Source organism: Aethalodelphis obliquidens, unplaced genomic scaffold (genome assembly GCF_003676395.1).
Source record: "Aethalodelphis obliquidens isolate GAN/ISIS:26980383/991018 unplaced genomic scaffold, ASM367639v1 scaffold62, whole genome shotgun sequence".
Classification (NCBI taxonomy): Eukaryota; Metazoa; Chordata; class Mammalia; order Artiodactyla; family Delphinidae; genus Aethalodelphis; species Aethalodelphis obliquidens.
In genome coordinates, this window is record NW_020838006.1 from 4,065,028 (window position 1) to 4,209,206 (window position 144,179).

The window sequence follows — 144,179 nt, forward strand, 5'->3', positions numbered from 1 at the left end:
ATTTGCATGAATTCACTGTAGATGGCCTCGTTTTCTGAGCAACCAGCAAATAAAACTATACATGTTAATGGTCTCCATAATATTGGAGCTACTACCCCAATAAGTATGCTTAAAGGTACACAATCAGTGATGGCAATTCTGCCTCACTGAGGATGTGAAAAGATTGCCTTAAATATAAAATCAAGTACCCTCAGCCTTACTCATGAGGGAAATGCAAATTAAAACTATGAGTTTGCATCTCACTTGTTGGCAAAAAACCAACCGTTTCTTAACGTACATTGTTGGTGAGCCCTGTGAAATGGGTCTCTCACACACTGTGGTAAGGCAATAGATAAAAACCCATATAAGGACAATTTATCTATTGAAATTACAAATAAACTCATACCAAATTTCATGTATGGTAATTTCTCCAACCCACACACTTGGCACTTGGGAAAAATTGCTTCCTTATAAGTCTATTCATTGTATCTTTGTTTGTAGTAGCACAAGATTGAAAACAGCTCAAACACCCACCAATGGGTTATTGATTAAATTAATATGATACTTCCATCCTATGGAATATCAGGCAGCCATAAAAAGGAATAAAAATTTTCTCTATGAGCTGATGTGGAAAGATCTTGAAGATAAATATTTAGAAAAAATAATCAAGACAGAGAGAAGTGTGTAGAGCATGTAAAAAGAATGGAAAAATAAGAAAACATGTTCATATGTGCTTGCCTTTTCATAAAGAATGTTGAAAGGATACAAAAGGAAATAATAAAAATGATTACCTATAGGGAGAAAAGAAAGGAATTTGGCTTCAGGACAAAGGGAGGGAGGCAGAGTCTTCACATAACTGTATTACCTCTGTAAAGCATTCAGTAATAGTAGTAGTAGTAGTAGTAATAATAATAAATCAAGCTCTCCAGTTTGCATCATTTCAGGGATAAGGAATACTCTAGTTCAGGAGTTGGCAAACTACAACCTGCAGACCAAATCTGACCTGACACCTGTTTTGATAAATCAAGTTTTATTGGAACACAGCCACCTCATTTGTTTATATCAGTGAGTGTTTCTCATCCTCTTAGCCAAGGCATTTGGTCAGGAATTGACACTTCATCCAAGTCAGGCCAATCAGACCCACTGAAACCCAATTCCAGGATTTTTGTTTGAGCTATCAGCACAGCCAGACATGCCTGAAGAAGTGACGCTGGAGCCCTGGGGCGATAGAAACTCAATGTGATCACAGGGGTGCGGGGGGGTGGTAGTGGGTTCTTGCCAATGACCTAAGAGAAGGTAAGTTAAGGTAATTTCTGGGAAATTTTTGTTTTCCTAAAGAAGGGAGGCATACATGATTGACACTTCCTGTTCCCCTGACATTCTGCCTCAAATGCTGATGTGATGTCTGGAGCTTCAGCAGCTATCTTATGATAGTGAGACAGCAGTCAAGAGAATGAAAACCAACCCTGCAGGGCTGTGGTGAGTTAAACATGCTGATGCTCTAGTTATTTGACAGGTGCCTGTGGGCAACTTCAGTGACCTGCCTAAGGTCACTTGACTTACTGGTAAGACCTGACCCAGAATGCAACTCTCAGCTGCCCATCCAGGGCTCTTCCATACGAAAGGTGCTTGTAGTTCTAGAACTGAGGTTGAAGTGTCAACTTTAATCTCATGCAGTGTTTTCCAAACTATGTCTGAAGACTGGATGTTTCATAGCCTGTTAAAAGGTGTTATGAGGAAACAGGTCAAATAGGCTTGGGCAGTGCAGAGGTAAAATTGAGTTACTGCAGAACTTTCCAGAGCATTGAGTATGGCAACGTTTATCATAAATTTCCAATGGGGAAATAAAGCATGTTGGTTATTTTGACCGGGAAAACTTTTTTTTTCTCCCAAAGTATCTTATGGGATGAGTGTGCCTTAGAATATTCTTTGGGTGGCTAAGTGGTGACAGTAGGGTTGTTTCTTTTCATCTTTGCAGGTTATTTAGGTACATTCTTAGGAAAATTATGCAAAAGATTGCTGATAACCGTATCATTCCCCTGTATTAGTTATCCATAGCTGTGTAACAAATTACACAAGGCTTAAAATAATAAACATGTACTTTCTCACAGTTCCTGTGGGCTAGGAATCTGGGTGCAGCCTAGCTGAGTCTTCTGGCTCAGGATGTCTCATTAGGCTGCAGTCAAGGTGTCATCTGGGGGTACATCCATCTCAAGGCTGGGCTGTGGAAGTATCTGCTGCTAAGCAAACTCTTGTGGCTGTTCACAGCCTCAGGTACTTGCAGGCTGCTGGCCAGAGACAATAGTTCCATGCTACGTGGGGCCCCTTTGTGGGGCTACTCACAGTACTATTGTTTGCTTTCCTGAGAGGGGAAAGAAGGAGGAGAAAAGGGGATGGGGAGGGGGAGAGGGGGAAGAAGCGGGGGAGGAGAAGAAGAGACTAGTTTTTAGTAACCTAATTTTGGAAGCAACAGCCCATCACTTTTGCTATATTCTGTTGCTTAGAAGTGGTCACTCCATCCAGCCCATACCCGATGGAGGAGATTCACAGGGTATGAACACCAGGAATCAAGGATCACTAGAAGCTGCCTACCACACCTGCCCTCTGAGGTTTTCTTGCCACCTTAGCTCCCCACTAGTTTATCTAGCAGGTATTTCAGTGAAATAGCATTCCTAGGTGGTGGTTGATCTGAGGCAGGTAGTTCCTAGTTTAAAGAAACAGAGAAGTGTTGAGATGGGCTCAGGTCATGGGGGATTATTTTAAGGAGATCCACAGAGGTAAGTCTCACAGCCCATCTGTCATTGTTCTAGATATAGAAGTAGTCCCAGTAATAGTGTCAAAAACCAACATGGATTTCATGCTTCCTTTGTGCTAGGTGTTGGTCCAAGTTCTCCTGGATTGTTTCCTTTATTCCTCATTAGGCCCTTAAAAGGAAGGTGCAATCCTTATCCATGCTTTACAGATGAGGAGACCAAGGCACAGAAGGGTGAAGAAACTTGCCATAGGCCACGTGACTCAGAAGTCGAGCTGGGATTTGATCTTTGGCAGGATGTCTCCAGAGCCTGTTCTCTCTAAACCACCACGTAACACTGCTTCTAGGCAGCCCAGCTAGGAGCTCACAACCTCATCACTTTTCTCCCACATTTCTCCCTCTCTGCTTCCCTCTCCCCTCTGGGGCTGCAGGTCACCAGACAGGTACTCTGACTGATGCTTATCAGAAGGGGATGATGTAAGAGTGAAGTCCCTCAGTCACCAAATATTTATAGATGCCAATTAAATACGAGGCTCTGGCCACCTCCTCCTGTGGTGTGTTTAGTACAAGGATGTGTGTCATGCCATTTCTGTTCCTCTAGGAAGGATGAAAACTCCTCTAAGACCTGTGCCACTCCCGAGACACAGAATCATCACTTAGGTCTTTCTTGACCACAGAGGAAATGCCAGGCCCTGAGGATCAGTCATCTTGTCTTTTCTTAACCTGACTTGATCCTCTGTGTGCTTTCTAAGCCAGACTTCTAAAAAGGGTGGTTTACACTCCCTGCCTCTGCGTCCTTTGCTTCCGATCCCCCCTCACCCGCTGCCATCTGGTTTCTGCTCCTTGCCGCTTCCCTACACTGGCCTTGCGAAAGGAACTGGCCAACTCCTGGTTGCCAAACACGGCACACTTTCCAGCAGTGTCACACTGCACTTCTCTCCACTCTGTGCCACTGCTAGCCTCGTTTTTTGCCCCTTTCTGCACTTAGCTGCTGGGACATCACCCTCTCTGCTGGTCCTTCCATCTCTTTGGCTCCTGTCTCGCCTCCCTTATAGGCTCATTTTCGATCTTCTTAATTTGGGAGTTCCTTAGGATTCTGTCTTCAACCCTTCTATCATTCTCTCTAAATTAGGTTCCACCAAAATTTCATCCATGGCCAAGAAGTCCTCAACCTTTATCCCCAGAAAAACATTTACCTCTTGAGCATCGGATCTCTTTATCTATGTGTCTCTATGTTAGACACCTCCTCTTGCGTATCCTAAAGAGACTTAAAACATGACATGTCCAAAGCTGATCTGATCATCTTCCCTCCAAACCTGTGCCTTGTCCTGTGCTCCCCATTTGTGTGACACCACCTCCCACCCCAGGCTCATCCTAACCCTGACTTCCACCATCAATTTTTGGATTCTGCTCCCTTGATAGCTCTCCAATCTAGCACTTCTTCTCTGGACCCCACCCTTCTACTCTCATCCTTTCCTGTGTACTCTTCACGCTGCTGTCAAACATTTTTTTCCATTAACCAAGTCCGATGCTTTTATTGTTGTTCTAAATGCTTCAGTGACTCCCAGCTGCTTAAAGGTTAATATCTCAACTCCTTAACCAGGCAGACAAATCATTGATAATGTGGTTCTTATCTCCCTTTCAGCCTCATCTTTCAACGCACCTTCATTAATACTGAATTTCGAGTATGACTTCCAAGGACTTCCTTGTTTCTGCTTGGAATGCCCGCATCCCTCTGCCTGGTGTGTCTTGGTGAATTTCTGCTTTGCTCCTGTTATTTCACCACTCCACTCATCATGCTGTACCACTTATGTTTGACTGTCTAACCCCTCGGAGATGTGAACTCAGGGAGGACATTATAAGCACCTAGCAGGATCAAGAAGTTAAGTGCAGAGAGGCAAAACAGTACACCCAAGCTTCATGCACAAACTGGAAACCATTTTTTCTATGTTGGTGAGCTGGAAACTGAGAATGAACCGTGTTGCAATTTATGTCTATGGGTTCCTTAGTAGTTCTTCAGTAATGCATTCCTCACGGAAGGAACCTCGGAAATCTCAGATATTGGCCCTCATAGACCGATGAGATCTCTCACTGGTCCCCTCTCCAAGGTGCTTTCCACATTGTACACCAGTAATCTTTTCAAACAGCACAATGATCATCTCTCACGCCATATCACACACACCACATCCTGCTTAAAGCCCTTCATGGTTCCATATTACTCTGCAGTTACAACAAAACAAAAAACACCTCTTAACATGATCCACACTATCTGGCCATTTCTTCAACTCCTATCCCACATTGTTCCACTATCCGTGTTGCAGCCATACTGGCCCTTTTCTGGGTTCCTTGTACTTGCCTACCCAGCCCCACGGCAGGGCCTTTGCATGTGCTTCTCTCTCTGGATAATTCTTTCCATTCTTCTTCCCCTGGTCCATTCATTCTCACCCCCAGTCCTCAGCCCTAGTGCTGCTTGCTAAGGGTAATGTTCTCCTCTTCTACAGATCAAATCCCCTGTGTATCTCCCTTCCATTGTATTTGCCACATTCCATTTTTGGTACTTAGTAATGTGATGGTTCAATGTCCACCTCCCTAGGGCTGGAACCACATCCCTCATGTTCTCTCCTGCATCCCATGATCCACATAGAATCTGGCATAAAGGAGGAGCTCAATGAATACTTGAATGAATCCGCGAGTGAGTGAAGATCAAGAATAACAGGATTGGGCTTCCCTGGTGGTGCAGTGGTTGAGAGTCCACCTGCCGATGCGGGGGACACGGGTTCGTGCCCCGGACCGGGAAGATCCCACATGCCGCGGAGCGGCTGGGCCCGTGAGCCATGGCCGCTGAGCCTGAGCGTCCGGAGCCTGTGCTCCGCAATGGGAGAAGCCACAACAGTGAGAGGCCCAGGTACCGCAAAAAAAAAAAAAAAAATAAAATAACAGGATTTATGTCATGGAGTGTTCTGCCTATGTTTTCCTCTAAGAGTTTAATATTGTCTGGCCTTACATTTAGGTCTTTAATCCATTTTGAGTTTATTTTGTGTATGGTGTTAGGGAGTGTTCTAATTTCATTCTTTTACATGTAGCTGTCCATTTTCCCAGCACCACTTATTGAAAACTGTGAAGGCTGTCTTTTCTCCACTGTATATTCTTGCCTCCTTTATCAAAGATAAGGTGACCATATGTGCATCACAGCAAGATCCTTTTTGACCCACCTTCTAGAGAAATGGAAGTAAGGAAATGGGACCTAATGAAACTTAAAAGCTTTTGCACAGCAAAGGAAACCATAAACAAGACAACCCTCAGAATGGGAGAAAAGATTTGCAAATGAAGCAACTGACAAAGGATTAATCTCCAAAATTTACAAGCAGCTCATGCAGCTCAGTATCAAAAATACAAACAACCCAATCCAAAAATGGGCAGAAGAACTAAATAGACATTTCTCCAAAGTAGATATACAGATTGCCAACAAACACATGAAAGAATGCTCAACATCATTAATCATTAGAGAAATGCAAATCAAAACTACAATGAGGTATCACCTCACACCGGTCAGAATGGCCATCATCAAAAAATCTACAAACAATAAATGCTGGAGAGGGTGTGGAGAAAAGGGAACCCTCTTGCACTGTTGGTGGGAATGTAAATTGATACAGCTGCTATGGAAAACAGTATGGAGGTTCCTTAAAAAACTAAAAATAGAACTACCATACGACCCAGCAATCCCACTACTGGGCATATACCCTGAGAAAACCATAATTCAAAAAGAGTCATGTACCACAATGTTCATTGAAGCTCTATTTACAATAGCCAGGACATGGAAGCAACCTAAGTGTCCATCAACAGATGAATGGATAAAGAAGCTGTGGCACATATATACAATGGAATATTACTCAACCATAAAAAGAAACCAAATTGAGTTATTTGTAGTGAGGTGGATGGACTTGAGTCTGTCATACAGAGTGAAGTAAGTCAGAAAGAGAAAAACAAATACCACATGCTAACATATATATATGGAATCTAAAGAAAAAAATGGTTCTGAAGAACCTAAGGGCAGGACAGGAATAAAGACGCAGATGTAGAGAATGGACTTGAGGACGCGAGGAGTGGGAAGGGTAGGCTGGGAAGAAGTGAGAGAGTGGCATGGACATATATATACATTACCAAATGTAAAATAGATAGCTAGTGGGAAGCAGCCGCATAGCACAGGGAGATCAGCTCCCTCCGTGCTTTGTGACCACCTAGAGGGGTGGGATAGGGAGGGTGGGAGGGAGGGAGATGCAAGAGGGAAGAGATATGGGAACATATGTATATGTATAACTGATTCACTTTGTTATAAAGCAGAAACTAACACACCATTGTGAAGCAATTATACTCCAATAAAGATGTTAAATGGGGGGGCAAAAAAAAGAATAACAGGAGTTTTCCCTGCTGCTTTTACCCTCGCGGCTACTCTGTATTTGCATATGTACCTTAACAAAATTTCAAAATATTTCCAGATAAGCGATCTAATTTGATATTAACAATTGACTCGAAGAGTAGAAAGGGTAACCCATGCAGGTGACTTGTCCAATGTTACACGGCTAGTAAGCAAAAAAGTGGGACCAGAACCAAGCTTTGTCACTTTTCAGACCAGGGCTCTGGCCATTAAACAACCAAAAAGGAAGCAAAAGAAGATAACGTGCAACTTAATAGGCAGTATCTACACAAAAGGCAATAAAATAGAGATATCCAAATAAAAATACAAAATAAGATTTATTTTAGGCTGATAGAACTTTGGTTCATGGAATACGGGCACAAGTTCTCTAAATGCTGGCATTTTAGCCTAGAAGGTTTGGGCTCTTACATAGAGCAAGTCACCTAGAATTCTGGTACAACAGGACTCAGTTAATATTCTATCATAATTCTCATTAAAATTTAGATGTTCAATAAATGTCGGCTATTAAATCATTAGTGGGAAAGTCTATTTCTGGAAACCTTTTCATCCTTTCCTTAATGAGACTATTTATTTATTTAATTTTGTAGGGAAATGAGAGAAAAGTTAATCATCTAGCAGGTTGAGTACGTAGCTGGGTCCAGTTGTTTCAAAGAGCAGCCGCTAACTAAGGCTACTTATTCATTTAGCTAACATTTTGAAAAGACCTACTATTTAAACACAACTTCTAGATGTGTTTACATTTTCTTTACTAAATTTTTTAATGACTTAATAATTGAGTGCCTTTATAATATTACGCGAATACACGCTTTTAAGTTCAGATGTTATTTACCTAACAAAATGGACAATTTTACGTAAATATTAATTTACATGAAAAGTTAATCAAGTATTTACGGAGTGTTGATCATACTGAAAGCTCCGTGCCTTTCTTGGGGCTTATATCAGAGCACTTCTAGTCTCCATATATTATATATATAAATTTTTATTGAAATAAAGTTGATTACTCCACTTATACTTAAACTCATTTTGCTTTGAGTTTAGTCTACCGGGTAGCACTTTCTTTTGGGGGGCAGGGGACTGGGTAAAGGGGGAGAAAGGTTTAAAAATACAAACTAGACGTGCAAAAATTCGTGTACAGGGATCTGCAGTTCGCTATCACCTAATGAAGAGAGGATTGGGTAACAGCTTAAAGTCCACAGAAAGTTTCACTCGTCTGATGGAATGTATGCAACTGTTAACAATTTCCTACATTTGCCCACATTTCCAGTGAACACACGTTATCTTTGCAATCAGGAGAATACAAGAAGCGAAAAAAGCCGGAGAAAGTCGCACTTCGCTTGTCCCACGGGTCCTTCCCGAGCTAGGGGCTTGTTTGCCGGCTCCGGCGAGTTCCCAGCGCCGGCAAACGTGCCCTCGCCCGGGACTTCGGAAGCAGGCCGTCTGGCGCAGCTCGCTGGGCTGGTCGTGGCGGGGCCGCTGGCTGGTGATTCGCTGCGCCAGGAGCGGGGAGCCCCAGGCGGCAGATCCCTACGCGCCAGACCCACGCGCGGGGCACTAGTACTGCGCGCCTGCGCGTCCGCGCGCCCGGTCACGTGATGGGCGCTCCGCGCAAAGCGGGTTAAAAGTCACGACCTCGGAGCGCCCGCGAGCGCCCGGCCAGTGGGCGCGGCGCTCCCTGCGTTCCCTAAACCGGTTCTAAAGGAGGCCGCCCGTCTGTCCTCGACCTCCTCCCGCCCCCTTGGCCCGGCTCAGCTCGAAGCAACGCGCGGAGTCGCCTAGCGCCCCTCCTGGCCGCCAATACAGGCGCGAGAAACTGCGTCTTTCAACTGACAATGAAGCAGTAACCGCGCAGCCAGGCCGCTCCGGGCGAACGAGCGCGAGGCGGGGAGGGGGAGGGGAGAACGGTTGGGCCAAGCCCCGCCCCAGCTCGCGCCCCCATTGGCCAGCACCGCGGTTCTGGGCCCGCCCCCTAACGGACCTGTCGCATTGTGACAGGCGTAGGGGCCAGTTCCTGTTGGGTCGGGGGCGGAGTTAGAGGTAGGCTGAGCTCCGCCCGGACTCCCCAGGACTCCTCCTCCTGCTCCTCACGGCGGGGCGGGCGGCGGGTGTGGGGGGAATGTCATTGCTGCTCCGAGTCGTGGTGCCGCCTCCGTCTGCTCCTGCTTTTTCTCTGGCGCCCTCGTCCCGTCGGCTTTCGCCGCTGCCGCAACTGCACTGGGAAGACGGATGGCTAGAGGGGCGCAGGGGCCATCCGAGTTGAGAGAGCGGCGGTCGCGGCCGCTGCTGAGGCGGAGACTCCCCGCCGCCGCCTCCACCCCCCGTCCCCCGGCCTCGCGGCGCTAAGGGCAGGCGCGCGCGGCTCTCTTCCCTCCTCCTCCTCTTTCTTCTTCCTCCTCCTCCTCCTCCTCCTCCTCCTCCTCCGGGTCCCCGCCCAGCACCCCTCGGACCAGGAGGCGGCGGCGGCGGCGCGGAGCAAGACCCGCCGCCGGGGCACAACATGGCGGAGCCCTCGGCCCCGGAGAGCAAGCACAAGTCGTCCCTCAACTCATCCCCGTGGAGCGGCCTCATGGCCCTGGGGAACAGCCGGCACGGCCACCACGGGCCCGGGGCCCAGTGCGCGCACAAGGCGGCGGGCGGCGCGGCACCGAAGCCGGCCCCCGCGGGGCTGTCCGGGGGGTTGTCGCAGCCGGCCGGCTGGCAGTCGCTGCTCTCCTTCACCATCCTCTTCCTGGCCTGGCTCGCTGGCTTCAGCTCGCGCCTCTTCGCCGTCATCCGCTTCGAAAGCATCATCCACGAGTTCGACCCGTGGTAAGTGCCCGCCGCCCCTCCCCCGCCGTGGGCCCGGGCCCGGGACCGGCGCCTCCCTCCCCCCCCCCCCCGCCCCGCGCTCTGCCCGGACCCGCCACTGGTCCCGAGCTCGGACGCGCCCCCGCCTGCAAGCGAAGTTTCCCCCGCGCCGCTCGAGGCGGGGCGTCGGGGCCCGAGCGGGACCTTGACTCGGGTCGGGCGAGTCTGCAGACTCCCAGGAGGGCGAACGCTTCTCTTCGTAGCCGCCTCGGCCCGCAGAGCCCGACCCGCCGCGCCGGGCGGCGGACTATCCGCCTCCCCGCCCGCGGCTCTCGCCTGCTCTCAGCTTCTCGCGCGCGTTTTCGGCCGGTTGGGATGGGCTCGCCCAGGGGGTGCCCTGTTGCAGTTGGAGGTGAGTCCAGATGTGCAGGAGTCTCGTCGGCGCAGCCTCGCGGTTGCACGCTTTTACCGTGTTTCTCTTGGCTCTCAGACGGGAAGGGAAAAAGCGAGGGAGTGAGGTGTTGGAGGAAAGGAAATAAGAACCCTAAAAGTGATCTGAAAGCTAGGGACGCTTATTTAATGTTAGATATTTTCAAGAGTGGCTTTTTTTTCAAGTCTTTAAGTGCACTCTGCACCTCACCGGTCCGCAATTATCTTGGGCTACTTTTTAGAGCAGGCTCATTACTCTGTGAGCCAAACTGTCACCCTCAGTATGTTATGCACAATATCCGAAAGCTTGCAGTAGTTCCTTCATTGGTCTTTGCAGGAAGGTTTGTGGATTAGAGAACAAACAGTACCATAGTGATGGGGAGCGCTGGATTGTAATACTGAAGTTTCACGTGGTATCAGGGACTGACCTGAATGTTTTAGGAAATTACCACATAAAGAGCAGTAGCTAATTTAGCTAACTTAATTCACTGGTCTGTGAATTATTTAGATAGGAAGAGTGCTTGCTTTTTTTTTTTCCAACTTGACCAACCTGGGTTAAGTTTTCTTTGTTTTTTGTTTTAGCCCTAGTCTATGCCTTTTAAACTGACTTAATTCATCTTCTTGACCCATCACCCTTGAGTTCATCTTACTTCCTTATAATTAGGCCCAACTAAACTTGAGGGTATTTGTCATTGGAAGTACAGAGAGAGAATCTTCTTGAGAGTTACTAAATATATGGATAATAAATATTTGGGGGAGTGAGTTACCCATATATTAAAATACCAATTGAAGTTCTGTTACAGATAGAAAAATTGGTAGTGCATCATCTGTTGAACACCAGAGGGGTCCACTTCTGGAGAATCCAGTTTAGGTAGACAGTTAACAGCTGTGACATGCTTCCATGAAACGTTTCCTTTCCATTTTAGAAGTTTGATTTTTTTAAAAAAAACAACTTCTGTGTTACTTGGAATCACAGAAGAAAATAAATTACTGTGACGCTTACGAACTAGACAGAGTTTTCTTAGTCTTAGCTTTGAAACACATAAGCAAATTAGATAAAAATGAAATTGAAACCAGAAAATGAAAACTGCTAATGTTTTGCTGAACATGTAAAAAGAGAAAGTTGTGTTTTTTCAGTTTACAAGAGCAGAAGTGCATGGTTGACCAAACATTACGGGTAACAAAAATTGTGAATAATATTTCTGGAGAGTATCATTTTTATAAACAGAAGGCTGCATAATGTTTAGTAGTAACATTGAGGCTTAAATTAAGGATTGCAGAAAAATTCACAACTGAATGATGAGATGATTGATATTTTTCCTAATTTTGAAGGAAGATTAGAAATCTGCATCAAGTGAGCCAAAGAGTTTCTACTAAAATTGAGTATTATAATCATGAAAAGTCTTATCGGATTGCTTCACAGATAAGTTTTTTTTTTTTTCAATATGGCAAAAACTTAAAAGTTGATTTCTTCTCTAGTTTCAAGAATATGCTTGGAGAGCATAACCCTTTTTTACTCACACAAAAATCTGTTTGCATCTTTCTGTGCATAAAACACATTTCAGAAACATCCTTTAGTAGAACGAATGACATTCTACATTCGAATTTTAATTCATATACTGTAAAGGTATATAAACCTCTTCAGTCTTAAAGACCTACTTAATGTAGGTTTTCGGCTTGTGTTTATGTTCATAATGTTAGGTAATTCTGATTAGTAGTAAATAGCCTTTTATAAAAAGGAATTGTCCCTATCCTTTATTGTGAATGGAGATTGGCCAGTATAAATCTAATGTCTTAAGTATAATTCAGGTGACTTAATGAGAGAATTTTCAGTCAAAAAAAAAAATCCCGTATTTGCTCACTTATGTTTTTCTTTTCATGTCTTTCAAAGATCTCAGTTAGGCATCTTATTTTTATAATCCATTCCTGTTGAAAAATTTGAATTTTAAAAGTGGTTTTCCTTCAAAGCTACTAATAGTACCAGCACTTTGATTCTACAAGCATTCTAGTGTTATACTATCTTGGGAGTCTCTCAGATTACTGTTTTAACATGTAGTAGTAACATGAACCTTTAATAATGTTTAAATGTTCCTCTCAGGTTGTGTATCCACAAACCAATTTATTCTGGCTTTCCCTGATCCCTTTTTCTCATGTCTCTGTACTGGATTCACTTCTGAAATCTTTTTAGTGAAAAGTTTACTTTCTCTGTTTGATTGTGAGTTATTTCTGTAAATTTTAACATTAGTACTTAAATTGCGTAAGACTCTAGTTAGCTGCCAAAGGTGACTCATTGTCACAAAGTTATACTTGTTTTTTAAGTTTGTCATTCACGTTATTTTATAAATCTTACCAGTTGTTATAAGGGTTGGTATGTGATGTTCAATAGTATTTATTGAATTTTAAAGTACACTGCACTTTTTTAGAACTTCGTCGCATTTTTGGTAATGATCTCCACCACTTCACTTTAGTAATTTCCTCCCTTATCAGTTGACTTGATCAGACATGAGGACACAGTTTGAGAATTTGTTGTCTGTACTTGGCAAACATTTGGTTGACCAACTAGTTTAACAGCACCTAATTTTATCTTCTTTTTATCTGGAGCAGAATGTAGTTCCTACTTATTTTTGTTGTAACTATTAATGCTTTCATATTAACCAGGTGCTTTTCCCATAACCATTATCTTGTTAAATTGTGGTAGCTTTTCCCACAGAGACGATGGAAAAGCTCCCTATAAAAGAGTTGCATTTTTCCCTGCCTGCACAGGTTGTAGGGGGTTCTCCTTGGAGCCCTAGAAGGAGACTTCTCTGAGCTTTGAGTTCTGGCTGCAGTTAGCTGTAAAAGGGCAGCAGATGCCTTTTTGCAGGGCAGAAAGCTGCAATTTAGAATTGAAAATTGGGATGCATTTTTTCATAGAAACTATGGTATAAATAGGTTAATTAGTACAAACATGTTTTCAAAGGAGTGATAAACCTTTGGAACATAAGCTGTTTGTAAGTTGGGGACTACTTCCTGTACTTTGAGGTCTCCATGTTTTTCTTCACTTTGCAGATGACAAAAAGAGGCTATTGACCTCAGTTCTGAAGAAGAGAAAATGGGTAACAAAACAAATTTTAGATCAGAAACATCCCTAAATCTTAAAAAGGCACTTTATGGAATCATTAGCAACAGCAGTCCAAATGCACTTCAGAATAGGTACAGTAAGTCCCTACATACGAACCTTCAAGTTGGGAACTTTCAAAGATGGGAACGTGCCACTGTATGCCAGCTGTTGTACAGTACTACTGTACTTTTCAAGGTACTGTACTGTAAGATTAAAAATGTTTTATTTATTTTTTGTGTTTGTTTTTTATGTATTATTTGTGTGAAAAGTATTATAAACATATTACAGTACAGTACTATGTAGCTGATTGTGTTAGCTGGGTACCTAGGCTAACTTTGTTGGACTTAGGAACAAATTAGACTTACTTACGTGCTCTTGGAGGAACGAACTTGTTCGTTCATATGTAGGGGACTTATTGTATACTGTCACTGATTTCATTGTAATTTAAAACTTTTCTAGCCTTGAGCTCTTGAGATCATTCTATGTTGTAGGAACACTCAGGGAGGAGGTGAAAGGAGTGCCTTGAGCTGCTGGGTTGGATGATGGGATTGGACCTCATCCCATTGGGTGAGTGTGGTGGCTCCTATAGGTAGTAGTCCTGGGTTTCCTGAGGCATGTCCTGGGGGAGTTAGGCTCTGTCAGCAACCACTTTGGAACTTTTTCTTGCTTTAGAGTATTCATACGTTGAGGGCTAACTTGAATAATACTGCACATGACATACTGCCATGAGTAGTTTGCATAAAGACAACATTGGTCGTAGAAACTTAGAATAAGGATTGCATTATAGGCTCTGACACAGTTATTATGAATATGAGGAAACTTACTAGTCTGCCTATGATCTGTCTCTGATTTTTATGCTCTCAATAAGTTTTGGGTGCTTTGGGGTATGAGAGAAAATGTTAAAAGTTCTCTTCATCGTGATATCTTATTAATCAGTGCATATGTGCTCTCAGAAATACCGGAAAGATTAATATTATCCAGTGACTGAATCATATTTTTTTCCTCAATTTGTTTACTTTGCAAACTTAGTGCTATTAGAGAAAGACAATATTGCAGTTAACTTCAATTATAAAGCACCCTACAATTCAGTAGACCTGTATAATGCTAATTGTTATGAAAATTTTCAAGCATACAAAAAAGTTGAAAGATTTTTACAATGAACACTCATACTGAACATGTAGATTCTACGGTTAGTATTTACTTTATTTGCTTTATCGTATCTTTTTATCTGTCCATTACTGTTTTTAAATCTTACTTGTAGGATACCGATAGTGTACTGTAATGTAATGAATGTTATCTTTGTTCCTCAACTCCATGATAAAGAGGAGCTCTTATTTCTGGGTAGCACTTATTTTCTATAATACTTGAATATAATGAGTATAAATACTGTTTATTTATAATGAGTATAAATACTGTTTATTTATAATGAGTATAAATACTGTTTATATATCGTCTTTGATTGGAGTGCAGGTTAGAACCAGATTCAATCATCCTAGGTTTTGGTTAGTAACTTACCTAACCTACATCATAAGTCATTGCATTAGCCCAAGTCTGTTAAATGACTGTTGAATCTGGTGTCTCAGGAGAAACTCTGAAGTTATTAGAAAGATATTGATGTTGGTTTTATTAGATTTAGTTTATGTGGAACTCCTAAACTTTTGAATTATTAGAAGCCTTTTATTGGTCAGCCTGTTGCTTACTATGATGAGTCTTATGCTCTTTCTTTGCCATGTTTTATCCACATGGAATGCTTAATGGAGTTTTCGGGGGTTTTTTCTTTTTTTTGCGGTACGCGGGCCTCTCACTGTTGTGGCCTCTCCCGTTGCGGAGCACAGGCTCCGGACGCATAGGCTCAGCGGCCATGGCTCACGGGCGCAGCTGCTCTGCGGCATGTGGGATCTTCCCTGACCGGGGCACGAACCCGTGTCCCCTGCATTGGCAGGCGGACTCTCAACCACTGCGCCACCCGGGAAGCCCTGCTTAATGGAGTTTTATGTATGATTGCAAAAGTGGCTTCTGTCAGTCCCTACAATAAATAGGAAGATAGGAAAACATTTCAAATAATGTAGGACCCACAACTATACTATATGGGCAAATTAATACTGTTGAAAGGGAAAAAATGTAAATGGTTAACCTGCTACTCCATCTTCACTCCTTTATTTGCTTTACCTTATTCGGGTGGACATTTTTTGTTTTTAAACCTCTTACTCTTTTCTGAGAAGGTTTCTGTGTCCTTACTTTACCTTTTTCTTACATGAATAATTTCCAGGGATTTAGAAATTGATAGAAAGTGTCAATACCATAAGATTAAAAAAAAATGGTTGTTAGGTCAGGGTTGGAAGAAATAGGAGCAACTGCTCGAGGCTCTCATGTTTTAGTATTGATAAATGTACGTTAACTGGCATTTGTAGACATTCCAGGAAACCTAACTACTATTTGGAGCTTTATTTCTTTGGAAAAGTGCTTTCATAGTTTTAAATGAAAGACATTTAAACATATTTTCGAGTATAACCTGTATGTAAGTTGGTGTCTTTATGTTGGAGAAGTTTGTACTATTTTTAGGAAAACAAATTTCTAGAAAATTGTGACTGGTACTTGACCATATCATCTGTGACTTTTTTTCTTTCTTTGGAACTTAGTGTTGCAGGGTAACTTTAACATGTGTTCTAAATAGTGGTAGATACTTAGTTTTTTACCTTGTCTTATAACTTGATTTTAGATCCTAGAATTGAAGAGATCAGGTAACATCTTTTATTTCTGTAGATAAAAAATATTTCAATTCAGTATTCCTCTCAAGGATTGAATAATACAGGTCCACCTGTTCTCCAAAATCTTATGTCTCCGCCTGTTCTACAAAATCTATGTCCTTTTTATTGCATTCTCTGCCTCCAAGGCAGGCTTAAATGAACGTGTCCTCCATTTAATTTAATGTTTTTTAATCAGCGGCCCTGATTTAAGTCTTAACACATTGACCTATCAAAATGCCCTGGGCACAGTCCCTGCTCAAGCTAACCACACTCATTAGTTGGATGATGGCTAATTACTTTGTTTGTTTTGATGTAGGGAAGAGAGAAGAGTTGATGGTGGCTTAAAGTTGTTATACCTGAATGACTAGGGAATTTTCAGAGACGGGCTTTTAAGGGAATAGCTGAATGAGAGGGAAAGATGATTGAATCCAACTGAATGTTGTTTTCATTTACATTTGTCCGTAAAAAGTTCAGAGTAATGAGGTTGGAAATATTAAGCCATTTGAGTTAGAGAATTATGGGGTGGAAGTTAAACTTTTGGAGTAGACTCAGAATTCTATAGAGTAAAGGACTTTTAGAGTATATGTTGGTTGGATTGGCTTGTTTTCTGGGTGAAGAAGCTGATTGCCAGAGTGGTAAAGTACTTTTTCTAAGGTGGTGCAGTTGCGGCTTGGCTAGATTCTTTTCTGTTTTCTTTGCACCTGTGTTTGCATTAGAGGAAGTTTTTGAGAAGTTGTTTGAAAATTGTTACTTCAGAAGATGAGGGGAAGTTAGTGTCTACCATTCACTTTATTTATTTTTTTAGAGATAACTTTATTTAAAAAGTATTTATTTATTTGGCTGCATCAGGTCTTAGGTCATCAAATCCGTGGCGTGTGGGATCTTTGGTTGTGGCATGCGAACTCTTAGTTGTCATGTGGGATCTAGTTCCCTGACCAGGGATCGAACCCAGGCACCCTGCATTGGGAGCGAGGAGTATTAGCCAATGGACCACCAGGGAAGTCCCTACCGTTCACTTTATTCTTTTTTTTTTTTTTTTTTGCGGTACATGGGCCTCTCTCTGTTGTGGCCTCTCCCGTTGCGGAGCACAGGCTCCAGATGCGCAGGCTCAGCGGCCATGGCTCACGGGCCCAGCTGCTCTGTGGCATGTGGGATCTTCCCGGACCGGGGCACGAACCCGTGTCCCCTGCATCGGCAGGCGGACTCTCAACCACTGCGCCACCAGGGAAGCCCCCTACCGTTCACTTTAAATTGACAGTGTGGGAGATGTTGGCAATTCAAGTTTAGTCATGGAAACAGCTTTTGTGTGAAGTTTGGCTTCTTTAGAACTAGTGATTTTAAAAACTGCATCAGTTATCTGTAATTTCCATAACTTAATAATTTCCATAGTTTAAATTTTCAAACTTTTATTTTTTGACCTTTTTTTCCTTCATTCTTAATTTTTCTTCATTCTTATCCCAAGGGAAATACTAATGCATAAAAACATAAAGAAATTTTGTTTCTCTTAGTAAAGTATTAGCGATTTGCTGATAACCAAGTTGGTAATGTTTCTTTTGGGGTTTCCTTTTAATATCTTTTTCATGCCTTAAAGGTTTATTAGCTATCCTCAGGTAAAGATTTTTCTTCATACTATGAGTGTTCTGTTCTTTAATATTATCTAGCAAACTCTCCAACCTGCAAATGACTTCAAGTGAATTTGATTTTTAAACTTAAATTATTGGACTTCTCTTTCTATAGATAGATGGATAGATAATATTACAGCACATACTGTTTTCTGTACTATTTAAAAAATTAAAATATATTCATTCATAATTAATTTCTAAAGTGCCAGTATATGCGCAGCTGAAATTATTGTTTGTTGCTGGCCAGATGGGTGGAGTTGGTGAAAAGAATCATGCTTGGAAACTCACTTGTGACCATAATGCTTTTTTTTTTTTTTATTGAGGTAGAGTCGACATATAACATTAGTTTCAGATATACAACATAATGACTTAATATTTGTATACATTTTGAAATGATCACCGGGGTAAGTCTAGTTAACATCTGTCACCTTAACATAGTTACCCCCAATTTTTTTTTCTTGTGATGAGAACTTTTTAGATCTACTCTCTTAGCAGTTCATTCTTATTCTTATAACACCCGTAACTCCTGTAAAGAAAAATACACCCTATTTAAGAAGTTTTTATTGTTAAACTAAATTATACGATCTTACTTGTGTAATCCACAGGAAAAATAATGGAATACAGAGTTATTGGAAGGTAGCACTCTTGTAGTTTTTGAGTTATTCTTTGAAAATGTCTTAAATATTTACATAAATGAGAAAAGAAATGTATTCAACAGAGGCTTTTTATTATCAGTGAGAAGATGTTCAGTTTCAGCCTTTAAAAATTTTTTTCACTTATGGTGAAATATAACACATTCTGAAAAGTATTTAAACCTAATATACAGTGTAATTATAAAATAAACACCCATGTGACCATCACTCATGTAATCAAGAAAATTGCCATGACCTCAGAATTCTTGGTGTGTGCTTTCTCAATCCATCCCCTTCCACGCCACACACTTTACAATAATTACATTCTTGCTTTTTCCCCTAGGTGGTATAATTCTGAGTGCATTCCTAAGTAATATAATTTAGTTTTACCTATTTAAAAACTTTAGAAAAACGCACTTGTGACTTTTGTGTCTTGCTTTTTTTGCTCATCATTGTTTTTAAGATTCATCTTCACTGATCAAGGGTTGTTGAGTGTATGTGGATAATAAGGTTTAGCAATAATTTCATTAACCAGGCTTCTCACTCACCGAGGAGGTTGCCTGCTCTTTTGCAGCAGGAAGGAAGTATCTGTTAGAAAGAGAAGGCATCCTTGTCTTCACTTGAGATAAAAAGATTGTCTCATGGTTGAACACTGAGCTCTAGTCAACCTTGTCTCTAGATAACCTTGACAAGTTTTTTAAAGGTACTAACTGGCCAGAGAGATGTAATCTTTCAACAGACACAGACTGCAAAGAAGAGGGTTGTTGGGGGGAGGAGACATCACTTTCAAGAGCCAAATGATAATCAAGTAATCATAAATGCAAAATTACTGGATTTTAAACTGAAGCTTTTACCAACTGTTGTTCGTTTTAAAGAATATATATTAAAATTTATGTAAGGAAAAGAGTTGTTGTAGTTAGTTCTTGAAAGAAAGAAGGAAAGAGAATGTTGAAAGGGGATCTGAACTATAGGAATTTAGGAAAACCCTAAGACTGGACTGTTTAATGTATTGGTATTTTTGTAGAGGATTGTTGACCCTGGGTTGTGTGTGATTTTGTTTGTGTTGATATCATGGGCTCCTGAATAGCTTTCGTTTCTCTGAATGTTGTTTTTCCGGTTGCTTTCTTCCAATCTTCCTTGGCCACCACTTCTGTTCTTTTCCCATATTGTTACCGACCTGGGTTCTTCAATCAGTAGAAATTGATACAAGGCCTCTTTAATCAGTAGATACGGGTTCAAGGCCAGACCCAGATGAGGAATTCAGGCAAGACTTTACTGGGACTTGTGCTGCAGCAGGAGGGAGCAAAAATAAGTAACGGGATCCCTTGCTTGCTCCCTGAGTGGGAGCTTGCTCCTTCTTGCTCCCCGAGCTGGTCCCTTTGGGGTGACGGTAGGGGTGATTGGTGGGTCGGGCCAGAGGGGTGGCTTAGGGGGTCTTCCTACCCCCTTGGTGATGCTGTGTGCAGGGATCATTCGCAGTACCTGATTTTGGTCCTGGCACCTCAGAAAGGGCAGTTGGGTTTTGGCTGTTTTGTATCATGTTGTTCATAATTGGCCCCAACTGAGTATGCACACGTTATTTTTAGTCCTTTTCAGTTTCTTTGTATTCTGTTGCTCCAGGAGATGTTTGTCCAGGTGCAAGCACTGCAGTAAAGGGTCCCAGGTCCCAGCCTGTCTCAATATCTTTATCTCTATTGATTTAGTAGTTGTCTTAGTCTTCAGGAAGAATAGGAGAGGTATGATAGTAGTAGGATCCTTTCAGAAACTGTCTTGAGGGGATAAAAAGTTGTATTCAAAGAATGGTAAAAGGTCATTGATCTTTAGGTAGGAACTTAGAATCTATTAGGATATGAGAATTCGTCATTATATATTAGCAAGTGATTTAAAGATACTATTGGAAACGTGATTCCAGCTTATGAGCTTTTAATTAGAAAGCAGTTCTTAAGTGAAATAAACATGAATGCTTCTAATGCATTTCTATCTATTGGTCAGAATGATTTTGATGAAATTGGTTGGTATTTTTCTGCTGTGCATTACTATGGAACCCATGCTACTTGAATGGATAACCGTTGATTTCGTTTGTGAACAAATAAAAGACTGTATGGTTAATTCATTATTAGTTGAAGAAGAATTTAAATCTAGGACTGTCTTTCTTCAAACTTCCAATGTAGTCAATCAATATTTCTAAAGAATTCAAACTTAAAATTTAAATCAAGTATCATAAGGAAGATATACTTATTACGCTTTCTCCCCCAAATCCACATGCCAGAGAGAAACTTTGAATTAGGCTCTGTTTGGATAATGGTCCAACTTAATGATTTAAGCTATTTTAACACCGCTAGTATTCCTCTTGTGTGACTTCTTCAGGGAAGTAGGGATATTTTTCTGAAATGTATTAACTATTAGGAAACATGCCCAGCATACTTCTTTCAGAAATAACAATCCAGTATAGCTTATCTGCTTTACGTGAAGTATAGGTACAAGTTTTACTAATCCCAGTATAAAGTAGACTTACTTCAGTTAAATTTTATGACTGTTCATTTAACTAAATAGGCCAGAGCCATTTTGAAGATTTTAACATGTGTAATGTAAAAACACTCAAGGAGACTAAGTTATTATTCGTTCTTTGCCTAAATTGGCGTTCTTTGCCTAAATTGGCGAGATACTGTTGTGGTGATATGGTGCTCATTTCCCCCTCTAATGAATGATAATAACAACAATTTATTGTTACTGTTACTATAGAAAGACAAACGGAAGATCCTTAAGAAAATTTTCTTCCCAGAATAACTACATTATATTGGGAACTTAGTGAGTGTTCAATTTATATTAACATGGATCCTTTATCCTTAATGATAACCACATTTTATGTTTTGGTGATGATAGTAATAGTACAGGAAGTGCTTATCGTGTAATACCTTGATAAACCTTGGACTTGACTGTGCTGTCAGGAAAATCATATGTGTAGTTGGGATGTTGTGATTTTTAATAGGAAGTACATATTTGGTCTAAATCCCCCTTGGAGTTTCCTAAATGTTGAGAGCTTTAAAGGTGTCTTTTGTTATGTTAATGAGTGACTTTTGGAAAGCCCCTGGGTCACCTAAGGATGGGAGATGGTTGCCAGTGGAGCCAACCCCAGTTAGAGGGTTGGAGATTTCAGTCCCACCCCCTGACCTCTGGGGAGGGGAGAGGAGCTGGAGGTGATTTAATCACTGGAATCACCAGTGGCTAATAATTTAATCAATCATGACTATGTAATGGAGTCTCCATAAAAACCAAAAGGATCAGAGTTTGGAGAGCTTCTTGGTTGGTGAGCATGTGGAGGCTGAGAGAGAGTGGTGGGTTCGGAGAGGGCATGGAAGCTTCGCACCCCTTCCCACATACCATCTCTTCCATCTGGCTGTTCCTGAGTTCTACCCTTTTATAATAAACCGGTGATGTACTTAACAAAATATTTCTTTGAATTTTGTGAGCTAGTATATTAATCCAACCCAAGGGGTTCTTGGACCTCCCATCTGTAGCCAGTTGGTTAGAAGCACAGGTGACAACGTGAACTTCTGATTGGCATCTGAAGTTGATGGGGTGCACAGTCTTGCAGGACTGAGCCCTTAACCTGTGGAATCTGATGCTCTCTCCAGGTAGATAGTGTCAGTTGAATTGTAGAACATGCAGATGGTGTCAGAGAATTGCTTGGTGGTGTTGAAAAACACCACCCACCCCCAGCCCCTACACACACACTGGAATTGCTATGGTGAACGTCTTATAGTGAACATCAAAATCTTGCTCTCAATAAAAGTGTCATTTTAATCTTAAGAAGGAAAGAGTTGAAGAAAGGAGGTGATAATGCTTATAGAAGTAGTTTATGTGAGCATCAGTGATTGCCATCAGCAATTGAGAGATGGCTAGTTGGATAGATGGATACCTTAGGAAGAACTTTAAGGGAGGGAGATTTTAGTTACAGAAGTATTTCTTCCAAATACAAACAACTCTTGAGTAAAAGCTCTGTCTCAAGTTTTAACTCACTAGTTAAGGAACATTGAATAAGAAAAGACAGACAAGTTAATATCCAATAACTATATGAATGATAAAAGTTCCAGTGTTGTTTTGAGATGATAAATGAAAAAAGATATCAGCAACCAAAGTAAAATTCACAAGCTGGTGTTTTGTTTGAACATGAGAAATAATATCTTGATGTGGAAGAATAGAAATGATCATTGTATACACAGGCACTAGTTAGAATATACTAAATCATACAAATGATGAGTTTGGGTGGGATTAGATTAATGATCCATTTAGTTTCTTGGCTCTTAACTTTATGATAATAGGTAATTTATATGGAAATTAAGCAACATTTTAGGAAGCCATCCCAGCTCTGATCTCATTTAAACTTTACCATAAGAGGTTAAAGGATACTAAATAAAAATACTCACTAGGGATGAAATAAGTTGCTTGTCTCCATTAAAGTGTCTGCAGTGGAAATAGTTTTGTCTATGTCTAGTCATTGGGAGGATCATTGAATATTGTAGATCTTAAGAGTTAAGTAAACGAAGATATATATTTATCTTCTTTTACTATGGATTGAGCTCTAACAAAATGACTAATCAGCTCTTTAATTATACTATTATTCCATGTAATAATAGCAGCATTCCTGTGAGTCCTAAACCTGATGTGCTGTAATGATCTCACAAGATGTTTTTGCTTAAAAATGTTATTTTTAGCCTTCATCCATTAGTGTGCCTTTAAAAAAAATCTGTTATAGTGAGTAGGGTTTGTTGAATAAATTGACAATTAAACTATTGAATATGTTAAATTTAAAAATTTAATAAACTTGCTTCATGGAAGTTTAATTTCAATCTTAATATTTTTATTCTAGTTAGCGAAAGAAGACTTTTGTTTTAATATGCTAAGCAGCTTTCTGACACTTGAAAGAACAGGATAATGAAACAATGTACAGCAGATTAACTGTAATCTTAAAACTGTAAAAGGACTTCCCTGGTGGTGCAGTGGTTAAGAATCTGCCTGCCAGTGCAGGGGACACAGGTTCGATCCCTGGTCCGGGAAGATCCCACGTGCTGTGGAGCAACTAAGCCCATGTGCCACAACTACTGAGGCCTGTGTGCCTAGAGGCCATGCTCCTCTACAAGAGAAGCCACTTCAATGAGAAGCCTGTGCACCACAACGAAGAGCTGCCCCCACTCACAGCAACTAGAGAAAGCCCGCGCTCAGCAACAAAGACCCAATGCAGCCAAAAATAAATAAATAAATAAATTAATTAAAAAAAACAACTGTGTAAAGCCCAGTCATTTGTTCAAAGTAGAAAAATGAACTTGAGGCGCAACTAAAATCTTTTTAAATATAAGGATTTTTTTTTTTTTTTTTTTTTTTTTTTGCGGCACGCGGGCCTCTCACTGCTGTAGCCTCTCCCATTGCGGAGCACAGGCTCCGGACGCACAGGCTCAGCGGCCATGGCTCACGGGCCCAGCCGCTCCGCGGCATGCGGGATCTTCCCAGACCGAGGCACGAACCCGTGTCCCCTGCATTGGCAGGCGGACTCTCAACCACTGCGCCACCAGGGAAGCCCAAGGATATTTTTTGAAGGTTGTTAAAAATGAGTCAGTCACTTCATTAGAAAGGGAGATCTTTTCTAAGATACTTTATTTTGGTTGTTAAAATAATTTACTGCATTTAAATGAAGTATCTGATATAAACAATTTAAAACAACAACAAAAAAAGATTTTCCTTCTGAAATAATCATTTAGACTTTTAAAAAGTGTGTAATAAGTTTTGGATGTCATAATTGTGTGATATGAATTGGCCACAATATTATAAATAAAATTTTTGTAAATCAAACTATATTGAGAATGCAACTTGCATATAAAAGAATGTATCAATATATACCCATATATGTAATTATGAACATAATGATAAACACCTGTGAAACCCTTACCTAACTATAGAAATAAAACATTATCAATTTCACATCTGTTCATGTTCCTTCTCTAGCCTATCCTCCTGGTTTTCCTCTTAGCACTAGGAAACAATCATCCTGAGTTCTATTTAACATTTCCTTTGGGGAAAAAAAAAAAAAAACAGTTCATGTATGTATTTCTAGACAGTATATTCCTAAGTTTTGCTTTGTTTGGAGCTTTAAAAAATAGTATCCTACATATAAGCTTCTCTGACTTGCATTTTTACATTTTCTAGTTGATTAACATTTGGGTTTCCTGTTTTTTGTTTTTATGAATAAATAATGCTACTGTGAACATTAAAAACTATATATTCTGATGCATATGTGTACATGTTTGCTAGGGTACATACCTGGGGGGGGGCGCGCTGCTAGGACTGCCCTCACAGCATGGTGGCTGGGTTCTAAGAAAGAGTGGCCCGAGAGAGGAAGTTGCCAGGCCAATCTCTGAGTCAAGGGAGAAGATGCATATACCAGTAGGGACAATTGTTTCGGGCCATCTTAGGACACTGGCTACCACAGTGTATTTATCATTTTTATCTCCTCTTCTGTAAAATATCTGTTATGCCTTTGGTCCGTTTTTTTACTGGGTTGTTTTGTATTTTGGTGTGTGAGGGGGAGGTGATACTAAGTCTAGGTTAAAATTGTTGCAAATCTTGCTGCATTTTGTGGCTTATTGGTCCTTAAGCAGTCCTGTGAGATAGATATTTTATTACCCCCATTTTACAGATGAGAAGAGTCAGTACTGCTTAGTGTGTTAAGAAAGTAGGCCTTGAAGTCAGCCAGCCTCGGGATATTTTTGGTATAAAGAATAGCATATGCGGGCTTCCCTGGTGGCGCAGTGGTTGAGGGTCCGCCTGCCGATGCAGGGGACACGGGTTCGTGCCCCGGTCCGGGATGATCCCACATGCCGCGGAGCGGCTGGGCCCGTGAGCCATGGCCGCTCAGCCTGCGCATCCGGAGCCTGTGCTCTGCAACGGGAGAGGCCACAACAGTGAGAGGCCCGCGTACAGCCAAAAAAAAAAAAAAAAAAAGAATAGCATATGCAAACATGTACAATTATGAAATGGCATGATGAAATGACATCAATCTGCTTGTTACACCTCCCCCCCCCAAAAAAAGATTGACGCTTGGAAAAATTTACAGGTTTTTAAAATTCATTTATGGTCAATTATAATGTTTTAGATAAAGTTTGGCTTCTTTTAGGATACAGGCCTGGTGGTGCCAGAGTGATGGAGCTGGAACCAGTACATTCAGGTCCAAGTTCTCTAGTCTTGCTGCCTTCCCCAGTCCTCACTTTTCTTCCTCTAAATTATTCAGTTGGATCATTCATTCACGATCTGCCAGTACATTTCAAACACTTGTGTTGATAGCCAAACTAGTTCTGCACTCAGTCTCTCACTTTAAGGGTTTGCTGGAGTTCTCAGAACACAGTGGAAAGGAATTGGCTGATATTGGAGATTTCCTTGACTAACCCTACTTAAAAAGTTTATCATGAAAATTAAGATTCATAAGTGTTGTGGTAAGAATGTTTAATAATAATTCTAATAAAGCTATTCACAATATTCAAATATTTGCCATAAGTACTTTAAAAAGAACACTGTAGGCACGCATCAAGCGCAGCTGAGTTGCTTTAAAACTGAAAATGCCACAGAGCAATTCTGAATTCTACAATGTAAGACTTCGAATAAAATGAGGCAACTTTCTCTCATGCCTGAGCAAATGCACAGTATACAGAAATAAACTTGTAGACACTTCTTCCCAACCCTCAAACTTAGGGAAATTGTTCTTTGTACAAGTACAATTTCTGATCATTACAGTTCTATATGTTGAAGACAGACACCTCAGTACAGCTCCCCAGTGTAAAAGCAATGCTTCAGGCAGCATGACTTATTTTCATGTCACTTCAGGTTTCTTGGGTCCAAGATTCAAAGGCGGAAATGAAAGTGATAATAGTAGTTGTACGTAACTGGAGGGATTTTTGACATATAGTGGAATTCAGAGCATCTTTGGACTGTGAGGCAGAAGTGTTTTTTTCCACCAGTGATACCAGCATCACAAGGCTGAGCCTCTCATTCATTTTTATTTTTCCCAGCCCCATATTCTTCCAATTCCAGTGTCCTGCATGAGAATTAGTTACCCTTCCTCAAGAAGTAAACTGACATATAACATTTGCTATAATGTTCCCATGATAAAGTATAGGTGTCAGGTAATTTGGCAAAAAGTGTAAAGCTAGATTCCACCAGATTGAGTATAGTACAACACCATTTGTAGAAAAGAGGGAAAAAATTAAGTTCATTTAAAATTCAATAAATGCATTTGTAACATTTGTAATTCTCAGAATAAACACATTTTAAAAATAAGAGTATACCAAAAACATTCTATTCTCTGAGGAGTTCAATACATGTTATTAGTTTATAGAAATTAATAAAATTACCTTTGATATGTGAAGGATACTAAAACTTTCTTATAGTTCACTATTTCCTAGCACCTCTTCCTCAAGCCTGAAATGTGGGTCAAAAGGGAGGAGAAAATTGAATCACTCTCCCTTTATTCTTTCATAACTGCTTGAGTATGTTTGCTGACACTTTGTTTGAAAATGGGGTGACTAAAACTAGGTAAACTGGATCACTTTTTCCCCCCTCTGGAATGTAGAATGAACTTCATACCTAGAAGAGAACATAGAAATTGTTTGTTAGAGTACTTACCCAAAGTGTATTCTGCAGAACACATATCCCAGGAATTGTAGTTCAAAACTAAATAACCTATGATAATTTAAATTTGGAAAAAACTGAATACCCCATACACTTATTTACCAATGCATGTTAAAATCTGAGAAGTTCTTGAACACAGTATTGATTTTATTTAATACAGTGTTTACATGTTTAATTTAGGAATCACTGTAGCTTTTTAATTAGTGTTCAGTGCAATGCAGTTTGGGAAAGACTGATCTAGTTGCTTTATTTGATAGATGAGGAACCTGAGGCCTAATGATACTAAGTGACTCTCTCAAAGTCACAGAGCTATAACTAGGACTGACAGGCTTGCAGGTTTGAAAGAATTACTGCATTGTGACCATTGAGTATATCCACATTATAATGGGAGCGTATATATTTTTTCATAAGTAAACAAGTATCTGCTCATTTATACCATCACCCCGATTTGTCTTGGTGACTAAGTTGAGTATTTTGACACCCAGCTCTTCAGTACTTGGAAATTTGTCAGATTTTAACATTGCAATATAGCTTATGAATACGCCTTCCCTTAGGTCTTAAAAATTAAGATGTCCAGAGAAGGCCTGTATACATTGCTTATTTTGAGTGGCCGTTTTATTTTAGTTTATCTCTTGGTATTGCTTTCTCCCTGAATGTTTGCTTAGCTTTTGAATTTATTAGTTGACCAAAACCACTTTGGTTCTTTAATCACAGCAAATTGTGGGTCATGGGATATTACTACTATAGATAGTGCTTGTTAGTTGGAAATCTTATTTCTATAGTATATGAATATGTGTCTTGACTTAAATATATGTATTATAATACATATTTATATATCAAATGCTTATTAGCTGGAAATCTTATTTATATAGTATATTACATAATGATTATATAATGGCAATGTTAGAAATATCTAATAACAATAAATAAATGTAAATCAACATGTTTATATATATAACATTTGTTGGAGATCTTGTTGCAATTATATATGAATGTGTGCCTGACTAAAATGTGTATTACACATACACGTAGGGAGAAAGAATACATGAAGGCGTGTGCATCTGCCTTTCGTGTAGGTTTTTTTAGATTTCAGTCTGTATTGCATTTAACTGAGCAAAAAGTATCATTGGATAATTTTAATTTATCAAATACACTCTTTTATATGTGATCCTAGAAATTTTTTTTAGATTTTTTAAATGGCATTAAGATACTTATTTTGATATAATTTTTTGGTGCCAGCTTCTCATCATTTTTTCTTTTTTTCAGTTTATTGAGTGTCCTTTATAAAGCACAACATACTCCTGTTTCACATGGATACTTAAGAAAACTGATAGCTCTCATTGCCAGTTAAGGCAGAAGTTGAGAGAGAACTAAAATATGGATATATGTTTGAAAGTAGTTTTGCTCTGTGTGTTCTTGGGAGATCTGATATCTTTTTCATTTGTAATGCATTTCACCTTAAGTGGGATGGTACAGAGAAGTTCTGCAGGACATTTCCAGCTTTTGAACAACCCTTGTTTTTTTTCCATGTGTTGCTCAGGAGTAGAGAAACAGGTAGTTTGTCCATCTGATACATACAGCATGCTCTCTGCTTATGGAATACCTCGAGTCAAAATGACCCACTCATCAGCTGTAAGAGCCAGGGAGGTTAGTGAGAGTTCTCTTATGACCCAGTAGCAACTGCTTTTACATAAATGAGTCATGATTTGATGGTGTGGTAGTGGTCAGTCTGCATTTGTGGGTCTTTTCAAACTTCAGAATTGACCTAGTAATAATAAAATAGTAAAAAATGACTTCTTTGGGGCTTCCCTGGTGGCGCAGTGATTGAGAGTCCGCCTGCCGATGCAGGGGACACGGGTTCGTGCCCCGGTCCGGGAAGATCCTACATGCCACGGAGCGGCTGGGCCCATGAGCCATGGCCGCTGAGCCTGCGCATCCAGAGCCTGTGCTCCACAACGGGAGAGGCCACAACAGTGAGAGGCCCGCGTACTGCAAAAAAAAAAAAAGAAGAAGAAAAAAAACAATGACTTCTTTATTCTGTATCATTAGTAATCCTTTGAAATTTTATTGTTTTGCTGTTGTTACTTAAATATTGGTATGAATCTCTATAATCGTATTAGGCTTGAATATATCCTCACATATGAGTTTCCATAGTTATAAAATTGGCTGTGTGTTTAATATGATTATATAAACAGTGTTTATATGTATCACATGGTAGGATTGGATTTAGATTGTTCATTTTAATAGTGTTAGTAAATTGGGGTTTTTTTCCTCTCATGTACTTATTTATTAGCATGTCATTGTGGCATGCTTTTGTTTTTGATCCTGCCACTAGATGGCAGGAATAATAAAAGGTAGATTGAAATGCCAGCTTGAGCTGATGCTTTGTACTCTTCGCTTGCCTTGGTTGTTTTCTGTTCCCTTTAGTGTGAATTTTGGGTATATATGTAGTCTCCTAACTAGTGGGATTTATGTAGATCTGGTACCTTGTGTAGCCTGAAAGTTCTTAGACAAGGTAAAGAGAAGGAACAGAAAACCTTTAATCCTGGATGTAATCATTGGTGTTCTAACACTTTGGTTTTCACTTTTATTATCTCTGTGAAATTCTGTTCCTTTCCTTTATTTCTCGATTCTCTTATGCTTACATTTGGCATCCATAATTGATCATTTCTATTGGTGGCACTGGTTGCCTTCTCATTTACGAGGTGAATACGTGTTAACCCAGCCAATTTTGTAAAATCTTATGCTACACTTTGCAAAAAAAAACCTCTTAGAATTATAATTGACTGTGAATCTTTTCACAGAATGACTTATTTTTGAAAGAGCTTATCTATTGATAGTCTTTGAAGAATAGAGTGGTGGACAGAGTTTGGGCGGTTGGGATGTAGCTTCCATGATTATGTTAACGTTATATAAAATTTTTGTCTTACTACTGGACTCACACCAGAGACTCTCCTTGTTGGCATTATGAAGTACTAAGCAGCCATGTTGGAGAAGTCCATGTGGCAAGGAACTGCAGACAGACCCTTATGAGGCTCCAGAGAACTGCCAGCAAGAAACCAGGGTCCTCAAGGAAATGAATTCTGCCAGCAATCTAAGTGAGCTTGGAAGTGAATTATTTCCCTAACTGAGTCCAAATGAGAGTCCAACCCTGGTAACCCCTTGATTGCAGCCTTGTGAGACACTAAGCAGGGGATCCAGTTAAGCTGTGCCTGGACTCTTGACCCCTGAAACCATGAGATAATGATATATGTTGTTTTAAGCCATCGAGTTTGTTGTAATTTGTTACACAGCCATAGAAAACGAATACAAATACCCTTAAAAAAACCTTTCCCATCTCTGAATGTTACCTATTTGCCAGGTGCTATGGATACAATGGTGTGAACCCAGATAGACATGATTCTAGTCTAGTGGGGGAGACAGATTTGAAACAGTTTAGAATGGCAAATGCTGTGAAGATGCATACCACAAGAGCATCTAACAGACTTAATGAAACACCAAGTATCTCTTTAGGACTTACTCAACTTTTTAAAATATTCTTCCTAGGTTGCTTTTCTCTCTCTCTTTTTAGTATATTCTTGCCATCACAAAATTTGATCTAGCTTTATTTTCTATTAGCATTATGAAAACTATGTTATAGCCTTATTAATTATTGTCTCAAATGGAACCAACCCATATGTTCTTCAATAGGAGAATGAGTTGTAGTATTCATAAAATGGAATACTACTCAGCAAGAAAAAAGGAACAAACTGCTCCTACAAGAATAAATATCAGAAACATTATGTTGAGTGAAAGAAGCCAGACACCTATAGAGAATAAAATATCCATTTATATGAAATCTGAGAACAAGCAAAATTAATCTGTGATGAAAGCACTCAGAAAGTGGGAGGGGGAAATGACTTTAAAGGTGATGTGGGAACTTTCTGCAGTGATGGTTTTGGGTGATAGTTATGGTTGATGAGATTATACAATTGTCAGAACTCATTGAATCAAACATAACATCAGTGTATTTTAATGCATTAAATTATACTTCAGATTTTAAAAATGAAAAAAATGTCAGATGTTCTTTAGAATCCTGTGTGTTCTATTCTCTGATTGTATTTGCTTGTTGACTATCCCTCCTGTAAGATTGTCAAAGATTGTCAGCTTCCTGAGGTCAGGGACCAAGTTTGCCTCTGGTTCTTAGTTAGAATTGTGTACTTGTATGCATAATGCCCAGGCTTATTGGCTCTGAGTGAAAAGTTATTTGTGAACTATAGTTTATTCATAAGTTGGTATCCATGTTTCATGGTTGCATTTTTTCAAGAAAAATATTTGTATTATTTCAGAATCTTGTATTCAGTGTTTTTTCTTTATGTAGCTTCTAGTTTTTTCTTTTCTAGGATGCACAAAAGACATCTGTTTTAAGTGTTGGTAGAGTAATCTCGCACCAACTACATCTTTGCCAACCACAGTTTGAGATAGCACGGTGCTTTATTTATATACCAAAATTTAAAAATCAGATCTTTTTTGTAAATGTGAAGTTTATTATATTCCTCTTAAACAAATGAAAACTAAATATTCTTTTTTCTCCTCTTTCTGCCACCTCTCTTTAATTTTTTGAGATGGAGCAAAGAGTGGAGACACTATTGTTTTACTGTTTTGATACAAAAAGCCCTTAAGCACCACAGTAATTTGAAAAAGAACCAGGTGGTTACATAGCACTTTGCCTAACTGGTGCTATCCCTTGTGGTCATGGTGTTATTTTTTTCCCTGATGAAAATAACAGTAAATTTTAAACGATTTTTAATGGCTGAGTCAGAAACTTGAATAAGTATACTCTTGATTTCCCAAAACTGGTAGATCACAGGTGTAGTTTTTCTGAACTCTTGAAGAAGATAACTCAGAGTAGGTTTTTCAGTGCTGGAAAGAAATGACTTTCTATTGTGACTTATATGTTGGGGGTCTTCTAAAAATAAATTCAAAATTCTGCAAAATTTTTATGCACATTCTTCTGGTGAGAGAATCCATATTTTCATCAGATTCTCAGAGGCTCTCATCCAGAAGGATTAAAACCCCCGCCTTTCCCTCCTTTTTTTATGAGGTTTTTTTTCATTGCCAGGTGATGGTTTTGCCAACTTTTCAGAAACATAACCAGCTCTAAGTTGGCAAGAAATTACTCTGTATTGAGTGTTCACCTGTACTGAACACTGTGAAAGTGTAGTATTTTATATGTCTGGTGGTTCCCTTCATTTCTTCATTGTTTTTACTGTTTTTCTTACCTTTTTGGTTGCACAACTAAATCATAATTACTGGGTTCCACAGACTGTCCTCTTTGCTTCTGCATTCCAAACCATCCAGATATAGGTGTAAGAATGATGAAAAAGAAATACTTCTATTAGTAAACCTGATTTTTGTTAGGGAATCTCTGGTCAGAAATGCTTGTTCTCAATTATAACAACAGTTTTTTGCGGGAAAATATATATTTCTTGGCAAGATGTTCAGGAATGTCAAAATCTAAATCTGTGGCTACATGCATGTTCTGTCACTTGTTAATTTATTCTGTCCTGACTCTCCTATTTCTAATCTTGTTACTCTTATCCTTGAGGTGGTACCTAGCTATAATAATCTATAAAATAGCATGATTCTTGCAAAAAATTAATTAGGTTAAGTTTCATATTTTAAGAAAATTCATGTTAGAGTTAACTGCATTTTGATATCTGTATTCTATCTTAGTTCAAAAACATTGTCATATTGATATACGTTCAATCAAAATTTAATTTGATTGAGGAAATGACATTTTTTATCCTTTCTGTTGAGTTATGTTACTCATGCCTCTCCTATTTGGCTTTGACTGCTGGGAAATGAAGTCAGATTTAAAGTTGAACTTGTAGGCCCTTATGACTTACATTTTGGTATGTTTTTACCTAGTCTTGAATTTTTTAATCTATATTTCTCATGTCTTTTATCTTTCTATGTTACTTTTAGTTTATTATGTATTTTTGTGGAACAAAAAGGTGATAAGTTAAGGCGTCTTACAGATCTTAGAACTTGGAAAAGCATTGAGTTTCCCCCCCCCACCCCATAGACTTTGATTGCATATCTGAATTATAGTAGAGCAAATGCTTTTAGTACTAAATGGTACCTTCAATGTTCAAATTACCTAACATATTTACTGTGTGATAACTATTGAATATGTGCCAGGCACTGTACCAAGTGTTTGGAATATATACGGAGGTCTCTGTTGTAATGGAACATATTTTCTGGCAAGCAAAATGTAAGCAAATAAAAAGAAAAAATAAAGTAACATGCTACCTAGTGTCCAGGATGTGGCTGTGGGCCTACCACTTCAGAGAGGGAAGTGAATGAGGCCCTTTTGAGGTGATATTTGAGCTAAGACCAGGATGACAAGGAGTTAGCTAGCCCTGTGAAGATCTGAATTAAGACCATCTCTCCAAGCAAGAACAAGTTTGGCATGCTGAAGGAAAATAAGGCCCCTATGGCCAGGATATAATGAGAAAGGATATAATGTAGATAGGGATAGGATAAGGCCAGATCAAGTACGGAGATTGGTAATTGTGGGAGTTAAACCCTTATTCAGATGAATTTAAAAAATAAGTGGAGCAGAAGTTAATTTGGCTGTAGCAGATGTTTTTCATTTCTGTATATAATACTGAATGGTTTTGTGGGTGATACAAAGGATGGATGAAAGACTTTAGAGGCCAGAACATGAAGAGGGACCGAAATAGCATTGACTATGGAGTGTTCAGACAATGAAAATTTGATTAACCCAGTTACACTATTTTTATTTCCTTCTACCTGAATGGTATATTTCTATAGAAAGAATAGTTTACCTTAGAGTGGGAGTTAAAACATTTTACACAACTCATAACTTCACACTGGCATTAAATCACCTTACCCAGGTGACATTCGTGGGAAAATGTTTTAAAATTGGATCATATATAAAATGTTCAGAGGTGCTTTAACATTTATTGAACTTGCTACATGCTGGGTGCTTGGTGGTAGGGGTAGGAAGATCTATTCATTCATCTTTGCCTAGAAACCAAATTGTGTGACGCCTGGCTTTGCTATTCATTAGTTGAGTGGCTTTGAGCAAAGTTAACCTCTTTGCATTTGATTTCTCGTCTGTAAATTGGGAATGACAATAGTACCCGTCTCAGTAAGTTACCATAAAGATTAAATGAACTAATACAAATAAAAGTACTTAGAGCAGTATATAATTCATAATAAGCACTTATTAAATGTTCACTGTTTGTTAATTTTGTTACTATTCACTTACGATGGAGCCTAATAGGTAAATTTATGCTATTTAGTATGTTGGTTGGAGAGAGATAAAATGCAAAGTGCAAGATCCAGTAGAGGCATAACGGAGGGAGTGCCAGCCCTTAGCTGAAAAGGATAGTTAAGGCTTAGGAGGAGGTATCTCTTGAGTTAGGTCCTGAAGGGCAAGTGTGAGAGGATGTGGAAGAGGGTTTGCTCTTCAGGAAACAAGAACAGCTTGTGCAAAGGTATAGAAGTATGAAAAAGCATTAATAGTATATATTTAGGGGAAAAAAGTTAGGAATATATGAGGTGAGAAGGAAGTAGGGAGGAGACATTTCAGGGTGGGGATGGGTAAGGGAGTCTCAAAAACATCAGGACTTTGTCCTATAGATTTTGGGAAACAGTGAAGGATTAGTATGGTTAATAGTTCATTTAAGAGAGAATTGTATGGAGGATGGATTGGGAGGTGGTGAGAAGTCAGTAGAGACAAGTGAAATAGTCTAGATAGAATATGAAGAGGACTTCTTACTGGGAAATTTTAGGAGCTGGGTTTAGGGAGTGGGTAGTCTAAGATGATTCTCTGTGATAATGGTAAAGTTTTTAACTAAGATAGCGAGCAACTTTACTAGTGGAGAGCAGAGTAAAAATGAGTTCAGTTTTAGGTATGATGTGCCCATGAAGATATCTCAGCAGCTATTCTGGTGGGCTGTTCAATATGAGGATTTAGAATTTAGAAAAAGGTTGCGTACTTAGGAATAATCCATGGTAGTCAAAATTCAGGGAATGGATGAGGGAAAGAGGAGAGGTAGCAGTGAAAAGAGTCTGGCATCAGTCAGACTCTTGACATCAATCTTTGGAGCATAGTGACCAAGAAAATCAATGTATATGGTACACAAAAAATTTTTTTCATCTAAGGGACTTAGGGGAACGGGCCCTTGGAAGAGAATAAGTTTTCACGTTCTTAGCTTCCTCATGTACTTTTTCTTACAACTGAGGTCCAGGCATCATACTGATTCACTTTCCCCATCTCTAATTGCACAGTCATGCATCTCCCATTTTACAAAAAGAAAGCATACCACTCACCTGTCCCTATATGTTGCCCTGAGGTATAAAAATCTCTAGGTTTCCAAATGAAGGCACAGCACAGTTCACAATGTTCATGTGGAGATACTGACCTTTCTCCCAAAGAGAGCAAATCAGGTATCTGTCATGGAGATGTCACAGAGGAAGCTCTGTGATTCTTTCTGAGAATTTGAGTTTTCAGGAATTTATTTGTTGGATCATAATCTAAACAGATTGAATGTAGCAAATTTATCTTGAAAGAACTAATATATATCCTGAGATATTTGTGAGGGTAAGTCTAAAAATTTTTATTAACACTATCCTACTAATTCTAAAGCATGAAATAGAGCAGAAAAGTCAGTATTAATGAGAAGGGGAAAAAAGTGGACAGAGGTCAGTTTTAGGGACAGAAATTACAGTATAAACCTTGAGATGCTTGCCTTTGGTGAGGGGTGTCTCATTTGGAATTTTGGTGTACAGATGGTCTCCCTTAGGACAGATCAAGCTTCTATATAGCTTAGCATAGATTTTCTTACTCTAATAAAGCTGATGGTGGTTGAACAGTGTTCTTTAGGAAGCAATGTAGAACTCTGAAATTAGAAAAATAGATCTTTTCCATAAAGCCAATATCTTTTTTAGAAGACAGTGCTTTTTCTTCTTATGTTTTCATATTACAGTTTTTACTACTATATTTGAGGAAACAGGAAAAGTCTTTTTCTCTTATCGAAGACCTAGACTTATGCAAGAGAGAAAGGAGACTAATTGAAGTAAAGTATTAGAAGTATGTAATGGAGAAGGTGAGCTTCCCTTGTTTCATTTAAGGTAGAGACTCTACTTTTCGGTAGTGTAATATATTACTTGAATAATCTAAGAGTTAAAGTCACAAGGAGCTAAAATTACCCACCCCTACACATTTTGGATATTTTTTCCTCAGGAAGAGAGGGAGAATGACTTCTTAAGACAGACTAAATAAGTCTCATAGACTTCATTTCTGAAATGGGTATATGAATAATTTTCTCACTTGTCAGTAACCAGACTATTTAAAGATTTAAGGAAAAAATGGGATAAAGAGTAAAATGTGATTTTTAAATTCATTAAAGGAAGAGAAACAACTATATTTGAAAGTCCTGTGGAATTAGAAAATACTTGATAACAGGAGAAAGAGGAAGAGATTCAAAATAAATTGTTAAACTTTAAGTGTCATAAGTAATCTGTTCAAATCAAAATGCTGATAGATGATTGTGGTGATAATACTGAAAGTTGTATACATCTCTTGAAAGATGCTGCAATAATGGACAATAGATTCAACCTATTAACAAGTCTGTCTTGCATTCTTTTCATGAGAACTGAGACTTTGTTTTCTATCAGATATATTTTTGATCCATGTATAACAGGTATATTGTAAAAGTGAACTGGCTTTTTAAGATCAAATAGAAATTCCTAGTTCCCTCTTTATACTTTGTAAACAGAGTTTTAAAAGCTTGAAGGAAAATTTCTGCATGAGAAAAACTTTTTTCTCATCCTTTCTCCTTTCGGAGACATTGAATATGCAAATGATAACAGACATCAATGTCATGTTATCATTGAGACATTCTCCCAAAATAGTTCTTTAACATTTATGTGGCAAGCTTGTCTATGATGGGAAGACTGGTTTGGGTAAAGCAAACCTGTACTGGGTAGAAGTGGAAGGAGGGATTTCAAGTCTTTTTGAAAAGGAAGTTTACCCAGGTTTACACATACCTTTATAAGATGAGAAATAAACTTTGAGGGAGTAAAGATTAGAAAGTATAGCTTACTGGTAAGAGTGGTTATCTGGAGCTTGACAGTGGTGGTTGAATTGGTTAATATATTAAATATGAGAAAGGTGCCAAGAAGGGGAGAAATATGAGGCAGAGATGGGGACCACTTGCTTTGTATCTCCTTTGTGAGAGTAATAATTAATAGTTGTTGGAGGATTTGGTAAAAAACCATTTTATAGATTATGTGTGAAGCTTGTAGGTAGTAGTGATGGCTGTTATTTTTGGTCATGCAGTACTTAATGAAGTTTTCTGGCTATGATTTTGTTTTCTTTGCCTAGCCTTTTTGGTTTTGCTTTTTTTTCTTCTTTTTTTGTTAAAAATTGCTCATTGTTTAAAAAAAATCAAAGAATGAGGCATAATCTATTAATTGCTTATTATATATTCTGCTAGGATTTCTTCAAAGGATACACAGTTTTTGAAATTTATGTAAGTGTACACGCACACATAACCTTTAGGTTTTTGGCATAAATACGATCATACTATACAGACTAATGAATTTTGCTTCATCTACAAAATAGCATGACATATATGGTAGCTGAAAGTGCTATTCACCAGTATCTGGTTTCCTCTTTTCTCAGCACATGGGTGGGGCCATGTGACTAGTACTAGCCAATGAATCAAGAGTGTAAATGATGTGTATTTCTTTCCACCTGAAAATTTGTTGTGCTTAAACCTCCAAAATTCTTTTCTCCGGCAGAATGATTGCAACATTCAAGGTAGTGACTATTAGGGCCATGGTTGTTTAAAAGGTAATATCTGTACCACAGAGTTGAAATCTGAAATGATATAGTCAGAGGTATATTGGACTTCTCTGTCCTTTTGTTTCCAAAGTAACTTAAGAAAGAGCAAAAGCTTCAAAGTTCAAAGTTGCATCTTAAAACATCTTAAGAGAACTATCCTAATGGTCTTGCTTATATAATTTTAAACATATGCCAGTGTTTTTTAAACACTTATTTTAGCTCTTGAACCCTTTCTTCAAATGAGAGTTTACACAAGAGCCTAATATACAGATAAGTGTGGATTAAATGGGATGGTACCCTCTTCCTTTCAAAAGTATATATTCTACTCACTTGAAAATGTATACCCCACTCCTGTCAGAAAAGGTAGTATGAGAGGAGTTCTTTGGAATCTGAGGTACAGGGAATGATTTAAGATCCACTTAAAAGGTTCACAGTGCCCGGAAGGTGATGCAAATTATTACTGGCATTTATTACTCTCTTGCTGTTTGGAATCATCTTGTGATCATGTTCAAGAATGTGGGCACTGGAGTCAGAGCTGCTTGGTTCAAATCCCATCTTGACTACTTAGTGGCTGTATGACTTTGGATAAGTATTTAACATCTCTGTGCTTTAGTCTGATAGATTGGGCATAGTATCCTACCTCAAAGGTTTCTTTTTTTTGTGATGATTAAATAACAGTACCTGACAACTGTTAACAATTTTTTAAAAGAATAATTGTACTTATGGGCTTCCCTGGTGGCACAGTGGTTAAGAATCCGCCTGCCATTGCAGGGGACACGGGTTCGAGCCCTGGTCCGGGAAGATCCCGTATGCTGCAGAGCAGCTAAGCCCATGCGCCACAACTACTGAGCCCACGTGCCACAACTACTGAAGCCCACACGCCTAGAGCCCGTGCTCCACAACAAGAGAAGCCACTGCAGTGAGAAGCCTGCTCGCTGCAACTAGAGAAAGCCTGCATGCAGCAATGAAGACCCAACGCAGCCGAAAATAAATAAAAATTTTTAAAAAAGAATAATTGTATTTAAATAAATAGTGCTAAAAATGCATCTCTTTACTACTACCCCTCTTGGATCCCTTTCTCTCCTTAAACACGCTAACCTCTCCTATCTCAAGGTCTTTGCACTGCTAGTTTCTTTACCTAGGGACAGCTCTCCCCACCTCTTGGAATGGTTGGCTGCTCCCATCCTAAGGTCTCACAAATGTTAGAAGACTTCATTTATACCTTACTTAAAGCCATCTTTACCCTTTCCTCCCCTTCTTCCTATTTCACTCTTTTATCCCATCCCTTTAGTGTCTTCCAAAGCTGTTGCTTCAACCTATAATTATCTGGTTTGTGTTTATTGCACTTAAGCTCCAGGAGAGAACTTTGCCTGTCCTTTTCACTGCTCTCTTTCTAGTGCTGAATGGAAACCTGGGACACATTAGTTGCTTAGAAATTTTTTTAAAAAAATGGTAAATGATTATTACCTTTTAAAAATGAAAACCATACTAATGTTCAATGTAGAATAGCTGTCCTTAGAGGCACATATTATAATGTCTTGACAGACAAGAATTTTGGGGAAGCTTTGAAAGATGTGCTGTCAAATTGACATAGGTTCTCTATTCATAGGAGACAACTATGAGCCCTCACATATCCTTATTTTTGATAGAAACTTCAGTTAACCTGGTATTTCACCACAAAGCAAATTAAAATAGTGGGATGGGGCTTCACTGGTGGCGCAGTGGTTGGGAGTCCGCCTGCCGATGCAGGGGACACGGGTTCATGCCCCAGTCCGGGAAGATCCCACATGCCGCGGAGCGGCTGGGCCCGTGAGCCATGGCCGCTGAGCCTGCGCGTCCGGAGCCTGTGCTCCGCAACGGGAGAGGCCACAACAGTGAGAGGCCCGCACCCCGCAAAAAAAAAAAAATAATAATAAAATAAAATAGTGGGATGATTCAAGGCTTTGACTTTAACGGGAATGTTGAGATGTGGTAGTACTTGATACAGAGCTCCACTTCCTCTCTTCCCTTTTGCCCTATCTCTTTCCTCTCCTTCCCTTCTTTGCTACTTATATTTGCTGTTCTTTATCACCATCATGGAGCAAAGCCACTTGCCTTTCCTTTGTTTCCTCCATTGTTTCTGATTTATTCTTCTGCTTTTTAGATTTTATTTGCAAAGGCTAAGCTAAACTAGACTTGTGTTGTCTTATGGAAATTAGATTTGTGCACTGAACATTTGTGGGGTGTGGGACATGTTTGTCTCCCATCCCCTCTGTGTTTATCTTGCTCTTTCATTGCCAAAAGCAGTCTTTTTCTATTGTTTCTCGGTTACTTCCTAATTTGAATCTATTTATGTAAAGCCTGGTTTCTAAATTTCTGAGGTTTCAACTGTGTTCATCTAAAAGTGTGTTAATCTTGAATCTGTATAAGAATTTAATATATTAAGTGAAAAGAGTAGGGGTTATTACAGCAAGCGCTTATTTTGAGACAGTCATTTTGATGCCAGTCTTACAAAAAAGCAGTGACATAGGCCCTGGAAAATGTCAGTTAGCAAACTTTAGTTAAAGGTTTAATTATAGTTATATGCATTTGGTAGATAGTTTTAGAGAAGTAATGGTTTAGGGAAAAGGAGGACGGAACTGGCCCTTGGGAGACTTGCTTGTGTTTTACTTTTAGCACTGCCTTAGCCCATTTCTTTAAGCTGGAACTTTCTCTATCTTTACTTCTTAGCTATAAATTGAGACCTTTATTTCTCAGCTTTTCTAGCTCATATTCTACACATACCATATATTCTGTTACGAAAGCTAGTCACAGGGGTCTTAGATGACTTCAGGTTGGTCATAGCTTTAAGGCTAAGAATATACTGTTCTACTTATTCCTAGACATCTTCCAATTAATATTTTTTATGATACAGTGCCATATTTTTATAGAGAACTGGAAATGTTAATTAAACATACAAAATGCTTTCCCACCTCAAAAATTTCCTCTTGAAGATAGAAAAGCCTTTCATTAACTTTAGAGCTGAGGTATAAATTTTTTTTAACCTTTAAGATTAAGGGTATATTGTATTTTGCTTCAGTACCTAATTGTGAGATTTCGTTATTGTTTTTGAGTGTACATTAAGTGTTTCAGTATAACATAAGGTGAAATAACAAACCTAAAACGAAGTGTATGAAGTGGTTAGGTCTCCAACAAGATCAGTAGAAGGAAAATGCAGAGGTAGCGCTTTCCCTCTTTGTTCAGAAGGGCAGGCCTAGTTTACAAATGGGTTGGTACTGAGTGTTTGTTTTCCTAAGGAAACAATATGGTATATGTTGAATAAGACGTAAACCAGTTTGTAAAGTTCTATTTAAGCTGTAATGTTCTGAATTCAAGTATTGTGCTAATCTCTATTAGAACCCAAGAGGTGTAACCATTTTTCCATAAATGGACTTCCATAATTTAATCTCATCTTGCTGCTTTAAGAGGTTGTTTCAAGCACATAGACTTTTCTTAGCTTTCGAAGGGTTTCTTGGGATGAAGAAGAATTAATACTACGGAATTTATAAGGATTAAAAACAAGTGTGTGGCTTTCAGAAGCAAATGTTTTATTCCTATCTTGTTACTTTTCATTTGTCTCTTATAGATATCGGGAAAGGCCATTATAAAATGCGGTGTCTTTGAATAGCCAAAGGACACGGAGGTCTTAGGAATATACATGGCAGAAGAAAACTAAATTTATGTATCTTAGCTTCTTTGTAAAGGTGGGTCTCTAAGACCTCTTTTAATTTGTAATATGGCTGTTTCTCTTTATCAGATTTAAAACTCACATTTTCCTGTGATCCCCAGTTTCTCCTTACATCTTGAAGCAGTTTGCTTGTTACTGGAAAGCAGTAAAATTATTTATATGCCCCTTTTAGAATGAAAAAGTTCATGTGAGAATTATTTTGTCTGTCTTAATAAGTCATTCTCCCACATTGGAATTTCAGGTTGGCTCTAGAGATTGGGTTGAGAGAATTTGGGGGAAGGCGTTCATTTATTTTTTAGAAAACTTTTATGAAAAATAAATAAACCAAAAGTAGAGAAGACCACAATGAATCACATGTATCTACTATACAGAGTATTCAATAATTAGCATCTTTTTTTCACACTTGTTTCAAAACAAATCATTTTATTGAATTTAAAATACCAAAAGTTGTTCTGACAATATTAATAAAAGTATATGTAAAATCTGGTAGTTTTCTCAGACTGAGTTAGATATTATTTTACCACTTGTGTTTTCTCTTTTATTTCAGTTTTATTTTGGTGTCTCCTAACCTTTAGTACGTCTTTTCTCAGTCAATTCACCTAGTTTTACTTGATGAAAACTGTAAATTGTATATATGAGAGTGTGTGTGTGTGTGTGTGTGTGTGTGTGTGTGTGTGTGTGAAATTTTCCATAATAAAGTTTACATATAATTAACTTGAAACAAATAGACTGTCAGATATTTCTTCAGCAAAAATGGGTTTATTCGGGATCAGCAGAGAATTGCAATTAGGGATCTGCAACCACAGCAGGCCATGTGCAAGTCCCAGCATGCCATTTTATAGAGAGGAAAAGGAAGTTGGAGGGGCTAAACAGAGTCTATGGCTTTTCATTGGCTGCTGAGTTCTTGCCAGGGAAGAAGAGAGGAACCTTTCTTCCTCCTGTTGGGCTCTGCTGTCCTTGCAGGGCATGAGAGCTCCCCTTTCTGGTCTCCCAACATTTTTAACAATATGTATTACTCATATATATAATTATGTAGATCATCTATCTATGTATAGGTAAGTATTATAATTGCATATATAGATATGTGTGCATGTATATGTAAACTCTGTATACACACACATACACATGCACACGTGCAGTATCGTAGAAAATTTCTAACATAAGCAAAAGTAGAGTTAATACTGTAATGAACCTCCGAATGTGTATACATCACCCAGCTTCAACAGTTTTCAATTTATGGTCCATCTTGTTTCATCTATAACACCCTCCCCAGCTATTTAAATTTTTTTAATATGTATATTGGACATGCTAAAATTGAAGACTGCTTTTGTGCACACAATTGCTTGCATTTAATGAAGAAGAAAACAGAAGCCAAAATTTAAGTCAGTGTTACTACTCATTACTAGTATGCCAGAAAGAATTAATTGACCCTCATAAGTGAAGTGCCAGGAACTATATGATACCTTCAAGGATGCAAAAGTCACTAAGAAAAAAATATTCCACTGTCGGGTAAATTAGAATAGAGGTTCCAACGTGATGTTTTCAAAGCACAAATTCAAGTGGACTGGGGAGGGGAGGATGGAGTATTAGAGAAGGCTTCTTCAAGAATGAATTTCAGGTTTGAGGGGATCTCAGGAAGAAAGGAGAATAAAATGCATGGCTGTGGTGTGTTTCTATGTAGATGGAACAAAGAGCTAGGAAAGACCATGCTAAAATTGCTCAATAAGAAGGTGAAACAAAAGATTAATAGATACAATTCTTTTTTTGGTTATTTACTGTAATGGAAAAGAGTAGTTGTATGATTAATCTAAATGCCTTTTATATTTGTTTTGGATTGGTTTTTTTTTGTTTCCCCTGGTTATTAACTTCCCCCCCTGCCTCGGGTTCTTTTGTTTTTTTCAGTTGAGAAATCATTACCATATACCAGTGTATTAATTTTAGGTGTAAAACATAATGATTTCATATATGTATATATTGTGAAATGATTACCACAATAAGTTTAATTAATTAACATTTATTACCACACCTTTTTTTTTCCCTTGTGATGAGAACTTTTAAGATCTAAACAACTTTCAAATATATAATACCGTATCGTTAACTGTAGTCACCATGTTGTATATTGCATCCCTACAACTTAGTTATCTTATAACTGGAAGTTTGAACCCTTTGACCACCTTCACCCATTTCCCCCACCCCTGCAACCCCACCTCTGACAACCAGCAGTTTGTTCTCTGTATCTGAGTTGTTTAGGTTTTTTGGTTTGTTTTGGTTTTGGGGGGTTTTTTTAGACTCCACGTAAATGAGATCGTCTAGTATTTGTCTTTCTATCTGACTTATTTCATGTAGCATAATGCCCTTAAGGTCCATGCTTGTTGTTACAAATGGCAGAATTCCTTCTTTTTATGGCTGAGTAATATTCCTGAGAGAGAGAGAGAGAGAGAGAGAGAGAGAGAGAGAGAGAGAGTGTGTGTGTGTGTGTGTGTGTGTGTGTGTGTGTGTGTGTGTACACCCCACATTTTCTTTTATCTATTCATTTGTCAATGGACACTTAGTTTGTTTCCATGTCTTGGCTATGCTGCAACAAACATGGAAGTACAGATGCCTATTCAGGATAGTGATTTGGATTAATGCCTTTGGATTAACTCCTGGAAGTAAAATTGCTGGGTCATATGATTGTACTGTTTTTAGTTTTTTTGAAGAACCTCCATGTTGTTTTCCATAGTGGCTGCATAAATTTACATTCCCACAAACAGTGTGCAAGGGTTCCCTTTTTTCTACATCCTTGCCAATATTTGTCTTTTTGGTAATAGCCTTTCTGACAGGCGTGAGGTGATAACCTCTTTGCATTTCCTTGGTGATTAGGATGTTGAGCACCTTTTCATGTACCTGTTGGTATTTGGTTTCCTTTGGGAAAATGTCTGAATCAGTTTGGATTGGGTGTTTAATATTTCAACTGAGGTTTCATGGGAATTCACGTAAAAGTAAATAACCAGACTATACTTATAGTATACTTGTAGTAACAACTGAATCTGCAACACAGTGTTACAAATTTAGATTTGGGTGTTTCTGGTTTAATTTACATATGTGTGTTTATATGCAAACAATGAGAAATACAAGCATTACTAAAATTTTCTATTAGGCTCTAAACAAACTTCTGCATCATTTAATTGAGCAATATCTTTAACAGCAAGAAAAACTTTTTAAAAACTGATGACTGTTTGACGGTTACTTCTGAGTCAAATATTTTACAACTTTGTGAACCAAAACAAAATACCAAAATAAATTAGACGATGTTTAGCATCTTTGCAACTATGAAATATAACCTCGAGTTTAAGACTCTGTGTTTACTGAAAGAACCTAATTGTTCTTCTTACTGATTGATTTATTAATAAGTGTTATAAATTTGGACTTAAATTTCTATTTAAAAAATACTTTTATTTTTCCTTTATTTTTTTATGAAGATTTTATTTGAATAAAGGTTCCAAGCCTTTAAAGTTTGAAATGTAGTAGCTTATTTCATTTTGGAATTTCATATTATATATCTTAATTAAGTATTTCAGTTAAATGTCTTTACTTTGAATGAAGTTAATATTTATCTGTATTTTCTGTATAATTGAAAAGATTGGCAATTATAAGGGATAGATAATGGGATAGAATGATGTGGGAACAAAACCTCTGATAACAGGGCTTTAAAAACTTGGAAGTTTGTCAAGTAGTCTTTGAGACATCTCTCTCATTTTAACATAGTCACAGGAATGTTTATTGATTTTCAAATTTAAAGTCTGAAGGAATCTAGTGGTAAATTATTAGAATTAATAAGCATTTGCAAGGTTTCTGGTTATAAAATCAATGTAAAAATATCAAGAGATACCTGTCAAAGATTGCCAGCAAACACAGGAAAGCATGCTCAACATCAATAATCATTTGAGAAATGCAGATCAAAACTATAATGAGGTATCAGAATGACCATCATCAAAAAATCTACAAACAGTAAATGCTGGAGAGGGTGTGGGGAAAAGGGAACCCTCTTGCACTGATGGTGGGAATGTAAATTGATACAGCCACTATGGAGAACAGTATGGAGGTTCCTTAAAAAGCTAAAAATAGAACTACCATATGACCCAGCAATCCCACTACTGTGCATATACCCTGAGAAAACCATAATTCAAAAAGAATCATGTACCACAATGTTCATTGCAGCTCTATTTACAATAGCCAGGACATGGAAGCAACCTAAGTGTCCATCGATGGATGAATGGATAAAGAAGATGTGGCACATATATACAATGGAATATTACTCAACCATAAAAAGAAACCAAACTGAGTTATTTGTAGTGAGGTGGATGGACCTAGAGTCTGTCATACAGAGTGAAGTAAGTCAGAAAGAGAAAAACAAATACCATATGCTAACACATATGTATGGAATCTAAAGAAAAAAATGCTTCTGAAGAACCTAGGGACCGGACAGGAATAAAGACGCAGACGTAGAGAATGGACTTGAGGACGCGAGGAGTGGGAAGGGTAAGCTGGGAAGAAGTGAGAGAGTGGCATGGACATATATATACATTACCAAATGTAAAATAGATAGCTAGTGGGAAGCAGCCGCATAGCACAGGGAGATCAGCTTAGTGCTTTGTGACCACCTAGAGGGGTACGATAGGGAGGGTGGGAGGGAGACGCAAGAGGGAGGTGATATGGGGATATATGTATACATATAGCTGATTCACATTGTTATACAGCAGAAACTAGCACAACATTGTAAAGCAGTTATACTCCAATAAAGATTTTTAAAAAGAGATACCTGTCAGTATGTCAAACAGGATTTTTAAAAAATAAATGAAAATACTATTAAAAATAAGAATAAATCTAAGCAAATATGTGTAAGATCTCTAAGGTTGAAATTATTCATTTTCTGAAGAGACATTAAAGAAGACCTATAAGAAGGAGATAACTCTATTTATGGATTGGATGAGTCAGTATTGTAAAGATATTAATTCTCCCCGAATCAGCATGTGGAGTTAATGGACTTTTAGTCAAAACCCCACATGGATTTTTTGGTGGAATTGACAGCTTATTTTAAAATTCATGTGGAGATGCAAAAGGACGAAATACAAGGCACAGTTTTAGAATGTTCTGGCAGATGTCAAGATTTTATTTAAAGCTCTAGTTATTAAGTTTGCATATTATTGGTGCAAGGATAGACATAAAGACCACTTGAGCAGAATAGAGTCCAGAAACAGATCTGCACATTAATGAACTCTTAGTGTATGATAGAGGTAGAACTGTACAGCAATGGAGAAAAGATAATTTTTCAGTGAATGATGTGGGAACAATTATTTATACAGAGGAAATAAAAATAGATAAATATTTCTCACCATATAAAATAATTGATTCCAGGTATATTAAATACCTAAATAAGTAAATTTAAACTAAATTATCATGAAAAAGAAAATAATATCTTTATGACCTTGGGACAGTAAAAGACTTTTTTAACCAGAAAAAAACACTAACTCACAGCAAAAAAAAATTGATAAATTAGGTTTTATGTCAAGAATTTCTGTTCTTTAAAAAATACCATCATGAGTGAAGAGAAGCTATGAATGAGAACAGTTTACAACTCACATAACTGACAAAAGAACAATATGAAGAACTTAGTCAAATTAACTAGAAAAAATGTGCAGAGTACTTCAATACATACTTCAGAGGAAATTTAATGACCATTAAATACATGAAAAGTGTTAATCTCACAAGACATCATAGAAATGCAAATTACCATTGTTGGCAAAAATTGTTTGATAATCCTAAGTGTTGGTAATGTTACTAAGCAGCAAGAACTCTTGGGTAGGGTGTCCACCTTTTATTTATCTCTATAGTCAGTTCATTTAGCTGTCAGGGCTGATTAGTTTAGTGGTAGTGGTGTGTTGTATGGGGGGGGGGAATGGGGGGGAGGTACTGTATTACGGGCCTAAGAAGAAGATAGTGACTACTACTACCTTCAAAGTGCTCAGTGAAATAAGAGTGTGCTGCCCTTTACTAAAGTCCTGTTATTTCACTTCCAGGCGATAAGAAGGGAAACCCATAAGGGCATTCAGTAAACTATTCACAGTGCTGGGTTGGAAACTGGGCTGGAAAATAGGATAGAAAAATGAACAGCAAATCAGACAGGAAGAAGTTAACTGAAAATCAAAGAAAATGGGTTTATAAGAGTGAGTTGGGACTTCCCTGGCAGTCCAGTGATTAAGACTCCGTGCTTCCAGTGCAGGGGGGCACAGCTTCGATCCCTGGTCAGGGAATTCAGATCCCACAAGCTTCATGGTGCGGCCAAAAAAAAAAAATAAAGTTAAGGGAGTTGTGGGAGCCTTGCATACCAGGATTGACTTGATCCTGGGGATAAAATAGGACTAAACACATTCTACATCCATTTATGTTTAGTTTTTAGATACTTTGACTAGGTTTTCAGTAGAATCTTAATGAGCTTGCTTGTTTGTTTTAACTCTTTAATTTTGCCTTCAGGCTTAGATCTCAGGAAGTATAGTTAAATTAGTTTTAGTCTTTAACTTTGGGGATACCATTTAAAATTGACGTTAGGTAGCTATCTGGGAAGCTATCTAGAGTGTATTTCATCTCCATTTAAAAACATATTTATGAAATCAGTTATTCATTCAACAAATATTTGAGGGCTGCTATGTACCAGGTGCTGTGCGAGGTTGTTGGAGACATGTGGTTTCCTCGTGGGAGTATTTATCTAGTGTGGTAAATATTAATCAAGTAAACTAATGTGAAATTGCACCTGTGGCAAGTGCTAGAAGAAAAAAGTACATTGAGCCTTTTCTGTCAACAGCATCCCTTAGAAATGTGCTGAAGTTTGAAGAATGAGTTATTTAGGCTAAGAGGGGAGATAGCAGTGATCCAGAGTGAAGGAACTTGGCAGTCTGAAGTTCTGAGGTCGGAGGGGATAAGGTGAGTCTGGAGGACTGAAGGATGGGTATATGGAAAGTAGGGAGATAGTAAGGTGTGAGATGAGACTAGAGTTATGTAAGAGCTAGAGTGTGTGTGGCTTTGATTATGTTAAGTGAAGTTTCCTTCCTTTTAATTTTAAGAGATGAAGCCCTTGAATAGTTCAGCAGGGAGTTGCAATATGATCACATTTGCATTTTGAAAAGATGTTCTTTGTTGAGAAACAGTATACAGATTGGAGAATTAGGACGTGGGCAAAATGGATGTAGGGGGATGAGTTAGGGGCTACTGCGGTAGTCTAGTTAAAAAAATGATAGCTTGGATTACAGTGCTAGTATCAGAGTAGGAAAGAGTGGACAAATTTCAAGGATATTTAAGTAGTAAAATAACCTGGTTATGATTTGTGTATAGGATGTGAGAGGGAAGGAGCTCTCTAGGATGACACCTAGATTTTTGGCTTTTTCAATTTAGGTGGTAATTAGATAGAAAATACTAAAAGCAGACACAGTGTAGGTATTTGTTTTGAGGGTGGATAGGTGGTGTCCAGTCATGAGTTTAGTTGGATATTGAGTTTGAGATGCCTTTGTGACATTCAAGGGGAAAAAAATGTAGACAGGGAGATAACATTGGCAAATTGTGGGCATACTGATAGTAATTGAAGGCCCAGGTATGACTGACATCTCTTGGGGGAGAGTTACAGTTAATGAGAGGATCTTGGGTAGAGGAGGCTGCCTGTACAGAAAGCAGAGAAGAGGGTTGGAGATGTGGGGTAAAAAAATAGGAGACTATTGTAGTTATAGAAGCCAGGGAAGAGAATGATTGAACAGAGAGGGAGAGGACAAGATTTATGCGAAATGGAAAGTGAAAAATACCACTCAGAACAATTTTGATTATGAAGTTGGAACCCCATGTTTCTTAGTTTTAAGAACATATTAATCTCTTGGAGTCCATTTTTTTAAGTGAAAAATTGCGTTTAAAATTTAAAATCCTGATTCTTGTTAAAATACTAGGCCTTTTGTCTTTGAACTATTTTCACAGGTTTTGGGGATGTTACTTACTTTTCCTGTTGTGTACTTCCTAATGGTGCTCCTCTACCTCCTATAGTTTGTAACTGTCCTTTATGAAGCTCATTTGAGTCTCAAGTTATTTTTGGTTTTTGCTTTTACTGTTAATCCAAGTTTTTGGACCTTGGTTTCAGTGTTAACTTCTTGATTTGTAGACCCCTTGTAAATTTAGACTAACATGCAGTGGTACAAAGGTTAAGAGTTTACCTTTCTTATGGGAGTCTTTCTTCCCTGGGGAGGAGAAAAATTTAGCCACTTCCATGCTGGTGGATACATTGTTTTTCATCTCTGAAGGGATAGTCTTCCCATGGTCCCGCCTTTAAGTACAATAAATACTTTGTTTCTAGCATTTGGAGGTTTCGCTTTTAAAATTAGCTCTGGTACTTTCTTTTAGAGGGTGTGTAGCATTTCTAGCTTAGATTTCCAGAATTGTTGCTGGAAAACAAATGTTGTTTTAAGTTCTGAGTTTAAAATCCTTTTTCCTTAGTCAGAAATTTTGGTATATTATTCCATTGCCTTTATATTATTTCCATTGCCTTTATAGCATTCAGTGATTCCAGTTGACTGATATATTCCTTTGGAGAAAATCTGTTTATTTTCTATGAATGATTTTAAGTTGCACTTTATTCTTAGCGTTTTGAAATTTATTGAGAGGTGTATGTAGTTTTTTGTGTTTTTTCCTAATCATCTGTGGGGCATAATGATTCTTCTTTTAAGATTAAATGTAAAAACTGGATTTACCTTTAGATTTCTTAATTTTTTCATACTTTTCAGCTTTATTGAGATATAATTGACAAAGTTGTGTATATTTAATGTGTACTGCATGATGATTTGAGATATACATACACATTGTGAAATCATTACCACAATCATAACACATCCATCACCTCATATAGTTTCTTTCCTTCTTTCTTCCTTTTTTTTTTTTTTTTTTTTTGGTGAGAGCTCTTAAGATCTCATCTCTTAGCAAATTTCAATTATACAATACAGTACGTATTACTAACTACAGTCACCTTGTCATACATTAGATCCTTAGAACTTATCCATGTTATAACTGAAGTTTGTACCCTTTGACCTACCTCTCCCCATTTGTCCCATCCCCCATCCTCTGGCAGTCACCATTCTATTCTCTTTCTGAGTTAAACTTTTTTTAAAAAAGAGAGTTCACATATAAGTGATACCATACAGTATTTTTCTTTCTCTGCCTGGCTTATTTCACTTAGCGTAAATGCCTTCCAGGTTCATACATGTCACAAATTGGCAATGGCAAGATTTCCTTTTTGTGGCTGAATAGTATTCCATTATATAAATGTATAATGACATTTGCTTTATCCATTCATCTATCAACAGACACTTTGATTGTTTACATATCTTGGCTATTATGTATGTAGTTATTTATTTTAATTTTTGGCTATGTCAGGTCTTAGTTGTGGCACACGGGATCTTCATTGCAGTATGCGGGATCTTTCATTGCACGCCCGGGCTCTTTGTTGCAGCACGTGGGCTTCTCTCTAGTTGTGGCGCGTGGGCTCTGTAGTTTGCGGCATGCGGGCTCTCTAGTTGAGGCGTGTGGGCTCATTAGTTGTGGCGCACAGGCTTAGTTGCCCCGCGGCATGTGGGATCTTAGTTCCCCGACCAGGGATCCAACCCACATCCCCTACATTGGAAGGCATATTCCTTAACACTGGACTACCACGGAAGTCCCTGCCTTGGCTATTATGAATAATGCTGCAGTGAACATGGAAGTGCTGATATCTCTTCTATATACTGATTTTGTTTCCTTTACGTATACAGTTGACCCTTGAGCAGTGCAGGTTTGAACTACATGGGTCTACTTATATGTGGATATTTGTCACTGATAAATACAACCTGCAGTTGGTTGAATCTGCAGATGCAGAGGAACTGCAGATGTGGAGGAACCAAGTATATGGAGGACTCACTGTAAGTTATATGCAGATTTTCAACTACAGAGGCTTGATGCCCCTAACCCCCACATTGTTCAAGGGTCTACTCTATACCCAGAAGTAGGATTTCTGGATCACATGATAGTTCTGCTTTAAAAAATTTTAAGGAATTTCTACACTATTTTCCATAATGGCTGTATGAATTTACATCCCCACCAACAATGTACCAAGGGTTCCCTTTTTTCACATCCTTGACAGCATTTGTTACCTCTTTTCTTTTTGATAGTAGCCACACTAACAGATGTGAGGGTGTTTCTCATTGTGGTTTTCAGTTGCATTTCTCTGATATTGAGCACCTTTCGTATACCTAACTGGCTATTTGTATATCTCTGGGAAAATGTCTTTTCAGGTTCTTTGACTTCTTTGACCATTTATTAATCAAATTTTTTCTGGGTTTTTGTTTTTTGGCTTTTTTTTTTTTTTGCTGTTGAGAGGTATCAGTTCCTTATGTGTTTTAGATATTAACCCCTTATTAGATATATGGTTTGCAAATATTTTCTCTCATTCCATAGGTTGCCTTTTCATACTGTTTATTCTTTCCTTTGCTATGCACAGCCTTTTAGCTTGATATAGTCCCAGTTGTTCATTTTTGCTTTTGTTGCTTGTGTTTTTGGCATCGTATGCTCAAAAATCATTGCCAAGGCCCATGTCAAGGAGATTTTTCTCTGTTTTCCTCTAGGGGTTTTATGGTTTCAGATTTTACATTGAAGTCAATATGCATTTCAAGTTGATTTTTGTGTATGGTGTAAGATAAGAGTCCAGTTTCATTCTTTTGCATATATTAATAACATCCAGTTTTCCAATACCATTTATTTGAAGAGACTATTCTTTCTTCATTGTTTGTTCTTGGTGCCCTTGTCAAAGATTAGTTGACTGTAAAAGTGTGGGTTTATTTCTGGGCTCTGTGTTCTGTTCCAAAGGTCTGTGTGTCTTTTTTTATGCCAGTACCATACTGTTTTGTTACTATAGCTTTGTAACATAGTTTGAAATCAGGGAGTGTGATACTTCCAGTTTTGTTGTTCTTTCTCAAGACTGCTTTGGCTATTCAGTGTCTTTGGGGGTTCCATGCAAATTTTGGGTTATTTTTCTATTTCTGTGAAAAATGCTATTGGAATTTTTATAGGGATTGCACTGAATTTGTAGATTGCTTTGGGTTATATGGACATTTTAACAATACTATTGATAATTCTTCCAATCCGGGAGCACATAATATCTTCCCATTTATTTGTGTCTTCTTTCATCAGTGTATTATAGTTTTCACTGTACAGGTTTTTCACCTTCTTGGTTAAATTTATTGTTAAATATTTTATTGATTTTTATACTGTTGTAAGGGGGATTGCTTTTTTCTTTTTATGTGCTTCAAGAAAGTCTTTCATAATTGAGATTTTATTGGTTGTTTTGAGAATCAGTACATAGACATTTCAATTTGTACACAATTCTCAACATACGTACCAAAAATCTAAAAAATCATGTAGTTGTAATTCTTTTCTGAAGTTATTCCAGTGACTTTCCAGCTTAAAATTTGGAGGCAAATTTTCCTTCACTGGATATTAAATACCAATATCTTCAAATATTGATATGCTGTTACATCGTAAGTCCCACTAATTCACAATTTAATGTCATATACCCTACATACTCAAATTGTCAGTCATTCACAGCACATTAACAGTTACTAGAAGAACCGGACTACCATGACCAAAGATGTTACATAGTGCACAAAATTCTGCCCAGGAGAGCCAAGACCAGGGGGTGAGTGGTTTGCTTTAGGAAACAATTATACCAAAAACAACATGGGAAGAGAAGTAATTTAAAGTGTTTAAGACATTAAATGCACCGCTGACTCCAAACTGCCATTTAGTATGCTTTGTATGAGAAGATGTAAAAGCTACCCTCGCATCTGTGGAATGTTAAGCTGACACCCAAGACAATCAAAGCCTCCCATATTCAATATCCCAGTATTTTCTGGTTGTACCAAAAAATAAACAACCAGCAAATGATTTCACCTCTTAAAAAAAAGCATTTACACTAAATGCTTTTTTTTAAGCTACTAAAAAACTTGCCTTTACAAAATGCAAGAGCTACTAAAAAACTTGGATTTACAAAATAGTTGATAACAGAGCTACTAAAAAAACTTGCATTTGCAAAATAGTTGATAACAGTATTCCTCTGGATTGTACAAGAAGGGAGATGGGGACCACTGATAGGACCAGGGGTGTGATATTAATCAGACTTGGCTTCTTTCTCTCCTGCTTCATCAGAAGCTGGCCTCTCCTCGTTGTTAGTTTCTCCATTTTCTTTTTTTTTTAGTTTCTCCATTTTCTGCAGGTAAGTCTTCTTTAGTCTCTTGGTTAGCCACTTCAGCCTGTGGTTTTGCCTTTGCTCCCCTTTTTGCCTTTGGTTTGCACTTTTTGTCTGAAGATGTATCCTTTCCTGCTGCCCTTTTTGGCTTCGTTTCCACTTTTGCAGGAGCCAGTTTAGCTGATGACCTTGCCAATCTCCTCTTGGGCTCCTCCTTCACGGCTCCCTCAGCGGAGCTGACCTTCCTCTTGGGCATCGTGGCGGTGGAGTGGACATGTGCCGGGTGCCTGCGAGCCGCGGCACGCTGAGAGCCTTTGTGAAGCTGGGCTGCCTGGCTGCTGCCACTCCTCCTGCTGCCCAAGCTGCTGGGACCCACAGAGGGGGTGGTGGGAGAACCCGGGATTGCTATCTTAATTTCTCTATCAGATAATTCAGTTAGTGTATAGAAATGCACCTGATTTTTTAAATGTTGATCTTGTATCCTTGGTGAAGCCTTTAGAGTTTTCTGTATATAAGATCATGTTATCTGCAAACAGACAACTTAAATTTTTCCTTCCCAATTTGGAAGCCTTTTACTTCTTTTTCTTACCTAATTGCTCAGGCTAGGACTGTGTTGAAAAGAAGAGTGAGAGTGGGTATTCTTGTTTTGTTCCTGATCTTAGGGGAAAAGCTTTCAACTTTTCACCATTGAAGTATGATGCTAGCTGTGGGCTTGTCATCTATGGCCTTTATTATTTTGAGGTACATTTCTTCTATACCTAATTTTTTTAGTTTTTGTCATGAAAGGATGTTGAATTTTGTCAGAGGCCCTTTCTGCCTCTTTTGAGATGATCATATGATTTTTATCCTTCATTCTGTTAATTTGGTATCACATTTATTAATTTTCGTATGGTGAACCGTCCTTGACTCAGGGATAAGTTCCAGTTAATTATGGTGTATGATCCTTTTAATGTGCTGTTGAATTCGATTTGCTGGTATTTTCTTGAGGATTTTTGCATCTTTGTTCATCAGGGACCCTGGCCTGTCATTTTCTTGTTGTGTCCTTGTCTGACTTGGGTATCAGGGTAATGCTGGCCTTGTAAAATGATTTTGAAAGGGTTTCTTCTTTAATTTTTTGGAAGAGTTTGAGAAGGATTGGCATTCATTCTTCTTTAAATGTTTGGTAGAATTCACCAGTGAAGCCATCTGGTCCTAGGCTTTTCTTTGAATCAGTGATCAAAACCCCCCAACAATCACCTTACTCGTTATTGATCTGTTCAGATTTTTAAATTTCTTCCTGGTTCAGTCTTTGATGTAAGTTGTATGTTTCTAAGACTCTGTCCATTTCTTCTGGGTTATCCAATTTGTTGGTGTATAATTGTTCATAATAATCTCTTATGATCCTTTGTGTGTCTGTGGTATTAGTTGTAACATTTCCTCTTTCATTTCTGATTTTGTCTTCTTTTTTTTTTCTTAGTCTAGCTAAAGGTTTGTCAATTTTGCTTATCTTTTTTAAAAAAAAGTTGAACAAAACTGTTCATTTTTTTTCTTTTTTTCTAGTCTCTATTTCATTTATTTCTGCTCTGATTTTTGTTATTTCCTTCCTTCTGTTTTTTGGGCATAATTTATTCTTTTTCTAGTTCGTTGAGGTATAAAGTTAGGCTGTTTATTTAAGGTCTGTTTTTTATTAATGCCAGTGTTTATTGCTATAAACTTCTGTCTTAGATTGCTTTTGCTGCTTTTTGGTATGTTGTTTTTCCATTTGTGTTTATCTCAAGATACTTTAAAATTTTTCTTTTTATTTCTTTGACCTATTGATTGTTCAGGAGAATACTGTTCAATTTCCACATATTTGTGAATTTTCTAGCTTTCTTACTCATTTCTAATTTTATATCATTATGGTCAGAAAAGATATTTGGTATAATTTCTGTCTTAAGTTTGTTAAGACTCGTTTTGTGACCCAGTATGTGATCTCTCCTGGAGAATATTCTGTATGTACTTAAGAAGAATGTGTGTTCTGCTGTTAGATGGAATGTTCTCTGTTAGATCCATTTGGTTTAAAGCATAGTTCAAGTCCAGTATTTCCTTATTCATATTCTCTCTTTCTGATCTGTTCATTGAAAGTAGGGTATTAAAGCCCACTACTATTATTGCATTGCTGTCTATTTCAATTGTTATATACTGTTGATCAGTTGATCCATTTATCATTCTATAATGAATGACCTTTTGTCTCTGTTACAATTTTTGATTTATAGTTTATTTTGTTGGATAAAAGTATAGCCATTCTTGCTCTCTTCTGCTTTACGTTTGCATAGAATTTTTTTTCCATCTCTCCACTTTAAGCCTATGTGTATCCTTAAAGCTGAAGTGAGTTTTCTGTTAGCATATGTTTGAGTCTTGTGTTTTTAATATATTTACCCACTCTATGTCTTTTGATTGGAGAATTTAATCCATTTACATTCAAAGTGATTACTGATAAAGACTTAACAACTGCCATCTTGTTAATTGTTTTCTAGTTCCTTTGTTCCTTTCTTCTTGTGCTGTCTTCCTTTGTGATTTGATAGTTTTTCTTAGCAGTATTCTTTGATTCTTTTCTCTTTATCTTTTTATATCTGCTATAGGTTTTTGCTTTGTGGCTTCCTTGAGGTTTACATAAAACATTTTATGATTATAACAGTCAACTTTAAGCTAATAATTTGATTCAGTTGCATGCAAAATCTCTATTCTTTTACACCCCCCCCTTCAATTATGTTATAGATGTCATAATCTTTTTATGTTGTGTATTTAACAAATTATTGTAGCTATAGATATTTTTGCCTTTCAACCTTTATACTAGTTAAGTGATTTATACACCGTTACAATAGTAGAATCTTCTGAATTTGATTACATACTTATCTTACTAGTGAGTTTTATACTGTTATATATGTTTTTATGTTACGAATTATTGCCCTTTCATGCTAGCTTGAAGGACTCCCTTTAGCATTTCTTATAAGGCAGTGTGGTAGTGATGAACTCCTTCAGTGTTTGTTTTTTTGGTTTTTGTTTGTTTGGGAACGTCTTTATGAAGGACAGCTTTGCTGAATATTCTTGGTTGGCAGTTTTTTTCTTCAAGCACTTTGACTATATATATGCTATTCTGGTGCAAGGTTTCTGCTGAGAAATCTGCTGATAGCCTTATGTGGGTCCTATGTATAAGTTTTTTACTCTTGCTTTCAAAATTCTCTGTCTTTGATTTTTGACAGTTTTATTATAATGTCTCTCAGTGGAGTCCTCTATGGGTTGAATATGTATTGGTACCTATGAACATCACATGCCTGGATGACCATCAATTTCTCTCCCCAGATTTGGAAAGTTTTTAGCCATTTATTTAAACAAGCTTTCTACCCCTTTCTCTCCTTCTAGAACTCTCATAATGCAGCCATCATTACCCTTGATGCATAGTTAATGTAGGCTATTTTTCACTTTTTTTTTCCCTCTGCCCTGATAATTTCAAGTAACCTCTCTTCTAGTTCTCAGATTCTTTCTTCTGCTTGTTCATGTCTGCTGTTGATATTCTCTGCTGCATTTTTTTTCATTTTATTCATTGTATTTATCAGCTCCAGTATTCTATTTGGGTTTTTTTGTTGTTGTTGTTTTTGTAATTTCTACCTCTCTTTTGGACTTCTTATTTTGATCATGTATTGTTTTCCTGATTTGTTGAGTAGCCTTTCTGGGTTCTCTTGTAGCTTGCTGAGCTTCCTTAAAACAATTACTTTGAAATCTTTGTCAGGCAGTTCATAGATCTGTTTCTTTGTGGTCAGTTACTAGAAAATAATTGGGTTCCTTTGGTGGTGTCATGTTTCCTTGATTTTTTTCACTTTTGTTGAAGCCTTGCATTTATGCCTGCCCATTTGATGGAGTGGTTTTGGTCGGGAAAGACCTTTACCTGTGGGTAAGTGTGAGGGTGCCAGCTGAATAGGCTGTGGCAGTTCTTAACTCTGGGGAAGATCCAGGGGTGTAGTCTTTGTGTAGCTCCAACAGCTGAGATCAGTGTTAGTGAAGATTGCAGGGGTCCTCAATGGCCAAGGCAGCAAGTGTCCATGGGGCTGTTAAGGGCTGTTGGGGACCTTCTGGTCTCTTTTTCTCCCACAGGAGTTGTTGTGGCCAAGGGGATCTCTCTTGGCACCAGGTTCAGCTCACAGGTGTCCTCTTAATCATGGTAGTACTGATGAGTGCCCATGGAGTAGCCATGGAGCTAGGGTCTGGAGCTCAGGCACACACAAAGCAGCTGCAGAGCTGGAGTCTGAAGTGTAAACACTTACAGAGCAACAGTGGTTCTGGAGTCCAGAACATTTGTGGGATTAGGGGGTTGTGGCAGCCCTGGTCATGGGGCAGTGCAGCAGTAGCTCTTTCTTGCTGAGGACAGAGCAATGTCTCCCTCTCCAGGGGCCCTGTGGCAGTGATGGCTTTTGGTGAAAGCTGCTGTTGTCCTCTGCAGGCATGCCACTGGAGTTTGTCCTGATGAATACTTATGGGGTCCTCCTTTGTGAAAGCTGTCATGGGTGCTATTGTCCTCAGTTGAAGAGCCTGCCTAGGTCCTCCACAGAGCAGACCACACTGCGCACTGCAGTGGTCCTACCACATGGCTGATACTGATAGCCTCTACCCTTCTTTGTTCCTGGCTGTCTCTAGATGTCTCAGCTAAGCCTGTCTCCCTAGTGATCCTTCTGTATGGTTGATCTCCATTTTTTGCTTCATTGTGCTGCTGTAGGATCTCAGTTCTGCATGAGCCTCCTGGGGATATTTTCCTTCATGGATAGTTGTCTATTTCTTATTTTTTGTTGGGGGTATGAAGGCTGGTATCTCCTACTGCACCATCTTTCTAATGCCACCCCTCAGAATACTTTCTGTCTTGTTACTAATTTGCTTTGCATCTTTGACCTTTTTACTATTTAGCCCATCCTTTATTTTGTTTATCTTAACAGTCATTTGACATTCAAAAACTTAAATAGTGCTTTTATCGTAGATCTTCATTTCACAGTGATAGTAGCAGTAGCCTCTGAGTGCTTTAGAGACATTATATTGTTTACTTATCGTAGCCACCTTATTGACATAGGTACTATTGTTATCCCTTTTCTACAGACACTAGAGCACAGAGAGACCATGAGTTGTTTGCCAAACCAAGGTCACATAGCAAATAAGTATGGAACTAAGATATTCAAACCCAGGCAGTATGATTCTAACACTCGTAGTCTTAACCTCTAGGATATGCTTCCTTTCAGGCTGCTGTGGCTTATCTTATTTCTGAAGATATTCCTATTTCTGTTTTCTATGGTATTAGTTCTTCCACTCATTGATTTCGATGCTTAGATTTCATATTGTCTACTTTTCTTAAATGTTTGGTTTTTGGATGTGTGCTTATTTTTGTATTTGATCAAGTCTGTCTACAAATACTACAGTGTTTGTATCTAGTGATTATGGGAGGGAGAGTCATGGCTTGCTATTGGGAAGGATATATCAAGCTGAATTTGGATATGAGGATTCCTATTCATCTTCTTTCTGTCAAGCACTATTCCACTTTTTGAATCACTTGTCTACGTGTATTGCAGATACCTTTGAGGCCCACTTCCTTGCTTGGCAATGGTAGGGCGAGGGGATCCACCTCCCTGGCTGTTCCTAATGCTCATTACCCTGAGGATTGCTGCAGGATTTTCTCTTGCCCCCCTGCCCCATAACAACTTTATACTAAACATGGAACATCCTGGAAACTCCTCCCATTCCCCCACTCCCCCAACACACACACACATACCATAGTTTGCAGTTTACTTCTGGTTGCAGTTTGGGCTGTGGCTTCTTCCATCTCATTTCTTCTCATTTGGTTTTTTTGTCTTTCGTTGATGAAATTTCTCATTCGTTAAGGTCATGTTCTTGTTTTAAAGTGCTGTTACAGTTCATCTCCCATGGTTTTAGTGCTATTATAACTTATTCTTTATTTCTGTAATTTTTAGGGTTATAGGATTGGAGGCAATTATGTTGAATGTGCATCCTTCATTTTGATGCTATTTTCTGTCAGTGGTTTTTAATCTTTTGAGAGTCATTGACTTCTTTGACCATTTGGTAAATTGTATGTACCCTCACTTTTTAAAAATTCAGATGCATAGCTGTCTACCATCTGTACCCCAGGCAGTGGCCAAATTTTGAGCATTACTGGTTTGGTGAGTTGTTTTTTTGGGGGGGGAGGGGGGACTTTGTTTTTAGTTATATTTAGAGGTATTTGCCTATTTCTTGGAAAATAATGTGTTACTTAGGTTTAAGGAAAATTGTTATAAAAGATGTATTTATGTAGCCATAGAGCTATATATAAAGAGTTAAATATAAAGTATAATATTAGAAAGATAGAGCTATTTTTTTCTAGTAAAGTTTTATAACGTTTCTTTTTTTCCTGTTTTCTCTAGGTTTAATTATAGATCAACACATCATCTTGCATCTCATGGGTTCTATGAATTTTTAAATTGGTTTGATGAAAGAGCATGGTATCCACTAGGAAGAATAGTCGGTGGTACTGTAAGTATATTTGCAGTTATTTATGTTAATCTTAAAATCTTGCAGTTATTTGAGTAAATCATTAATCACTAAGGTGGTGGCAATTCTTGAAAGCTTTGTATAGTTAACTAACACATTTTTCTGTGGCTGATTAGTATTTAACTTGCTAAATCTCTTTTCTTGACCCTCTTCTTCCCACTCTCACCCCCCAACCTGTTTTTGGGTTACCTCATACTAGCCACTATTTCTGACAGGTGGATCTCTTGTCACACATTTAAGTTCAGATTATTTGTATGTTTTTGTCTTGTTCTATAACAACTTTATTGAAAAAAAATTTTTGGAAGGAAATAGAAATGTAGAAGAATCAGATAATTCTAATTTTCCAGGTCCCAGTTACTCGAGGTAATTGAGTATTGATCATAGTTCATGGGGAATTATAATGTCCAGAAGATGATATAAGAGAAAATATTTTTAGGATTTGGGATGTAAGGAGAATCCTGAAGAGAAAATGAAAGACAAGACACCTATTTGGGCAATATATATGTGTAGTATTTTTTTCTGGATCAGTTTTGTCAGAGGTTTATCAATTTTAGTAGATTTCTTAACCCAAAGAAACTTTGACTTTGTTGATTATTAAATATTTGCTTTCTCTTATGTTAATTTCCATTTATTTCCTTCCTCCCACTTTCTTGAGTTTGTTTTGATGTTTTTATCTGTCTTCCTGATACAGTTTGCTCAGTAATTTTCAACATTTCTTTGTTATTAGTGTATTCATTTTGAAGCTTTAAATTTCCCAGTAATCAGTTTTAACTACATTGCATAAGTTTTGATATGTAGTATTTTCATTATTGTTCAGGTCAAAGTGTATTTTAATTTCCACTATAATTTGCCCTGATTCATGGGTTACTTGGGGTTGTATTTAAATTTTAAACATAATAGAATTTCCTAGTTATCTTTTTTTTTTGCATTATACTTCCAATATATTATGGTTAGAGAACAAATTCTGTAATTTTAATCTTTGAAATTATTTGAGACATGATTTGTGGCCCAAGATATAGCCAACTTTTATAAATGTTCCCTCTGTGTTTGGAAAGGAATATGTTCTCCATGGTAGTCAGATGTTGTGTTTATAATCTGTGTTTATAATTTGGATTACCTCATACTAGCCGCTATTTCTGACAAGTGGATCTCTTGTCACACATTAAGTTCTTTGATGTAAACAGAGAGAAAGATACAGGAGAATAGTCATGAATTAGGGTGAATTAGAAAGAATTGTGAGAGATGTGGTAGATGGCTGTATCTGTACTTCTTGTGGGGTGAATGCTATCATATACTTCATTGTACTAGTCTTTGATTACTATAGTTTGTTTCCTGGTGTGTTTATAAATTTTTACCTTGAATTCACCCTCAGTGAAGGCTTGTTTTCTGAGACTTGGTGTTTGGGACCATCCTTAAAATCTTTCTCATTTGCCTTTGCTGGAGCCCTTAGAGGTCTTACTGCTTTTAGGACAGTTTTTAGAGGTTATTTCTCAGCTTGATGTTTTTTATACATGAAGTTGTTACAAATGTGGAACCCATATTCACCCATGTGATGAATGAGTTTCTTATTTCTTGTTTTGTTTCTATTCAAAGCTTTGGAAGTAAGGCAAGAGTTCCTTACTGTTTCCCTTGATGGATGGGTAGAACTTGTCTAGTCTAGTTTCATAAACGGGCCCTGGCTTTGTGCTGGGAATTAGGCCTTTCCTTTGATCCCTGTGGTGAGTAGTAACTACGCCCCAACCTCGAGTACCTATATATCAAGCCTGCTTTGTTTTTTCTCTTTTTAGATTCCAACGACATCAGTACCTAGTTTGAATTTCTTCTTTATGTTTGGAACCTGGAGGGTTCCCTTCCTTTTGAGCTTAAATATGCCTTTTTTGTTGTTGGGTGGTTTTATTTGTTTGCTTAGAGTTTTTTGGTCCTTTCATCTAGTACTTCTACATATTTTGGCTGTATTTCATATGCCAGTTCAGTCTGCCATATTTAGAGTATTTTCAAATTCATTTCCATTTTCTTTGAATATTGCTAACAAAATCATACACTGAGGCCTGGTATCGTATATGAAATGGAACAAAATTTTGATTTTTAAGAATGGTGATGATTGCCATACTTTTTCCCCCTTCCATTATCCCATTCGCCTTCTGTACCTTCTATCAAGCATTCATTTTGTGTCAATCATTGTTCTCTGGATGCTGGGGAAATTTTTCTTGCTATTCTGGAGCTTATATTCTTGTGAGGGTGTTTAGTTAATAGACAATAAATAAGTAAAATAAATAGTATGTGAAATGGTGATAAGTGCTATGGAGAAAAAGCAAGGGAGTTGGGTTAAAGACCATGGGGAGTTCGCAAGTTTAAATAGGATAGCTAGGAAAGGAAATTTATAACATTCTTTGTAGTTTCAGTGATGGAAAAAGAAAAAGAATCTTTTAGGATTTAGATAAGGATGGAAATACAAATACACATTTTAATCACTGAAGAAGAGCTCAGAATTAATGTCCTATTTCTTGTTCTTTGAATCCTCTTAATGTTTTATGTTCTCTTTTAGAGGGAGGGTGAAGAATATAACTGTTAACTGGCCTATTCTAGTTTATTATTTCCTTTCTATCCTTAAATATTTAAAGAAGTGTAAAAAGGTCTAACCTTCCAGGAGTCTGAAAATATTATATCTGAATTCACCAACTAACTAGTCCTTCTTTTCCTAGCTAGAATTGTTTACTTTCCAAATCTTGAATTTGAAAGAAGGGAAAAATCATTTATAAATACCACTTAAATAATATTGCACATAACTTTCTTTCATCTTCCATCCTTTTCTCAGTCCCTTGAACACAAGTATAGGCGATGTTGGAGCACATTAAAACTCCAAACTTAAGGATATGTTAGATTAGGACCCTGTTTTATAGTGAAAAGATAAGTGGGATCAATAAGAAAGTTACCTAGTTTTTCATTGTTAAACCTCTTCACTTTTAATCATTCATTCAATATGATCTTTCTTCTTTTGCTTAAATATGTATCTCTGAATATCAGATTTTTATTTGTATCTAATCCAAAAGAACATTTAATTTTGTAATGTGTGAAGGCAAACTATTGTAAGAGCTTATTCTCAAACTTACTATAAACAATATGTAATAATAAAGAAAGGAGCTTATGTTAGTGTTTTCAGCTACCTCATTTTATATGTAATTAAATTGTCCTCTTTTTTTCTTCCTAGGTTTACCCAGGGTTGATGATAACAGCTGGCCTTATCCATTGGATTTTAAATACACTGAACATAACAGTTCACATAAGAGATGTATGTGTGTTCCTTGCACCAACTTTTAGCGGCCTTACATCTATATCTACTTTCCTGCTTACCAGAGAACTTTGGAACCAAGGAGCAGGACTTTTAGCTGCTTGTTTTATTGCTATTGTACCAGGTTACATTTCTCGGTCAGTAGCTGGATCCTTTGATAATGAAGGCATTGCTATTTTTGCACTTCAGTTTACATATTACTTGTGGGTAAGTAAAACTTAATGTTTTGTTATCGTTAATACCCATGAACTTCCTGCTGAAATGCTGTTGTGCAGCATTTGTCTTTTATCAATTATAGTTGTATACAGAGAACTCTGTTACTGTTTGTAACAAGTAAGTCATAGCTCCAATAAAGAGGCTATCAAAAAATGAGCTCTTGATTTTGTTTCTTTTGTAAGGGAGAGAGGAGTCAAATACTTAAGAAAATGAAATGTGGTTCAGTGGCTTAGGATATTGAATTATGTTTGCAAAACTTGTATTATTTTACTCTTGCAAAGTTATTTCTTCCTTCCCTATCTGTATACCTTCTATTTCCTTTTTTTGTGTTACTGTATTAGCTACTAATTCCAGTATGATGTTGAAAAGGAGTAGTGAGAGGAAACATCCTTGCCTTGTAGGTAATATTTATCAAGTTGAAGAAGTTCCACTCTATTTCTGTCAATAGTTTGCTGAGAGATTTTATCATGAATGGATGTTGGATTTTGTCGAATGCTTTTTCTCTATCTATTGATACACAGTTAACCCTTGAACAACACGGGTTTGAACTCTGCAGGTCCACTTATACACAGGTTTGTTTTTCAGTAAATACATACTACAGTGCTACATGATCCAAGGTTGGTTGAATCCATAGATGTGGAACCACAGATTATGTAGGGCCTACTGTCAAGTTATATGTGGATTTTTGATACCAAGTGGGGGTGAGGGGGTCACTGCCCCAACCCCTGCCTTGTTCAAGGGTCAACTGTAGTTACATGATATATTTCCTTTGACTTTTTGATGTCATGAATTACATTAATTGATTTTCAAATGTTGAGCCACTATGTCATACCTGGAATAAATCTCACTTGGTCATGATATTGATATATAATTCTTATAATACGTTGTTAGACTTGATTTCTTAATGTCTTGTTGAGGATTTTTGCATCCATATTAATGAGAGAGATCTTGGTCTATAGTTTTCTTTTCTTGTAATGTCTTTGATTTTGGCATTAGGACAATGCTGGCCTTGTAGAATGAGTTAAGAAGTATTCCCTCTACTTCTGTTTGCTGAAAGAGGTTGTAGAGTATTGCTTTTTTTTTTTTAATGTTTGGTAGAATTCACGAGTGAACCCACCTTGGCCTGGTGCTTTCTGTTTTGGAAGGTTATTAATTATTGATTGATTCCATTTCTTTAATAGAGTGCTATTCAGATTGTCTATTTCTTCTTGTTTGAGTTTTGGGAGATTTCTTTCACAGAATTGGTCCATTTCATTTAGGTTATCAAGTTTGTGCACATAGAGTTGTTTATTGTATTCCTTTATTATCCTTTTAATACATGTCCGTGGGATCTGTAGTGATTGTCCTTCTTTTATTTCCAATATTAGTATTTGTGTCTTCCTTTTTTCATAGCCTGGCTTAGAGGTGTATTGATTTTTGTTCATCTTCCAAAGAACCAGTTTGTGGTTTCATTGATTTTTCTCTATAAATTTCCTGTTTTCAACTTCATTGATTTCTGCCCTGATTCTTACTTCTTTTCTTCTGCTTCCTTTGGATTTAAATTGCCCTTCTTTTTCTAGTTTTCTAAGGTGAAAACTTAGATAATTGTCTTAGATCTATCTTTTCTGTATATACATTCAGTGCTGTAAATTTCCCTATGAGCACTGCTTTCTCTACATCCCACAAATTTTGGTAAGTTGTATTTTCATTTTAATTTAGTTAACAATATTTTAAAATTTTTCTCGAGATTTTTTTATTTGACCCATATATTTGTTTAAAGGTATGTTGTTTAATCCCCATTTATTTTGAGATTTTCCAGTTAATTTTCTGTTACTGATTTTTAGTTTAATTCCATTGTGGGCTGAGAGCAACACCTTACATGATTTTTATTCTTTCAAATTTGTTAAGATGTGTTTCATGGCCCAGATGTGGTTTACCTTGGTGAATGTTCCATGTAGGCTTGAGAAGAATATGTATTCTGCTGTCCTTGGATGAAATCGAGTTTAGATGTCCATTATATCCAATATCCAGTTGATCGGTGGTGGTGTTGAGTTTCATGATTTTCTTAAATCATGAAAATCTTACTGATTTTCTACCTGCTGGATTCATCCATCTCGGGGGGCGGTTTAAGTCTCCATTTATGGTAGTGGATTCATCCATTTACCCTCGTGGCTCTATCAGTATTTCCTCATGTAGTTTGACACTTTGTTGTTAGGCACATGCACTTTAAGGATTATGTCGTCTTTGAGAATTAATCCTTTTGTCATTGTGTAATGCCCTTGTTTGATCACTTCTTTGCTTTGAGGTCGGCTCTATCTGAGATTAATATTGCTACTCTTGCGTTCTTTTGATTAGTGTTAGCATGGTATATTTTTTGCCATCTATTTATTTTAAAACTATATGAATCTTTATATTTAAAGTGGGTTTCTTGTAGACAACATATAGTTGGGTCTTGGATTTTGATCCACCCTGACAATTTGTTTTTTTAAGTTGTGCATTTAGACCATTGATGTTCAGATGGCTGTTATTAGTTGGATTAATATTTACCATATATGTTACTGTCTTCTAGTTGGAACTCTTTAGTTCTTTGTTTTATTTTTGTTCTATACTCTTTTTTTATTCTACCTTTTGTCGTTTTTTTTGTTTTTGTTTTTGCAGTACGCGGGCCTCTCCCTGCTGTGCCCTCTCCCGCTGCGGAGCACAGGCTCCGGACGCGCAGGCCCAGCGACCATGGCTCACAGGCCCAGCCGCTCTGCGGCACGTGGGATCCCCCCAGACCGGGGCACGAACCCGCGTCCCCTGCCCCGGCAGGCGGACTCTCAACCACTGCGCCACCAGGGAAGCCCCCCTTTTGTCGTTTTAACTGAGCATTTTATATGTTCAATTTTCTCTCTTTTTCTGGCATATCAGTTATACTTTGTTTTATAACTTTTTAGCGGTTGCCATAGAGTTTGCAACATACATTTACAGCTAATCCAAGTTCACTTTCAAAGAATACTATACAGGCATATCTCATTTTATTGTACTTCACAGATACTGCTTTTTTAGAAATTGAAAGTTTGTGGCAACCCTGCATCAGACAAGTCTGTCAGTGCCATTTATCCAACAGTATTTTCTCACTTTGTGTCTCTGTCACATTTTGGTATTTCTCACAATATTTCAAACTTTTTCATTATTATATTTGTTATGGTGATCTGTGATCAGAGATCTTTGATGTTACTCTTGCAAAAAGATTACAACTCACTAAAGGCCCAGATGATGGTTAGCATTTTTTAGCAATGAAGTACTCTTTAATTAAAGTATATGTGTTGGTTTTTTAAAGCATGATATACTCTTTTTGTTTAATTTATTTAATTTATTTATTTTTGGCTGCGTTGGGTCTTTGTTGCTGCACGCGGGCTTTCTCTAGTTGCAGCGTGTGGGGGCTGCTCTTCGTTGTGGTGCGCGGGCTTCTCATTGCGGTGGCTTCTCTTGTTGCGGAGCATGGGCTCTAGGTGTGTGGGCTCCAGTAGTTGTGGCTCATGGGCCCAGCCGCTCCACGGCATGTGGGATCTTCCCGGACCGGGGCACAAACCCGCGTCCCCTGCATCGGCAGGCGGACTCTCAACCACTGTGCCACCAGGGAAGCCCCATAATGTACTCTTAATAGACTACAATTTAGTGGAAACATAGCTTTTATATGCCCTGGGAAACAAATTCATGTGACTTGCTTTACTGCAATATTCACTTTATTGTGGTGGTCTGAAACCAAACCCACAATATCTCTGAGGTCTGTCTGTATCACTTTATAGGCAGTGAGTACCTTATAATAACAAAATAATCCTAATTCCTCCCTCTTGTCCCTTGTATCATAACTTGTCACTCATTTCACTTTTATATGAGCATACATAATAGAATACATTGTTGGTATTATTATTTTCAACAGACTTTTCTGTTTGATAAATTAAGAATAAGAAAAGTAAAAGTTTTAAATTTACCTTTACTTCATCTTTGATGTTCTTCCTTTCTTCATGTAGATCTAAGATCCTGATCTATGTTATTTTCCTTCTTGTTAAAGAACTTTTAGCATTTATTGTAAGGCAAATCTGTCAACAAATTCCCTCAATTTTTGTTTGTCTGAAAAAGTCTTTATTTCTCCTTTAACTTGGAAGGATAATTTCACAGGGCACAAAATTCTAGATTGGAGGTTTTCTTCTCTCAATACTTTAAATATTTCACTTTTTGTCTTGCTTGTATGGTTTCTGAGTAGAAGTCATGTAATCCTTATCCTTGTTCTTCTATAGGCAAGGTGTCTTTTGCTCTGGCTTCTTTCAGGATTTTTTCTTTATCTTTGATTTCCTGTAGTTTGAAAAAGGTATGCCTAGTTGTGGTTGGTTATTTTGGCATTTGTTGCTTAGTGTTTGAGCTTTCTGGATCTGTAGTTTGATGGCTGACTTTATTGGGAGAAATTATCAGTCATTATCATTTCAGATATTCTGTTCCTTTTTCTCCTCTCCTTCTGGTATTTCTATTACATGTATATTATACCTTTGTTGTTGTTCCACAGACCTTGGATATTCTGTTTTATTTTTTTTCTAGTCTTCATTCTTTTCAGTTTTGGAGGTTTCTATTGATATAGCCTCTAATTCAGAGATGATTTCCTCAGCCATGGCCAGTCTGTTCATAAACTCAGCATAGGCATCCTTCATTTCACCTGTAGCCTCTTTTTTTGGTTTTGTTTTTTGTTTTGTTTTGTTTTTGGTTCTTAGGATTTCCAGCTCTCTGCTTGCATTTCCCATTTATTCTTGCATGCTATCTCCTTTATCCATTGGAACTCCTAGCATATTAATCATAGTTTTAAATTCCTGGTCTGATACTTTCAGAATCCTTGCCATATCTGGTTCTGATACTTCCTCTGTTTCTTTAAATTGTGGTTTTTTGCCTTTTGGTATGCCCTGCAATATTGTCTTCATAGCCAGACATGATACACTTGGTAAAAGGAATTGCTGTGAATAAGCCTTTAGTAATCAGGAGGTAAGGTATAGTCCTATGATTAGGTCTAAGTCTTTTAGTAAGTTGGACTGTGAACTTTACAAATGTTTCTTTTTTCTCTCTCCCCGCTTAGGTGGGAAAGGATGGCTAGAGCTGACTGGAGTTATGTATTTCCCTTCCCCAGGTCAGTTAGGCTCTGATAACACCCCAGCAGGTCAGGCTCTGGCTAATAGTTTCTTCTGAGGACAGGCCTTGTTAAGAACAGAATGACTTTGCATTTTTCAAAATGGTTTCTGTTCCGCTCCCTGTGCCAGAAGCAACAAAGGGATTTTGTTTTTCCATATATTTATTGTGAGAACCCGATTAAGATCTTCAAGGCAAGTCCAGCATAATTGTGGGGACCACCATATGACTTAGTCCATCCTGGAGTTTTTAAGTCTCCACACTGAGACTTACGTTTTCCTACCCACCTCCCTGCCCCCAGTTATTTGCAGTATTGATTCCTGCATGTGTGTCTCTCCATTGTTGCGAGCAGCAGTTTGTCCTGTGTCTTTCCCTCACTCACAGATCCAGGAAGAGTTGTTGATTTTTCAGTCTGTTCAGCTTTTTACTTGTTAGGACTGAGTGGTGACGTCCAAGCTCCTTACATGTAGAACCAGAAACCAGAAGTCTATTTATTGCTAAGCTATCTAAACTTAATGTTTTTCCTGCAAGGAAAAGGATGCTCCTTAGTACTAGCTTCAATTTAAACCTTGCATATATTTAATTGTTTTCTTCTTTATTATTTTAGCCTATGTTCATACTATTTCAGTGTTGGAAATTGCTCCAAATTTTTATTGATCCAAAATATATGAATACTCATATATTTTTAGGTAGCTAGGTGAATGGTAGCAAAATGGTAGCATTTTTCTCTTTTGTATTTTACATCTTTTAAAGCTCTTTAGCTTGTGGATATCTTTGCTTTGGCAAGGAATTTCAGAGGAGAATTGTTGCAGTCAATCAACATAGACAGTTGCTTGATCTTGAGTTTAAGAGAGAAGAAAGAAAAGCACCCATGCTGATGAAGATGATGACAAGCAGCCGGATGCTGCTGATGCTGTTGTATTCACCAAAAAATGTTTAAAAACAACTGAGAAAAACCCTTAAAATTTGGAATATCCTTTTGAGGTCTTTTAACTAGTACTTAGTATTTAAATTACATATTAAGTATATATCTTGACAATACATATGAATGGATGGAGCTTGACAGTATAATGCCAAATGGAAAAATAAGGTAGAATACATACAGTAATTTAAAATAGTACAGACCATATTGTGTACTGTTTGTTTATACCTGTTTGTAATGAAAGTATAAAAATATGGCATTTATCCATATATATACCAGCTTTGATAGTGGTTACTCCTGAGTATGGGTGGGTGATATTGAGGAAGAAAGTATGAAGGGAGATTCAACTATGTCAGTAAAAAAAAAAATTTTTTTTTAAATAAAATCATCCAAAGCAAATATATGTTTGAAACATTTTATAATAAATTTTTTAATAATATATTCTGTATGTTGGAAATTTAGAAACATAGAAAACTAATGTAAAGAAGCCATCACCCAGGTGTTACTACATTTGCATTTTGTCATATTTTTTAAATTTTGTATGCTTTTATGAAATGCAAAACTGGTATTGTTTATATATAGTTTTTTTATATTCTTTTAACATAGCATGAGTCTGAATCATTGCAGGAGTGCCTTAACTGGCATGTTAATTACCTTTCAACATTTTTTAAAATTTCACTGTAAGAAATTGAGACAAAATTCATGTAACATAAATTCACTATTTCAACCATTTTAAAGCATACAGTTCAGTGGTTTTTAGTATCCACTGTGTACCTACAGAACATTTTATCACCTCCTAAAGAAACCTTGTACCTCCCAATTATGCCTTTCCTCCATTAATTTAATTTCTGTTTAAAGACTTACCTATTCTGGATATTTCATGTAAATAAAACCCGCATTAAAAAAAGTGACCTTTTATGTATGGCTTCATTCCCTTAGCATAATCATTCATATTTTTGACATGTATCAGTACTTCCTTTTTATGGCTGAATAATCCATTGTATGGATAATACCACATTTTTTATTTTTTATTTTATTTTATTTTTTTGCGGTACGCGGGCCTCTCACTGTTGTGGCCTCTCCCGTTGGTGGAGCACAGGCTCCGGACACGCAGGCCCAGCGGCCATGGTGCACGAGCCCAGCCGCTCCGCGGCATGTGGGACCTTCCCAGACCGGGGCACGAACCCGTGTCCCCTGCATCGGCAGATGGACTCCCAACCACTGCGCCACCAGGGAAACCCAATACCACATTTTTTAAATTCACCATTAGTTGATGACATTGACTATTATGAATAGTGCTGTTAATGACATTTGTGTACAAGTTTTTATGTGGACATATATTTTCATTTCTCTTCCATATATACCTAAGAGTGGAATTATTGGTTGACGTGATAACTTTGTGATTAACTTTCTGGGGAACTGCCAGACTGTTTCCCACAGTGGTTTCCCAGTTTTACATTTCCACTGGCAATGTACGAGGGTTTTAATTTCTCCTAATCCTCGCCAATACTTGTTTTTTTTCCTAGTTTTTTTGTTTTACTTGCCTGTTGGTATGAAGTGGTATCTCATGGTTGTTGCTTTTGTTTTTTTGTGTGTTTTTTTAATTGTGATAAAATACATGTAACATAAAAATTACCATCTTAACTATTTGTGAGTGTAGAGTCCAGTGTTGTTAAATAGATCATAATGTTGTGCAATCACCACCACCATCCATCGCCATAGTTTTTCATCTTGTAAAACTTGAAACTATATCTATTAAACAATAACCCCCCATTTTAACTTTCCCCAGCCCCTGACAACCACCATTCTACTTTCTGTCTCTATGATTTTGACAGCTCTAAGTATTTCATGTAAGTGGGATCATACAGTTTTTGTCTTTTTGTGACTGGATGATTTCACTTAATGTCCTCAAGGTTCATCCATGCTGTGGCATATGTCAGAATTTCCTTCCTTTATTAAGGCTGGAATAATGTTCCATTGTATTTATATACCACCTTTTGTTTACCCATTCGTTGATGGACACTTTGGTTGCTTCCATGCTTTAGCTATTATGAGTATGTTGCTATGAACATAGGTATACAGATATCTCTTAAAGACCTTGCTTTCAATTCTTTGGGGTATATATCCAGAAGTGAAATTGCCAGATCATGTGGTAATTCTATTTTCAATTTTTTGAGGAACCACCATATTGTTTTCTGTAGCAGCTGTACTATTTTACATTCTTATTAGCAGTACACAAGGGTTCTAATTTCTTCACATCCACATCAACACTTGTTTGTTTGTTTGTTTGTTTTGGATAGTAAGCCGTCTTAACAGGTTTGAGGTGATAGCTCATTGTAGTTTTGATTTGCATTTCTCTAGTGATCAGTGAGGTTGAGCATCTTTTCATGTGGTTAATGGCCATTTGTATATCTTTGGAGAAATGTTTACTCAAGTCCCTTGCCTAGTTTTGAATTGGATTTTTTGGTTTTCGGTTGATGAGTTTTAGGAGTTCTCAATATACTCTCAATAGTAATCCTTTATAAGTTACATATTTTCAAATGTTTTCTCTCATTCTATGGATTGCCTTTTTCACTCTGTTAATATTGTCTTTGAGTCACAAAATTTTTAATTTTTCATGAAGTCCAGTTTGTCTATTTTTTCTTTTATTGCTGTGCCTTTGGTGTCATATCCAAGAGATCATTGCCAAATCTAATGGCATGAAGCTTTTGCCCTGTGTTTTCTTCTAAGAGTTTTATAGTTTTAGGTCTAACATTTAGGTGTATTTGAGTTAGTTTTTGTATATGCTGTTAGGTAAGGGTCCAAATTCATTATTTTGCACATTGATATCTAGTTTCCCCAGCACTGTTTGCTGAAGGGACTGTCCTTTCCCCATTGAGAGGACTTGGCACCCTTATTGAAAATCATTTGACCATATATGCAAAGGTTTATTTCTGGGTTCTTTATTTTGTTCCATTGGCCTGTGTGTATTATATGTATGTCTTTATGCCAGCACCACACTGTTCGATTACTTTAGCTTTGTAGTAAGTTTTAAAATCAAGAAGTGTTTGTCCTCTGTCTTTGTTGTTCTTTTCGGGATTCTTTTGGCTATTAGGGGTCCCTTGAGATTCCATATGAATTTTAGGGTGGGTTTTTTACTTCTGCAAAGAAAAAAAAAATCATTGGATTTTGATATGGATTGCATTGACTCTGTAGATCAATTTGGGTAGTATTGTCATCCTCCCATCCATGAATGACCATGAGACGTTTCCATTTGTTTATGTTTTCTTTAAACAATGTTTTATAGTTTTCATCATACAAGTCTTTTACTTCATTAGTTGACGTGTATTTTATTCTTTTTGATGCTATTGGAAATTTTTTTGTAATTTCCTTTTTGCATTGTTCATTGTTAGAGTATAGAAATGCAACTGATTTTTGTGTGTTGACTTTCTATCTTGCTATTTTGCTGAGTTCATTTATTAGCTCTAACAGTTTTTTGTGTATGTGGAATCTAGTGCTTTCTCCCTATGATATCATATCTGTGAACAGGGGTGATGTTACGTCTTCCTTTCCAATTTGGATGCCTTATATTTGTTTTTCTTGCTTAATTGCTCCGGCTAGAACTTCAAGTACTATGTTGAATAGAGGTGGTGAAAGTAGGCATCCTTGTCTTGTTCCTGATCATAGAGGAAAAACTTCAGTCTTTCACCACTGAATATGTTTGCTATGGGTTTTTCATATATGGCTTTTGTTATATATTAACATGTAATACATGTTATTAAGTATGTAATATATTTTATACTATATACTAGTGCATAGTATTTTGTATATTAATGTTATTTATACATTTTTTATACATGATATCTCTCAGTTGGATGAAGGTATTCCTCTAATTGGACTCCTCAGGGAAGGCCCATGAGTATCATATTCCTGAAGTCCTCGCATGTTTAAATCTGTTTTTTATAGTGTCATTTATGAGGGTTTGGCTAGATGGAAAGATCTGGGTCATTTGTTCTTTACTTGAATTTCTTGGAATTGTTGTACCATCATCATTTTGCTTGTTATTGTCAAGAACCTAATTTTATGTGTTTCATAACAAACATGATCTTTTTATCCTGAAGTAATAATTAGTTTTTTCTCTATAGCATTGAAGTCTAATGAATTTCCTAGGATATGTCCCAAAGTTGACCCTTCTGGTAATGGTGACCCCTTTCAACATGTATATTGATCATTTTTATTTCTGGAAAGTTGTCTTTGATTATAGTTTCAAATATTAGTTTGTTTCACTGTTTTGTTTTTCTTGGATCTTCTTCCTGTTTGTTTGAATTCCAGTTCTATCACTCAGGGTTGTTTAAACCTCCCGAATATCTATTTCATCAACTATAAAATGGAAGTAATAATAGTACCTACCTCATATGGTTTAAATAAGTTAATGCATGTAAAGGTATAGAACATTGTAGGAACACAGAAAGTGATGAGTACATGTTTGTTATTACTTCTATTGTTACTGTCACCAAAAACAGAGGTAATGCAGATAGAATAGTACTTAGAACAATACTTACTACCATATTGCCTCCTATAGTTGTGGGTTTTTTTTTTTTTTTTTTAAGTTTCCTCCTGTGCCTTTGTAATCAGTCCTCTCCTTAACCCGTATTACTTGCAACCACAGATCTGATTTCTGTCTGTATGACTCTGGGAGTTTCTTTTCCAGAATGCCATGTTATAGAAGCAGATAGTATGGGGTAGCCTTTTGTGTCTGACTTACTTCATGTAGCATAATACTTCTGAGAGTCATCTATGTTGTTGCATGTTTTAGTAGTTTGTAACATTTTATTGCTGAGTAGTATTCTGTTGTATGGATGTGCTGTAATTTATTTTGTTTTCCAGCTTTTGGTAATTATGAATAAAGAGGCTATAAATATTTGCATACAGTTCTTCATATGGACATAAACTAGCATTTCTCTTGAATAAATGCCTAGGTGTGGGATTGCTGGTTTGTAAAATAACTACATGTTTAATTTTATTAAAAGCTGCCAAATGGTTTTTGCAAATGACTATCATTTTGCATTCCCTTCATCAGAGTATGAAGAGTTGCATTTATTTTGTTTGCATCACCAGCACATAGTTTGTTCATATTTAACAGTTTTGTGGTGGTATCTCATGGTTTTAACTTACTTTTCCCCAATGACTAATATTATCTTTTCATGTACTTATTTCCCATTCCTTTTCTTCTTTGGTGAAATGTCTGTTCATATCTTTTGCCTATGTTTTGGTTGGGCTGTTCGGCTTTTTATTACTGAGTTGTAAGAGTTCTTTATATATTCTGGAAATAAGTCCTTTATCAGATAGATGTATGTTTTGCAAACATTTTCTCCCAGTATGTGGCTTGTCTTTATTTTTTTAACATCTTTCTAAGTAGAAATTTTTAGTTTTGATCAAGTCTACTTTACCATTTTCTCTTTTATGGATCTTGCTTTTGGTGTGTCATCTAAGAAATCTTAGCCTACCCCAAAGTTACAAACATTTTCTCATGTTTTTACTTCTAGAAACTCAATAGTTTTAGGTTTTACATTAAGATCTATTATCTGTTTCAAGTTGATTATGGTCTGTGGTGCAGGAAAAGGGCTGAGGTTCTCTTTGGGGAGGATATTGATATCCTGTCATTCGAACATCATTGTTGAAAAGACTCTCCTTTCTCCACTGAATTACTCATCTTGATAGCCTTGTCAGAATAGGTTGACTGTATACACGTCAGTCTATTTTGGGATTCTTCTGTTTTATTGAGATCTCTATATATCTATCACCATGTTGTCTTGAAATCAGGTAGCGTGAGTGATTTAACTTTGTTCCTCTTTTCATAATTATTTTGGCTGTTCCTAGTCCTTTGCTTCATATAAATTTTAAATTGGCTTATCAACATCTACCCCAATGAGTTGGGATTTCTACTTTTATTGGGAGTACATTAAATCTATACATAGTTTGGGGAGAATTCTTATCTTAACAATATGAAGTCTTCTGATGCATGAACATGGTTATCTCTTTTCATTATTTTATTTCTCAGTTTTGGCTTTAATTTTTCTAGATTATAAATTAGTCATTTGAGACCATCTCTTCTAATATAAGCACTTAAAGGTAGAAGTTTCCCTCTAAGCACTGTTTTAGCTGCACTGCACAGACTTTTTTTGAGAAATAATATTTGCATACCATAAAATTTACCCTTTTAAAGTATACAATTCAGTGGCTTTTAGTTTATGAATAAAGTTATAACACAAATTCCAGGGTTGTAATTTTCTCACTTTAAAATTTTTCAATATTTTAATATACTCCCTCCCCTATTCACATCTTAGAATAGGACCCACCTTGTTATTTGACCCTGTTCAAAGGTAAACTTTTTCAAAGTTGGCATGGTTTGGGGGAGGAGATTGGAGTGTATTTTGTCCCACATGTGCACTGTAACATTGAATTCAAAGCAGTGTTTCATAGTCTGTTAGAAGTCTTTTACAGCTCTAAGTGCTGTAAAACTAAGAGTGTTTTCTTTTCTTTCTCTCTCCCTCCCTTCCTTTTTTGTTTGTTTGTTTGTTTTACAATTTCCCCAAAGATTGGATGTCACTTGTAGTTTGTTTTAATGTACTAACAGAAATAGAAGCCCATTTTGAAAGTAAAGAATTCCTTGAAATAAGCTCTATAGAAAGCATACTGTTAAATTTGAACATGGAGATAACTCTTTTAATACAGAATTACCTATAATGTTTAATACAGAATTACCTATAATAGGACTTACATCTATCATTTCTTACTCAGTTCATCTTAAAGATGACCCTTTGCTCTTGGCATAAGTATTTAGAGCTTGTGTTTCTAGAATTTTAAATTCTGTTTTCTGAAGGTGCTAATATATTTTGATTTTTCAAATGAGCATGTAAACTCTTTGATTAGTTTTTTTAAGACAATAGAGATTTCTCAACTTTTTGAACCTTCATTTATTGCACGTTGTCTTTCCAGTTCAGAGTAATTGAGAATTTTACTGACATATCATTAGGCCTTCTAGAAATTTTAAGAATATAAATTTATTGAAGATATGATTGTGGTATCTGAAAATTTCTAGGTAATGATAAGTTTTCAAAAATGGATGCTCATAATTGAGATATAGATGATCACATTCAGATGAAGAAAAACTACAGATTAAGGTGTTATGTCTAAGCAGACCTACCATGTAAAAATGTAGACTTACTGAACAAATTTATTCTTTAGTTAAAAATAAGTTAAAAATCTTAGTTTGTTGATATTAATCATCTTACGATAGAAACTATTACAAATGGAAAAATAGAAGTTGTTCCTTTTAAGATGATTCTTTTTACTAAAAACTATATAATAAAAAAAAAAACCAAAGCTATTCCTAAAATGTCTGACTACTGTCCAGTGTTATAAATGTAATATATATTAAGTGGATCCAAGTATCTGTATAACCTCATTACTCTTTCTTAAAACTAATCTTTGCTTTTTGTAATACAAGTTTACTAAACATTTAACCTTTTTTCATTCAGCAGGAACATTTATAAACTTTATTATATCAGTTGCTTGTTTGTTTTTTAGGTAAAATCTGTAAAAACTGGGTCAGTTTTTTGGACGATGTGCTGCTGCTTGTCATATTTCTATATGGTAAGATTTCATGTTTGAAACTACATGAGGGCAAACAAGTCTTTGGCAGCTGGATCAGTGACTCTTCATCATTCCCTTCTCAGCCAGGGCTACTTCCCCACTTGGTTTCTCCTGCAGTCTTTAAGATCTTTTGTTTAATGTATTCTCTTTCCTTACTACCACTCTCTTCCCTACTCCCACCTTCAGGGCCTGGTATGGACTTTTACTTTAGTGGGGAGGGTTAATACTCAACCTCTCAAACGTAATACTTGCAGCAAGTGAAACAAAAACTTTTCTTTCGAATGTACAACTTTTCCTAAATAATGATCACATTCTCTAGGTTAACCTGTAAACTACTTAACATAATTTTTTTCAACAGATTACTTAAAATTGGGGTTCAGTATTACCTCTTTAATCTCCTGCCTTTCTTTCCCACACCACAGCCTATATAGTAGCCTTATGCTGAAAATTAATGATAATCTTAAGTAACTTTTTTTGTTTCTTAAACAAATGTCATGGAATTTGTACTTCCATATTATCCATGCCCCTTTTAAAGTGGTTAAAGGTTAGGGCACATTCTGTGCAGTTGTACTCAATAATAGCAAACCCATTCTCTTTCAAGTTTAGACTGAAATTTTGGAAATAACCAGAAGTCCTTCAGTTAGAACTGGAACTCAACCGAAGTAATGTTGTCTTTGGTGAAAAATAGCATATGACTGAAGCAGTAAACCGGTGTTCTTATATGAACTGTAAACTGAAGACCGTTTCTTATAAATTGTTCTTCTACGTTTTACACAAGGGCAGCATTGTTAGAACATGTATGTTAACATATAGTCTCCTAAGATGACTGTTGGTACAAATCGTTCTTTTAAGCTTTTAATTATTAGAGAACATGCAAGAACTTTGATCTTGACAGACCTTATTGTCTATTACTGAATGTACTTAATAAATTCTATTGGTTTGGAATAAACATTATCTTTAGAACCTTTATTGATTTAGACCAGAACATAACATACTCAATTGTCTGGTAAATAGAATTATTCTAATTTTGTGCTACAGGCTAAACATTAAACTGGGATCTTGATTTGTATCCATTGGTAGGAAGAAATTTATACCCAAGGTAGCACCTTTTGTCTTGAGGATCACAAAGCACATCCAGATCATCTGAGTATTCCTTTTAGTTGTTGACTAATGCTAACATCCATTGTTCTTATTCTTAGTGAAGTTTCTTGCAATGTATTTATCATCAAAAATGGAGGGAGTAAAAGGGTTTTTTTTCTTTAAAAAATTGATGATCTATATTCTAAAAGTCTATCTCCATGACAGTCTTTTTATTGCCAATTCACAAATTATATTGTTCTCAGTGTTCTTATAAGTTTAATTTAATTTGACCATTTCTCCAGTGAATATATAAAAGTGTATTGGATTTATGGTATTGTGTTGTTTTACTTACCAATAAAAATAAAGAAAAATAGGTTATTTGTAGGTTACAAATCCATTTTTAAGCATCTCAAAATTGCTAAAAATCCTAGTGTTTATATTTGCTTATTATATGTTTAGATTGTCATGACATGTCATCACAAAACTTAATCTATTTTAAAAAGCAAATATATAAATTATTTAACTTAGCATTTCTTTACTCATAGGTCTCTGCTTGGGGTGGTTATGTGTTTATTATCAACCTTATTCCACTGCATGTTTTTGTGTTGTTACTAATGCAGAGATACAGCAAAAGAGTCTACATAGGTAAGTGATTTGACTTCTGATAGCTGTCAACTTCTAAGAGGTGTTTCATATACGTTCTTTTCATTGAACAGACATTTCTGTTAGGTTAGTATTATTCATGAGGAGGTAAAAATAATTTTAGAGTTATTTTGCTTTTTGTATTAAGGAGGGTCAGGCATTTTTACTAAGTATGTTGTTACCAACTTTCCCTTAATGAGTTTTTGTTGAAATTAGTCTAGATTTAATATTTGTCAACCTTTTTTGTTAATTCGGGGGAATGGGCATTTCTATCATTCACATATACATATTATTCAAATTCAGCTTACTGTAAGAGATAAGGATCCTTAACAGTTTAATAAACTTTTGAAAGCTCTTTCTGTATAATATACAACAGACTGTCTTAGTCCATTCGAGCTGCTATAACAAAATACCAGAGACTGAGTAGTTTATAAACAATAGAAATTTATTTCTCAGCTTTGGATGCTAAAAAATCCAAAATCAGGGAACCAGAATGTTCACATTCTTGTAAGTGCTGTTTTCCTGTTCCACAGCTGGTACCTTCTTTGTCCCCACCTGGTAGAAGGAATGAGCAAGCTCTCTGGGGCCTCTTTTAAAAGGGTACTGCTCCCTTGGAGCCCTCATTACCTAATCACCTCCCAAAGGCTACCTCCTAATACCATTTCCTTGGGCATTAGGTTTTCAACATTGAATTCTGGGGAGAAACAAACATTCGGACCATAGTAGAGACTGCGTATTTTCTCTGCACGATTTTAATTTGCTCTACAGGTTTTAAAACATATCTTTTGAATAAGATGCTTAATAATAGATGATGTCTCAAATCTTAGAGCTCATTTTCTATGAGAGAGACAGAACTTTTATGGGTTGAACTAATCACAGAGAAGTTATGATCTGAAACCAGTGTCTTAATAAAATAATATAATTCCATTATTATAATGTTGGAAAACAGTAACAAAAAGATATAAATCTTATTTACTTGATTAAAAAACATAGTAGTTTGGCAATTTCTCAAAAATTTAATCATAGAGTTACCATATGACCCACAATTCCACTCCTAGGTATATACCTAAGAGAATTGAAAATATATATTTACTTTGTAACTGCTTAGGATGTGTCTATATGAACTGTGTACTATATGCTTCCGTTATAGTCCTTACAATATTTTATTGTCTTATTTTCTGTAACAATTTTCCATGGATTCTTTGGGCTTAAGGTATATTAAAAGGGAGACTGTGACTCTGGGACTTCCCTGGTGACCCAGTGGTTAAGAATTTGCCTGCCGATGCAGGGGACACGGGTTCAATCCCATGTGCCACGGAGCAACTAAGCCAGTGGGCCACAGCTAAAAGAAAAGAAAAAATATATATTTACACGAAAACTTGTACTGTAACATTTATAGCAGCATTAATTATTCATGATAGCCAAAAAGTGAAGACAAACCAATGTCCATCAACTGATGAATGGATAAAGTGTGGTATATCCATGCAATGGGATATTATTTGGCAATGAAAAGGAATAAAGTACTGATAACATGCTACATCATGAGCCTTGAAAACATTGTGCTAAGTAAAATAAGCCAGACACAAAAGGCCATATGCTGTAGGATTCTTTTCGTATGAAGTGTCCAGTGCTGGCAAATCCATAAAGACAGCAAGCAGATTAGAGACAGGAAGTTGATTTAGTGGTTGCCAGGGGTTTGGGTAGTAGAGGAGTGACTGCTAATGGGTATGGGGTTTCTTTTGGGGGTGAGGAAATGTTCTGGAATTAGACAGTGGTGATAGTTACACAGCTTTGTGAATATAATAAAAACCACTCGATGGTACATTTTAAAAGGATAAGGTTTTTTTTGTTAGTACAAATTATATCAATTTTTAAAAGAGTATATTAATTATATTTATAGCCATTTCAGCATACTTCATAATAATCACCACTGAAATAGTACATCTGTATGTATCAAGTTATTCTTATATAAGCACAAACTGTCCTAAATTCTTCACATGTATTTAACTCACTTAGCCTTCATAACCACACTGTGAGGATAGGTACTATTACTATCCTCATTTTACAGATGAGGAAACAAGAGAAGACATAATTTGCTCAAAATCATGTAGCTAGTAATGGAGCTGAAGCCTGAACTTAGATATTTTGGCTCCATAGCCCGTAATGCAAAAAAATCACTGTAACTGTGTGCCTGCCATGTAAATAAATACCTTACTGGGGAAATATATCAACCTATGATAAATCTCTTTACCCTGAAAACACTGTAAACAATCATTGGAATCCAGAAAAGAAGATGACAGATTAAACAATAACTCTTGGCTTTTTGTTTTGGAACTATACAAGGAAAAACATTTTAAGTTAAATGCTTATGGGGAAGAACTAAGAGTTTCTTTGTTTAATTTCAAAAATTGGGGTCCTGAGAATGTAATGATCAGGAGAACAGAGTTAGGGAGAAGATTGAGGGATAGACTTTTGTGAAATGCCCCTGAATCAGGAAGAGGAAGAACTAAAGGAAGAGTTAGAAGTAGCCAGATAAATACATTGTTAAGGAGGTCAAATGGGAGTATTTTCTACATAAAAGTTTAAAGCATGAACAGTGACCAAGTCCTCTTAAGTGTTAGCACTAAGATCAAGTAGGATGAGAGTTGAGAAAAGACCTTGTATTTGATGAATAGGATTTCTCTGGTCACTTTAGAAAAGCATACAGTTAACATTGCTTTGGTTGGCTCTTGAGAATATAAGAATATTAGAAGAGCTTTTCAGAGGGAAGAAAAATAAAATGGGTTAGGGATGTTATGGATGTGTATGAAGTTAGATTAGCAAACTCTTAGATAATTTCATGGTGTTCAAATTCTCCACCCCGCCCTCCTTGTTTCTATTTAGCTCTGGAAGTTACCAAGGAACATCATCTTATACTTTCAAATTATATTTATTTGTTTTTTTTCTGCTGTACTATCCTTGATTTCATTTTAGGTATCAGTATTAAGTATATTTGCTATTTTTAAAAGTTGTGTGTCTCTCCACTCAGGTGTTTTGAACAAGTCACTTCTTGCTGCTTTTACAAATAGAGCTTATAAAATAATAGTTTACAAGACTCATTCTCTACATAGTTTGCAATGAACAGCATCCTGGAAAAAGAAAAATTATTTTTCTCATTATGTATATCTGTTAAGTTAGTCACTGGATTTCTCTCTGCTGGTCGAGAAGAATCCGTGGAGGGTTTTTTTTATTTTTAGTTTTTGGGGGGTGTTGGGGGGGAATCTTGTGAGCTTTAATTTCATACAAGTTTCTTAGCATTTTTCACCCTGCTTATTTACCAGCATTCACAGTAGTCAAGTAATCAAGCCGTAATAAAGTATCTTTATTAGTCAAAAGCTTCAACAGTCTTACAAGCCTTTAATCATATTTGTTAATAATAAAGCAAAATTGGTTGAATTTTAAAGTATTTCCTCACTATGTTTCTTTTGGTTAGTACTGTTTTGGTTGAGAGAGACAGGGGGTGGCAAAGGAATATTTTGCTAGCCCTTTCATTATCACCCAGGAGATAAAGCAACTCAGAAATGGTAAGGTGATTTAATGGTGGATCAAAGTTAACAGGAATATAATATTCACAAAACCTTTTCTAACTTTATTTAAGTAAAAGGAAGTATAGCAGTACTTTAAAAGCATGAAGGGTACTGTCAACGTAAGTTGTTTAAGAAGGTACTTAAAGGTTAGTTTGGGGAACAGCAGGAGCTTCTTGAAAACTTGACATTCTTTTGGAACTCGAATCAGGTCTTTCAGTGCCTTTTATTTAATAGAACAATTCATTTGTACACCTTAAGTCAAGGACAGTGGTTTGTTTCTTCTCTATATCAGTCTGGTCCCACCCCATACCCTTGGATTAAAAAAAAAATAAAGTACTTTAAAAAAAATTTTTTTTAATTTTTGGTTGCGTTGGGTCTTTGTTGCTGTGCACAGGCTTTCTGTAGTTGCGTCGAGCGGGCTACTCTTGCGGTGTGTGGGTTTCTCATTGCAGTGGCTTCTCTTGTTGTGGAGCACGGGCTCTAGGTGTGCTGTCTTCAGTAGTTGTGGCACACGGGCTCAGTAGTTGTGGCTGGCAGGCTCTAGAGCACAGGCTCAGTAGTTGTGGCACACGGGCTTAGTTGTTCTGCAGCATGTGGGATCTTTCTGGACCAGGGTTCGAACCCATGACCCCTGCATTGGCAGGCGGATTCTTAACCTCTACGCCACCAGGGAAGTCCCCAAAAACATAAAGTACTTTAAGAGTGAAAAGATGTTTAGGTTCTGTTTCAGAAGATTACTATTTGTCCCAAACCCAAGAGATTTTCTTTGGTTAAAAATAACCAAACAGAATAACAGACCTTGTATATATCTTCCTAATGGTAATTTGGGGGGAATTCTGACACTTTGGAAGTATGGTCTGCTGTAGCGAAGGCCAGTAACTGTACTTCCACAGGATGGCAGTGTGATAAACATTGTCGTGATGTAATAAATGATTTACTACATTATTGGTCTTGTGCATTTTCTTAGAGCTTACTACTTTGATGGAAAGCTTTATTCATCTGCTTTAAAGGGTAAGAAAAGTAGGTTAAGATGGATGGATAGAAGGTTGTGATAGATGTAGATAGTAGTTTGGTCAAATTTCATAAAGAATCTGGAGGAAGAATTGGTGGAGAATGATTGCCATGTGTTTGTATTGTTGAGGTCTTTTGAGAACATTAGAGAATGGTACGGGTGTTGTCAACTGCCTCTTCAATGCCCATGTCAAGAAGAGGAGCTCTCTCCCTCTAAATTTTTATAGAGCCAGGGGTTTTTCCACTAATGTCACATGTACTTGCTTCATTGTATTGTGGTTATTTGTGTACATCTCTGATTTTCCTAATTACATATCTAACTCTTAGACGATAGGTTTGATCTTAATAAGATTTTGTATTTTTAGAAAGTCTTGACCATGATAGACATAAACTTAATATTTGAATGAATTAATTAAAGAGATAATTTTTAAACACACTGTTTGATGCTGTGGTATAAAGACTGGAGAAAAACTTGTTTTCATTTTGCAGTGGAGATTGTGTTTATTTTTAAGAATTGAAAGTTACTTCACTATTTCTTAATACTCAAGTATATCTAATTCTTTTTTTCTTTGTTTTAAAACATGGGTTTGTAAATGGGATTTAAACTGAGGTATGGAGATGTATATCTAATTTTACAGGTTCAAGAAGAAGGGCAGTATTAAAAAAAGCAAGATGAGCTTGTGACATTTTATTTTACTTGGCAGGCAGTCCTGAATTTAATAGTGTTAGAAAAACAAAATTCAACTGAGTAAATTTTAAGTATTTAATTGGCTTTATGAATGATTCATAAGTTGAGTGGCATCACATCTAGCCAAGTAGAAAGGAGCTCCAAAGAGCCTCAGAAAGGGAAAGATTTTTATAGGCAAGACAAGGAAATTCACAAACAGAAATGCCTTTGAGGCTTAGGTAACCTACCTTTTGGGGAGGGAAGGGTCTATGTGTCAGATTACCTCATCTTTCTTTGGTGCGGGGGGTTTAGAAAGAATTACCTCATTGGTGCTGACCAGAAAATTCCACATTGACCAGTTAGGATTGCATTCCTGGGGAAGGTTGTGACTGCAATTAAGGTTATGAATTAAGTTTTGATTTTAGCCCAGGTGACTCCATTTGGGGCCTGTCATTTCTTTAACAATGGAAATATTGGTGTGTTAAAGAGTGCTGTGAAGTAGAACATATATCCCCCTATGTAAACATCTCAGTATCAGTGACCCAAAAAAGATAAAAATAGGGAAGACATGAATCCAATTCTCTGAAAAGGAAATGGTTATCTTTGGATTATTGCATATAGCACATTTATCAGCTTTGTATCATTGGTGCATGTAAGTAGGTATAAATGAGGTTAATTTGGATAGAGGAATGTTTATAGGTAAAATATTGTTGAGAACTTGTCTGTTTCTGTTAGTTCAGATTTATTTGACATTAACCTATATTTACAAAGTAATGTTTACAAATTAAAGTCCCACCTGGCCTTTTTTATGTTTGCCGAGATTGAACTTCTTTTTCTTGAACTCATCTTCATCTTTTTATTAACTTGAACTCTAGTGTACCTACTTCTTTTTTTTAATTTAATTTTATTTATTTATTTATTTTTGGCTGCGTTGGGTCTTTGTTGCTGTGCGCGGGCTTTCTTTAGTTGCGGCGAGCGGGGGCTACTCTTCGTTGCAGTGTGTGGGCTTCTCATTGCGGTGGCTTCTCTTGTTACGGATCATGGGCTCTAGGCGTGTGGGCTTCAGTAGTTGTGGCTCACGGACTCTAGAGCACAGGCTCGGTAGTTGCGGCGCACGTGCTTAGTTGCTCCGCGGCATGTGGGATCTTCCTGGACCAGGGCTCGAACCTGTGTCCCCTGCATTGGCAGGCGGATTCTTAACCACTGTGCCACCAGGGAAGCCCCTCTAATTGTGCCTTTGTGTGTTCAGTATTTCTCCAGGGTTTAATTTCTCAGCTCTAGGTGTCTAAAAGACCTGTTGATCATAGAATCTTAGCTTATTATTATTGGGGCAGAAGAGGGGAGGGATCTACAAATCTTGTCTAAACTCCTCATTCTGTCGCGAGGAGACAAACTTTTGTTTTAAGTAGTTGTTCAAGGTCACACAATGACCTTTTTCCCATTTTTTTTCTAATTCTGCCTCTGTGACTCTTCGTCTGGGTGTCTACACAGATTGATTTGTTAAAGAAACATACTGTTATTAGATAACCCATCAACCAAATTGGTTGGCAGTTCAAATATATGTGACATAGAAATTCTTATTTATATTTACTTAACTTTTATTGCATTTGTGTTCAGCTGTCTTATTGAGGGAAATTGTATTCCAACATTAATATGTCCGGAAAGTACATTGTTGGATGTGTTACTTCTGCAGTGTCCTCTAGACAACTGGTTCTCTATTAGCTTGAGGTCATCAGAAACTTTATACGTTGGTCCTTCCTATTACATTTACTTAAGCTTCTTATCCTTTTTCTAACACTGTAGTCATCTCTCATCAGACAGCTTGGAAGGCAACTTAACATTTGAACCATTAACACATAATTTACCTTCTATAAATGGATTTCTTTTAAAAGCAAATAAGCATTCTTTCTCAGCTGAGTTGAGTGAAGAGAAGCATATGCTGTGCTGTACAATGTGTAGCATACAGATATGCCTGCTATAACAGTTCTCTTGCAGTTTTTTTTTCTAATAGAGTATTTTATTTGCCAACAACTAAATATTGACTGTACTTCATAAAGTATGTGAGTAAGCTTTATAAATGGAATAATCTTCACATTAACTATTTTACATGAGTTTTAACTCCATTTCTAAATAATTTTTAATTACAGTGATTCCAAATACTTTCACTGTAATCAGCTTGTCTGGTAGTGACCTGTGAACACCTAAATGCAAAAATAAGTCTGTTATACAAATTGTAGCCCCTCCCCAATTTACCTATACACTTAGGTTGATATAAGCCGAGAATAATATATAGTATATTCAGTGCCAAGAGCAAATAAGTTTCCTTTATTAGATCCTAATAAATTCAGTAACTAGTCTGTTTTATGGCTTGACTTCTGTGTACTTAGTTCTTTTGTTCTTTAATCACATAAAACTTAGTGGATAGACATAAGATTTTTTTTTAAACTGGTTAAGTACTGTACAAAAGTGTTAGGAGACTATAAATAGGGTGTGAATACTTAAAAGCTTTTGAGACAATAGCAGCTATTCGTAATATGATAAGTATTCATTTGGTCATGCATACTTTATTTATGGGTTAATGCCAATAGGAATGGTGTTTACTTATATATTACATAGCTTCTTGGGTTATGTCATTGATTATTAATGATAGATTGAAAAAAAACTTGATTCCATTTTCAGGAGAGTAAAACAGCACCAGTCTCCTTAAAATAGTATTTTTTAAAATGGCAGAAAGAATTTCACGATTTATAATGTATGATTAACCATCAAATATGTATCAAATACAATAGTCACTTCAGTATTCTATTCTTAAAATAAGTTCAGTTAAAACTTTGCTAAAAATATATGAGTTGTGTATATATTTATGTTTGAAGTACTTATTGGTAGTAGTAAATTATCCTTGTTTCCTATTTTGTCTTTATAGCATATAGCACTTTCTATATTGTGGGCTTAATATTATCCATGCAGATACCCTTTGTGGGATTCCAGCCAATCAGAACAAGTGAACACATGGCAGCTGCAGGTATGAAAAATATTTATTTTGTTTCTTCTAAGGAATCTGTGAAGGTATGACTGGCCGATCTTCAGTGGAATGAAGGGTTCTTTTGGGGTTTTGTAGTTGTTTTTAATTTTCATCGTATTGGTTCTAAAACATCACCACTATAAAATATGAATATCATAGAGTTTATCGAGACTTTCTGATACTGTACGCCTAAAAGTGCTTATCTTGCCAGCTGTGACTTTTGAAAAAGCAAAACATCCTTTTTTGCAAACACTAAATAACATTTGCTTTGTATAAATTAAATAGTGTATCTGTACACTGAGTTACTGTATCACTGAGTTTTCATTTTACCAAATTTAGATGGAACATTTCATTTTTATGTTCCATACATCTCACTAAAATATTTTATCCATATCTACTAACTGGAATTAATGGCTTTCATATTGATTATAAGGTCATATAATTTCTCTCCCTAAAGCAGAGCATTTTGCCATCATTAATCTCAGTCACAAATAACAAGATACAGTGGGAGATCTGTGAATAAAACTTTATCAGAGATTCTCCACACAAGGTGCATGATCCATAGGAAGTCTGTGGGTAGTTATTTTGTTTGTAGCATTTATCAGTATATTTAACTTTCTGAGATGATGTTCCATAGCTTTTATCATCAGATTCTCAGTAAGAATCTTGAACCATCTCCATTCCCCACCCAACTATAAACAGTAACCATATATCAGGATTCTTCTGATCCAGGTCAGTTGTATCCTTCAGTAAATCTGATAATTATTTTTTTAATGATGTTTCTTTATTTTTTAAATTTTTTTTCCTAGAAAACATGTTGCTAAAATATGGGACAAAGGGTGGAATTTAATGTGCTGAATAGGCTTCAGTTACTGAAATGAGATTTTTCTTGCCTGGTCCATGTATGGGGAGTCTGATCATTTTGAAAAAAATATGTAACACAATTTTTTGGGTGTATTAATTGGTTAACTGTCATTTGACAAAGGAAATGTCAGATCAAATGACTAGTCTCTGATATATGAATGGTACAAGGTATTCTAAGAAGGTCTTCCAAATTAACGTTTGTAAATGTCCTTGGTAAAAATGCTTTGTTGATTACTTATATGAACCTTTTCTTTAATTAGGTGTCTTTGCATTGCTGCAAGCTTATGCTTTCTTGCAGTATCTGAGAGACCGATTAACAAAACAAGAGTTCCAGACCCTGTTCTTTTTGGGTGTATCACTAGCTGCAGGTGCTGTGTTCCTTAGTGTCATCTATTTGACTTATACAGGTAGGTGTCATCACCTGTAGGATATGAATCTTGTCTCTAGGTTATTGCAAAAGATAATTCTTTTTCAAATTTTGTACATGTTGCATTTATCCTAGTTGTTCAAATATTGTGGTTTCTTTACAAACTGTATGAAAATAATAGTCAAAGGTTCTAAAATGTGAATAGCAGTACAAATTTTGATTTTTTTTTTAACAGTATCTTAATTTTGCTGCTTCAGGTTCTGATAAATCCACTTTCAAACATCCTTCTCTTGATGGATGAATAGACCCAAAATGTATAAAATTCAAAGCTTCCAGTATTAACAGTGCAGGTTTACCCTCCCTTGTGTACATATACTCTATCTCCTGATTTTAAACAGTCAACCAGATAAGTTTCAGTCTGCTTCTGGATTCTGAGTTAATTTCTAATCCTGACTCTACTAGTCCCTAGAAATAAGTCAAATTCTTTCTGAAGGTATGTCAAATTAATGTACCAGCCTACGTCATAAAATCATGAAGAATTAATTGACAGGAATAAAAGGCACGAATGTTTAAAATCATCTTTGTGGACTGCCCTGGTGGCACAGTAGTTGGGAGTACACCTGCCAATGCAGGGGACACGAGTTCGAGCCCTGGTCCAGGAAGATCCCGCATGCTGTGGAGCAACTAAGCCCATGTGCCACAACTACTGAGCCTGTACTCTGGAGCCTGTGAGCCACAACTACTGAAGCCCTCGTGCCTAGAGCCTATGCTCCACAACAAGAGAAGCCACCGCAATGAGAAGCCTGTGTACCGCAACAAGGATTAGCCCCCGCTCGATACAACTAGAGAAAGCCCATTCGCAGCAATGAAGATCCAACGCAGCCAAAAATAAATAAAAGATAAATAAATTTTTTAAAAAATCAAAATCATCTTTGTAATTTATCTAAATTTGGCATACTGGACACCTCACTTTTTAAAATTATCCAATGCTATCTTAATACCTTAGCTTTATTTTACTAGTCAACTAGAGGTTTAAGAGAGAATTGGAAAACGTTCTACAATTTTATCTGTCAACTTGTTGTATTTCTCTGGAAATGTAATGTCCATGGATTTTTTTTTATTTGATCCCTAATCTTATTTTATCTGACTGCCAGCTATGTGAAATACGTTGTCACCTATTTTTTTAAAAACAAGAATTCTTTTAATATTAGCTTAAATTAATCCATAATAATCAATAAACATAAAAACAGTGAAAAGGCAGATTAATTTCCTCTACACTTTTCCTTCCAAGGTTACATTGCACCGTGGAGTGGCAGGTTTTACTCATTGTGGGATACTGGGTAAGTGCAGATAAGTTATTTGCCCTCATGTTATTTTCCTTTTGTTGTCTGTTCTTTATTAGTATCTCTGTCAATACCTGGGCAACATTTCTAAAGTATCTAGCATGTACTAGTTTAGTAAATGTTGTATTTTGTCTGTTATAATACCTGTTTGGAATTCACCTTTAGTGTGATTATGTAAGTCACATTTCTGTTCATGGGCAACTCCTTATTTTAGTTTTATTTGTTAAAACATTTCAGGTAACGTGTGCCATTTTAGTAATTGATTTTTGTTTTTACCAATGTATTCAAAGTTTCCATCTGTTAGTAATATTTAATTTTTAATCATTAAGGATAGATGCTATGTTATAGCATCTGTATGCCATAGATATGAAGAAAAATTTAACTTTCTTTTTAATACCACATTATCTAAGTTTCTTGATATTTTTTAACCTATCAAATATACTAGAGAATATTTGTCGTGCTTTTTAAGAGTGCTATTATAAAAAGAGTTAGTAAAAAAAAATTAGTTTTAAATTAGCTCAATAATTTTTTATCTCTAGAAATGTTTTCCTAAGGATAAGAAAATATCTCTTGGTGATAATTTACTTCTCTCCCTTGATTCTGCTATTCCATCTTTTTTGTTACTCTTCATGTGGCCGAATAAAAAACGTACCACAATTTATTGAACAGGCCTGCCCTTTGGTGTGATACCAAAAGGGCTCCTGCCCATGACTAATTAAAGGGCATAAGCAAATTATGTATGAATGGCTGAAGCTAATAGACACAAACTTCCAGAGATCAGCCTTTGCATCACCAGAGTTTGAGGGAAAACCCCAGTTGTAGAAGTTAGTTATTCTGATTAGGTTAAAATCCTAGGTTAAATTTTTCTTAGTCATACTTATTCTTGCTTTCAGACTTTAACTGACCACTTTGGAATTTCAGGGAAAATTTGTCCTGTCTTTTCCATTTCCCTCACCAGCCTCTGTGCCATCTCCTTGTTAAGAAAGGTATTGTGGCAATATGATATGTTATCGGATAAGGTATTTCTGCTAGTAATAAGTCCAGAAGATAGTGAAACTCGTTGATGCAAACTTAGAAAAGTACTAAGTTAAAACTGCAAAACAAATTCCTATTTGAGCAAAGATTTTTGTGTTAGAAGTCAGAGCCAACACTTTTATAACTGGCCTTAGATAATTCTGATTTTAGGAGGGGCATATTGGTTTTGGTTTTACCAGTGTATATCAGAATTATTTCCACTCTAGCTGGTTACATTGGAATATACTTTTAAGCAAGAAGAGGTAGGGATAGGAACCATATCTACAATCAGAGAAAGTTTAGTCATCTAAAAGGAACTCCTGTTTTATCATTTACTTTTAAATAATGTTAACTTTTTTTAATACCAGGTATGCAAAAATACACATTCCAATTATTGCGTCAGTGTCTGAGCATCAACCTACAACTTGGGTATCTTTCTTCTTTGATCTACATATTCTTGTGTGTACCTTCCCAGCAGGCCTGTGGTTCTGCATTAAAAATATCAACGATGAAAGAGTATTTGGTAAGAGATTTTTAATAAGTACTTTGATTTATTTATTTTTGTTGAGATTATCACTGCACTTTAAGGTTTTATTTTTCTTTGCTTGACTCTATGCGTATTTAAGATAAACTTTCCTCTTACTTTGCATAAGTGCTTAACTAAGAAAAATTCAGTGAATTTGCATTATATATACTCTAATTATTAACTTTTCATTTTGGACTAGTATATAAATTTTTCATTCAATTTATTGTTTTCTGAGAGGTTAATGTAATTATAGTCTGTGGCTGAGAATTGGAAATTATAACTGTTGACAGAATAGACTTGACTTTATTTTCTCAGTTAAATCCAATCAAGTAGGAAGAAGTTTGCAGGGGCATCCATGATCCAAATTTCAGTGCAAAAGTACATTTTGTAATGGAATAAGAATCACCTTTAAGTAACACCCTCTTGACTGATTTGTGTAATTTCCAACTTACAAGACTTAGATATACAAACTATTTTAAAGGCATTGTTTAGGATCTGACATTCAAAATATAAATGGACAGAATAAACAGATACCAAACACTTTTATGTAATTCAGTCATCACAAGAAGTATGCTGTGGCTGTTTTGCATTTGATAAAACCTGAAACTGAAAAAGCTTTGTAATATGCACAGGGTCACACAAGCAAATAGTTTGTGCAAGTATGGGTCCTGGACCATTAGAGACACTCAAAAGTTACTGTTCCAGAGTGAAGTCAGGAGAGATAAAATAGCATCTGCATAGGTTCTAACCAAAGGATGACACTCCTTCTTTTCTGGTTTCTATAGGTCAGTGGACTCTGGATAAGGCCATGTTAATATTGCATCATTCAAAAAGATTTTAGCTTAGACATATTGCCCACTCATGACTTAGCAGTCCCAATCCTAGGTATATACCCAAGAGAAGTAAGTGCATGTGTCCCATAAAGGACATGTTTAAGAGTATATACATAGCAACTTTATCCATAATAGCCCTGAATTAGAAACATTCCAAAGGTTATCAGCAGTAGGATAAAGAGATTATGTATTTGTACAGTAGAATACAACACAACAATTAATAAAAGAATAGCATGGGTAATTAAAAGAAACCAGTACAAAAGAGAACATTTTTATATAATTTCATTACTATGAAGTTTAAGAATAAGGAAAACTAAATTATTGCTTTAAAAGTCCAAATAGTGATTACCTTTTTGGACTTTTAAGGTAAAAAAGGGTGGGGGGTGAGGGGAGCAGTTATTGACTGGGAAGAGGCATGAGGGATTCTCCTGAGGAGGTATACAGATGTTCTGTATTTCGATATGGGTGGTAATTACATAGGTGTGTGCATATATAAAAATCCATTGAGATAAACAATATGGTATAATAAATGTATTTTTTAGTCAGGAAAAAAAATGTGAATTAGCTTCAAATGAGATAGGCACCCAAATGACTCATTAACTTTGTAAAGTCATATAGCCTCTAGCCAGAAATGATAGAGCCTTTCCTTGTGGTGAGCACATTATCTGGAAAGCTTTGACTATTGGAAATTACTTCCAATTTTTGTTTTTTAAGTTTCTTGGCAATAACTTTATAAGTTCCTCCTTTGGTAATAAATTATATTCTTCTCATCCCATTCTTACTTTAAAGCAGGCTTTATGCCAGATACTGGCACAGACTTTTCATAGACTTTGATTCTATAAACTTACTGTGCCTAATAATACAATTCACCAAACATGTTTTCATCTGTCAGTTAATGTATTTTTCTAATATGTGATGCTGTTGACAAATAATCGTCTCATTCCCCATAGTAGCTATAATTAAACTTGAAACATGATACGCTTCTCTAAACTGTTGATATGCAGTGTTTATTTTGTCAACACTAGTTATAATTTCTAAATATGACTTTTAAATTGGTTAGCATTATCAATTCAAAAACAATTAGGGCTTCCCTGATGGCACAGTGGTTAAGAATACGCCTGCCAATGCAGGGGACACGGGTTTGAGCCATGGTCTAGGAAGATCCCACATGCCGTGGAGCAACTAAGCCCATGCTCCACAACTTCTGAGCCCACGTGCCACAACTACTGAAGCACACGCACCTAGAGCCTGTGCTCTGCAGCAAGAGAAGCCAACGCAGTGAGAAGCCTGTGCACTGCAACAAAGAGTAGCCCCAGCTTGCCACAACTAGAGAAAGCCTGCGTGCAACAACAAAGACCCAACACAGCCAAAAACAAAATAAATAAAATAAATTTATTTTTTTTAAGAAGTTCCTCTTTAAGTAAATAAATAAATAAAACAGCCCTTTTATGAGATGTTTGTCTGTTTTTAGATTTTGTTTTAAATAGTTTTAAATAGTTAGTGGAGTTTCCAGGGACCCTTTTCTCTTCTGAAGTGTTACGAGAGAACTTGTCTTCGCAGTTGCTCTGTATGCCATCAGTGCTGTCTACTTTGCTGGCGTGATGGTGCGGCTGATGTTGACCTTGACTCCAGTCGTCTGTATGCTGTCTGCAATTGCATTCTCAAATGTTTTTGAGCATTATTTGGGGGATGACATGAAAAGGGAAAACCCACCTGTGGAGGACAGCAGTGATGAGGATGACAAGAGAAACCCAGGAAATTTGTATGATAAGGTGGGAAATCTAAAGTAAGGCCTTTAAAATTTTTACGTGTTTTATTTTTCCACCACAGTAAGAACTTGTATATATTATGAAGGGTGATTAAACAAGAATTTAGTCAAACTATGACATTTCCAGTTGGTCTTTACTGCTTGCCTCAAATTTTGAATCCTGGTTGGTCTTTTCACTCAGAAAGCTGGTGCTCTACTAAATTACATAAAATTTAGCGCTATAAATCCTTCTGAAACAATGTGCAAAGTGCTTATCCTTGAGGTCCATATTCACTGTAAACTTTTAAAATATTTGGTTGACTGAATAGTGATTCACGAGGGGAATAAGTGCCTTAAAAAAACAGTCTCCAGTTCGTTAGCACTAGGTGGCTGGCCCATATAATAATGTAATTCACTTTTAACTTCTCAGCTAACAGAGCAGGATTATATTTGGTGCAAGTGTGGAAAAGACTTAGAATCAGAGCACTTGTCTTGGATGACATAGTAAACTTTATTAACTAGATTTTTAAGTAGCAATAAGCAATGAAGAACTTCGCAGTATATGTATTAATTTTGAAATTTTCTTTCTTTACTATGATAGGTCCAGTATTATTCATACAGATTAGTGCTAATAAGGCACATACCTGCTTTTGTGTTTGTGATGTTTTGTTTTGTGGTTTCTTAATAACTAGCCTTGCAATTTAGAACCTCTGACTGTTCTGTTCTCTGTTCCGTGAGGTTTTTGTTTTGTTTTCAAAAATGTAATCTTGATTTTAACAAGTCTGTTGGTTTGGGGTTTGGAAATTAGAAAACTGATTCTGATAATGCAGGTTTTTCCTATACTAAAGTCCTACATGGTCTGGATTATAGCCGGATATTGCTGTTTTCACGGTGAGGAATTCAGATTTTTTATAAGAAAAGGTGGCCAGCATGAGACCATTTGGTTATCTCCTTTGTATTTACATAAAACATAAGGACAGTTGAGTTTGAAAGCAGCTTCTTACTGGAGATTTTTTGCTCTGCAACCTGCTCCTGGATTGGGTTTAGTTCCAGGAAGCCTTCTCATTCACATTTGACTTTAGAATTCACCTTGATAATTTTTAGAAAATGTTGTATGACCCACACGAGAATTCCTGATGGTTATACATTTTCCTTCTGAAAGAATTAAATTGATAGATAACATTCTCCCAACCTTCTCCCTTTTGAGTGTCTTAATGAAAGCAAGTCAAATGATGAATTTGTCTCATCAGTTTTTTTTGCATTTTCAGGCAGGTAAAGTGAGGAAGCATGTAACTGAACAGGAAAAAACTGAAGAGGGATTAGGTCCTAATATAAAAAGCATTGTTACCATGTTGATGCTGATGCTGTTGATGATGTTTGCAGTCCACTGTACCTGGGTCACAAGCAATGCCTACTCCAGCCCAAGTGTGGTCCTGGCCTCTTACAATCATGACGGGTAAGAAGACAACTTGACTACAAGAGGATTTTATACCTACCCTTTTTTCCTGTCTCAAAAGATAGAATTCAAAGATGTTTGTGAAGCTCTGCATTTGAATCTGCTGTGCTTTTCTTGTGACCTTTCCCCTGCCCGTCCCCTTTGGTAGAAGTAGGTAATAATCATTGTATTTCATGCTCTTTTCCAAAATATCTTTGCATATATAACATACACATTAGTCTTTCTCAAAGTGTTGTGCTTGGACACAGCATCATCATTACCAGGAAATCCTTTAGAAATGTAAATTCTTGACCCCACCCCTGTGTGTGAATGAGAAACCTGGGGGTGAGACTCAGTGATCTGTGGTTTAATAAGCCCCCCTGGTGATCTGATACAGCTACAGTTTAAGAACAGCTGGTTTATGTACTGCAACCCCGCATTCCCACTCCAGCTTCTGCTTCACTTGGGTGCTCATTAGACTTGCCCAGTATCAGGCTCCACCCCAGAACTACTAAACCAGAATTTGCTTTTTTACAAGATGGCCTGGTGGTTTGTATGCATATTAAAGTCTAAGAAGCACTAGTCATTGATTTTTTTTTTTTTCTCCCTACCATGGAGGCTTTTAACTACCATCCTTAAAATATGAAATTACTTAGTGGCCTGGCACCTCAACGTTTTAAGTTACCATCTTCACACTTCCAAGATATCATTTAAAAGAATATTGTGATTGTTTTCAGCACCAGGAATATCTTAGATGATTTTAGAGAAGCTTACTTTTGGCTGAGGCAAAATACAGATGAACATGCCCGAGTGATGTCTTGGTGGGATTATGGCTATCAAATAGCTGGGATGGCTAATAGAACTACTTTGGTGGATAATAACACCTGGAATAACAGCCACATAGCACTGGTAAGAATTTGATCAACAAAAGATCAAAAGTTACAAACTTTATTCACTACTTAGCAATCAGACTTCACTTGTGATTAAGTAGGAAAAATGTGGGTGAAAGTACTCTTTGCTTGCTGAATTTTGAACATACTTCTCTACATATTTATTCAACAAAGTGAGTTCAAGGTATGCTTATTTTGTTTTTAAGAATAGAATTTATTTAAGTATCATTCAGAATTGTAGGCTGTTTGCTGGAGAATAGGCAAAATCTGAAACTTAAAATATTATATTTGTCTTGTATTTTCCATTTCATAAGTTAAGAAAAGTATTTGCAAATATGTAAAACAAATGCACTGTGTTTTATGGGCATGCAAATTATGTTCGCTCTAGCTATTAAATAACTAATTTACGTTAATTAAAGTAATCACCTCTCTGTTCTTTAAAGATTTTAAATAGATAACTGGGCGTTAGCCAAATGAATTCTCTTTGTATTAGTGTTGTAACTAATCATTAGATGTTTAGTAAACTGAAGAGAAGAATATATTTGTGCTAGCTAGATGGATGGTCATCCTCGGCCTGAGGTTATGAGAAGTTCTACTTCTTTTAAGCTTGCCTGCTTTCATATTAAAATGTTAATTTCATGAGACCTAATTATTAGCAAAATATTAGAGCATGTATTTCTGATTTTGACATTTCTGCTATAATTGGTTGTAGTAAGTGAGGTGCTTATAAATCTCAGTAAATCTGTTGAATTCATAGCAAATCATTTTTATAAAAAAGTCCATGTAAATCAAACTCTTGAGATGCATTCCATCTTAAAGTAAAAATGTACGTCCATTTTTATTTTTAGTGTATTTTGGGACTAAGTACACCCATTCTCATTTTTTATTCTGTAGGTGGGAAAAGCCATGTCTTCAAATGAAACAGCAGCCTATAAAATCATGAGGAGTCTGGATGTAGATTATGTTTTGGTTATTTTTGGAGGGGTTATTGGGTATTCTGGTGATGATATCAACAAATTTCTCTGGATGGTTAGGATAGCTGAAGGGGAACATCCAAAAGACATTCGGGTAAGAAACTAGGTCGTTCTCGGTGTGTGAAAGACAGCTCCCAGTAGCCCTCTTACCTTGTTAATTGCATTGTGTTTGTTTTCATTATCCTATCCCCCAAATTAGTTCTTCAGTCTGACTTTACTGTTTATTAAAGATACCATAAGCATTTTCCCAGGTTTAAAACTTTGGAAACTCATACCTGGTACTTCCATTCTCCCCTACAAAGCAATCCCTTGTCAAAATTCTTGCCTTTACTCCTTACAGCCTGTCACTTCTGCCCTTTCCTTCCATTTTCATTGCTTCCACTCTGGCATTGACCCCTATGCTCGTAAACCTGAAATAGGACAGTAGCCTTGAACTTGCTATCTTTGCCTTAGTCTTGTTCCCTCTCCCAGTCTAACATGACGTTGATCATGTAACTTCCCAGCTTTTTTTTTTTTTTTAAGCCTTCATTAGTTTAAGGAAAGGGGCCTTGAAACCAGACAGACATGAGTTGGAACTAAACCCTGCCACTGCCAGCTTGGTGCTATGGGCAAGTTGTTTTTCAGCCAGTCAGCATTATATGCTTTGAGCACTAGGTCTTGTTCTAGGTTCTAGTGTTATAATTGTGATTACGGCTGTTTCAGTTGATCACTAACAGATGCCAGGAATAATTCATTTGTACTGCTGTTATGAGAATTTATAGTAACATAGATGAAACCTCAGCCTAGTGGCTGGTTTGAAATAATCATAATGATGATTGAAATAATGAAGCAGTGGTATGAAATCCAAACGCTTTAGCTCAGAATGCACAACCCCTTAATACTTCACTTTCCTTTGCTGGCCTCTTGTCCTTCTATCACCTTTTTCTACTCTGTCGATCTACTCTAGCCCGTAAAACTTGCCTCGTGGTTTCTTTCCTTGGCTCATCTGACACACGTGTTTATACAGTTTTCTTCTTGGAGTACCTTCCCTACCACAGATTAGTCCCCTCTCCAGAAGCCCTTCTCTGGTGCATTATCAGATCACATCCAGCCTGGTTTGTAGGTAGATTCTGTTGTATCTCTCCCACTCAGCTGTGAGCTCAGAGAGGTTGGGCACCCAGCACTGTGGTTTACGTGGTGAAGGCACAAAAGATGAGAGTAAGATTCACTGCTGATCCAGAATAAAAGAACCTTTTGGGAAAATGTATGAATGTGTTTTATGTGACAGGGATGAAGTCGAGTAAAGCCCCAGATTTCTTGTTTAAGTGTAAATGCTGTGACATTTCCCCTTAACTACGATTAATAAACAGTATTACCTTGTGTTAAATTGGTCTTAATTTAATCCTCCTAGTATATAATTTTCATTTGTGCATTTGCTTTAGCAGTGTTAAAACTGACGTGGTAGATCCAGATATATGCTTTGAACCATTTATATAGAGAAAAATCCTAAATTCCTATGCTTTGTGAATAGGTAATTTACACATTCACATGGTTCAAAAAATAAAATATAAAGGGATATACAGTAAAAGTTTACACCCCCCACCCCAAGAAAAGGAAAAGAAAAAAGTCCATGGTAGTCTCTTACTATTTTCTTATGATTCTTATTGAAGCAGATAACTAGTAGCAAAATATACAGCTTGTTCTTGCTTTTTTTACTTCACAATATATTATGGAGATCTTATGGGGATGCTTCTTCATTCCTTTTTTTTTATATCTGCATAGTGTCTTCCATTGTGTGTGTGCACCATGATTTATTTAACCTGTCCCTGTTAATGGACATTTAGGTTGATTGCAGTTTTTTAATCTCATAAACAGTGGTGCGATAAATAACTTTCTACACTCATCATTTTGCCCACGTATAAGTATCTCTGTAGGATAAATTCCTAGATGAGGAATTTCTATCGATGGTGTCAGATTAGCCCTCTTAGAGGTTAATTCATAAATTTGATGAACTCCCAATAAAAATTCCTACAGAAGTTTTCTAAACATTCCCCTCTGAACTAAAGAACTGATTTTAAAAGTTCATATGGAAAAATAAAGAACAAATTTAGTTGGCCTACCTGATATTAAATCATGGTATTGGTACCTTTTTTTTTTCTTAAATTATTGAGGTTTTATTATAACATGGTTTAAAATCTGGTAGAATTAATTAATAATCGCCCTCCCTCACTCTAACAGACTATTGTTCTTTTTCTCTGTGTTTTGGATACTCTTGTTTATTTCCTATAAATGATTTCTATACTGAGCTTTAAAAAACACCCATGATAGTTTTGTGGGTTTTTTAAGAGATGACATTAAATTTATAAATTCGTCTTCTGATACTATATTTTTTTGAGATGTAACTAAATATGGCTTTATGAAGATACCTCAAAAGTTAGTTCTAATGGGGAAATGAAAAGGGGAACCTGTAGCTTTGAATTGGTTATATTAAACTGACACAAACTTCTGGATTCTTTCCTGTAGGAAAGTGACTATTTCACCCCACAAGGAGAATTCCGTGTAGACAAAGCAGGATCCCCTACTTTGTTGAATTGCCTTATGTATAAAATGTCGTACTACAGATTTGGAGAAATGCAGGTTAGTTACATCAATTTTTCTATAATCTTTATTCAAAGGAATATTAAGTAGCCTTGTTTGACTCTAAAAAACAGGATAATGATGTTTTGGTTGCGCTGTAAAGAAAAATGTGCTCATCTAAAGATTCTTTTCTCTATTAAATTTAATTTCTGAAACTTGTATGTAAAAAACGAGGAAATATTTTTTAGATCAAAGATTTCCTTCCAAAATTATTAATTAACATAGGCTCAAATCCATTCTTTGTTTGCCATCTCACTTTTCAACTTCATGCTTTTGGAAGACCAGGGAGAGGTCTTCCAGCTGGGAAGCAGTGTGATCTTAAGTAGTTTAACTTCACTGCCTAGTGGGGGAAAGCTTGAAATTAAAGAGATGAATTATTTAGTCACTTCATATATTCACTGTTTCCCTGTTCTCCATTACCACAGAGAGCTAGGACTCTCTGGGTCAGAGTTTTCCCAGAAAATTGGAATGATATGGTACAAAAGATTAAGAGTCAACAAAAATGAGTGAATGGGCAAAGAGGCATCGTGGCAAAAAGAACAGATAATGGACTGTCACAACACCTGGGTTCCAGATCTGGCTCTGTCAGGTCACATAACCCTTGGACAAGTCACATTCTCTCTGGACTTGTTTTTTTCCTTGTCTGTGTATAATGGGGGTTGGACTGATGGCTTCTATGATTCTTCATAGCTCTCAGATTGCGTGACTGTCATACCAAGTTACACCTTCATACTAAGGTCACATCAATGGCAGAGGAAAAATTGCTTGTTTAATTTTATACAAATACCAGGGATCGAGATAATGTTTCAGCATTATTCGCTTGGAATTACTCTACAGGTGGCTCTGAAAAAACAGACAAAAATTTTACTACCAGATTTACGTTTTTGTTTGTGTTTTCTTTGAAGGCCACTGCCTGGTCTCTAAACTCATGCTAAGAAAGAAGCAACTTAAGCCATAATAATTAGCTACCTCAGAAAATGGGTGAAAGATTAGTTTCTCTGTTCACTAATGAGAGCATTGAAGGACTTTTTTTTTCTGTCACGTTTATCAAGAGCTCCAAGCCATGCCTGTAGCATGCATTCATTTTGATGCCTTTCCCTGCTCGAGAATAATATGTTTAAGACATGAGGTATATAACTTTGCTCTTGTATAGATGTGCAATAACAAGTTATTCTCGCACTGGAGGAGATTTGGTTTTTGGATTTATATTTAAGTTGAATTCATTTAAGTTCTGTGTGGCAACATATAAACTTAGTCTGAGAATTTCTTAAAATCTTCTCCCGTCCCTCCATTTTTTCCTCCTTTCATTCTTGGTTAATCTTCCCATGGTTTGGCTTGTCTGACTTCCTTTGTAGTTCCCAATTTCAGGTTGGTTAGCATCACTGCTTTACTTGTGCATTGATTTAACAAGTAATGCTGGTAAGATAGAGCCACACTGAATAAGGTAAAGTCATCATGCAGCTTACATCCTGTTGGAGGATATAGGTAATTTTAAAGATAAATAAAAACCTTAGCAACAAACACTATAGAGTAAAAGAATAAGGAATCAATGGAGGAGACTTCGCAACCATCAATCTCAAGAAAATATTTTCCTGAAGGGATGGTATTTGGGCTGAGACCAAAGGATAGAAAGGGGACCAGCCATGCAAAATCACTGAATGAAGAACTTTGAGGTTGAAAGAGTAGATAGTATAGTGCAAGGCCCTGGGGCAGAAAAGCAGGCCCTTCTGTGTGTTTTCTCTGAATACCTATAAGAAGGGCTTTAATGGATTTTATCTTGCTATTGGTTTTTTTATGCCTGTGGGCTGTTCATCCACTCTAAGGGTTCATTTAGTTTCTCTCTTGCAGAGTTTTTCCTATCTGGTTAGCAACATATAAGAACTGTTACAATATATTGCTCTGATTGTGTTTTCCTAGTTTAAAAGGAGAAAGTTTTACTCTGCTGCTAACATTTACTACCTTCTAATATTGCAAGCTTTCCAATATGGTTAACATCCAATACTAATGTCACTTTTGCAGCTGGATTTCCGTACACCCCCAGGTTTTGATCGAACACGTAATGCTGAGATTGGAAACAAGGACATTAAATTCAAGCATTTGGAGGAGGCCTTTACATCAGAGCACTGGCTTGTAAGGATATATAAAGTGAAAGCACCCGATAACAGGGAGACACTAGACCACAAACCTCGAGTAACCAACATTTTCCCAAAACAGAAGTATTTGTCAAAGAAGGTGGGTGCCAAATGAAGTCATGTTTATGAAAGGGTAACTCCATATATACACTAGTATGTATAAAAGGGATAACTAATAAGAACCTGCTGTATAAAAAAAAATAAATAAAATTCAAATAAAAGAGAAAAAAAGGGTAACTCAAGATTGGTTGGTTTGACTGATAAATAATTACTGAAAATTGCGAATAAATTTTCATTTGCCAGATGAATAAAGACCAAGGCTTATATACAAAGTAGATATAAAGCCAACCTGCTGAGGGCAGTCCTTGCAAACTCAGCACTTCAGGTACCCCAAGCAGCAACTGTTCTGGATAGTTCTCGATAGGGAAGAGTGGTTATCAGTGAACCAAGCTAAGATTTTCCAGAGGCATTCTGGCTTTAGCTTGTGCCACTCCCATTAGTACGACTTGGTTGTAAAGTGAGATGTGTCTGTGGCTTCTGAACCTTTGTGAAAGTAAAAATGCCAAACAAGTAATAACAGTTGTGATTCGTTCATCATCTTTTGGTCAAAGCAAATTTATATAGCATTTTCATGTTCCGTTCTAGTACGACGTTACTGTATTATTCATTGAATAAAAAATAAACTTGAGTTGGTTTGAGTCTTGAATGAAAATCATTTATCTTAAGATAATTATTTTTAAATGTAATTGTCATGACAAAGCTTGTAGGTAGAATTATGATGATGAGACTATTGGCAGTCCTTTTGTAATAAATAATAAGATATGAAGTCTTTTACTGGAGGTCATTATGGCTCACTTAAGCCAAATAGATCTAATCTTTGCTATAAAAGCTACTGAAAAATGAGTATTTATATGGTTGGCCCTCTGTGGGAGATGGAAAATAATGAGCAGTTAGAAGAAATATTAAGATTGTATTTTAAGGTACTACTCTTATAATACTAATTGTTATTAGACTGATCTCAGTCTTAAATCTTGAAAGATACTTAGGTGTACATTGCTCAGATCAGTTATTTTAAATCATTGAAGGAATTGTCTTATCCCTTTGTATTACTTAAAATATACTACAAATATATTCAGAATACAGATCATTTCAATTTGTACTATAAAGTGCTGAATATTAACTGTATGGTATGTAAATAGAAACTTTAACTGAATACTTTCTGTGCCAGGAATAGGTTACCATATCTAGACTAACGTATTTAAATAAGTCACAGAGAGCTGGCACTCACTGTGTCGTCATATCAAGTGATCTGGTGTCTCATAGGCACGTGGTAGGAGAAACTGATGAGTCACATCAGTGCAGAAGTCAGAACAAATGCTGACAGTCTGAAGGCAGTCACTCCTAAGACATCTCAGCCCAGTTATGAAAACAAGGCATTGAACTTGCTGTATAACTGTTGATAGTGAAGTTTCTTAATCTGACCTCTTTGTCTTCTCATCATTTCCCCCAAATAAGTGAATGGATAAATAAAAATCCATCTGTCTTGTATGCCAAAAACATATTCTATTAGCCAACAACCTGGATCTAGTATTTCTGGTTTCCATGGCTTTATACTCAGTTTTGTAGTAGCAGGAATGCTTTTTATTTGTTTTGCTTTCCTCTCTCCAGCCCAGTTTTTATTTTGGGGGTTGAAGGGGGTGTGAGTGAGTACAGCAGCCACTTCCTGCCACTGCCAAGCTGACATGGCTGAGGCACTGGGAATTGTAGTCCAGGGCTGCATGGCTCACCTGCTCCTAGAGAGAAAACACCCTGAGGACCTAGATACATACGTGCAGAGACCTGGGGCATTTTACAGGATCTCATAGAAAAGGTTTCAAGTTAGAAATAATGTAGGTGATGATGATAAAGAAACCAACTCCTTGGCCTGGTTTGAATTTTTACAAATTGTGTCCTCTGAAATTCTTTACTTTTTGCCCTAATAAAATAAGTTAATAATAAGGTAACATATATTGTGGGCAAGTTAGCAGTAGCTAATTTTTGTGACCTTAAGAAGGATTGCATTCTGCCTTGTATTTTTGTCACTGTTAGAAAAAAATTATAAATTGTTTTAAACTGAACATCATAATATATGTACACGACATAGCATTTGCCAGAGTTTCTGAAACCTCCAAAAGTTGTATTTAAATGTGAGAATTGAATTGAGGGGTCAATCTCCTGAGTCTTGACCTGCTGCTAACCCAGTGCTTTGACTGATGCCTTAAAGTACTAATTTCCAAGAAATTTGCTTTTTTCAGTATCTATGAATATGTCAGATTGTCAGATCCATGTCCTATATTGATTTATCTTTGTGAGACTCTAAAATAGCAAACATTTTTGCAGTAATTTCTATCACCACATTTGTAGTAATTTATTTCTTACACCACAGACATCAGTTGACAGTATTTTAAGTGGAATCCTGAAGTGTTAAGAAAAATGAAAAATATCTTAGTTTTTTAAAGATCTGTGATGCTCAAGGAATGTTATGGGGTTTTTTTTCTTGGTGTTTGGGTTTTGTTTTAATATTTAAGTGCTTATTTTCCTACCTAAATTGGAGAATGTGCCAAGTAACTTTATTTCTCTTTATTTTTGTAGATAGGTATAATCATCCTCCTTTTTTACAGATAAGAAAATCGGGGCTCCAAAAATTACTAAGTTAATTTGTATTTCTGACACAGCTAATTCTTGGAAACTAAACTAGGAGCACCATTAACATTTTCTGAATCCTTAGTCTAGTTATATATTCTATCATGCCTGGAAATGTGAGTAATTATTACACCTGAGCATTTAGTGGTTGAGAGGGGAGGTGGGGATTCATTCACTTGATGGTGAGGAATGTATGACAGGCATTTGAGGACTGCTGTGGTCGTCCTTCATCTTAAAGGTGAGGACCTAGTCCAGTTCATCTTGGATCTCAGCATCCTTGGCATAGAGCAGTTCATGGTGCTCATTGACTGTTTCAAGGAGTCCAGCCCTAGGAAGATCTGAGGGATTATAAAGACAGTCTTCATCATTCTGCAGTAAACCATGTGTGTATCTGTAGTTTTAATCCGTAGGAAACCTGCACTAACACCATGTGTTCTGTTTTCTTTTTAGACTGCGAAAAGGAAGCGTGGCTACATTAAGAATAAACTAGTTTTTAAGAAAGGCAAGAAAATATCTAAGAAGACTGTTTAAATATACTGTTCTGGTTCCTAACTTGAAGCAGATGTCCTTGTGAGAACCGGTCTTTGCCTTTAGCTCATGTCATGTTTCACAGCGACGGAGGGTACAGAACCATCGCTGGAACCATCACTGGTCCAGGTTAATGTACAAAACTTTCTGGCAATGCCTGATTTAAAAAATAAAATTGGCTTACTGAGAACAGCTGTTTTTGATTTGTAATGTGAAGCAAGACAGAGCACTGCTGTAAATGTCCAACAGCAGATTTTTTTTTTACTGGTACATGTTATCCTTCAAATCTGAGAATTTGGACTAATGGCACCAAAGAACCCTCTAATTTGGTCCCTGGCACATGCATACTTGTCAATGTTTTTATTCTTTTACAAGATTTTATTTGAATTACCCAGATAGCAATACGTAAAATACGAATGACAAAATGTGATGCAAGCTTCTTGAACCAGTAAACTAGTACGGTCTGAGAAAGAGGTATTAGAAAAATAATTATACTTCCTTGAACTATATTTATTTTCATGTTTCTCCAGTGCAAAGAATGTTTCATCAAATGTACATTTTCTATTGCTTACTGTTTGCTCTGAGAAGAAGCTGCTGTTTCAAAGATGGACCTGTAACTAATCGATTCAAAGTTTTTTTTTTTTTTTTATGTTGAAACATTATTGCTGCTGTTAGCAGTTGTTTTCACCAGGTACTTACAGAGCAGATCTCATACGTTGTTCATTCAAGGGCTAAATTTATATCCTTTGGAAATCATGGCAACTGCACAGGATGTTGCTAATTACCAGGATTGGGTTTGGTATCTTAGTCCTGAGGTTAGCACTTTGTTTACATGCAAAAGATTAAGGAAGAAACCCTTAAAGTGGACAGGTAGCCAAAGTTCATTTTGTGTGATTCTTCAAAATGACAAAGGATTTGTAAAGTTCGCCTGGATTTCTCTCATTTTTATAACAGTTTCATCCATCACAGTGATTTTGTCCTCTGCTCAATATTTTGTTAGTCCCTTAGGCATTTGATGAAACACTCTTTAATGCTATATGCATTTTCTTATTTTTATTAAAAATGTGACAATTGTCCAAAAAAATGCACTAAAATATAAATGGAGATTGAACATGTTCACTTTCCGTCTCATAGGCAACTTTATATAGACTTGAAAATTTTCTCCTGTTTAGTAAAAGTGAAAGAGAAAGGGTTTTTCCTGCCACAGGATATCTTTTTTTTATATAAACAAGTATAATTTACACCACTGCTTTTGGTGGAAAAGTGCAGAATAGTATGTAACTTTTATGAAGAAAAGTGTAATTTACAATATTCATTGAGAATGTTACTGCTGATTTTCTTTTCCAAAGTGTAGAATATTCTTTGATTTATAGAATCCATTTTTGACCCAGATGATGGTTCTTTTACATACCAATAAAATGGTTGAACCTTTTCACAATAAAAGTGTAACTAAATCTGGATTTCTGATACCTTGTCATTTGGAGGATTTTATTTTACTTTGTTGCTTTAAAATTCAGTGCAGAGAAGTTGTTGACTGTAGGGAAAATAAAGTTAATTCAAATTTTGTGTTAAGTGTTGTCTTTTATACATCTTTTATTTTTGAAAGGACTAACAGTATTGAACACATACTTCCTTCTTGTTCACTTTTACAAAGGTTTTAGAGAACACGTGTAGGAAAAGTGCTAGATTAGTTCAACTTAGGTCTAAGGTCTAAGTTGAACTAATCTATTATTTATTTTGCCTTCCTTTCCACCCCAGAGTGAAAATTTCATTTTGACTTTTTATGGGTGAGTGAGGGGAAGACACCTAGCCAAATAAGAATTTAATCTCCATGTAAATGAGGCTAGGACTCTAACAAAAAAGCCCTGCTCTGTAAGTTCCGATATTTAATCAGCCAAGTCTTGTATAATTTTCTCATTAAGAGCAGGAATGATCTCTCACCTTTTCCAGTTTTAGGGAACCCCATTTTGGTTCAGTGGATTGCCTCAGCAAAAACTATATTGTAACCACACTTGAGATTTTATTGTAACAGAAAAGTGAAATTATAGACAGTAAAACAGCTTTTATTTTTATTCCACATCTTAGAATTGAACAAGCTGAGTGCTTTGTAGTATAAATAAGGCAGTGAGGCAGCAAGTCCAAAGATAAAGTTTATTTTTCAAACTTAACGTCCTTATCTACTTACTTGAGTTTGCATTTGTAGAGTTTTAACTTCGAGTCCCCAGGCCACGACCAAAAGGCCAGAGAACTAGATGGTATAAAAGCAGCCTGTAGGGTGTTATCGTTTCCATAGCTTAAGGTCATAAGATTATGAAATCTGGAGCCTCTGCACACTTTTTTAAAATGGTAGTAAAATATATAACATAAAATTTACTATCTTAACCATTTTAAAGATGTACAGTTCAATAGTGTTGAGTACATTCACATTGTTGTGCAACCCTCTCCGAATTTCCTCCTTTGGAATGGGTGCTGCTGGATGTGGGTGCTGTCAGACCCCCTGCCTTGTTACCCAGGCCTCACTGAGGTAGGTGGAGTCATGAATGAATGTAGAAACAGCTCTCTGTTAGAAATGGCAGGTGTCTGAAATGAAAAAGTAATCCTTCTTTTGGTGTGAGGTGTGACACCGGGAAGACAAAAATGTACATCTTAGCAAATTACCACAAGACAAGCAACTTTGTAACCACAACTCAGATCAAGAGAACAACACTGCCAGGACTCCAGAAGCTTCCTCATGCTCCCACTTGGTCACTGGCCTGTCCTACTTGCCCCTCTAGGAGGTAATCAGTCTCCTAGGTTTTACAGTAATTTCTGTTTCTAAACATATTTAATTGTACATGTTCTTTGAACAATAAAATGGAATCAAAGTATGTATTTTTTTATATAGCTGCTTTTGCTTAGTTTTTATGAAATTCCAAATGTTGCATGCAACTGTAGATTTATTTTCATTGAGGTATATAGTATTCCTGTGTGTGTGTATCTCTCACACACACACACCATTCAATTGATAGATATTTGTGTTGTTTCCAGTTGGAGGATATTACAGTTAAGGCTATAGGAATTTTCTTTTACAACTCACATGGAGCTTACATGTGCACATTTTAGTGGGTATTTACCTAATAAAGTAGAATTGCTGGGTAGGGTATGAAGGTTCTTGTTACTCCCACATCCTAATCAGCCCTTGTCAGGCTTTTTAATGTTGCCTTTATGGTGGGTGAATGAATGATGGTTTTCCATTGTGGTTTAGTTTGCCATTTCCAGGTTGCTAATGAGGGTCATTTGGCAATCCCCTTTTTATAAGGATTTGGTTTTTCTTTTTTTTTAATTGTATTAGTAAGAGTTGTTTACATATCCTGTATATAACCTCTTCATCATTTGTGTTGCAAACTGCCTAGGAATTTATTATTTTAATGTTGTATTTTTGAGTCTTCCATGTGACTGTAGCTTTCTGTGTACCCTGTTTAATATTTTCCTAATCTGTGGTGTGAAGATAGTCTCTTGTATTCTCTTCCAGGAAATATTGTTTTATCTTTATTTTATTTTATTTATTTTTTTGCGGTACGTGGGCCTCTCACTGTTGTGGCCTCTCCTGTTGCGGAGCACAGGCTCCAGACACGCAGGCTCAGCGGCCATGGCACACCTGCCTAGCTGCTCTGCGGCATGTGGGATCTTCCTGGACCGGGGCACGAACTGGCGTCCCCTGCATCGGCAGGCGGACTCTCAACCACTGCGCCACCAGGGAAGCCCTGTTTTATCTTTTATACTTAGGTTTGCAGTCTGCCCAGAATTCATTTGTTGAGTACAGTGTGAATTGTTTGGGTTTTGTTTTGGGTTCGTTAGGTTTTTGGTTTTTTTTCCATATGCAAATCTAATTGTGCACCATTTATTGAAAAGACTGTCCTTTTCCTAAAGTTCTGCAGTTCTCCTTTTGCAGTAAATCCATACATGAATCTATTTCTGGGCTGTATGTTATAATCCATAGATTTCTTACCTTTCTGTATTGATTTAATGTGCTTTAAGATAATTAATATGGTAATGTCTCCCATCCCCACCTTCTCAGACTTTGCTTGGTTATTTCTGGCCCTTTGTTTCTCCATATAAATTTTAGAACCAGTTTATTAAATAACACCAAAAAAGAAAAAAAAGAAAAACCTTGTTGGGCTCTTGACTGGGCATTAGGCATTGAAATTATAGATGAATTTAGGAAAAATTAACACCTTTGACATACTGAGTCTTCTGTCTGTGAACATGGCATATCGTTCAATTTATAAAGATCTGGGTCATCTTTAATGTCTGCATTGTAGTTTTTCAATAGGTCTTGCACATTTTCATAAGTTTTATTACAAGGTATATGTTTTGATAAATACTGTCTTATAAAGTTTTATTTTCCAGTTGTCAGTATATAGAACATTTGGTTTTATATGTTGAAATTGTACTGAACAACCTGTTAAACTCATCCTAATAATTCAGATTATTATAAACATATGCCATCATAATTAGGGAATAATGGCAGTTTTATTTCTCCTTTTCTGGTGGTTATACATTTGATTTTCTTGCCTTTGCTGCACTGGTCAGGATATCCAGCATCGTACTGCATAGAAAAGGTAACATGTTTGTCTTGCTCCTGTCTCACACACAGTTTTCAATATTTTTCCTTTAACTATGTTTACTGTAGTTTAGGTATCTTTGATCGGATTGAGTACATATCTGTCCCAATTTCCTGAGTTATCATGAATGATTGTTGTTTTATCAGGTGATTTTTTCCTTTGTTTATTAAGATGATTCTGATTTTTCTCCTTTATTCTGTTAATAGTGAATTACAGAGACTTTCTGTTTACATTGTTGAACTAAATTTGCATTCCTGGAATAATGATTATTTCTGGTTTTCTTTTTTCTTGTTGCATCCCTATTTCTGTCTCTTCTCTCTCATTACCTTGCTTCTCATTTTCCTTTAGTTTTTTAATCAAAGACCAGCTTATGGCTTTGTTGACATTTTCTACAGTGTGTTTTTATTTCATTAGTGTTAATTTACTTTTGTTTGCTTGCAAGAGAGTTGTTCTTTTTACCTTAGTGTGATACATGAATTTAGTTATAAATTTACTCCAATCATAGTCTGTTTCATTCTCCCAAGTTTTGATGTGAACTGTCATTGAGTTTAGTGCATAATTTGTGTACTTTCTTCTTTGAACCGTGGGTTATATAGATGTACATTTCTTGATTTTCAAATATGGTGGTTTTTTAGTTGTCCTTTTATTATCAGTTTCTACCTTAATTGTATTGTAATCAGATACTCTGATTTTAATCCTTTGAAGATGTTTGCAATTTGCTCTGTGGTCCAATGTGTTTGTGTGTAAAATCTTCCTGAAGCTTGTTCTGTTATTTTCTGAGAAGGATGTATTGAAATTGTATACTGTTATAGGTTTGCCTATACTTCTTTGAATTGTTAATTTTTTTTGTTTGAACCCAGATTATTAGGTGTATATATATTTAGAACTTTTGGTAAATTGAAGGTTCAATTTTTTTGGAAATATTAGGATTTATTTTCGGTAATGCTTTTTGTTAAAGCCTATTTTGTCTGATTAGTAAGTAATATATCAACTTGCTTAAGATGTTTGCATGATGTATCTTTTTAATCCTTCTAGTGTACCCTATTTTGGATTTGTTGGGCTTTCAGCCTTGTAGCTTGTTGGTTTTCATCATTTTTTTTAAGTTCCCAAATCATCTCTTTAAATCTTGTTTCTGCCCCATATGCTCTTGCTCTCCAAGACTCCAATTGAACATAGTTAATTAAGCCTTCTTTATTGGCTCTCTCCTTTTGCCTCTCCATTCTGTGTATTTTCTCGATGCAACTCTCTCATCAGTTATGGCTAATCTGTTCTTAAACCCATCCATTGAGTTCTTTTTACTTATTGTTTTTCAATTTTGGAGTTTATCTTTCTTACCATGCCAAATCTGCTGTTTCTTTTTATGGTTTACAGCTGACCCACTGACAGTCCTTTAACACAGTGAGCATAGTTATTTTAAAGTGTGTTTGATAATCCGCTAACTCAGCTCTTGTGGGTTTTGTTTCTGGTGTGTGTTTCCTCCTAATGTGTGGAGGAGAGAGGGGGCAGATTGTGTGCTCTGGACACATATTTAAGAAATTGTTTAAGTAAGTTTAGGCCTAGGATATTTTCCTTTCTAGAAGATTTTGTTTCTGCTAGGTACCTAGTGAAACTAGCAAGCCAGAGTCACATTAATCGAATTTAAGGGATGCTATATGATACACAGAGCTAGACTGCCATCACTGTGAGGGCTGGTTCATTATTTCTAGGCTGAAACCCTGCAAGGACTTCATCCATATGCAGGTTTCAATACCAACATTTGTCCTCCTAGTTCTACAAGGTTACTGAAATTGCAGTTCAGTCTCTGCCAATTTCCAGGGGAAAATGGCCTCAAATGCCAAGCTTTTCTCTCAGGATTTGCATCTTCTCCTGGGTTCTAGCGTGGTGATAATGTCTTGGTTCTGTGAAGTCTTAAAACAGGTGTTATTTCTTGTCCAGCTTTACTACTTGTCCTTAGCCAAAGAGTTGGTCCAAACTTCCCCAGTCCACTACTGTCAGAAGTTGAATATTAGAAACAAAGTTACCTGTGGTTCTTTGGATCCTAAAACAGATATAGTATTTGTTTCTTAACATTTTCACCTCTCTCTTGCTGTGTAACAGCTAGACTTTGGCAATCCAAATTTTGTGCATCCCATAGATAGTCACAATCTCAGTATTTTATTTACTTGGAGAATATGGAATATTCTTGGAGAGTCATCTTATTTTAAAATCCTGGTGACAGGTTGATTAGAATACCAAGTGTCTGCTTTTGTTGAATTGGATTTCAGTGAAAGCTGAAGCTAATGAGATTGAATGAAAACTCAAGATCAAGTTGCAGCCAGACTGACTGACAACAGTGCATTGTAACCTCAGCACACTATCATAATTATTCAAACAAGCCAGATAAATAGATGAAACATCATCTCTCTCTTCTAACAAAACTACATTAACATGAATCAGAGCTCAGGCTTGTATCCTGCTGAAGGAAAAAATAATACTTTGTATCTTTTAATATATATTATATATAAACATATAATCTATGTTTTTTTTAATGTTTTTATGGCCCTAGCTATTTATGAGGAAGGTGGGCACTAATCAAGCTTCTGTCACCTCCCTTCTGCCAGGAATATGAAAAACACACTTGTCAGTGAGCAAACCTCCCATTTCGTATCTTTGGTCCACACAGAATTAACTTTTAGGTCTGTAATCTGTTGACTTAATTTTTGTGTATGACAAGGTGTGAGTTTTATATATCCAGTTGGGCCAACACCATGTGTTGAAAAGACCTATTTCTCCCATTTAATTGGCCTTTGTAGAAACTAAACTGACCAAAATTCTCTATTTTGTTTCATCGATCTGTGTGTGTCCTCAACACCAACATCACACTGATTAACTGTAGCTTTTCAGTAAGTCTTGAACTCAACTCGGGTAATGTGAGTTCTACACCTTTGTTCAATGACTTTTAATATTTACCCTGAGACCACAGGCATACACTGGGCATCTTGGGCAAACGAGGATGTGTTGTCACCCAACCTGCAGCTGACATAGGATTAATATCCAGACTGGGTAAAGAACGCTTAGGAAAAAACACAGATGATTTTGATTAGTCCTTAACAGAAGAAACCAAATAGGAAATAAATATATGAAAAGGAACATACCCACCAGGGTTAGCTAAAATGTGCAAATAAGTGAGATGTACAAAAACATGTATATTGCTGGTGAGAACTTAACTGCTCAGCATTAGCTGATGCAAGTGAAGATGCATATCCCCATGTCCCAGCAATTCTGTCAGAAGTAGCTAAGATAAACATTGATAGCAGTATGTTCATATAATGGAATAGTATTGAAGGAAAAAGAATGAACTACATTCATAAGGAATAACATTGGTGATCTTAAAAACAATTTGAGTTAAAAAGCCAGACCAAAGGATATATAACATGATTCCAGTTATATACAGTTCAAAAACAGGTAACTATGTATCATTTAGGGATGTATACATAGTGTTAAAGCTATAAAGCAAACCAGGCTGTGATTCACCCACAAAGTTGGATTAATGGTCAACTTTGTGGGGGTAGAGGGAGAATAATGGGGAATTTGACTAGGAACATGTAAGAACGTTTTGGAGTGATAGCAATGTTTCTTTGGAGTTGGATTGTGGTTACATGTGTCTGCTTCTACTTTAAAATAATTCATTACATGTGTCTGCTTCTACTTTAATTCATTACACTGCACACTAGATTTTTGCACTGTGCTTATACCACACACATGAGAGCAAGGTTGCAGACTAGGAAGCTCCAGGCCATCTATTCCTTCATGGAAACAAACTAACAACAAACTAGAGACTGGCTAGAATACCATTATAAGGGCTCTGGAAAACAATCACTGGTCTACAGCACTGATCGAATGCCCAATCAAGAAAAAGTCACATTAAAAATAGTATGAAATCTCACAGTGCTTTTCCCTTGGCCCCACCTCTCCACAGTGGCATGGTTGAGAGAAAGCAGCAGCCCAGCTCTCAATGACCTCTCCTAAATAGGAGGGAACAAAGCAGAACTCACCTGCAAAATTCTGATGTGTCTAGGGCTGCCTGAAGGAAAAAAACAACTTTTCGCCTAACTTAGTCTCAGGGAAAAGTAGTATAGCTGGGGAAAGCTACAGAAAGAGGGAAGCACTGCTCATAAAATTAGAACAAAAAATGTTTAAATTTGTATGGAGACACAAAAGACCCCGAATAGCCAAAGCAATCTTGAAAAAGAAAAATGGAGCTGGAGGAATCAGGCTCCCTGACTTCAGACTATACTACAAAGCTAGTCATCAAAACAGTATGGTACTGGCACAAAAACACAAACATCAATGGAACAGAATAGAAAGCCCAGAAATAAACCCATGCATCTATGGTCAATTAATCTATGAGAAAGGAGGCAAGGCTACACAATGACAGTCTCTTCATTAAATGGTGCTGGGAAAACTGGACAGCTACATGTAAAACAATAAAATTAGAACATTCTTTAACACCATACACAAAAATAAACTCAAAATGGATTAAAGCTCTAAATGTAAGAAAGACCTGATACTACACAACTGAGAGGAAAACATAGGAAGAACACTCTTTGACATAAATCGCAGCAATATCTTTTTCAAGCCATCTCCTAGAGTAATGGAAATATAAACAAATGGGACCTAATTAAACTCGAAAGCTTTTGCACAGCAAAGGAAACCATAAACAAAACGAAAAGACAACACCCAGAATGGGAGAAAATACTTGCAAATGATGTGAGATTGATCTCCAAAATCTACAAACAGCCCATGCAGCTCAATGTCAACAAAACAACACAATCAAAAAATGGGTAGGGCTTCCCTGGTGGCGCAGTGGTTGAGAGTCCGCCTGCCAATGCAGGGGGCGTGGGTTCGTGCCCCGGTCCGGGAAGATCCCACATGCCGCGGAGCGGCTGGGCCCGTGAGCCATGGCTGCTGAGCCTGCGCGTCCGGAGCCTGTGCTCCGCAATGGGAGAGGCCACAACAGTGAGAGGCCCGCGTACTGCAAAAAAAAAAAAAAAACGGGCAAAAGACCTAAATAGACACTTATGCATAGAAGACATACAGATGGCCAAGAGGCATATGAAAAGATACTCAACATCGCTAATTATTAGAGAAATGCAAATCAAAACTACAATATCACCTCACACCAGTCAGAATGGCCATCAGCAAAAAGTCTACAAACAATAAATGCTGGAGAGAATATGGAGAAAAGGGAAACTTGCTACAGTGTTGGTGGGAATGTAAATTGGTACAACCACTATGGAGAAGAAGGTTCCTCAAAAAACTAAAAATAGAGTTGCCATATGATCCAGCAATCCCACTCCTGGTCTTATATCCAGAGAAAACTCTAATTCAAAAAGTTACATGCACCCCAATGTTCATAAAGAAGATGTGGTACATATATACAATGGAATACTACTCAGCCATAAAAAAAGAATGAAATAATGCCATTTGCAGCAACATGGATGGACCTGGAGATGATCATACTAAGTGAAGGAAGCCAGAAAAAGAAAGACAAATATCATACGATATCGCTTATATGAAAAACATATAAATGAACTTCTGTATGAAACAGACTCACAGACTTAGAAAACAAACTTACGGTTACCAAAGGGAAAAAGCAGGGGGGATAAATTGGGAGTTTGGGATTGACAGATACACACTACTATATTTAGAAGGGATGACCACCAGGGACCTACTTCACAGCAAAGGAGCTCTGCTAGATGTTGTATAGTAATCTAGATGGGAAAAGAATTTGAAAAGGAATAGATATATGTATAACTGAATCACTTTGCTGTACACCTGAAACTAACACAACATTATTAATCAACTAAACTCCAATTAAAAAGAAAAAGAAGAAGGCTGCAGGGAGACTACAGACCTGGAGATGCCTGGGCAAGAAATTATGGATAGAGGAACAAGAGAATATCTAAGGTCCTGAGAAGAAGCTGAAGGGAAACTCTCTGAAGAATTAAGATATGTAAAAAATAGTCATGTGTAAGGGGGGATCAAAAACAGCACACAGCCCCAGGCAAGACACATGTCCAGAAAAGACCTGAGAGAACCTTAAGCCTCCACACTGGGCTGATCCCAAGGCTCAGACACCTTGCACATCAGTGAAGGTCTTCCCTGGGGTGCAGCAATGAAAACACTGGGAGAGATGGTTATTTTTTTCAAATGCCCGATTTCCAACAAAATATCACAAGGCATACAAAAAAAAAAAACAAAAACAGAAAAACATGGCCCATGCAGAGGAAGAAAATAATGTAACAGCAACTGTCCTTAAGAAATAGGCATCAGATGTATTAGACAAAAACTTTAAACCAACTGTCTTAAATATGCTCACAGAAATAAAGGAAAACACAAAGGACTAAAGTAACTCAAGAAAACACACAATTAGAGTATCAACTAAGATAGAAATTATCTTTTTAGAAAAAATCAAATTCTGAAACTGAAACAAATAAGATGAAAAGTTGGGTAGAGTGCTTTAACAGGAAGAAAAAGTCATGAAGACAGGTCAACTGAAGTTATTAGCTCTCAAGAGACAAAAAAACAAAAACTGCAGAAATGTGAAAAGAGCCCACAGGACACCATTAAACGGACTGATATACATTATGGGAGTCCCAGAAGGAAGAGAGAGAAATGGCCCATGTGATTTGAAGAAATAATGGCAGAAAACTTCCTAAATTTGATGAAAGACATGACTACAAATTCAAGGAACTCAACAAATGTCAAGTATGTTAAACCCAAAGGAACCCACAGACCACACTGAGACCCCTTATAATCAAACTGTTGAAAGCCAAAAGCTAAGAAAATCTTGAAAGCAGGAAGAGAAAAGTGACTTGTCACATAAAAGCCATCCTCAATAAGATTATCAGTGGATTTCTCAGAAATTTTGAAGGCCATGAGGCAGTAGGAATATACATTCGAAGTGCTGAAAGAAAGAAAAAATGTAAACCAAGAATTCTATACCTTTCAACACTGCCCTTCAAAAATGAAGGAGAAATTAAGAGCTTTCCGGATAAACAAAAGCTGAGAGAGTTTATTACCACTACACAAAGTCATTCTTTAAGTTAAAATGAAAAGCTTTAGGCAATAACTCAAAGCTATAAAAATATAAAGGTAAATACATGGAGAAATATGTAAACCAATACAATTTTGTATAATTTTATAACTTATTCTATGTGATTTAAAAGACAGGCACATAAAAATAACCATAGACCTGTTAATGGGTACACAATATATAAAAATGTAATTTGTGACATCAATAAAAAGGGGTGAGGGCTTCCCTGGTGGCGCAGTGGTTGAGAGTCCGCCTGCCGATTCAGGGGAGACGGGTTCGTGCCCCGGTCCGGGAAGATTCCACATGCCGCGGAGCGGCTGGGCCCGTGAGCCATGGCCGGTGAGCCTGCATGTCCGGAGCCTGTGCTCCGCAACGGGAGAGGCCACAGCAGTGAGAGGCCCGCGTACCTCAAAAAAAAAAGGGGGGGGGGTGGGTGAAGCTGTAGAGGATTAGTTTTTTTATGTGATTGAAGTTAAGTTGGTATTAATTTAAAATAGATTGTTATAACTTTAGGATGTTATGTGTAATCCCTCTAATAACCACAAGTGAAATGGTTATAGAATAAAGACAAAAGAAAATGAGAGGGAATCAAAATGTAGAAAAAAAATCAACTAAGTTCAAAGGAAGACTATAATGAAGGAAATGCAGGACAATAAAGCTATAAGACACACAGCAAACAAATAAAATGGCAAAAGTAAGTCCTTATCAGTAATTACTTTAAATGTAAATAGATTAAATTCTCCAATCAAAAGACATAAACTGGCAGAATGGATTTTAAAACAAGGTCCAACTGTATGCTCTCTATAAGAGACTCACTTTAGATCTAAGAACACGGTGTACATTCAAAGTCAAAGGATGGGGAAAATATTTCATGCAGAGTGACCAAGGAGAGCAAGGGTGATTATACTAATATCAGGCAAACTAAACTTTAACTCAAAAACTTACAAGACGCAGGGACAGTATATATTGATAAAAGAATCAATTCACTAAGAAGATGTAACTATTATAACCATACATCCACCAAACATCAAAGCTCCAAAATGTATGAAGCAAACATTTACAGAATTGAAGGGGAAATAGCTCTACAATAATAGTAGGAGATTTCAATACCCCACTATCAACAGATAAAAACAACAAGACAGGATCAATAAGGAAATAGAAGACATGAACATCACTGTAGGCCAACTGGACTTAACATACAGATCACTCCACCAAACAGCAGCAGAATACACATTTTTCTCAAGCGTGCATGGGACATTCTCCAGGACAGACCCTATGTTAGCCCATAGAACAGTAAATTTTAAGACTGAAATCATACAAAGTATTTTTTCCAATCACAGTGCAATTAAATTAGAAATCAATAGTGGAAGGAAAACTGAGAAATCCACTGATATGTGGAAATTAAACAACATACTCTTAACCAATGGATCAAAGAAGAAATCACAGGAGAAATTAGAACGTATCTAAAGACAAATGAAAATAAAAACACATACCAAAATGTATGGGATGCTGCAAAAAGCAGTGTTATGGGGAAATATGTAGCTATAATTACTTACATTTGCAAAGCTCACAAATCAGCAACCTTTGAACCTTAAGAAACAAATGAGCTAAACAAAACTAAACCCACAGCTAACAGAAGGAAATAATAAAAGATTAGCATAGAGGTAAATAAAGTAGAGAAAACAGACAAAGTCTCACACTTCCTGATTTCAAAACTTACTGCAAAAGTAATCAAAACGGTGGTACTGGCATAAAATCACACAGAGTAGACCAATGGAATAGACTAGGGAGTCCAGGAATTGTCAAATGGTTTTTGATAAGACAACCATTCAATGGGGAAAAGAGTCTTTTCAACAAATGGTCCTAGGAAAACAGTATATCGATATGCAAAGTAATAAAGTTGGACACTTACCTAACACCATATACAAAACTTCACTTAAACTGGATCAAAAACCTAAACATCAGAGCTAAAACTGAAACTCTTCAAAGAAAACATAGGGGGAAAGCCCCAAGAAATTACATTTGGCAATAATTTCTTGGATATGACAACAAAAGCACAAGCTATTAGAAAGAATGGACTTCATCAAAGTTAAATACTTTTGTATATCAAAGGACACTATCAACAGTGAAAAAGCAACCCACAGAATGGGAGAAAATAATCTGCAAATCATATATATATATATATATATATATGGAACTCCTACAACTCAACACAAAGCAACCCAATTAGAAAATGTGCAAAGGACTTGAATAGACATTTCTCCAAAGAAGATATACAAATGGCCAATAAACACATCACTAATCATTAGAGGAATGCAAATTAAAGCCACAGTGAGATAGCTTTTCACACCCATTAGGATGATTGTTGTAAAAACAAACAAAAAAGAGAAAATAACAAGTGTTGGGGAGGATATGGAAAAAATCAAACCCTTGTGCATTGCTGGTGGGATTGCCAAATGGTGTACTCACTGTAGAAAACAGTATGGCAGGTCCTCAAAAAACTTAAACGTGGAATATTCATACGATACAACACTATACACACACACACACACACATACACACACACACAGCCCTGAAAGAATTAAAAGCAGGGACTCAGAGATACTTGCACTCCCATGCACATTGCAGCATTATTCACAATAGCCAAAAGATGGAAACCACCCAAATGTTCATCGACAGGTAAACAAAATGTGGTGTGTGTGTATGTGCGTGTGTGTGTGTATTCGTCTTAGAGGAAAACATAGGAAGAACACTCTTTGACATAAATCACAGCAAGATCTTTTTTGATCCACCTCCTAGAGTAATGGAAATAAAAATAAACAAATGGGACCTACTGAAACTTAAAAGCTTTTGCAAAGCAAAGGAAACTACAAACAAGACGACACCCTCAGAATGGGAAAAAATATTTGCAAACGAATCAACGGATAACGGATTAATCTCCAAAATGTGTAAACAGCTCGTGCAGCTCAATATTAAAAAACAAACAACCCAATCCAAAAATGGGCAGGAGACCTAAACAGACACTTCTCCAAAGAAGACATACAGATGGCCAAGAGGCACATGAAAAGCTGCTCAACATCACTAATCATTAGAGAAATGCAAATCAACACTTCAATGAGGTATCACCTCACACCAGTGAGAATGGGCATCATCAGAAAATCTACAAACAACAAATGCTGGAGAGGGTGTGGAGAAAAGGGAACCCTCTTGCACTGTTGGTGGGAATGTAAATTGATACAGCCACTGTGGAGAACAGTATGGAGGTTCCTTAAAAAACTAAAAATAGAACTACCATACGACCCAGCAATCCCACTACTGGGCATATACCCTGAGAAAACCATAATTCAAAAAGACACACGTACCCCAATGTTCATTGCAGTACTATTTACAATAGCCAGGTCATGGAAGCAACCTAAATGCCCATCGACAGACGAATGGATAAAGATGTGGTACAAATATACAATGCAATATTTACAATATATACAATCAGCCATAAAAAGGAACGAAATTGGGTCATTTGTAGAGACATGGATGGACCTAGAGACTGTCATACAGACTGAAGTAAGTCAGAAAGAGAAAAACAAATAACGTATATTAACGCATATATGTGGAAGCTAGAAAAATGGTACAGTTGAACCAGTTTGCAGGGCAGAAATAGAGACACAGATGTAGAGAACAAACGTATGGACACCAAGGGGGGAAACTGGCGGTGTGTGTGTGTGTGTGTGTGTGTGTGTGTGTGTGTGTGTGTGTGTTTGGTGAATTGGGAGATTGGGATTGACATATATACACTAATATGTATAAAATGGATAACTAATAAGAACCTGCTGTGTAAAAAGTAAATAAAATAAAATTCAAAAATTAAAAAAAAATAAAAGCCAAGAGGATGATTACTCCAGGAGTCAAGACAGTGTTACCTCTGGGGTCCAGGAGCAGAATTTTGTAGGGGCACAATTTTGTCGGGGCACAAAGGTGGCTTTTAAGGTATGAACAAACAGGTTTCTTTCCCTAAGCAGTGGGTACATGGGTGTTTATAATTATTCTTGAACAGTATTATGTTTCGTGTACATCTTTTTTATATATTTCACAATTTTTAAAAAGGCAAAATGAACCCCCCCTCAAAAAAAAAATGTGACCCTTCTCCATTTTTTACTACCCAGATGGTTTATACTCTGGTATAAGACTGGAAAATCTAAAAACACCACAGTGATTACTTTTCGGTCTTCTCACTGAGGATTTTCTTCTCAAAATAGCACCTATTCCACTTTCCCTCTCAGAAATAAAATGGTTCCAAACACTTTACTCTCCTGGATGTTTTAAAACGATGGACTAGAACAAGCCTACATTATGGTTTTGCCTGGTAAGTCACTTCTCTCAAAACAAGACTATTCACTAGATGTGACCTTATGACCTTGTCACAAAATATCCATACATGATGTTTTGATGAAAATATCATTGCTGTTCACATCAAATTAATACTAATCCATAAAATTTGAGTTCACTCAGAGCCACCAATTCCAACAGAACTTAGAAATCCCTAAAGATAAAATACAGACACACAGATAAGTATAGTATTTAATCGAAATATATTTGTCTAATATCTACAAAGTGTGAACAATTGGTCTTAAGAAAGCAGACAAAAGGCACAAAATTAGTATTACTACAGAGAAGCATTCATGCTACTGGATTGTATAAATATTCTCATTAGAGTGGCACAGTAAAAAATAAATTAAGCATTGAGCAAAGATCAAATACTTCATTTTCTCCTTGCTTTCTTATATTCTGGTCATGTCTTGACCTCATTTGTAAAGGCTGAAGACTGAAACTGAACTGAAACCATGAAACACTTATGCAGGCTTTATGGATGTTTTAATCACAGTGGTTTCCTTGCAGAATTCGGGTCAAACAAGAGGTGCACTTTAAAAAAAATCCACAGGATATTCTTTTCTCTTTCCCCAAATGAAATATAAGATTGAGGCTGTGGTGGTGCACCTTTGCAAACACTGCATGTTTGCAATGCGTGTATTTCATTTCTAAAGCCCTTTTTTCAAGATAAAAGTAGTGCAGTCTCCATATGACTTGTTTTCTACCATGAAAGAAGCAGCTTCTGAAAATTGTATGACTAGAGCTTTGAGCGTGAGAAATTATCAGAAAGCTTCTGGGGCAAGGAGGTGGGAGGAACATTCCAAGGTAGGCCTGGCTCTGGGCTCTCCCAGGGGTGCTCCATCCTGGAAGGCTCCGGCATAAACCTTTAACAGCGTCCTGCCCGCTCCCCATCCAGCAGGAAATGGCAGTTGATCTGTCTTGCATATGGACAAACAAATGTTGACTTGGGAGGGGAATGGGAAACACAGCGATTATTCTGAAATGACAACCACCTTCTACCAGATGGACAGCAGTAGGGCCACGCCAGTTCACCTTTGTTTGAACAGGAGTTGTCAACTGGAGGATACTTTGTGAGTGCAAAAGTATTTGGCAAAGTGAAAAGTAGAAAACTTCAAACCTCATTGATAAAAAGGAGCTCATAATTACCTACTTCAATATTGTTAAGTGCACTATTTACATGTGTAATAATATCCAGCAGACATAGCGCATGCGTGTGAACATACAGTGTGCCGAGAGCTTGCACACAGACGTGTGTGCACACGCATGCCCCAAATGGCTCTTGAATAAATTCAATCCCATAGTAGAGTCTGGGGGTGCATTTTTCACAGTACCTAATTTCCCTCTCAGGTACCATGTCTTGAATGCAAGAGGTCTCAGGGAATACCAGAAGAACCTTGATACTGTACCACTTTAATTCCTCCAAAAACAGGACCGTTTCTGAAAGTTCTGCATCTCCACCCATTAGTGTGCCTTCCAAAGCGGATTGAAGTATACCCAGCCGTCACCCTGCAAGAGAGAGGAGGACACATCATTACATGGAGACCTGTCGGCGAGACAAGGGGAGAAGCAAGGGTATCCCCTGCTGCGCTAGTACCACACAGTACCATGCAGTGCTGGTTACCATCTATCTGTTCAGGACCACCAACCTGTGTGCCGGCCTCTCCTGATGTCTCACAGCCAAGCCATGCTGGTGGTCTCACCACCCCTCCTCAGCCCGGCTGCTTTTTAGAGCCCATGGGATCTTCGTATCTGGCATTTTGGGAGGAAACCCCACAAAACGACCAAAGTAACGAGGGGGAGGGCTTTGTTGGTTTACATCAAGATTAGTTGGCCAAAAAAAAAAAAAAGGCCTTTGGGACAGGAGAAAAAGGAGGGTAGTTGGACAAACGGACAGGGAAGAAAAAAGACAAGGGCCTGAATAGGAGGAATCTGCCCAAACCAGTGACTTTTACCACCCACCAGGCTGGAGGGGAGTGCCCAACAAAGGGCACACGCAAGGCCGCAGTCAAAAGACATCAGCACACACAGGAGAGGACACCAGTCAAATACCAGTGAGAAAAAGGCAAGAATCAAAATGGTATGCAATCTGGTGCTAGACTAGAGGGATGTACTGAATGGTAATCATGCTGGTGCGGGGATGATTTGTATTCTTTAAATATCCTCAAGCCTCCTGTTATAAACAGACTGGCTTTTCTTACACCCTATGGGAGGAAAACGATGTTTTTTGGTTGTTGTCATTTTACTTTTTTTTTTTTGCGGTACGCGGGCCTCTCACTGTTGCGGCCTCTCCCGTCGCTGAGCACAGGCGCCGGACGCACAGGCTCCGGACGCGCAGGCTCAGCGGCCACGGCTCACGGGCCCAGCCACTCCGCAGCATGTGGGATCTTCCCAGACCAGGGTATGAAGCCGCGTCCCCTGCATCGGCAGATGGACCCCCAACCACTGCGCCACCAGGGAAGCCCCATTTTACTTTTTACTGTGCAACTTTCCACAGAAGCCGGGCAACCTAGCTGTCTCAGAGAGACCAGATCCGGCAGAAGGATCCCTGGGGGATTCTGTGATGGTTAATTTTATGTGTTGACTGGCTCTGGATTAAACATTGTCTCTGAGCACAGGGGAGGGGGCGGTGCTTCCAGATGAGGGTTAGCATTTGAATTGGTGGGTGGAGTAATGTAGATATCCCACCCCCATGAGGTGGGCATCATGCAATGTGCCCAGGGCCTGAATGGAACAAAAGGTGGAGGAAGCAGGAACTGGCCCTTTCTTTCCTGCCTCACTCATCCTGACTTCTGCCCTCGGCTGGGATTCACACTGTCAGCTCCCCTGGGTCTCAGGCCTTTGGACTGAATCATACCACTGGCTTTCCTGCGGTTCCACCTCGCAAACCACAGATCCCATGGCTTTTCAGCCTCCACGATCTCATAATAAATCTATTTAAATTTCTATCTTCTGTTGGTTCTGTGCTGTTTCTCTGGAGAACCCTGACTAATACAGAGTCACCTCCCCTGGGCAAGGCCTCCAAACAGGGATACACTCAGAGTCTCCCCAAGAAGGCTTCCTGTCTGAACCAGCATCTGATCTTGACATCTGTGCTCAGCCCACGGCCCTAGTTCCTGCCTCTAGGAGACACGTGGCTGCTTCCTGCTCCAGACCAGAAGCCCACCTCAAGGTCACTAACTCTCCCCGCAGACCTCCAGCTCCAGGGAGCCATCCTTCCAAGGAGCAGAAGTCAGACACCAGCAGTGCCTAGGCAAGGAAAGCCCAGACAGACTTCAATTGGCCCTTAGTGTTTAAACTTTTAAAAATTCCTTGACACCAGGTGAATATCAGATCTCATAAAAATTCTGATTTCTGGCTTCTCTTGAAGAACTGGGCCATCAGCCTGTGATGGCCTGGAGGTCAGTGGCACCCACCCTTTTAGATACAGACCCTGGGTCTGCCCTGCCCTCACCAGCCTGTTTCTCTCATTGATGCTGCCAAGCTCCTGACCAGCCTGCCTTAAAAATTGTGGCTCCGGGCTTCCCTGGTGGCACAGTGGTTGAGAGTCCGCCTGCCGATGCAGGGGATGCGAGTTCGTGCCCCGGTCCGGGAAGATCCCACTTGCCGCGGAGCGGCTGGGCCCGTGAGCCATGGCCGCTGAGCCTGCGCGTCCGGAGCCTGTGCTCCGCAACGGGAGAGGCCACAGCAGTGAGAGGCCTGCGTACAGCAAAAAAAAAAAAAAAAAAAAATTGTGTCTCCTACACCTTTGTCATTTCCAGTTCTGTTCTCAGAATGCTGCCCGGCTGTGCCACAAACAACTGGGCACAGGGCGCCTTGCCCAGTCAGGGGGTGAGGGGCGTGTGTGGGGGGTCCCCTTCCAACACCACTTCCAGCAGCAGCGCCGGGACGCAGACCCCCGCGGGCCTCCCCGGCACGTCCATCCCCCATTGGGCCCCTGGGAGGCAAAGCTCTGAAAGGGTGCTGTCATGGAGAAGGTTCCAACCCACCCTGGTGTGGAGCTGGGCTGGGAGGGGCTTCCCGACCAATCTGCTACTGAAGGCAGAGTAGCTGGGCCGTGGTCTTTGTGAAGCAGGACGCCTCCAGAGCCGCAGCCCCACTCCGTGCCTCCCCGCGGGCGGGTACGCCTCCCTGATGGGGGAGCCACGGCCACCATGCCCAGACCTCCCAGGCCCCCCTGCCCGTCCGGCGGCCGCGATAGGGGACAGCCCGTCCTCCCCGCCCAGGACGCCTGGTACGGTCACCTCCTGGATGAAGTACTTGGGCCGCCAGGGAGTGCGGAGGTTCTCCCGCTTCCGCTCCTCTGTGCGCTGCTTCTCCTCCAGCCGCCGCTTTTGCTCGGTGGCAGCATCGATGTCCCCCAGCCGCAAGCATCGGGTCACCTCCCGCCAGAGGTTCCTGGGGGCAGGGGTCATTGGGGACAGGGAACAGTCAGGCAGGGCCAGCAGCCTGAGGCTGCGGTCCTGGGCGAGGAAGGGCCCGAGCCGAGGATGCTGGGCTGCGGGGCAGGAGGGGATGAGCAGCTCACTCCACAGGCCCAGGGCCCCACCTGCGCCCAGATCTGAATCCCCTCTCCCCTCCCGGGCTCTGAGCGTCTAGACCAATCTAGGGAAGACTGGAGAAATCAAACTGCTCCTACAGACAAAATCTACAGCAGACCCTGCCACGGGGCATTCACCACATTCCTAAACATTTTACATATGGATTAACTCATCTCATCAACACAACACCCCAGGGATATAGATGCGATACTATCGCCCCATTGTAAAGGGGAGAAAAACAGATCCACATAAGGTGAAGTGACCTGCCAGAGGTCAGCAGGCTGATGGATGTGAACAGTGGCTGCTCTCCCACCAGGAGCCCCGTATTAGGGGTTACAGACCCTGGCGGATCCATCACCTCCCCGTGTCTACACGCAAAGTTAGACATTCATTCATTCACCCACTCACTCCTTCATTCACTGGAGAAGGCGGCAGCTTCCCTCCTCAGGAAGCCGGGGTGCCCCCTCCAGTCCCACTCTGTGCTGGAGGGAGGGGACCAGCACTGAGGTGAAGGGGGCCACTTCCTCACTTCGGCACATCAGGACCAGTCGGTATTCCGCACAAGGGAACCAGGCTTTGGGGGCACGATGTCTCTGCAGCTGGGGCCGAGCAGAAGCTCCCCGTTAGATCCTGGGCCAGGAGCCCGCAGGGGAGTGGCCAGTGCATCCAGGACAGCAGCCCTCCTGGGGGACCCGAGCCCAGCAACCGATGGGGCCCGGGCTCTGGCTGCAAGGCCAGCCTGCCCACCGCCGCCCAGCACCCCACCATGCAGAGGGTACAGTGGCACCCTGGCTCCGAACTTACACAGGAGAAACCTCTGGAAGGTGGGAGAAAGCCAGGTCCTACCAGCCTCACAGCCCTTGCTCTTTCCACCACGCCCTGACAGCTGACTTAAGAGGGGAAAAGATGGCCTAAAACAGGAAAGGAAGGTGGCGAAGCAGACAGGGAGGGCTGGTGCCTGGTCAAATCAGTCTTTTCCATCACCTGAACCCTCAACACACACCTGGCGCTGAGGGAAGGACTGGGTGCCCGGACATCCAGGGTCGGGGTGCTCTCAGGGCAGGACCTCCCCTGATAAGGCCCATCATAAAATAGTGGCCCCAAATTTAAAGGGTAGAGAGCCCCAGGGACTGCAGATGGGGTGGTGAGCAAAGAGCCGGCCCACAGGTCAAGGGCTATGCCCAGACACCCACCAAGAACCCCCTGGAGGGGCTCTGCTCCGGAAGGCTCTGAACTTCAGGACAAAGGGAAAGGCGGAAAAGCCTTCAGGGCAGAGAGGGCGGGGGCAAGTCGGCAAGAAAAGCTAAAAGGAAGCCCAGGGGAGCCTTTGGTAGAAGCGGAGGTCCCGGTGGCCAAGGGCCAGGTGGTGGCTAGGCCGGGTGTGGCCAGCATTGCCGTGTGGAGGGCTCCAGCCCGAGCAGGATGCCTGCGCGGGTCGGGCTCTGAGCATCGCGAACACATTGACAGCAATATGAGAGCAGCTTCACTCTCCCCTTAATGGGGCAGGGGTTCCCCTCCACAGGGGCTGGTGGGGGCCAGGCCACTGTGGGGCTGAGACCACTAGGCGGGCCCTCCTTCGCCTCCTCAGGTGAGGCCTGGCACAGGTGGCTGGGCTCAGCAAGGCCATTCCCGCCTCGGAGAACAAGGTGGGCTGCTGGGTTTGTCAACAGCCCAGGTCCAGGTTCCAGTAAAGTCCACGTATGCGAGACGAGAAGAGGCGATACGCCCCTCTCTCTGGTTGCAGACTCCATCCTCCATCCATTCCACTCCCAGCAAGGCTTAATGAGGAGCAGCTAACCTACTCAACAGTCTTGGAATAACAGCTCAAAGGAATCATAGTTTTGTTGTCAACAGCCATACCAGAAACAAGCGGTGCTGTGACAGCAACCACAGGGCTCCTGATTCTGGGGTGGTGTCGTCAGAGGCCAGGGGAGGGATTCCTTCCTGTCACAGTCCAAAGGGCTGGGTTCACGCCCTCCATTTGGACTCAGAGAAGGTTACACTTTGATCAACAAGAACGAGTGGACTAATCCTACCACAAAGCCAAGTTTCCAGGACACTGCAGCCCTCTTTCTATTAAACTCGGTGATAATGTATGATTTATACGCACTGGTATCCCTGCTTTGTTTCCACATAAAAAGCACCTTTCCAATTTCGTTACAAACTCTTCCTGTAATGGCAAACCCTTTCAAAGAGTCATCTGTCATTTCACTTTAACCCTATATCCTCTTTCTACAGAGCAGCATGCTTTTAGATAAGAGCGGGGCCAGCAAACCGCCAGAGACTAAACGTTTTAGGCTCTACAGGCCATTTGGTCTTGGTCGCAACTGTTTCACTGCTATTGTAGCCAGAGGGTAGCCACAAACGAGATACAAACAAATGGATGCAGCTGTGTTCCTGTAAAATTTTACAAAAATCAGCCAGAGATGGGATCTGGCCCATGGGCCATAGCTGGCTGACCTCCTGGATTAAAAAATTAAAATGGCCTATTTCCAGAAGATTCTGCTTCTGTACCTGCATAAACATCACTTTAAGTGGCTTGCGGGATATTCACATGATAGAGTGAATTCACCATAATTCACTTAACTGTTTTCCAATTGTTGCACGGTTAGATGGTTTCTTTTTCTTCCTTTTGTTTTAGTTTTTTTTTAAATACCCAAATTTCATATTTAAAACCTTTTGTGAATCGAAGAATTCTCCCTTAGATGAGATTCCCAGAAATGGACTACAAGAGGTGAACTCACAAATTTAAAGCTACTGATCCACGCAGCTAACCTGCACACCTTCCTACTGGAAGCACAGGGCAGAGAGTGTTAATTTTATCACCGCCTTGCAGGCACTGAATTTTTTTGAATTATGTTGCTAATCTGGTAAGAAAAAAACAAGTATCTCATTGCTTTGCTGCACAGCTCTTTGATTACTAGCATCTCTCTGTATTTAACTTTCCAATTAAGTAACAGACCCACAGAGTTGACAAACTCTTTTAGGACAGGCATTAAAGTCTGGGCGGGCTGTTTTCACACTCCACCCCATGACTGCAGAGCAACTAAACAAAGTGACACACACCTAAGTGACACACAGAGGACAATTCAAGTTTCCAAAGGAATGATTCCTGGCCCCTTTGCATTGGGCTTCCTCTCTGCCCCTTGGGTCAAGTGCTGAGGACAACAAAGCTTGGAGAGGAGCACATGGCCTGGTCCCCACCTGGACTCCATGGGGCCCTGCTTCTCCAGGGGTCGGATCTTCTTGGGGTACACTGGCAGCATGGTCGTGTCAATGACCTTGGTCTCCCCGTTGTTGTAGGTGAACTCTAGGGTCCCATTCCACTCCCCGTGGGCTTTGCACACAATGGTGTTGGTCGGGTTGTGCTTCACTTCTGCTGTGACCCTGAATTAATGAAGCATCGAATAAACACGCTTTGCAAGGTTATTAGAACAGAGACCGACTTCAACAGGCATCCTCACATGTAGAGATCTTTTTTTATGGGGTTGCTTTTTGCTCTTTTGCTCAAAGACTAGCTCTTAAAATGTGATCTAATATCCTTGAGCAGAATAAAGCAAGCATCAGTGGGAAAACAGGTAGGATCTGAATAAAGTCTGTAAATTAGTTCATAGGAATGCAGCAATGTTAATTTCTTAGTTTTTTTTCAATTGAAGTATAGTTAATTTACAATGTTGTGTTAGTTTCAAGTATACAGCAAAGTGATTCAGTTACACACACACACACACACACACACACACTTTTTCAGACTCTTTTCCCTTATAGGTTATTACAAGATATTGAACATAGTTCCCTGTGCTATACAGTAGGTCCTTGTTGTTTACCTATTTTATACATAGTAGTGTGTATATGTCCATCCCAAAGTCCTAATTTATCCCCCCAATTTCTTAGTTTTTTTCAACTAATATTGTTTTATTGATTTTTGACAATAAATTAGATAAGCTGTTGAAAATTATACATGTTTTACACTATATTGTATACACTATATACTGTGATTTGTTTAGTTGAATTTCATCAATTTCTTAGTTTTGATAAAAATGCCAAGGTTTTATAAGATGTTATTATTGGGGTGGAAATCACAAAACTCAGTAAAAACAAAATATAAATATCAATTAAGTGTATCTGGTCTATTGTGTCATTTAAAGTAGAACTAACTACCATATGACCCAGCCATCCCACTACTGGGCATATACCCTGAGAAAACCATAATTTAAAAAGACACATGTACCCCAATGTTCACTGCAGCACTATTTACAATGGCCAGGACATGAAAGCAACCTAAGTGTCCATCGACAGGTGAATGGATAAAGAAGATGTGGCACATATATATAATGGAATATTAGCCATAAAAAGAAATGAAATTGGGTCATTTGTAGAGATGTGGATGGACCTAGAGACTGTCATACCGAGTGAAGTCAGTCAGAAAGAGAAGAACAAATATCGTATATTAACGCATATATGTGGAATCTAGAAAAATGGTACAGATGAATCTATTTGCAGGGCAGGAATAGAAAAGGCAGATATAGGGAACGGATGTGTGGACGCGGGATGCGGGGAGCAAAGGGGAGGGTGGGATGAATTGGGAGATTAGGTTTGACATAAATACACTACAACATGTGTAAAGTAGATTGTTAGTGGGAAGCTGCTGTATAGCACAGGGAGCTCAGGGCAGTGCTATGCGATGGCCTAGATGGGGGGGAGGGGGGAGGGGGGAGGGGGAGGGGGGAGGGAGGTTCAAGAGGGAGGGGATATATGTATACATATAGCTGAGTCACTTCACTGTATAGCAGAAACTAACACAAGATTCTAAAGCAATTATACTCCAATAAAAAATATATATAAAACTTTAGGGCTTCCCTGGTGGCGCAGTGGTTGAGAGTCCGCCTGTCGATGCGGGGGACACGGGTTCGTGCCCCGGTCCAGGAGGATCCCCCATGCCGCGGAGCGGCTGGGCCCGTGAGCCATGGCCGCTGAGCCTGCGCGTCCGGAGCCTGTGCTCCGCAACGGGAGAGGCCACAACAGTGAGAGGCCCGTGTGCCGCAAAATAAAAAAAATATATATATATATATGTATATATACACATATATAAAACTTAAAAAAATATATATATCTATACCCTTCTCCTCCCTCAAATAGCAACTAACAGTGTACATTTCAACCACCAAAAGAGTGTGAGAGTCTAGGGGGGAACTTTTCAATCACTAAACAAGGTCGAACCCCTCCAGCCTGGCTTCACAAGGGCCCCTGGTGGAGATGTGTGGCCCTTTGCCTCACCGACCCGGCCCGGGGGCTCCGGGTCTCAGCTCTGGGTGAAAGCAGAGCCCACCTCCCTCTCCCCAGGAGCCTGCTGCAGGCAGAGTAACACAGCAGAAATGGGAGGTGGAGGAGCCCGGGGCCTCTTTTTCTTTTTTTTTTTGTTGGGGGTGCCTCTCACTATTGCGGCCTCTCCCGTTGCGGAGCACAGGCTCCGGACGCGCAGGCTCAGCGGCCATGGCTCACGGGCCCAGCCGCTCCGCGGCATGTGGGTTCTTCCCGGACCGGGGCACGAACCCGTGTCCCCTGCATCGGCAGGCGGATCCCCAACCACTGTGCCACCAGGGAAGCCCCGGTTCTTCTTTTCCTAATGGCCAAGCTTGGGATGAATTTGGTGTTTTCAAACCTAGGTCTGGAATTTTTCTCCCTGAGCCTGAACACCGCCGGGAGCCCAGGCGGCATCAGGAATCCTCCCAACGGCACACAGCGGAAGGGTATCCGTGCTGTGCTGGTAACGCTTTAACAACGGGCTCGCCAGGAGGGAAAACGCCTGGTTTACAGCTTTTGCCAGTTTCTGTGCTGCCCCACCCACAGCGGATCTCAAGCTACCACTGGGGCATGAGGGGCCGCGGAGCTGGGGAGAAACGCGCATAATCAGCTCTTGGGGGCTGGTATGTTTGGCTCCAAAACGGCCACTGAAGGTGCCTACTTTCCAGGCGACACTCCAGCACCCCACATGAACGCCATCCGGAAAAGCTTTCCAAGAAAAAGGTCAAAGATGGGGGCTTGCTTATTATCCAGTGATCTGCTCCAAAGGGGGAAATTTATAATTAGAGCCATAAAAACGAGGTGATGCTCCCCTCAAACAGCGGGCCTCTCCTTCTGTTTCTTAGGACTGCTTCCCAGCTTCCAAAAGGAGAGAAACGGTCCTGCTCTCATAGATGCAGGATTCGGGATGTTGCATGGAGCTCACAGAACTGCATCAGTGCAGGTCAGGCCTCCGGCCTCGGAAGCAAGAGGTTACGATAACGCCAGAAGCCCTTTGTTGTCTGGGGCATGTTCTGCCAACACATCACCAGACTGGGGAGGGTTCAAGACGCTGCCGGTGAGACATGTCATCTGAAACAGGTCTGTTAAATTGATCTTGATTTTTCAACTCATCCCACGGCTGGAACCCAGTCTTCTGATGCAGACAAGAAACCTGGGGCATCGTGATCGGACAGAGATGGAGTCTCCCTGGCCCCTCCTACCTGTGGACCTTCCCCCCGTAGAAAGGCTTTGTGTGGAAGATCACTGTCGCTGAGTACCCAGTCTTGGCGCAGGTGATGCTGACTTTTCCTCCGAGCTCCACCCAAGGGATGGTGAGGATAGACCGGGCGTAGGCACTGGGCAGGGTGAACACATACTCCTCCCCATGCTCCAGGAGCCGCAGCACACCTGAGGGAGACAGGAGGGAAAGGTTAGGCTCGCACACGGGGAAAGCGAGGAGGACCCTGAGGGGCTCCAGGGCACGGAGGCCTTTTTGTCTTCCGTTTCTTGTAGCCTCCATGACCTTCCCTGAGTTCCAAAGGGCAGATTGCAACAGTTGCTTATCAAGGGAGGCGGAGCCAAGAAACCACCGGAGGCAAAAGATTAAAGGAACAGAGAAGCTCATCAAGATTAGGAGACCTAGGCTTCCCTGGTGGCGCAGTGGTTGAGAGTCCGCCTGCCGATGCAGGGGACATGGGTTCGTGCCCCGGTCCGGGAAGATCCCACATGCCGCGGAGCAGCTGGGCCTGTGAGCCATGGCCGCTGAGCCTGCGCGTCCGGAGCCTGTGCTCCGCAACGGGAGAGGCCACAGCAGTGAGAGACCCCGTGTACCACGGAGACCTAATAGCACCTGAGACCCTGCACACACCCTAATCTTGTCAGCAACCCCACCCTTGAACCATTGCTATAAAACTCCTCATCAAATCCTCCCCAATTGGGACACACAGTTTTCGAGGGCAGGAGCCCGCTGTGTCCCCCTTCGCCTGGCAAAGAAATAAAGCTGTCCTTTTCTACTTCACCCAAAACTATGTCTCCGAGATTCAATTCCGCACCGGTGCACAGAGAAGCTGAGCTTTGGGCATCACTGGGGACCAGAAGATGCAAAGATGAGAAACCAAACACACTCCTGCAACAGACGTCACGCCTCCCACCTCCACAGAGGCCGGCCACCCACGTGCCATTTATCTATTTGCTGCATCTCTACTGCATGAGAGATGCTGAGAACACATGGTGAACAAGACAGACCCGCTCTCTGACCTCAAGGAGCCAAAGAGAAAGGTGGGCGTGAATGAAGCACTTGCAAACACAAAACTGTGACTGTGATGGGGTGGGAGGGGGAGGTGCCTGGGGCCTCCAGCAGCAGGGGCTGAGCTGGGAGGGGAGGCTTCCTGGTGGAAGGGACACTCGAGCTGGGTAAGAGTTGAGTTGGGGAAGAGGGGAGGGAAAGTAGAAGCAGGGGGAGGCATGCGCAAAGGCCCTGTGGTGGGAAGGAGCCGGGTGAGCACGGGGGTCTGAGAAAAGGGCCCCAGGGAAGAAAGGGAAGTGGTATGTATAGGTATGGAGGCTGCCCAGGTCTACAGGGGCCAGGCCTCATCTTTAAACTTCGAAAAAGCCTGTAAGGAGTTCTGCCTTTATCCTGAGAGCAGCAGAGATAACCTCAAAGGTTTTCAGGAAGTTACAAAGCAAGAGTGCACAGCTGCTGTCACCACCCGGGGGGCACCCACCCCTTGATCAGAGGTTCTCCAGGCTGGGAGCCAAGTACTAGTCTCAGGGAGATCTGATCCTCTTGAAACAATGCAAAATGACGTGGGCTTGTCTCTTTTTCTAGGGAAAGGAACCACAGTTTTGAACAAGTTCTCAAAGGCTGCCGTGAACTACCCCGACAGGCGCCATCTCCCGGGGCTGCTGTACGGCTGGTGCATTGACACCCAGCCCCTGCTCTGGCTTGTCCGGTCGGGCACCCACAGGGCCCCCTCTGCTGAGGGCAGCACCTCCTGGGCCGGCAGAGGCCTGGGAACCCACATGCCTGGCTCACTGAGGTTTGCTCTGTGTGAGGGGCCTTCTCGGCCTCCCACCCCGCAGTGGGGCTTCGCTCCCTGTAGAAAAGCCCTCCCAGCTCTCTTCCTGCCCACTCTGGGCCTGCAATGGTCAAGTGCAGCAAGAGCCTCAGGAAGGTCAGTTCTGTCCTTCGGCCAGAACTATGTGACTGGAGGTGTTAGTGATGTCCCCTCCCTGGGCCCCTGGTTCCTCCACTGGAAAGAGCGAGGAGGGGGCTCCATGTGCCCTGGGGGACCCTTCCTGGCCACCCAGCGCTTCCAGGGGCTTCACGTGCAGTGTCTTCTGTGAGCTTCACAACTACTCAACGCAGCATCAATTATTATCATTTTTAAATGAGGAGGTGGAAACGGAAACTCAGAGGGGTTAAGTAATTTGACTGGTCGGTACTTCTCTCTGAGACTAGATTAGCATGTCAATCAACAGAGCTAGATTACTCAGCCCTAAAAAAGGATGAAATAATGCCATTTTCAGCAACAGGGATGGACCTAGAGTTGATCATACTAAGTGAAGTAAGTCAGATAAAGACAAATATCATATGATATCACTTATATGTGGAACCTAAAATATGACACAAATGAACTTATCTATGAAACAGATTCACAGACACAGAGAACAGACCTGTGGTTGCCAAGGAGGAGGGGGGTTGGGAGAGGGATGGAGTGGGAGTTTGGGATTAGCAGATGCAAACTATTATACACAGGATGGATAAACAACAAGGTCCTACTGTATAGCACGGGGAACTCTATTCAACATCCTGCAATAAACCATAACGGAAAAGAATATGGAAAAGAATGTATATCTACACACACACACACATGCACACACACATATACTTATAACTGAGTCACTTTGTTGTATAGCAGAAATTAACACAACACTGTAAATCAGCTACACTTCAATAAAATTAAAATAAATTTTAAAAAATCAATCAATCAACAGAGCTAGAATCTGCCCAGCAGAGAGACAGTGTATGTGTGTGTGTCCCTTTCAGCCCTGGGGAGCTCGCCAGGAGAGTCTGAGGAGAGGGGACTAAAGGTACAAAGCGATCAAGAATGCTGAGTTTCCAAAGTCAATATGAAGATGTACTCAGGAGTCACTCAATTTACCCTTAAAAACTCCTTGCATCGCCCAGGAGCCACAGTTTTTGGAATAAACCAGGCTTGTCCAGAACCCGCAACCTCACTCCCCCAGGTAAGTCCAGCAAAGTTACACCTGCTGACCCACAGACACAGGGGGCCGGTGTGGAAACCCCAGGGGCCCATGTGCGTCTGGGGGTCGTGACCTCCCCCAGGGAGGCAGGATGCTCACACATGGGCACAGGCAGGAGAGAAGACCCCCCCACCCCGAGAAAAAGCAGACTCAGGTCACTCACAATCGCGCGGGCAGGACTAAGGGGCAGAGATCGCAGCAACATTTAAATCTCTCTCCTTAACCAGGAAGAGAACTGAATACATGTAACATAAACGCACAGACAGCACGGCTCCACTACACCAAATACACTGAATATCAGAGCACACTGACTTCTCCCCACCTCCCCACTCGCCAGAGCTCCCAATGAAATTACGCCATCTTTCCCAAAGCCAAGCCTTGGGCCACCGAACACCCTCCCTCTGTCACTTATCCCTCCCCGCAGTTCAGGGGGCAGAGCTGCCCCAGGTGACCGCTGAGGCCCTGTCCTGTGATGCACAAGGGTGGACCTGTGTCTGCAAGGAGGATTCGACACCAATGTGTCGCTTCTTACAGCTTGTGCTCAGGACCCTGGAAGAAGAATGGCCAGGCCTGGTATACTTTTTGTTTCCAAGCGTACTTTGTGTCTTTCCTAGAATTACGCTGCTAAGAAGAGAGCGAAGCAGGTGGTAAAGTTTATGCCGAACAGGTCTGACACCAACAGTCAAGAGGAACCGGAAGTGGAAGTTGGAAAGAGAGAGGCTCCAGCAGACTCCCCACCCACCCCTCCGCCCCAGTTCTACTCGAAAGCCTCCGGTTCCCTGAGTGCCAGCCGCATCCTCATAGCCTCACGGCCTGTGGCAGCGGGAGGGGCCCTGAGACCCTGAGGAGGAGGCTGCTGGTCCCTGTGTCACCTGCCTTCAAGGGCCCAGAGAAGGCAGCTCTTTGTCCCCCATCCTCACCCTCCATGCGGATGGACTATGTGGCAGTAAAGTCCTCCCAGGGGCCCAAATGTCCCCTGACAGCACTGCCCCACCCCCGATGTCTACAATGTCCCCCTCTGTTGTCAGCCTTTCCAGCCTCTGACCTGCCGTACTCTGGGGACCCCCACCCATTTGCACATCCTGCGCTGGCCTCTCTCAGTGGGCCAGGACCACGCGACAGCCACGAGCGCCACGTGCTGAGTCTTCCTGGTCTCATTCACGAATATAAACTTGGTGAGGTAGGATCATGCCACTGATATTTTCTTCAGAACATACTTACCTGGAGCATATGCCACCATTTTTTAAAAGCCCTAGATGAGATCTTAGAGGATCATTCCAACTCCTCCGTCCCTCGCCAGCCTGGTGACCTTAAGTTCTCTGCCCCTCGGCTGCCTCATCCGTGATGCAGGGATAATGGTACCCGCACCTCACGGGGCTGTAAAAAAGGCAACACTGAAACTCAGCTAAGGGCACGCAGCCTGCTACACCGCTGGAATCCTGATCACACCCCCATCTCTTGGCAGGTGAATTCTCAGCAGCGGTACTTGGGAACAAAGAAGAAATCACAGAATCTGCTGACGGCTGATGCACATGGGGGATCCCTCCTCCCTCTCATCTTCAGAAAAACCGCTTCCAAACCAAGGTGAAACTTCCCGCAAGTCCACAGAAATCAGAAAAGTGAGCCCCAGAGCAAGGCTGGTTTAAAGCACTGGCAAGACCACATTCCCAGGCTCTTTTCTGAAAATCCATAAATGTGCACTCACTCATTAAATCACCGGCAATTATGCCTTCCCAGGACTCTTTTTTTCAGGATTGCATACAAAAATCTGTCCCTAATAATGAATAAAAGACTATATTAAAACTAGACCTGCAAACGGGCTCACAAATGAAAGCTCCTTTTTAATTAGCCTAAGAGCTGAGAGAAGCTGAAAAACACTGAGTAATCCATCTTTCCGGGACATAGCTAGTCCTCATGCTGGGAGATTTCTGCTTTATATCCCACAAATTGATTTATCAATAAACGTAAGGCCAAGCATTAAGATTTTGAAACTGATAAATTTAAAATAACTCTGAGGAACCAAAATATTCCGACAGGGCGTTGACTCTGGAAAGAAAGCACAGAATCACGGAAAGCAACTCCGGGGAACTGGTCTTCAGGGCCCACAGTGCCGGCATTCATGGGCAAACGGGTCCCTGCCTGTCCCCACAGACCCAATTCAGAGGCTGTGCCATTTACTGGGCGCTGGTCTGGAGTTCTGGTGGGGAGGGGTTTCAAGAGAAGCTGGACGAGCTATGTCCCAAGCGGTGAGGGTGGGTACCAAGCAGAGGCGCGTCCGCTTCCATCCACGGATGGATGTCATCTCGGGGTTGGCTCAACAGTGTCACGCTTAGGGACTTTCAGTGTCAGAGCTGAGGGACCATTCGGGGGAGGTCTCTGAGCTACAACCTCGGGGAATTCAAGGCATAATGAAGCACTTGATAATGGCATTTTATCATAGCCAAATAGGCCACAGCCTTAGGGCAATAATTTAAAATGTGAGCCCATGTATTTACATACAAAATTTCAAGTGGACTCATCTAATGTTTAAAATGAAGGGTTGGAGGGACTTCCCTGTCAGTCCAGTGGTTAAGACTCATCGCTTCCAATGCAGGGGGCGCGGGTTTGATCCCTGGCTGGGAAACTAAGATCCTACACGCTGCACGGCAGCCAAAAGTTAAAAAAAAAAAAAAGAAAAGAAAAATGAAAGGTGGGAAAAAAACGTCACTTCATGCCCTATCAACAAATGCATGGAAGGTGCTGGATCAGTGCAGGGAATGGAGTGAGGAAAGAAAAACATCCCACCTCCCCCACCCGCCCTCCCCATAACCCACACCCCAAAGGAGCCTTGAGGACAGGAACCAGAACCTTTGGCTTGGAAGTCTGGGGATTCTTAGAAGCATTTTGTGTGAAAAAATCAGAAAAATTGTGTGTTACAGAGCTCACATTTAATTAGCATGAAAGAAAGGGGGACGTAGCTACTGAAAGGACTGAGACAAACTTAAAGCCTCACAAGAATGAGAGATGGTCCCCTGACCCTCTCCAGGCCCGTCGACAGCAGGAATACATGGGGGTGGGGGGTGGCCAGGAAGGGGCCTTCCACAGTCTCTCTCCAGAATCTTCCTTCTGCTTTCTTCAGAGAAGTTCTAAGTAGAATTTTCAAGCAGAGAGAAGAAGTGAGGGCAGCAAATGCCAGCTCTGCTCCAGGGATGCTACGGCCGAGGGTCTCAGCAGAGGGTGTTACGTGGTGTCCCACACACGCACAGCCTTAAGAGTTTGTCCAGGGCTGTGCAGAGTGAATGAAGGCTGCAACCCCTACCGGCTGCCTGGAAGGAACAGGGCAGCCGAGATCCCGAACATCAGAGGCCGACCCTTCACGCGACACAGACACGCAACACATACAAGTCTCCAGGCTTTACATGCCAAGCTTTAACCTCAGCCGGGACCTCACCCAGAACTCTGGCCTGTAGAGACACTGCTTGCTCAAGCCCCCCTCTCAAATGTCTAAACCCCAACACAACCTAACTGGGCTCCTGTGCTCTCTCTCCAAACTAATCCCCTCTTCAGTCTTCCCCACCTTAGTTAATGGCTATTCCATCCTTCTAGTTGCTCAGGTCAAAAGCCTGATGTCACCTTGCTCTCATACCTCACATCCAATCCAGATGTGTCCGATGAGGGGTTAATATCCAAAATATACAAAGAATGCATACAACTCAACATCAAAAAAAACCAGACAGCCCGACTGAAAAATAGGGAGAGGACCTGAACAGACATTTTTCCAAAGCAGACATACAGATGGCCAAGAGGCACATGAAAAGATGCTCGACGTCACGAATCATCGGCGAAATACAAATCAAAACCACAATGATGTATCACCTCACACCTGTCAGAACGGCCATCACCAAAAAGATCACAGATAACAAATGCTGGAGAGCATGTGGAGAAAAGGGAACCCTCCTACGCTGTTGGTAGGATGTAAATTGTTGCAGCCGCTATGGAAAACAGTACGGAGGTTCCCAAAAAACTAAAAACAGAACCACCATACAATCCAGTAATTCCACTTCTGGGTATTTATCCAAAGAAAATGAAAACACTAATTAAAAGAGATATACGCACCCCTATGTTCATAGCAGCCTTATTTATAATAACCAAGATATGGAAACAATCTAAGTGCCCATCAACAGACAAATGGATAAAAAAATTGTGGTATAAATACACCATGAAATATTATTTAATCATAAAGATGAATGAAATTCTGCCATGTGTGACAACAGGGATGGACCTAGAAGGTATTGTGCTAAGTGAAATAAGTCGGAGAAAGACAAATGCTGTAAGATTTCACTTATAGGTGGAATCTAAAACGAATGAACAAACATAACAGAACAGAGTCATAGATTCACAGAACAAACAGGTGGTTGCCAGAGGGGAGAAGAGAAAGAGATGAGGGAGATTAAGAGGTACATACTTCCAGTTGCAAAATAAATGAGTCATGGGTATGCAGTGCACAATGTAGGGAAGAGCGTCAATGATTATGTAATATCTTTAAAAAAAGAAAAAAAGCCTTGGCATCACCTTTCACTCATACCCCACATCTGATCTCTCCACTTCAGAATTCATCCAGATTCCCAGCCTGTGTTGCCTCCGCACCATTCCTGCCCTGGTTCAAGCCACCATCGCCTTTTGCCTGGATTATTATCATAATCTCCAAACTGGTCTCCTTGCGTCGCCTTCCCCCTCTTATGGTCTAGTTTCAACAAGTAGCTGGAACAATCTTGCTAAACTGAAAGTCAGATCATGATACTCTTCTGCTCAAAGCCCACAGAGACTTGGCAGCTCACTTAGTGGGACGGCAAACACCCCTGCCGGTGGCCCCCCGAGGCCCCACGTGACCTGGACTCAGTCACCTCTCCGACGGCATCTTCTCCTTCCCACCTCCCTTCTCCCGGCTCCACCCACACAGGCTTCCTGTCTCAGACCAGCATGTAGGGATGCCCCTGCCTCTGGCCCCTCTGCCTCTGGCCTTGTTCTCTCCACCAAGACACACTCCCCGGGTAATCGACAAAGCTTGTCCATCATCACCTTCTTGGGACCTTCATCCCCCCCTGGGTCTTTGCTCAACTGTCACCTTCTCGGTGACGTCTTCCCAGCCGCCACCCCAACCCATCCCAAAGTCCCACTGCTCTCTCCCCACCATTCCTAGATCCTTTATTTTATTCCCAGGTCCCTTCCCGCCTTAATTTTTCTCCATAGAACTTCACACCTTCCAAAGCACTACACAATTGTATTTCCCCAGCAGAAGAGAGAGCTCTGTGAGAACAGAGATTCTTCTGTCTGCTTTGCTCATTCAAGTACCCATGGCTCCCAAGGCAAGGGCTGGCAACCAGTGGGCGCTCAATAAGAGCGTGCTAAGTCAGTGAAAGGTGTTCTCATCTCCTGGGGTTTGGAAAGGGCTTCCAAGGAGCCGTGTGTGCCCTGAAACTGAAAGCCACATTCTGTGCTGGATTCTTCTTTTTCCTGAGAGTCTACAGCCAGAATCTCACAGGGATTTACGACTCAAAAGAAGTTGAAGAACCACGAACACAGGTTCCTGAATTTGACAAGGATGATTACAGTTTCCCTCAAACAATGAATAACCTTCATTCACAGCTATCTGCTAACAGAGAAACGTGTGATCCACGAGTGGTCTGATTATACCGGGTTTTCCCTTCAGAACTGCAAGCCCAGCGTCCAGAGATTTGCCTTGGGAATTATTTATGAGCAGATTTTGAATAGGCAGCACTATGGTCTTCATTGTCTGTGAGCCAGAAACTGGTGAGAATGAAGAAAAATGTGTTTTCATAGATTTGAAGCCAACTCTAATATTCACACAGAGCTGGAAAGAAAAGGATCTGTAAGGCGGCTCACACACGAGCAGCAGGTGAAGATCCAGGTGGGCAGTCTAAGAGGCAAACAGCTGCATCCCACTTACCCCATCGCCTCGGCCGCTTTGGGAAATGACCAGAACCTGGTTCCCAAACAGCAAAACCCATCCATATTTCCAGCCCGCCCACTTACTCCCAATTCCCTAACGAAATAAAAACAAAGGCCTCCACACACAAATCCTCAAGTGTCCATCAGGTACACAAATGTCCCTTGGTCAGAGCCTAACTCCACCAGCGATTTGGCTTACCTTCCCCGATCATTGAGACCCCCACGGACATGCCCATGAACTTGCTTTTGGTCCATACGTGAGTGTTAATGCACAGCCTCTTCTCCTTGCACTCACAGTAGAAGCAGGAGATGGGCGGGTGGTGGGACACCTGCTCGGCCACGAACCGCATTCTGTAGTTCTTGGAAGGGTCATCGGCCATCGGGTGTTCGTGGCCGGAGGGAGTAGGGGCGGCAGTCCTCTTGGGCTTGAACCTGTCCTTGGGAACCTCCCAGGAGCAGTGGAACGTCTCGCCGATGATGGGGTTGTAGGGTTTCTTGGCCAGGGTGCCCTTGCGGCCCTCGTGGAAGGCGGTGAGGTAATACTCCACGAAGCCGATGACCCTGTCCTGTGGCGTGGCCCCTGCGGTGACAGCCAGCAGCAGGTCTGGGTGTGCCAGGAAGTCTGCGTACATCTCCAGCAAGGACCGCTTCTCGAGAATGAACGTGGGAAGCACCACCTGCGGCCAGAGGAGACAAAGTCAGACAGCAAGCCCTGTGGGTGCAGGAGAAAGCTGGAGAGGAAAAAAGAAAGGTCCTAAGGGCGGGTGCCAGGGACCAGTTCCTCTGATTTGCACACACGTGACACATCAGAGGAAAGAACATCTAAGAAGCTGGAAGTGGCCGCAGCGGCGGCATCAACGCCGACCCAGCTTCATGGATTAGACTGCTCTGAGCCATCTTCCTCTCTGCTCACCTGGGCTGAAACAACAGCCTGTCCCTCCCTCCACGGCCAGCGCCCTGCTAACATGCAGCCCTCTTTCACACCCCATCATTTAGAGACGTGAAGCAAATAGCTCCAAAGGGCTTCTTCGTATCCTTCCTGCCATCGGGCACGACCAAGGGGGATGCTCAGTGTGTTCCCACAAACACAGATACGGGGGCTCGTTGGTGCTGCGTCAAAGCGGGGCCCAGGTAGAGCAGGACCCACCACTAAGAACATCTGTTTGGAGATCTCTGTAGGAAGAGCAGCGTATAAACCCTCACAGGATCAGGGCAGGGAAGGAATGTGGAAAGGGCCCGACAAACGTCTCCGGAGGCAAGGCCAGCTAGAGGACAGTGTCCACAGTGGCTGCCACGGAGAAGAGGGGCCATGGGTAGAGGCTGCCCCCTAGGCTGGGTCAGAAGAAATGAGCAGAAGTTACAAAGAAGTAGGCTGGTACTTAATACTGAAGCTTCTGGTAAATGGACTGGCACAGGGGCCACTCCCTCAGTGTATCATTGGCCCCGTTACTGAAGACAGGTAGAAACTTGGATGCTCTGTCAGGCACTAAGGGACTCCTCGTTGGTCCAAAGTGGATCCCAGTGGTCCCTCAGGCACCATACAACCCAAGTGCCTAGAACCCAAGGATTAGGTCACTTAAAGCAAATGATGGACTTTCTGGGAAGCTGGGAAGACCTCACCATCCCTGATATGCTATCACCCCACCCAGTGGTCTGATGACGTATTACCATTCCACCCCTCGGCTGCAAGACAAGCTTGCGTTGACCTGGAGCGTCTCACTCTGCTTCTCGTGGTGGCAGTCACGGGGTTCTGAAGCTGCAAGCCCAGCCCTGACCCGCTGGCTCCCCCTTGAACCGTCCGGGTGAGGGAAGGGGTCGACCGAGGTCACGTAGCCGGTTTACACTCCTCCCTACATGGCCAGGTCTGTCCTTCTGTCACATCATAGGTCCCAACTCCCACGAAAGCATTGCTAACCAATAATACCACACACAGATCTGTGACCTGGCCCCCACTTCAGCCTGCTGGGACCCTTCCCGGGGAAAGATGGAGATATCGTGTAAGTGAGGTGTCCCGACAGACAGGCAGACATGAGACAGACAGGTGGACACAAGAGCAGCAAAGCACAGAGATTTCAGAGGAAACTGGGGGAAGCCCAGCCCGCTGGGGAGGTGAGGTTGGTACCCCTTCTAATGCTTTTCTGTCCCACTTGAAAACTATGTCAGAGGACAATGCACCCTCGCTAGGTCGCAAAGCAGCCAGATATAAAATGAGCATGTCACACAACCCAGGTATCACAGCGACACTCCCAATCTAACATGTCTCTCTGGGTGTCAGAAGTGAGTGATTTCTACATTCCTTCTGAGTATTTTTCTGCTTTACTTTTATAATAAACTAGAAGAAGAAACGTTATTTAAAACACAGCTATGCAAATTAATGGAGATTTCCTAAGTT

At 39.0% G+C, this 144,179-nt stretch overlaps 2 protein-coding genes and 1 pseudogene across 5 annotated transcripts in view; 1 reads left to right on the top strand and 2 right to left on the bottom strand.

The window, feature by feature from the left end:
• Positions 1-9,154: 9,154 nt before the first annotated feature.
• STT3B (STT3 oligosaccharyltransferase complex catalytic subunit B) lies at positions 9,155-107,255 on the top strand. The gene is made up of 16 exons (XM_027088348.1): positions 9,155-9,971; positions 60,423-60,531; positions 63,758-64,045; positions 77,679-77,744; positions 79,370-79,469; positions 87,634-87,732; positions 88,857-89,003; positions 90,255-90,303; positions 91,689-91,843; positions 94,240-94,451; positions 95,695-95,882; positions 96,599-96,770; positions 97,646-97,819; positions 100,228-100,341; positions 102,361-102,573; positions 105,606-107,255. Exons 1-16 carry the CDS (start codon positions 9,661-9,663, stop codon positions 105,684-105,686), a joined length of 2,478 nt encoding a protein of 825 aa, XP_026944149.1. The 5' UTR covers positions 9,155-9,660; the 3' UTR covers positions 105,687-107,255.
• LOC113610320 (non-histone chromosomal protein HMG-14 pseudogene) lies at positions 53,080-54,460 on the bottom strand (annotated as a pseudogene).
• Positions 107,256-121,926: 14,671 nt separating the features above from the next.
• OSBPL10 (oxysterol binding protein like 10) overlaps positions 121,927-144,179 on the bottom strand; it is a 298,101-nt gene continuing 275,848 nt past the window's right edge. For 3 of the 4 annotated variants that reach the window (XM_027088152.1, XM_027088150.1, XM_027088153.1), the window contains 5 exons: positions 141,987-142,464; positions 132,793-132,979; positions 129,494-129,676; positions 125,993-126,146; positions 121,927-123,257 (listed from right to left, as the gene is read on the bottom strand). In XM_027088152.1, coding sequence (XP_026943953.1) covers positions 123,213-123,257; positions 125,993-126,146; positions 129,494-129,676; positions 132,793-132,979; positions 141,987-142,464 — 1,047 coding nt within the window. In that variant the 3' untranslated portion in view covers positions 121,927-123,212. The remainder of the gene's footprint in view (positions 123,258-125,992; positions 126,147-129,493; positions 129,677-132,792; positions 132,980-141,986; positions 142,465-144,179) is intronic. The other variant, XM_027088151.1, reaches the window with a different exon arrangement.

Bases quoted from the DNA above. Each gene is read 5' to 3' on its own strand.
- STT3B (XM_027088348.1), top strand. From the start codon at position 9,661: ATGGCGGAGCCCTCGGCCCCGGAGAGCAAGCACAAGTCGTCCCTCAAC. The intron at 64,046-77,678 runs GTAAGTAAAACT...TTTGTTTTTTAG, and splicing joins AGTTTACATATTACTTGTGG to GTAAAATCTGTAAAAACTGG. The intron at 95,883-96,598 runs GTAAGAAGACAA...GATTGTTTTCAG, and splicing joins GCCTCTTACAATCATGACGG to CACCAGGAATATCTTAGATG.